General features: G+C 42.0%; 5 protein-coding genes and 1 long non-coding RNA gene across 7 annotated transcripts; 1 reads left to right on the top strand and 5 right to left on the bottom strand.

Annotated features, from left to right (window-relative positions):
• Positions 1–5,100: 5,100 nt before the first annotated feature.
• On the bottom strand, positions 5,101–10,986 carry tex261 (testis expressed 261). The gene is made up of 6 exons (XM_048971051.1): positions 10,786–10,986; positions 9,257–9,336; positions 8,939–9,092; positions 8,159–8,226; positions 7,563–7,665; positions 5,101–6,960 (listed from the first exon to the last, which is right to left on the bottom strand). Exons 1-6 carry the CDS (start codon positions 10,853–10,855, stop codon positions 6,845–6,847), a joined length of 591 nt encoding a protein of 196 aa, XP_048827008.1. The 5' UTR covers positions 10,856–10,986; the 3' UTR covers positions 5,101–6,844.
• Positions 10,987–13,549: 2,563 nt separating this feature from the next.
• shtn2 (shootin 2) lies at positions 13,550–28,090 on the bottom strand. The gene is made up of 17 exons (XM_048971035.1): positions 27,894–28,090; positions 26,785–26,828; positions 26,243–26,303; positions 25,853–25,947; positions 25,359–25,527; positions 25,039–25,136; positions 23,627–23,708; positions 23,343–23,437; positions 19,643–19,789; positions 19,386–19,530; positions 18,771–18,924; positions 18,506–18,564; positions 17,248–17,351; positions 16,592–16,621; positions 16,446–16,499; positions 15,940–16,090; positions 13,550–14,041 (listed from the first exon to the last, which is right to left on the bottom strand). The coding sequence occupies exons 1-17, from the start codon at positions 27,904–27,906 to the stop codon at positions 13,893–13,895; spliced, it is 1,650 nt and encodes a 549-aa protein (XP_048826992.1). The 5' UTR covers positions 27,907–28,090; the 3' UTR covers positions 13,550–13,892.
• A 23,438-nt stretch (positions 28,091–51,528) lies between these two features.
• On the bottom strand, positions 51,529–79,405 carry vax2 (ventral anterior homeobox 2). Its single transcript, XM_048971043.1, has 3 exons — positions 78,471–79,405; positions 75,081–75,268; positions 51,529–52,044 (listed from the first exon to the last, which is right to left on the bottom strand). The coding sequence occupies exons 1-3, from the start codon at positions 78,721–78,723 to the stop codon at positions 51,586–51,588; spliced, it is 900 nt and encodes a 299-aa protein (XP_048827000.1). The 5' UTR covers positions 78,724–79,405; the 3' UTR covers positions 51,529–51,585.
• Positions 79,406–91,497: 12,092 nt separating this feature from the next.
• Positions 91,498–103,316, bottom strand: c12h20orf27 (chromosome 12 C20orf27 homolog). Of its 2 annotated transcripts, none has more exons than XM_048971053.1 (6): positions 103,165–103,316; positions 100,412–100,497; positions 96,195–96,328; positions 93,957–94,095; positions 93,119–93,244; positions 91,498–92,224 (listed from the first exon to the last, which is right to left on the bottom strand). In XM_048971053.1, exons 2-6 carry the CDS (start codon positions 100,428–100,430, stop codon positions 92,124–92,126), a joined length of 519 nt encoding a protein of 172 aa, XP_048827010.1. In that variant the 5' UTR covers positions 100,431–100,497; positions 103,165–103,316; the 3' UTR covers positions 91,498–92,123. The 2 variants fall into 2 exon arrangements, with proteins under 2 accessions (XP_048827010.1, XP_048827009.1); XM_048971052.1 differs by having other exon boundaries at positions 103,054–103,305.
• Positions 103,317–108,384: 5,068 nt separating this feature from the next.
• On the bottom strand, positions 108,385–113,304 carry LOC125704895 (E3 ubiquitin-protein ligase TRIM39-like). Its single transcript, XM_048971034.1, has 8 exons — positions 113,030–113,304; positions 111,932–112,565; positions 111,706–111,801; positions 111,189–111,422; positions 110,744–110,861; positions 110,222–110,266; positions 110,024–110,050; positions 108,385–109,774 (listed from the first exon to the last, which is right to left on the bottom strand). The coding sequence occupies exons 2-8, from the start codon at positions 112,562–112,564 to the stop codon at positions 109,239–109,241; spliced, it is 1,689 nt and encodes a 562-aa protein (XP_048826991.1). The 5' UTR covers position 112,565; positions 113,030–113,304; the 3' UTR covers positions 108,385–109,238.
• Positions 109,862–111,353, top strand: LOC125704912 (uncharacterized). The gene is made up of 3 exons (XR_007381277.1): positions 109,862–110,154; positions 110,360–110,445; positions 111,276–111,353. It is a non-coding gene; the product is annotated as an uncharacterized LOC125704912 (long non-coding RNA).
• Positions 113,305–118,559: the final 5,255 nt, after the last annotated feature.

Here is a 118,559-nt window from a genome sequence, read left to right as displayed (position 1 = left end):
GTCTTTGTGGATCAGGCCAGAGGTGCCAAGCTTTATTCAAGGAAAGATAATAGCCAGAATATAATCAAGTGCATGTGAGCAGCCAAATTTCCTGTCATGTCACACAATACTTACCATCTGCTGCTTTCAGCAGTGGGACCGTCTTGCTTTTGTCCCAGGTGTTATTTGCTGGGACAGCGGAGTGCCGGACCACCCCGTGCCCAACTGTTAGCCAGGTCTGTCCCCAAATAGTTGCCGTGGTTTCCTGGTGCCTTTGAATGGTTTCTTTCACTTTCTTTAACATTGGATTGAAACATTTAATGAGTGACATTACGTTTGTCGTAACCACCATTAAAACAGAGCTTCCTTTTTGTGTCAGAAATAAGAATTTAATGACAGGTTCAGAAGACCTTAACTCCTTGGACTCCAGGACTGAACCACAGACATTAAAGACCTGCTTCATTATTTCTAAGGCAACGTCAGATGAAAGAACAGGCCTATAGTAACACTTGTAACTAGTAATATATAAGTAAATGTAAAACACTTTGCATTAAAAAATTCACATAATAAATTAAACCTATCCCAACTACAACTATATAAAACTAAGTTACTTAACACCTTAAGTATATTTAAATATAAACAAAACATTTAATTTTATATAACATCCCGCTCTCGGGATCCTATTGTGAAACAAAGCCACACTTCAGAGCGTTTAGATTTAGGCATTTTAACCATGTTTATGGTAACTACTAGCTAATGGTGTTAGTCTGCTGACATCAGAATAATTGTGAGGTGCAGTGATACTACTGTTGACTGACCACCAGAGGGCAAATATCTCAATCAACTGCTCAGGCATTTAAGTGGCGCAGAAATGAGGCACCGACATCTGGAATACATACCAACTGTTGTCACACCCGGCCAGGACGGAAACTCAGGGACCAATAATGCGGAGCACAGAGGTTTTATTATCTGGCCAACGGTACTTGAATCGGCAGGCAAAGTTATGGTCACGGGTCCAGAAGGTTCCAATGCCAGAGGTATCAAGCCTACAGAGGCACAGGTTTGGGGACAAAGCTTGTTTTGTGGGCCTCAATGGTCTCGAGTCTTCTACCAGATGGAAGAATCTAGCAGAGGTGGTGTCCAGGATGAGAGGGGTCAGCTATCATCTTGCCAGCATACTTGATTCTGCTGTTGTGATTGTCCTGAAGCGTTGGCAGAGTATAGCCAATAATCCGCTCCGCTGTCCTGACTATACACTGGAGTTTGGCTCACTCTTGTGATGTGGAGGAGTCAAACCAGATGGTTACGGATGAAGTGAGGATGGCCTCGATGATTGCTGGGTAAAACTGTGTGGAGCAAGAGGCAGAGCATGTGAGGAAGGACCGAAGGATTCAGGGGCAAGGAAGGGCTGGAACAGGCAAGAAGAGACAGAACAAGATTGTAACACTCAGCTCACAGAGAAGCAAGTGCGAGGACAGAGGGGTTAATAACGGAACTGAGCCAGGTGTGGATGCTAATTGGTGCTAATCAGTCTGCCCCACTCTGCACCAGGTTCTTAGGTAGAGGTGGACAGTGTTAAACATGGTGCTCCTTCATAGAATATGTGGAGAGTCCATCCCTCACTTTAGAATGAGGACTTTAAGTCCGACTTTTAACTTTTCTCCCTTTTTTTAGCTTTCTGATCCTGTTATACAGTATATGTGCTCTGGCCTCTATTGTGAGGTAGAATCTCTCACTGCTCTCAGTCCTTTAGGAGACTCTGTACCTGCTGTGCTGGGCATTAGCCAAACCTTATATGTTGTATTTTCCTATTGTGATGTTTCGGCTTTTGCCTGCATATTGACCTTGTCTTCTGCGTTGCCAATTTGGATTTGAAATCTCAATCAACTGACCGGGTTTCTGACCCAAGCCTGTCCTTTGGAGTAACAGTTGTAGATTACATTTTTTTAATATATAATATGCTTACCATGATTATTTTGCTCATTTCTTATGGCTCTGTGGTTCAGCTTAGACACCTTTCCTAAATTTTACGTGATAACGCTATTTTACTCACCAATAAGAAGAACGTGAAGAGATTTTTTTGAGGCGAATCATTGTCTGAAGGTGTCTAAGACCCAGGGGTTGCAGCCCGGGTAGGCAGAGGGCGCGTGCACGGCCTGCTCCCAGTGCTCGGTGTATTCACGGTTCACAGAGCCGCTCACACTAACTTGAAGCGACGGAAGAACCTTTTGCGGAACAAACAGGAGTATAGTATCAGGGAAGGCTGACCGAGCCATGAACCGGTGCCCCAACACGGAGCAAATTAACATCATCAAAAATAACGCAGCGCTTTCAGATCATTTAAACAAGGCAGCGGACGCTGCCTCTGGTGTCAGCTTCTGTTAGAGCAGGCATGCATACTGCCAGAGTCGCTGCTTCCTTACTGGGCATGCTCACTGTCCCCAAGGCCGCCTGTACAGGTTACAATGCGGAGTGCATTTAGAGAGGACCCCCTCCCTCCCTCTCGGTGCAAGAGGTTAAAAAGTCTATAAATGTAATTTACCATAGTTTCGGTATTTATCTGTAAACACCAAAAAGTCACCATATCTTGAGGTTTTCTACTGTCCAGGTCACTTCTTCATAACACAGCTACACAACAGCTTATGCCTTACGTGTATCAAGACCCCTGAAGTCTTCAACCAGAAGTCTGGTTGAAGTCTTGTAACCACGTCTTGAATATCCTTTCTGAAGAAGGTCCAAAAAGACTGAAGCCTTTTACGATCATCACTGACCAAAAAGCAACAGAGGAGTCTGGTAATTTCTAGTTAAAAGCTCTGAAAATCAGTATGTTCTACACCAAAGTTCAGCTATAAATACATTTCCTGAGTTTGTTCATTATCCAAATGCCTGGGATCAACATTTATAAAAAAAAAAAAAAAATCAAAACATTTTTTATAGATTACTACTACAGAGAACTAAATTGCGGAGAAACATGCGTCCATATTCCAGCCGCTTGAGGTTGTGTGAGATACTGGTGACTGCCTGGAAAAATAAGGCAGGTGCACATTCTGGCCGAGGTGGCGAAACATGCAATGATTTTTTTCCTAGAAATCCACCTTTAAATGCATTTCTGCCACAGGCATTGCTATTATGACAAGTCGATTTAGCACTTTGTAGGTATTGTTTCCTTACAGGGCACGGTACAATGGCAGTAAAAGCAGTGTACCTACTCACCTCCCAGCAGTGTACCTACTCACCTCCCAGCAGTGTACCTACTCACCTCCCAGCAGTTTCGTGATACTTATGATACAGAAAATCATTAACTGAATAACGAGACGCAAAGGTGACTCTGCAGTGTTTTAACTGGCTGCCCTCCCCATTCCCACCCCCCCCCACCCCCCGCAGTGGTTCGCTTGTGGGGGGACAGGGCTACGGCACACTGCAGGGTTGCACTGTGGCTCTGAGCTGCCGAAGGTGTCAGAGTGCATTAGCACAGTACTGCACGGCTGGGCAACACCCAAAGAAAGATAAGGAGAGAGGGATGCAGAGAGAAGGATGGAAAAGAGGAAGAGCAGAGTGAGGTCATCGGCACACTTAGGCCAGCCCAGCCCAGGGACTACAGGCAATCGGGTTTCAAGATCAGCTAAACAAATATAAATTCAGTATCTCATCAAATCTCATTATGCACCTGAGTCCTATATCCCCTTTTCAAGCTAGGCTGCTGTAAATGGGTGCATGCGTCTGTCTGACAGTTGGAGTATATGTGCTTATGTTGGTGCATTCCTCTGGCTCCTCCCCCACATGTCTGAGCTGTAAGCACTCATCTGGAATGCTGTGAGTGATAACCATAACCAGTGGCTGGTCTCCAGCGATTAGCTTGCTTTCTTTCATGCCAAAAGCTATACTGTGATCCATGGCCCCTCGGACCCTGGGGGAGAAGCCCCCCCCACCATCCTCCAGGCTGCAGTGATGCCAGCGGCTTTTTCTCCCACCTTCCTGCAAGGTTTTCTGCATTTGCAGAACTGAACTACCTTAGGTCAACTGATACTTCCTCGTCTCGCAGGATTTTCGAGAGGATGTCAGTAGTGGCTAATCGGAGAATGAGGAGAATCCTCAATGGGACACCCTAGCTGTAGGCTGGGAATGATGGTTGGGAAAAAATCTGTGTATTTTAATACTACAGCTTATCCAGTGGTTTTCAAACTGTGTGGCACTCCACTCCCTGGAGGGTGTAAGACAAAGTATTACTACAATTACTACGAGCTCTGGGGTGTGAAATTCACAGGCTGAAACTCTCTGTGGCCTTACAAGTGTGTATATGTACCTCTATCCCTCCCTCCCTCTCTCTGTGTGTGTGTGTGTGTGTGTGTGTGTGTGTGTGTGTGTGTGTATATATATATATATATATACACACACACACACACAGGTATTGTGTATCTTATATATGTATATGATAAATGATAAACAAGCTAATTAGGAAATCTATGTCCAATACTGAAATAATTCCAGAGATATGAAACTCTTTAAACCACAGGCAACTCAACCCTAATTTGACTACGAAGTGTCAATATTTTAAACTCCTCATTGCTGCCATCTGTAGGTTAACTGTTGTCACTGCAGGTATGGGTACTGAATAAAAATCGCACACCTGCTCACTGGTGATTTGTATTTATTGACTTTGCTATTTTTTCCCATCCATTCAACCATCCATCCATCCATCAACCAGTACAGCCCGGAGGAGATGCCACTTCATCACAGGACACGTACTCTTGCACAGTCATAAACTATTGGCAATTTACAGATGCCCATCACCACAAATGAACTCTACGGGCTGGAACTGGAAATCAGAACTGCACACATACAGAGCAGAGACAGAATTTGAACCCCCTTCCCTGGAAAGGCGAAGACAAAATGAGCCATGGCACCCCCCTAAATGAAGTCTTAAGATTTAAATAAATAAACCGCTACGATTATTAGACTTTCAGATACATCACAATTTCCTTTTCCACTCCTCATATTGGCACAATAAAAACTCCCTGTATGTAAATTTTGTTGGTTTTCGCGTATGATGTTGTTGAAATTTAACATTTTTCAAGGAGGAGCCTAGACAGCACCTCAGTGAGCAAAGGGATTAGAGGTGGGTACACATCAAGGATACTTTAATAGCTTCCAGTCTCCAAAACAGCATCTATAGTCTGCAGGGGGGACACTTGAGCTGCGACCCAACTGGACTGTTACCCGAAACTGACTTAAGGGACAGCATGTAGCTATGGAGAGGGAGCGATGGGCAGAGGCTATGCTCTGCCCAGTGGAACAATCATATGGAGCCAGTGGCCGCATTGTCCTGGGAAACTCTGCAGGGGGCGCTGCTCCCAGGTGACTACCTTTCCAATATGCCCACTCCTCATCACTTCCACCCTTATCCATCTTCCAGATCTGCTCTGCCTGAGCCTCACCACACCTCACTAAGACCAAGGAAATCCATGCACAAAACTGAGGCTCCCTGGCACTATTGAAATGGTGTCACTGCCGGATAAATGACATTATGGCGGATGACATGCAGCTAAACACTTATCATTAGCACAAATATGGTTCTGACCATTTAAATATACCTATTTATTAAAAAAATGAAATTCTTATTTTTGTAACCCAGAACAGTGGAGAATATTTTATTATTCAGTATATTAAAACAGAACAGAGACGGCTTTTTGGATGAACAAACGTCAGGTTATTCTTGTGCTTAAACCAGTATGATTTACTGTGAGAGCCTGCGGGTATGTTGGAATGGGATGGATGGCTCCGGCTGGCAATATAAGGAACATCTTGCTGGGATAAAGGCTCCAAAAGCTTTTTAAGTACAACAGTTCTGGATATAGCACTGCGTGTCAGAGTACACACCGAGAGGGCCGCTGTAATTCTGCATTTTAACATTAATTGGTACTTATTGCCATAGTGGTTCGGCTCCATTTGCAGTAACGGGGCTTGAATGTACTGAACCTACTGCACTGCCCTAGTAAAGGATGAAAGCACTTTAATGATGCTGTAGGTGAAAGTGCAAAGACAGACCTGTCTCTCTACATCACCCTCTCCAGATGGGTCACTGTCACCGAGACTGTGTGTAGGTGAGCCATCGTGAGGAAGGCAGGGCACAGCTGCAGAGGGGTGAGATGGCATTCAGCAGGGGCCAGTCACATCACGGGTGAATCATGCTAAGGGCGGCCAGCCATTGCCCTGGCATGTGGTAGAATCAGTGACCCAGAATAAAAGGTGCGTGATGACAGGAGGCTCAGTACCTCGTTCTCATGCACTTAGCAGCCCCGTGCAGCATCGTGTCATGACCGCTGCTCACCACTGGGCCCAAACTCTCCCCCAGGGCCCTTCCTCAACACAGAACCAATTACCTGCCTAATTCTAACTCTATTCCCAGATTTACCCACCGACCCCCAAAAAGCACACCACCATGTGTGCCAATGCCCAAGCCGGGCAGTGTGTTTTGCCAAGCGTAACGGAGGAAGGTGCACAGAGACGGACACAAGTCCAGCCCCACAAAGCCTGATTCAGCCCACCTTCCCAGACCATCGCATTTAAACCCAACCTGAGCTTGTCTGAAACATTCATAACCTTACTCTCTAATCTCTTTTCAATCTTCCAAAGCAGACAGGCACAATTCATTAACAGTCCTTAAAAAAAAAAAAAGTCCACTGTAAATGTATGAAGTCCTTCCAGGGCTCTGGGTGGGGGTGTCCTTTGAAAAAGCCGGTCCAGTGAAGCCGGGGCTCCTCCGTCCGTGACGACACGTGGCTGCGTGTGCCGTGACCTCTTCAGCCTCCCCTCTTCTCCCACAGCCCTCCCATCCTTCATCCCCTAGTCACTTGTACAGGGCTCCTCAATACATCTTCTGTCGGCTTGGCAACACCGCCTCTTTCAGGAAGGAGAAGACCAGCAGAATTCCCGAACGTTTACCTCGCTTTCCCTTGGTAAAGTAGTTGGACACGACATCATCTACAGAAACGGAGGAAAGAAGGACAAGTGAGAAATCAGAGAAAATGGGCAGTAAATTGAGCAGCGACAACAAAAACAAGAAAAACAACCACCACACCTTTATTCAAACATGACACACCCCACTGCCCTGAACCCACGAGAGTTTAAACAGTTCCGATACGCCGCACGGCGCTCGATAGACTGGCATTTCTAAAAATAAATCTAACAATAAATATTCTTTAGCGAATGGTGGGCCTGCAGGAATCACATGACTTACTGACCTCATTTGCTGAGTAGATACTAGAATTCGCCACACCACATTCAACTCGCCCCTAACATTACCAGTCTCTACACTGCGTAACTAATGCTTACGTCCAAAGTGACTTTCAGCTTTACCCATTTATAAACAGAAACTGCTCTGAAGAAACTCAGATTACGTTCCCTGCTGTGGGCACTACAGGAAAACCTCTAAAGCATAACAGAAAGGCTTCTAATCAGAATCCAAGCACTACCCCAGAGTGGAATGACAAAGAGAGGCAACTTTTGAGTCCATGTACCAGACCAGCACGCTGCCTGTGGCGCCACTGCAAAGCAGGCCTGCACCTGGAAGGAGGGGGACTCACCTCCCTGCTGTATAGTAGAAGGAAGAACATTCTCCCCTGCAGACAGGGACACAAAGAAAGAGAAGGGGATGATCCACAGGCAGATGGTGAAGTAGGCCAGCACCTGAAGGACACGAGACAAGAAATGAGGGAAGGAACTTGTGCTCACGTCAAAATTTGCATTTATTTATTGTTCAAAGTACCATGCAAAGGAGGACAGCTTCAGATCTAAAGGCAAGACCAGCCAGCATCAACCCCGTCAACATTTAGGATTAACTGCCTTACACGAGTGTTCGATGGGGATAATTACTCTGCTAGCCAATGGATTCAAACCCATAACCACGTGTACATAGATACAGATCCCTGACTGAATGAACAACACACCAGCCCACATATGAGTGCGTTTATGATGGAAGCCGTTCCCAACTGATAATGAACTGTCAGTAAACAGTAAACAGCCAATCGGATTGAACAATAAACTGTCCTGGAATAATGAAGGAGTTTGACAATAGACATAGACATTATCTGGCCTTTGAGAAATAATGGCACGCAAAAAAAATGCATGGGTAGCCAATATAAAATATAGTGAATCTCTCAAAATAGTCACGTCTGCTTACCTCAGAGAAAGGGTAGTACTCTTCTGCGAAGTACTGGAATGCCATATAGTGGTTCAAGACAACCAACACTACAGAAAGAAGGCACATTGTAATTATACAGGACTCTCAAAGCTGTACTGACAAAATACCTACCGCTAAAACACTGTATTGCTGTACTGTATCCCTGATGTAGCCACCCCAAGAAATTCCTTTTAGCTATATACATATATATTAACGTATGTTCACTGAGGGCAGTGGTGGCTTAATGGTAAGGGAAGCACACTTCTAATTGAAAGACTGCAGGTTCAAATCCCCGACCAGCAAGGTACCACTGAGATACCCTAAGCAAGGTACCGCCCCCAAGCACTGCTCCCTGGGCGCTGAATTAGCTGCCCCCTGCTATGTCACTACGTCACATATGGGTTAAATGTAGAGGATGCATTTTTTTGTTGTGCACTGTGTGCTGTGGTGCGTCAACAAAAACCATTGATCACAAAATTCTAATTTAGATAAATACACATATTTAGGTATAGAGTACATTACTACCCCTCTCACCCTCATTGTGATCTATCTTGTGTGCTGTTCTGCTCTATGTTGCACATACAGTAAAGGAGAACGATAGTTCGTCTCACTGTATACTTATTGTGTATTGTTTGGATGACGATAAAGCTCTATTTATACTTGTATACTATTTACTCCAGGGCCCTGGAGCAAAATAATCACAGGTAACTGTAATAACACAATTCCAGATATTAGCCTGCATGACTGTAGCGATCACAAGTGAAGAAGTTATCTGCTCACCACAAGAAAGGATGAAATTCGGCGAAGTCAACAAAATGTAGGGGAACGTCTGTAGAAGGCCAAAGTACACGAGGTTTGTGAAGAGGCCGACGCCCACCATCAGAGTGGGGAAGCCTTCGAAGAGGTAGAGCCCGACCAACACACCTGTGGAGAACTGGGGTGACAGGGGGGCCGAAACAGCGACTCACATTAGAGTGTGGTAGTGAGCAAAAGAACATAACATGAGCTTCAAACAGGAGAGATTATTTTTAAGAGATTTGAAAGTCATATTTAATAAACAGAACAAAGAGAAAAAATGCAGTAGGACTGAGGACTCACCAGTATCATGTACTTAATTATTCGGCTGGTTGCCACTGTGTACTCTTCTATTAGTTCTGCCAAGTAATACAGTCCAGCAGCTGTGAACACACAAATGCATAACGAAAGATAACAAGTGATGCATGGCCATTACTAAACCATACATGATTGATTTTAAAGCAGATCGCGCGCAGGTAAAGCATTTATCTGTGGATAAATCATTAATGCAGAAAAAGAAGCTGACAGCCAGGCGTGCACCTCCGTGTGACAGGCTGCAAATCCCTCACTCAAGGCAGGGAGGGAAAAGTGTCACGCACTGCCCCGATTTTCGGTACTTCACACTCGATAACAGGGCATGACAAGTAATCACACCCCCTTCGTTTTGCAGCGCTGGCCCGCACATGTGACCCAGCCACTCCGAGCCTTAAATGTGTGATCGCTTCTTTCCCCGTTTTCCAGTTGTTCCCTAAATACGAAGCAGCCTTCGGTTTAGTGCTGTTCTTAGGTTTACCTGCGTCGATCAGCAACTTTACGAAATATTCGTCAACTGAGCAAACGTTAGATACAACATCCGAACAGCGCATTTAAGATCATACGAAATCCTACAAAATCAGGCTAAAACTATTTCTCTTAAATGGATCGATTCATTCGGCTGATGTATAAAAGGACTACCATCCATTCATTTTCCATAACACTTTATCCAGTTGCAGTGGATCAGAACATTTATCCCAGAAAGCACAGGATGGAGAACACCCTGGACTGCATGCCGGATAAATTCAATTAAAAATTAGATTGGCCTGAGTCATATTACACTCGGCATTTAAGATTTTTAATTAGGTGAAGACCGTATTTAAGTGCCAAGAGAAGGGCAAGTAGCAAAAGAAAATTAAATAAAACGTCTATAATCGGAAAAAGACTCTCTCCCCCCCAGGTGAACGTTTAATACCGTAAACTGCCTACGTGGACAGTGTCGGGAAGTAACTGGGTTAAAACTGGACTTACAACGGTCTACTTGAGATGAAAATATTATTTATGTTGCACAGACACTGCGCGGTTTCCACTGCAAACTGACAGGTTGACATTGTTACGAAATTAATTTACCCCGCTTTTCACATTATTTAAGCGCAGTCTATCATGCCCCATACGACTTCAAGTTACTGACAACAGCTTGTTTGACAGAATATAATACTAAACATTACGACATGATACAGGATATTTGATACAGCTTATACAATTATAATGTGTTTTCGAGTCACCAGGTTAGCTAACACCCTGATTCACTCAAATCTAAAATGTCTCGGTTTCTTAATCGCCTGAGGAGGGGGAAATTAACCACCATAAATCTAAATACGTGCGTGTAAAATGATTTAGATTGCATGCGATATTTGTTTTATCTCACTCTTACACGACATTTCGGATAAATGGCTTAACTACAGGACGCCTGGAGGCCAAAGAAAAGCAGGGCGATGAGATGAAAAGGGGCGTACAAATGCAGTCAATGGCCATGGCTATTTTAGGTCGCCAAGAGTATCAATGGCTACACAACTCACCTATCGCTAGAGTGACGAACGAGATTTGTATCACCAGAGAAAGCCAGCTAAGTAAATAAATAAACCACATCTCTTTTCTAGTAAATCGCCAAATATGACTACAAGAGAGAGCAAGCAGCTAAATCCAGCCACTAAGAAATATTGGGAAGAATGTTTTACTGGTCAAAGTTCCTCCCAGCGACAAGAGGGAAAGAGCGACGAAAGCAGATGTGGTCAGATGAGCGGCACACGCTGGTATCATTAGCGCCCCCAGTGTTCGGAGGACTTAGAAACACATGCGAAAATGTAAAACTCGTACAAGTTGTAGAAGGAAAAGATGTTCAATGACTGTATTAATCAAAGCCTAAATATAGTTATGCAGTACAAATATTAAGCGAAACCCCATTTATCGCTCATGATTACTTATTATTATTATAAATAAAATTGGACATTGGTAGGCCCGGGAGGGAGGCTTATTCTGTCTGTTATGTCTTAGGCAGAAAGAGATATACATATCTCAAGTAGAGTCTAGAAGTTGAGACAGATTCCGATAAATTGAGCAAGATGGGTGGATTTTACTTTGTTACCAAGGTGAACCAATAGAGCAGGAGAATTGTGTTTGTTATACGTTTGAGCTCGGTTTGTTGGTGTTTTGTGACCAATCAGGACTTAGAAGTCCTTATTGGGAATTGGGACTTATGGTACCAAGTGCCAGAGTGTGATGGGAGCGCTTTGCTGGATTGCTGGAATAAAAGAGATTTTCTTTACTCACCAAACTGACTTTACTCCAGACTTTTATTCTAAGTGACTCTCTGTGTTATCAGTGGGGTTAGTCTATTGGAAAAAGCATCAATAGACTTAATTGGTACAAATCTTTACATAGTCCTTTTTGGCGTTGTCAAACAAAATGCAAACTAATGAAGTTTTCTACTGCAAACGTATATTGCTGAATATCTGCGTTTTATGTACTGTATGTATGTTTGTAATGTGCTGTTTTCCTCATTTGTACATCACTTTGGATAAAAGCATCCACTAATTGTGTAAATGTAAATATAATGTGAATATTATGACTTTGACTGTGGTATGGTTGTTTGTGCCAGAGAGAGTGCTTTGAGTACTTCAGAAACTGCTGATCTCCTGGTATTTTAACAAAATACAGTTTCTAGAAATTACACAAAATGGTGCAAAAACACCCAGTGTGCAGTAGTTCTGTTTGGTGGGTGGAAATGTTTTGCTAATGACGGAGGTCAGGATTGGTTTAGGCTGACAGGAAAACTAGAATAACTCAAATTGCCACTTTTAACACCTGTGTTGAGCAGAACAGCATCTCTGAATGTACAACACCTTCCTTGAGCTGGATGGGTTACACTAGCAGAAGACCAGATTGAGTCCCTGTCCACTAAATTTGCACAGTTCACCCACCTTCTAATGGTTACTTCCATCAGGAAAATGTGCCACGTCAAAAGTGAACTTCAATGGCTTCTTCAGTCACCAGACCTGAATTGAAAGAGAACCTCTGGGATGTGGTGGAACAGGAAATCCACAGTGCCAACGTGCATCAGAGAACAATGGCAGCAATTAGGCATTACAATCATGTGAACGTGGACCAGAATCTCTAAGGAATGGTTCAGTCAATGCCGTGAAGAAATCTGGCAGTTTTTAGAGCAAAGGAGGGTCCTAACCAGTATTAGATGGTGTTCCTAATGTGCCTGATGAGTGAATACATGCATTTATTAACCAACTGCCATATATTCATGAAGAAGTACAATCTCACATTTCCTGTCTCTTGGACAATCACCCAGTATTATATAATATTAAGTATTATAGTGGAGTTTAAACAAGTGGAATTTAATTTTAAACATGCTTTATTCATTTTATTTATTTATTTTATAATTATTTATCTATTTATTTATTTACTTATTGTGTAAATAAGTAAATTTAGGTACTGGAATGCCTTTTCGTTTCCGGTGAAATGGCATGAAATTTTCAAGCAATCAAAGGAAAAAGTCTCTATCTAGCAAGTGTGCAAAATTAATAAGCAAGCAAAATTGCCAGAGGAGTGACAAGAACTGCATCCATTTGAGGCACTTTTAAGCAAAGGCACGTCTGCAACTGTGTGAAAAGACATTGTCTCCATAAGACTCTGGAAAGCTGCAGGAGAAATTTCTCACCTGCCTGCTTTTAGCTAGATAATGTGTGAGGGTCTGCGCCTAGAAGTGTAGGAGTAGTGAGGTCTGATCCTTCAGCTGTGCTCGGAGACACGAAAGCCAGGCAGAAATGGGGACCTTCGCTCCATTAACCGGGAATTACTCATCCATGTGGTTTGTTACATAAAATCACCATCTAAAATCTCTGCCACACGGCAAACTCCGGCATAAGCATGACTCATTTCATATGCGTATAGATATGCAGACGATCCCCTGCAATATATGTAGGCTGCAAAATAGTAATAGAGGAGCAACATGACATGTTATTCTTCAAAACGTAAAAAAAAATCCTATAATGTTACAGAACCACAGTGATTTTGAAAGGTGTCACTGTAAATATTATGAAAGGTTTCCTCTATCCACTTATGTGTTGAGCTGACAGTCATTCTATTGTACTCCTCTTTGTCCTATTCCCATTCCATAGGGGACACTGGCTGAATAATTTGTGAGTATATGAGTGGGTCGGTGCGAACAGCCATTATTTCCCCACCAGGGGAGCGGAAGGCCCCGGCTACAAAGAGCCGTGCTGAAGGTGCCAGGCGGCGGAGGGGGACAGACATGTGACAAAATAGCATGGGAACCATCAGACTCTTTATTGACATGTGCATCGGTTGAAGACATAGCTTGGCTTTGGAAATAAAAAAGCACAAAAGCTGGATTTGGTAAGACACAAGGAGCTGTGTTATAATTTGTAGAACTTTGCAGGACTGAATGGAATGGTTTATGGACCCTAAAGTTTATGGGTCCTGTTTGGTGACGGTCGGGAATTGTCACAAGATAATTTGGGCCGAAAAATGATTCGCATTACAGTGTAATATAATGGCTGATGGTCTGATCAGGGTCTCCGTCGGCCCATGTCACCTGTCTCGGGATGATCAGCTATAGCCTTATGTTCCCGGTAGCATCGCGGCTCGGCGGCGCTCAGCTGTTTTCCCAGATGACACACCCCGAGGCCCTGACGCGGGAATTCCTGTTCTCCCTGTTTTGCTTCAGCCTCCGCAGCACTGGGGTGTTTCCTGCTTCACTTCCCCAGGGCAGAGAGCCGTTTGCCACACTGGCTGACTTTTGATCTGGATAGGGGAGGTACAGTAGTAAAGTATTAAGGAGAAAGGATGGTAATGAAGACTTTAAGGGGTGGGGGAGGTCACTGGAAAGTGTGCGTTTTGCTGTTGTCCATCAGTCCGGAACAAGATCTATCTTTGGCCTAATGACATTTCATGTTATGTCTATGTAAATTCAGGTTAATCTGGGAAGCTGTAGGCAAAGGATCTGATATGTTCTGGCAGTTAATGGAGATCAGTTGCCCTGGATTCCCTGTTTTTAAAGTGAGTCTTCAGGGGAAACACATATGCAATTACCTGGATTATCCTTAGATATTATACTGCTGAAGGGCACAGAGAGCTTGTTAGGAAACCCAGCGCAGTTTTGTGACACAGGAGATTAATTGCTCTACATTTATATCAAATTTGTACAATTTGTAGCTAATCTTTAACACTTCACTAAATCCATCTACTGTATCTTCCATCCACCCACTCTCTGTGACTGCTTATCCTACTCATGGTTGCAGGGGGTCTGGAGCATATCCTGGAGACTACGGGTGTAAGGTAAGGAAGAACCCAGGGCGGGGTGCCATCCCCACATGCAGTTACACAACTGTGGGCAATTTGGTGACTCCAATTATCTTCAGCATGATTTTGGACATGCTGGGGGGGGACTAGAGTACCCAGTTGAAATCCCAGAACGACATGGGAAGAACATGCAAACTCTACACATATAGCGCCATGATGGAGATTGAACCCTGGTCCCAGAGGTGTGGGGCAACCTTCCTGCTGCCCCCCATCCATCTTCCAAAACTTCTTGTTAAGTACAGGGTTACTGTGTGCTTGGAGCCTTTCCCAGGTAGCACATTGCACAATGTAGGGGGTATACTGGATGCCAGTCCATCACAAGGCTTAGAGGCAAATGCACACACTACACCAATACACTGGGCAATGTAGAGATATCAATTACACTGCACAACAATTTTTTTTTTAAGTTTTGCTTCCTGGAAAGTTTTTGCTGATTGTGACAGGTACCTGTTTATGTTTCTCATACGCTATAAAATTCATCATAATTAGAAGTGTTTTGCTCTTGATTTTCATTTGTATTCAATGTCAGGTGCGTCACGCTGCAGTGTTAAACAGTAATCAGCAGAAATATTCGTACCTGGTGACATCAAAAATTTGGCTTTTGCTTTTGACAAACCCAAACCGGATTGTTTAATTCTAACAGTGTTATGAGATGTGGATCACCGGATGAGCACGGTTCAAAACTCGGATCACTGTCCCTGCCAGTTCCCTGCATTGCAGGTTCTTCATCTGGCTCATCTAAGGTCCATTCCTCTGGCGGTTTCGGAATTGGAAGACTGTGGTCATGTGACACGGGTCTCATTGCTGAAGGCAGATTATAGGGTTGATTCCACTCTCAAATTGTACAAAACATTGTTGATAGGCTTCTTACAGAAATGAAAATTTTTGGACACAAATATGAGAGAAATACACGAGAAGACTGAAGATTTCAATGAAACGGTACGTGACGGACAAATTTGGATGTGATTTTCGTGATCAGCAGCCAAAAATTTACAAGGAACAGCCAACAGCAGACAAGAAGCAAAGCCTTTGCTGTGCAGCGTTATCATTACATTAGGAGAACATGCACACACAGCGAGAAGAAGTGGGATTAAACAAAACATTTGATTCACATGGGGTATTCAGTAGTGTGCACTGAGTATTCAGTAGTGTGCACTGGGTATTCAGTAATGTGCACTGGGTATTCAGTAGTGTGCACTGGGTATTCAGATTCCCCTGTAAGTGTCATTCTAGATGGCCATGTATGAATACTGGCATGTAATCTGAGGAAGTCCTGGTCTTGGTGTGTCTCTGAACATGAGCTCTATAGTGCCAGTTCTCGTAGAGACGGACAGGCTCACCCTGCGTTGGGCCCAAGGTGCCACGTTCCTGCTCATCTCCCATGGCTCTCCTCCTTCGAAGCAGCACTGACTGCAGCTCGGCATCCCCAACCTGGTAGCTGATCTTCTTGCGGGACGCCCCTCTCCAGTGGCTCCGTGTAGTCAGTGTGTTCTGGGGAAGCCAGCCAATCAGATAACTCAGCTGTCCGGTCACTTTCGTTTACCTGATGTTCTTAATCAGGTTATATGATGACCAACACAGTACATGTTCGCCATCTGCATGTATTTCATATGAATTATTACAAAAAAACACACTGAGACAAATAATTTTGTGAGGGGGGAGTCACTTAGTGGATTTTCCTGATGGGGGGAGGGGTAAGGGTGTCGCATACAACTACAGATATCTTGGTAGTGGTCGACCGATTGCTGATCAACGATCTAAGGAGCATCTGACGTCTGATTATATTCAGGAGATTTTTGAGGAGCAAGCAGAAAGCGGTCATGCCATTTAATTAAAGTGCTCTTACCAACATGCCCTGCAGCTCTTGGACAGCCGACTTTCTTTTCTCATTCCTCTCAACCTGAAATACAACATCACTGACCTGACAAGACACCAGTACTTGTAATGGAGTCCAAGAAGGAAATGAGTTATTCATGATGCCCTGGAACTGACCGTCCATGCGGAGTCGTCTTCTGATCCACACTGGGAGAAAAGGAAAGAGGGAGAGGTTGAAGTACCACATGCAAGATAAGAAAGAAAGAAAGAAAGAAAGAAAGAAAGATTGATTGCCTATTGGTCAGCAAGGAGAAGCCTGTATTTCTGTTAGTATCCTATCCTACTGACCATAAGGTCAGCTGTTGACTCTTAGTTCCCCCTTGATAATTTTTACCAACTGGGGGGAAAGCAGGAGTAATATTGTAAGTCCAATGATCCCTATGGCGGACCTTTACGCACCAAACCCCATTTATCTAATATAAGTCCAGGACCCAAAAGAGGGCTGTGAAAGCCGGTTTCTGACTACCACAGGAGCTCTGTTCACCATGGTTATGACAAGATCGGGTAACCAGGAAAACTCTCAAAGTGACCAACAGACTTCATGGTCTGATAATATTAAACTTCTTTAATTTCTTTAAGAGACTGAAAAAATCTGTAACGAAAAAAATGCATTTCTCCAGCACATTGTTTCTTGTAATTATTTCAGTTTTCTTGTACAGTTAATCTAGATTTCCCTCCTTGTACAGGTATAACCATCTTGCAGACAGAAGTTACTAGTTTTATCTTGCTTAAATCCAAGATCAGTCGATATGTGGAATGTATCTGATTGGTACCTGTAGCTTCTGGGTGGGTCTCAGCACAATGCCCTTCTTGATGCGCTCCATCATCTCGTCCACCGCTCTTGCCTTCTTGTCTTGTGTTGACAGTGACCCTGAGGCTTACCCACACACAGATGATTGCAAATAGTCTGATTGCCAGAAGGCAGTTAACACATGGGCAGTATCTCTCTCGCTTTAGAGTAGAAATTCTAAACCCATGGGTTGGGTTGCAGTGAGTTCTGAAAGGGTTGCGAGGTAGAGCTGGAAATGTAAACATTTTAAAACCAGTAGGCTCCTATGCTGATCCTCAATCAGAATTCCCAGTCCCAGTCCTTGAAATAACCTATATTCATGCGTCTGCAAACACTTCATATAGAGTCGCAAATGAGCCGACATGGTAAAAATTGGGTCGCGGTACAAAAAAGTTTGAGAAGAGTTAATTTTATTCCTTATGCTACTGGAATTCTATATCATATGGTGCTTTTCCAGTAGCATACAAGAACCAGGCCATACCTGGAACCATACTGTGAAGAGAGTCTAGTTACAGTGTGGTTCCACCTCATGTCGGTTTTCCACTGCAGAAGGGTCAGCTTTGTAAAGGCGTTACCGGGTTTGGAGAGCAACAGTGATATAAAACCAAAGAGATGCCCATTTACTGTTCACACGCTGTACATCGTGATTTACTGTGTGCTAATTTCCACTAGCACATCTGTAGGAATCACCTTGTTATGTACAGTAAGCATTAAATGCTAGTGGAATTAGCATTAGCTTTTGTTAATTTGAATTATGAATCCATTCCATTCAGGTGTTCTATCGTACTTCCGAGTTATTGGGAATACATCAATATATCACATTGTGCGATACAACTAATAATGAATGATGCCCTTTTTTCCTTTAGATAATCCATGCATATTGACACAGATCACCAGCATCTCTAATCATTAGCATTTCGTCTAACCAGATGATGGTGACGCATCCAGCCGGGTTTATTCACAGTTTCGGCCCTGCTGGTAAGCAGGGTCATGTTAGCGCAGGTACGGTTCGGCTAAGGCTTGCATAATTTACAATGGAGAACAGTTTCTTCACAGTACAGCTCTGGTGCAGCCCCGGTTCTTGGTGACAGTGGAAAAGCACCATAGGTTCCCCTCATGTGGCTTTACTCTGAAGGAAGAAGCAGAAGAGAACTGGCCAACCTGAGGATGGTGCTGCTTCATGCTGATGTGGCACCGGCCCTGAGAGGCAAAGAAGCAAAATGGAAAGAATTTATACTTACGCTTCACCTCTGTGTTTCCAGCAGAACTCTTCTTCCTGTTTTTCAGGGCGTCCAGGGGGCTGGTCAGGAAGACATGAACCTATGTGACTGATCCAATGCCTATCAGCAGCTTAGAATGATGCACAGTACCATTCAATCAGCAATTTGTTATGACCATGGACTTATTAACATTTCTTTCAAGACCTATAAGGCTAACAAACGTCCATCATTCATTTCAACAGAATGCATGGTCCCGTTCTAATTTAGCGAAGTGAAACATACTCACTGCATGTTAGATGGAGGCGGTGGAGGAGGTGGGGGAGGGGGAGGAGGGGGAGGGGGAGGAGGAGGCGATGGGCCAGAGCATGAGACTTGCTCCTTTTCTGTTACTGCCTGTGGTGACGGCACAGACTCCTTCAGCTTCTCCTCTAGGCGTCGTACTGGGAAATAAAAGTGTGTTTGAAAAGAGTGTTAAAGGCACTTCGGTGTGTGTGTCTTACGCTGAGGGGGCTGAGGTTTGTGGCTGGGGGTGTATGCATTCATGCATGTATAAAGCATGTATACATCCAGGCATGTAAAAGGCATGTACACATTCAGGCATGTAAAAGGCATGTACACATTCAGGCATGTACCTGTATAAGGCAGCTATGCATTTATGCATGTATAAAGCATGTATACATTCAAGCATGTATAACGTATGCATGTGTAAGACTTATATACATTCAAGAAAGACACTGCTTGCCTGACCTGCAGACTACTTGCAAAATTTTAAGAAACAAAGCAAAATAACGAGCCCTATAAACTTATGTATAACTTGTGATTACAGAGTATCCGATAAACAGTGAATGATGACTTGTTTGTAAGTGAGACTAGTTTAAGAACACAGGTGTGAGGTAGGTACCCTCCTCCTGTAGCTTAGTAACCGTGTTCTGGGCATCTTTCAGCTGGGCCTCCAGTGCTCTCCGCTCTGCCTCACTTGATGCTAGCTGGTCCGAAACGTTCTGGAGCTCTGCATTGCTACTTCCTTTCTCCGGGGCAGCTAGTGACTACAGGAGGCATACCAGGGGTGGTGTTATTACAGTGATCAGTATGAAGATGATTATGAGAATACGCCAGTCTAGGATGCTACCTCTTTTATCCAAACACACATGCATTTACCTGGTTCTGGTAACAGAGCTGAATGTCCTCAAGAATCCTTGTAATCTGGGCCACCTGTGTCAAGGCCTGCTGGAGCTGTGACCCCATCTCTGTGCTTGGCAATGTCCCTGTGCCCTGTGTCTGCACCACCTGTTGCTGAACCAGCACCTAAGATGACAGCCAATTAACAGTTCAATCGGTAAGGCTTTATTAGAGGGGACACAAATACTTAGTAGCGACTCAGTTACTACTAAAGTACAAATCATGAAGAAATATAGTAGGTACTTTAGATACAGTAAGATGCATCCCAATTCCTTAATAACAAATACAAGATCAGTATTTCACGTGTTATTCATTACTTTTTCTTTCAGTAGTTGACAAAGATTTATGGAACTAACAGTTATTGTAGATCTAACAAATATTATAACTGCCTGGGATAAAAGATGTACCACGGTTCATTATTGATAAGCAAACATGAGATCAGTATTTCACATGTGTTATTCGTTATTTATTCATTCAGTAGTTCATCCTGTAGTTCCTTCAACAGTTCCTTCAGTAGTTCTTCAGTAGTTCCTTCAGTAGTTCCTTCACCAGTTCCTTCAGTAGTTCCCAACAATGTACATAATTAAAGGAAATGGTAACAAATATAGTAACTGCTTGAGATAAGTGTCACAATTAATTAATGATGAACGAACGGGCAGATCAGTATGTAACTAAGACTTTGTGGTTAATTAAGGGATATTTAAGGGAATATTTGTGTCCCCTCAAATAAAGTGTTACTCTTCAATCGAGTTATTAGGTGACACTATGTACACTCTTACTTAATGTATGAATTAACCAGAAACTAAGCGGTAGTTCTAACGGTTCATGTTTTCCATGCAGTTACTATATTTGTTCCTGATTTGTACTTAAGTAACTAAGCTACTTGTTCCACTTCTATTACCAGTGATTCATTGGCAAACCAATCAGTTAATGTGGACAGCACAGAATTATATGTATATTAATTAAATCATTCAAAATGACTCAAGCAAAGTGTTTTTAATTAGGATGAGACTTGCAAAGATCAATACGTAAATGTCCAAACAGTTGGCACTGTAGAAAGAGCTCTAGGAATGCAGAGGTAATGCATAGGATGAGTGAACAATTTTCAGAGAGAGTATGTACACCTTGCAATTAGGAAAACAGTCGTGCCTCAGTATATGTGGGAATTGGTTTCAGTACCAAGTGTGAAAACCTAAATCAACAGATGTTCAATCCCCTTATATAAAATGGTGTAATATTTGCAAATAACCCACGCACTGGCAGGATCTCTGCCTGTCTGGCACTGCCTCATGTGTCTTGTCTCCGTTTGGTCAGCAGGTGTCACTGACCATCCTGTTCCCTCCTCTGTCTTGTACCCCTTAGTCCCTAGTGTATTCATCTGCTCCCCAGGCTGCCATGTAGCTTAATGGGCTTAGGGGTTAATCAGTTCCTTCTTTGTTGTACAATGTTTCCTATTCATTTGGTTTTCATAGTTTTGGTTTTACTTAGTGTTTAGTCTTTTCACATATCTGTTAATTGACCTCTCTGTGCCTGTTGATTGCAAATGTACCCCAACTGTTCCTTATTACCCCAAGTCTTTGTGACTGGTTATTTGTTATGGTTCTCACCTGTCCCCTCTCTAGTCTTATCAATGTATTTAAGTGCCTGCCTTTGTTCTGTTCCTCAGTCAGTCATTGTAGTTCTTACTGCATGTTTGTAGTTGTGGTTGTTTCCCAGTCTTGCTCCCTGATTTACTCTGTTCCCTAGTTGTGTTTCTATGTTAAAATTATCGCCAGATTACTTTAAGTACCTAATACAATGTGAATGCTATGTAAACAGTTGGTATACTGTATTGTTAAGGGAACAATGACAAGAAAAAAAACTGTGTACATAAGTAGTCAAACATGAGGAAAACGATGTTCAACCAACGAGTTCTGGAGAGAGACTGAGGGTCTGTGAAGTTACTTCATTCATATAGATTCGATGTAGTGCTCTGCGTGCGTCAAATTTAACTTTTTCTTTTTTTAAAATGTTGTCGATCCACGGTTGGTTGAATCCACAGACACGGAACCTGCAGATCCGGAGGTCCGACTGCGTTTTATTTCTGTTTGCTGTATTTCAGTGTCCTCCAGAAGAATGCACAGTGGTATGTCACAAGTTACGGGAAACGTGACAGGAAACAAGAAGAAGGCTTCGAATTCAGGAACTGGGAGGACTAAGTCTCCCCCAGGTGTTAGTTTCAATTGTGGGAAAGACTTTTCCACTTTTGAGTCACTCTGATCGTGGTAAGACGGAGAAGATCAGGGTGGTCTGTATCTGTCTCCATAAGCCTATTACCATAATTGTACCATCATTCACAATATCTGTTCAGAAATACTGCTCAGGTTTTAACCACTGTGGCCATTGACCTTAATGTATAATCTACACAGGACTCTAAAGCACCTTCAAATGTATCTGCACACAAAACCTGTTGATCAATTAGCAGGTGTAAGCATTTCATATGTAAATGAGGTCTGATTCTCAATACGTGCTTTACAGACATCCTTTACGCCTTATTCCTAAGAAGTTTGCGATGAATGGGTGTGTTTTTAAACAGAGTCCACATTCTACTTCCTGGTGCATTGAGACTGAGTTGTATAAATTGCAGGTCCTTTTCTTCTTTCTGCACCCCCTTGGGGCCATGCATTGTAGGGGTATTTGTACACTGCTCATACAGAAGCACGTACAAAGGCGGGCCTAACAGACAGTTCTGAAAGCACCCTCCTAACCCACAGTGTTTACGATACCAGCCAATTAGCACCCGGCTTCAAACCCCCTTTTACCTCAAGATGGGCTCAGGAAAGGAACTATTACAGGAGCAGCTGTCAAGGCTATGCCACTGCATCCTTCTTTTTTTTTTGAGGGAATCGACGGCTGTCCCCTTCCCATAGTTTTTGTGTTTATTTGTCCAATTACTCTGGAGGACCTTTGAATGAATGAACACCAACCCCCTCCGCCGTGTTACTGCCTGAATAAGGAAGTCCTCTCACCCTGACCCGTGCACCTCCATTCACGCTCAATCAGCGATGCCATTCAGGGTCTTCCTATAGCATGACTGTTATGGCTGAATGGCAGCAATTAGCGAAGGGTGTAAACTTTCCCTTAGAATGCTATAAAAATTGAGAGAAGGGCGGTACACTCCCTCCCAGGAATGACAACACTAGGATGTGTTTTGGTATCCTCCCTGGATCCTCTCCTTTGATGTGACAGGCCTCCCCTCCCGTTCAATGGTGGCATGAGAGTGGTGGGGGGTGCAAGATGGAGGCTGTGGGACCTCGTTAGTCTGTCTGTTCAGCAGAATGAAGCCCAGTCAGATGAGAAGGAGAAGTCCATATTTGGTGTGTAGGGGGATGTCAATTATTTTGGCAAAGGTCCGTGTGTTATTTTGTGCGCTGACATTTTACATTAATGTAAGTGATTAAATCAAAGCACAAAGCTTTCTCTTTCCGAAGGATACTCAGAAAACACACATTTCAAATAAGCTCATTCATATGAGATGTCTGGGTTATACGCACGCAAAAATACACGAAAACAGAGACATACGACCACAAACACTTGTCCAGATCGACATGTGCCTGCATTTCAGCACCTACATGCACGATGAACTCCATACTAAGCTGAGCGACATGCACTGACACATACATATACACACAAACAGTACCTGGTGGGCAAAGACTTCAGCATGCTGTCTGAGTCCCTGTTCCAGTTCCAGTCTCTGGGAGATGTCACTGAACTCCTGGGTGACCAGTTGGGACACTGCAGATACAGTGATACAGTGGGAAAATACCACACCAAACATACAGAATGGTTTCCTATTTGAGATCTTTATTATTATTGCCCCACTTCAAGTTTCTGACTGTTTCTCCTTATATTTCCATTCATTATGCTGGTGGTCCTGCTGCCACTTCATCCTCATCATCATGCAGACAACGTGGCAATGCTCACCTCGTTTCATTTTCTTTACGGCTCTGTCCTGCTTATTTAGTTTCCTCAATATAGATTCCTTCTCCTCGATCTCCACCACCAGCTGAAAGCATCAGAGTGCGGTAAGTCAAACACACACGTGCACGTTCTTATGTCTCACCCACAATATCAATGGTGACCAAGCCTCCTCTGAAACCACATTCACAGGAGATAGAAGGTATGGCCCACCGTGGGCTCTACCTTCTGTTGGGTGAACCTTAGCTAGGGTGACCACTGGCCTGTGTTCAAAATGGAGAACACCTGCTTGGACACCTGTGTTCAAAATGGAGGACTCTGGTTTGTCTTTAGTTATTTGTCATTTTTATATATTATTACGGGGGCGGCATGGTGGTGCAGTGGTTAGCACTGTTGCCTCATACCTCTGGGACCCGGGTTCGAGACTCCGCCTGGGTCACATGTGTGTGGAGTTTGCATGTTCTCCCCATGTCGTCGTGGGGTTTCCTCCGGGTACTCCGGTTTCCCCCCACAGTCCAATAATATGCTGAGGCTAATTGGACTTGCTAAATTGCCCATAGGTGTGCATGTGTGAGTGAATGGTGTGTGAGTGTGCCCTGTGATGGGCTGGCCCCCCATGCTGGGTTATTCCCTGCCTCGTGCCCGTTGCTTCCGGGATCGGCTCCGGACCCCCCGTGAACCAGTAGGATAAGCGGTTTGGAAAATGGATGGATGGATGGATGTATTATTATGTGTGTTTGTATGTCTAATTGTGGTTTTTATCTGTGTTATTTATGGCTCCTAATTGCAAGACAAATTCCCCTTTGACGCAGTAAAGGTTTCAGTCATTCCTTCATTCATTCATTCAGGTTCAAAACAGAGGACACCCATGAAAAGCTGTTGAACGAGGGTGGGGGGAAGCCATAAACATTATATTGATCAGGGTCATTATCTTAATAAAACAGCATAAGAAAATACTTCTAAGCATAGCAGTTCTCGGTTTCTGTAGTATGTGTGTGTGGATGTTTCATGTTCTGTGTGACTGGGGCTGGAGAGAGTGATGCTAGTTGTTGACAGTGAGGCGGATGGGGGAGGGAAAAATGAGGACGAGGGGGTTAAAGGGGAACCCCCATCAGCAGACTGGATAGAGGGCTTTAAAACTGGATTGTCTGGACAAAATCCAGATGGTCACCTTAACCTTAGACCAGCCGTATACCAAGAAATGTGAACGCTTGTGTTGAAAATTATATTATTCATGCAGCTGGAAGTCTAGTGATTCTAGTGATTTTCTCTACTATGATAAGGTATCCAGGGTTACACAAGTTAATGGGAATCTATCATGCAATGTTCTGGTATCCGGTACAGCTTTTCAGTCTCTGTTCTGCTGCATTGCTAAAAATCCATCATCAGCCTGGAACTTAATCAGGGAATTTATCTACCTGTTCTTTTAGCTCCACATTTTCCATCTTTAGGGCCTCCATCTGCTCCAGCAGCTGCATCTTCTCCTCCAGCAGCTGGTCCAAGGAGCTCTGTATCTCTGAGATCAAGGGGAACGGCCAAGGATGAGGGTGAGGGGTCTGACAAGTATAGCTGCAATATCACTGCAGTCTAATATTCCAGTCGAGCCCAGAGGCTCTGTGCAACTAGTGTAACAAACAAACTTATGGTGATATTTTTGCCACAGTTCATTTCATCTCACGCTTTTTCACTCGTTCTTTTCACTCGCTTGCTTTCTCCAAGTCAGGCAGAATAGCCTCACCTCTGATCTTGTCCTGATACTGTATGACATGATCTGTACTGGTGTCAAGGTTAGGATCAGCATCAACCTCAGGGTCCAAGTTGCAGTTCAAGTTCAGGTTTTCGGGCAGTTCTAAGATCGGTAGTAAGGCTTGGCTTTTCCTCTTCAAAACTTTGTTCTCCTTCGTTAACTACGGGGACAGGAACGAGCCAAAGGTGCAATGTTGGGGAAGTTTCTCACAAACGTAATCCATTACAGACAGAGGTGGAAAGTTCCACATCCAGATCCAGACCAAGGTTTTTTTTTCCAACCAACTGGATGACCACTCTGTCACTCTTTATACACAACTGGTTGGTTGAAACAAAAGCTCGGTCAGGATCTGTATCTTTCTGGACCTGAACTTTCTACCTCTGTCTGTAACGGATTAGTTTTATGAGTAACTTCTCCAACACTGCGAAAGGTGAGATGGACGTGTATGTAGATATATCAGGAGCTGTGCAGAAAGATGGGCTCACCTTGAGGGCAAATGCTTCCGCATTCTCTCGACATGACCGCTCCACCTGGAACTGAATCTCCAAGGCATCGATTTCGTTCAGGAGCTGGTGAGACACTGCCCACACAAACACATGGTTACTATGCAGTGATCCTAAAATTTAACGATACAGAAATGGCCATGGAGAAACATCCGAAATGAACACATCCACAATGACACCTGAAGACAGTGAAGGATGGAACATATAGGCTGCACATAAACACACTTTATAAAGCATTTATATATACAGAAACACATTTGTTCAAAGAGGGACTTCAAAGAGTGCAGGAGAATTTAGACTGGAGGATTTCGTACAGTGGAGGACCATCACATGGAGCCTTTGCCAGTGCAGTATTGAGCTTCTATACTTTACCATGCTCAATCTCGATCAGCTTTTGGTTGGCCTCATCTCGCTCCATCTCCAGAATCTCAAACTGTAGGGAAGAAACCAGAGGCAGATTGCTTGAGCTGCGGCCTGTGTATCTGCCAGTCTGCGTATCAGTTGGAATAATAAAAGGCTAAACTGCAGAGGAACATCTCTCAACATTTTACTGTTTTCACACACACACACACAAACACACACACACACACACGCACATGTCGGGTATACCTATCTTTATGGGGCCCGCTCATTCACTTCTATGGGAAAAATGCTAACGCTAACTATGACAACCTTAACCCCCATCCTGCCCTAACCATAACCATAAGTAACCAAGCAAAGTACAAGTTTTTGCATTTTTAGTTTTTTCATAGCAGTCACTGATTCTTATAAAATAGAGTTTTCCTGTATGGGGACCAGGAAGCCGGTCCTCATAAGGGAAAAAAAACAGATATTTATCATGTTATGGGGACATTGTGTCCCCATAAAGATAGGTATACCCGCTCACACATATATATCATTATATTTGCACATACCTGTATTTCTTCATCTTCAGAGTCACTACTTTCCATCCCTAAATCTGTCAATATAAACGGCAGCAGGGTTTTAACATTTAAGAACGGAGAACACCTAGTGATTTTGTTCTTTTCGGACTCATTAAGTTCTGAATGCATGTACATAACTGTGAGGCAGCCATAGGTGGAAAGTTCAGGTCCCGAACGTACAAATCCAGACCAAGATTTTCAACCAACCAGTTGAGCATAAAGAGTCACATTCACTTAGCTGGTCGGCTGAAACAAAATCTTGGTCTGGATTTTTACTTTTTGGACCTGAACTTTCCACCTCTGGAGGCAGCATCCTGTTTTTTGAGACGTGGTATAAACTATGAAGTGAAACTGGAATACAGTGTTGTCTCTTCGGCCTGTGAACGTCTTACTGGTAGTTTTCAGCATACACATTAAAATTAAACAGCTTTCCTTCCTGATGGTTTACATAGGAATGTAGTCATGTGTGTAAAGCTAGATATACACCAAGCTAACAGCAAAAAATGACAATAACCAAGGCCGGCAAACAATCGGCTTCCAGCTGCGGTCAATTGTGAAATTTTTATGGGGATACTCTGGCATGATTAGAGGTGATATTTGACATACAACCCAACCAAACTTTGACGCCAATTCGACATGCTCAATCGGCCAAAACCATGCAGGCGGGAACCGACCATGTCCAACTGTGCTACACATTCCAGTGAGACAGGCAGTCACAGAGTCTGACCAATAGCATGATAGCTTTCAGTGGCCAAAAATCAGCTTGGTGTGATCCAGCCATAAAACTAGAACTTTGCAACGTCTGCGAATGACGTCCTCAAAAGCAGCTTTAAGTATCACATTAAAATAAACAGGCTGCGTGTTTTGCACGTTTAATGCTGAATTTGTGTTCAAAGCTCAAATACTATTTTATATTATTTTAATATATTTCAGTATAATTTTTCTTCAGTTTTTTTTAACATAAAACAGAATATGAAAGTAAAAACAGGAAAATGAAGCATGTTCTTGAGAACAGCACAAGCGTGATAATCTTAAAGCACTACAATAAAGCATGCCACACGTTTCTCATGTTTGACAATTTTACAAACACGTAGTCCTACCTGGTTCCCACATGACGGGGCCTTCTGAGGTTTCTGTTGGCCCGGTTTCAAAATGCTTCGCTAAGGTGCGTCTGTCTGTCTTATTGCGGACTGCTCATCCGCAGTGTGATTCCTGCCTGAGAGCGCTGTGCTGCCAGTTCTTGTAATGAGAACTGAAACTTCACAGAATTCATTTTAAAGGAGCTGGTGCTCTTGCCTCATGAGGCGGAAGAGGTGCGGGACTCATTTCCGTTTGCATTTCTGAGGGAGTGTGATACCATGAACAGAGACAGCAGTGGTGTTTCACACCATCAAACCTTCCGTGAATCCTACCCAAACCAGCACTGAAACACTGAGTCCGGGGTCATGACTGTACAATTACTGACAGAGTTTCAATAAAACCAGACAATGGAATTGCATTTATCTCCCTCAGTACTTTAGCTTTCAACTTAATTACCAGTGCTGTCTTTTATAATAAAAAATACTTTTCATTATTTTAAAAATTAAACAGTGCCAAACCGGAGGTAGTTTTGGCATTCTGGTTTTACTTATTAAATTTTTTATTCATTATAATATTAGTGATTTACGTGTTTTATAGGATTAATTACAGGATGAAAAATAATTAAATGTCACTAAACAAATATGTAACCCACTTGTATGTTTTAACATGAACAGGTGTGACAAAGCATCCCAATCAGTCTGCAGTGCGCCAGGCCATTTGTTATAGAACACATTTACATTTGAAGTTATTTAGCAGATGCTTTTACACAAAGCTAGTAGGGCGTTGTTCAATGGCCCAGCACTGACATCACTCCTCCCACCACGGGATATCATCCAGCACGTTTACAATCACAGGCACAGACACATAGTGTATCATAGCATATTTCACCCCCAAAGGTCTATTTGAAGAACGCTTTGGAAGAAAATGCCTCTATAATCTAAATATCTGTGTTTGCAGACTATAGTCATATGCCATACAACGACATTTCTGTCAACAACGGACCGCATATACTGTATGATGGTGGTTCCATAAGATTATAATGGAGCTGAAAAATTCCTATTGCCTAGTGACGTCATAGGCACAGTAATGCGTAATGCATTGCTCACATGTTTGTGGTGATGCTGGTGTAAACAAACAGACTGCACTACCAGTCATGTAAAAATACACACATACAATCATGTACAGTTCATATTATTTGATAATAAGCATCTGTTACTGGTTTACGTATTTACTACACTGTACTTTTTATTGTTATTTTAGACTGTAGTCTTTCTACTTATTAAAAATGTTTACTATTCCTAGATGTGTGGTAGGTCACATCTTCTAGGTTTCCATAAGTACTCTATGATCGCACAAGACGGAATCTCCTGACGACACATTTTTCACTACGTATCCCTGTCGTTAAGTGACCCCTGACTCTCTTCAGGTTACTTAGTCCTTAAAAGTCAAACATGCCAGGATATAGTGGTGGTGGTGGTGGTGGTGGTGGGGGAGGGAGGGTGAGATGTTTTAAACTATCTGCAATTAGAATTTAGGTGTAGTGGACCAACCTGCCTGGGTTTTTGTGCTTGAATGAAGTCTGACATCACTAAAGTTAGGTTACTCCTGAGTAACACCATTTGATGGGTCAAGCAGAAGTGCTTTTCTATGCATGAATGAATATTTCAGTCGCTAAGGAATTCCATCACAGGGCACATACTGGCATACATAGTGTATTACCCTAGCTGCATTGGTAACTGGATTGTGGTAGGAAATGTGAACAACATGGTAAGGACAAAATACATTTGGTTGTATTAAGAAAGTGAAATAATTTACCATTTGTGTAATAAAGATTACTTGATTTGAAGTAAGGGATGGGAAATGATATTTTTTTAAGAGGAAGTTATTTGTGAACCTGAACAAAAAGTCTGAAAGTTACTATAGTCTTTACTTTTGTTCTTTTGTTTAAACTGTATTCTTTCTTATTTGTTTCTCAAGCCAAAGAGATACAGTGTAAAAATGATTCTGGGAGAAAATAATGCATTATTACCATGGCTTTGTCCTGGTAAAGTGGCTTGAAACGTGGACGGATGGATATAACTTCATTAATCATCAAATTATAAACACGTAATTCAAAGCCCCATTCCATTCTATTAAATTTTATGAAAACATAATGTACCTTCCTTTTTAATAATAAAATATCTCGTTTCAAATTAAATTGATGTCCTATGACAGGTTAAAATTTGAGAGAATAAAATGCATTGCTAATGTGTTAGAGAATCCAGGAAAACATTATTCCAAAAATGAAGCTTCTATGGAAATTCACACCAATCACTGAAGCCACCCGGCACATGTTTTAAATCTTCCTTCATAAAAATTGACACATTGTGCGGTTTGTTGTTTAAGGACGTAGAAGGTATCAGGCCTTTTCTGACCACTGAGCTGTACAACAAACCAATAACACATCATGCCACTTTGGGTAAAAGGAATAAAATTACTGCCTTCGAAATCACATAAAATGCATCGTCCATTAATGATTATTTTATATAGCTAGATCCATTCAATAACTATAATTAAAATTAAAATATCTTTGGAAAAAAGTAGATAATTGAGAAATGACTTTTTCTATATCCATACTTTTATTTCTACAAGCAATAAGAGCTCTGCATTTTGAATTAATAGACCACATAGTCTGAGTCATAGATACCTTTTTGGAGAAGTTAGGTCAGGATGTCAGTATGAAACAGGAACAGAAATAGCCTTCACATCTAATTATTCATTCTGAGTGAAATGTCACTGAGATGCAACCTCCTCAGTTTTTTTGCGTGATATTTATGTGCTTAGTTTATGGCTCTTTGGACATATTCATCTGACAGTATAATTCTGGGGTAGTTTTATAATCAGCGCCTTCGTGAAAATCTGCCAAACAATCCATCCATCCATCCATCCATCTATCCATCTATCCTGAACAGGATCAACGGGGAGCCAGGATCAGACAACATAGACAGAGGCAAGGATACACAAGAGTTGCCGATCTACTGCAGTGCACACACACACACACACTATATATATAAATTGAGGAAACATGGGGAGAACAAGCAAACTGTGCATATCTCATTCCACTGACCTTGGCAGCATGAGGCAGAAGAGCTACAGTAGCCACTGCACCACCATGTCACCCATTGTTATTACTGCTGTTGTTGTCAGGGACGGATTATGGGTTGTGTGGGCCCCTGGGCAAAACGTTCGTGAGGGCCCCACCACCACCACCACCACCACCAGCACCACCACCACAACCACCACAATTCAAGGGCCCTTGGCAGCCAAACGCCCTCCCTAAAAGGTCAGGGGCCCTTGTAGGCAGAGGATTAAAGAATGTAGGCCCTCTAAAATAGACAAACGAAAATACTTGATGTTGATAAGCGTTGCAAATTGTTTTGGGCTAGGGGCCCCACGGGCCCCCTGCACCCCAAGGGCCCCTGGGCAGCAGCCCCGCTGGCCCGGTCCGTAATCCATCCCTGGTTGTTGTTGTTATTGTTGTTGTGGACGATGATAATAGCAATTTTGTTTTTGTTACATTCAAGCCAAAAATTGAAGCCTAGCGTTATATTGTGAAAATCCACATCAGAAGCCAGTAGTCCGGAACCAGAACACTTAAATACACACAGAAACTCGGGGAAAACAAGTGACAGGGGTAAATCATAATCAAATCAACCAATCACAAAAGGAGCAGGACAACAAGCAACAAGTGCAACAATTAATGAGCATGGAATGAGAGATATAATGTCTCCCATGTGTCCTGGGTCTGCCCCGGGGCCTCCTCTCAGTTGGACATGCCCAAAACACCTCAACTGATTCCTTTCCATGTGGAGCAGCACGGGCTCTACTTTGAACCCCTCCTGAATGTCTAAACTCCTCACCCTCTCTCTAAGGCTGGGCCCAGCCACCCTGCAGAGGAAGCTCATTTCGGCTGCATTTATCCATGATCTCATTCTTTCGGTCGCTACCAAGAGCTCATGATCATGGGTGAGAGTATAAACGTACATTGAATGGTAAATTGAGAGCTTTGTCTTCTGGCTTAGCTCCCTCTTCACCAAAATAGCATGTACAGCATCCACATTACTACAGAACCATGGCCCAAGACTGAGAGGTGCAGATCCTCATCCAGGCCGCCTCACATTGGCTGCAAACCGCCCCATTGTATGCTGAAGGTCACAGTCCGATGACGCCAACAGCACCACATCATCTGCAAAACGCAAAGATGCAATCCTGAGACCCCCGAATCGGACCCCCTCAGGCCTTTGGCTACGCCTGGAGATTCTGTCATAAAAGTTGTGAACAGAATCGGGGACAAAGGGCAGCCCTGGCGAGTCGAACACCCACCGGGAATGAGTGTAACTGACTGCTGGAAATGCAAACCAAAATTTCAGTCCATTTGTACAGGGATCTGATGACTTGCAGCCGTACCCCATACACCTCAAGCACCCCCCACAGGACCCCCCAAGGGACACGGTTGTACGTCTTTTCAAAATCCACAAAGAACATGTAGACTGTTTGGGCAAACTCCCCCAATCCCTCCGGAATCCTTATGGGGGTGAAGAGATACTTCCTCTGTGGGATTTAGGAGATCTTCGAAATATTACATTCCACCATTGTGGATCGTCCCTCTTTTCCCTCATACTGTACATATAATCAAACAGGTCAACAGCTGTCCATTCTGGCTATAAATAGCTTTACCGAAGCCTTGCTTCCCCCTCCTATAATCGAGTCACCTGATTTGCCAGAACCTTTTCGAGGCCAACCAAAAGTCCTTCTCCATAGCCTCACCAAACTCCTCCCACACCTGAGTTTTTGCTTCAGCAATTGCCAGAGCTTCCTACTTGGCCTGCCAGTATCTGTCTGCTGCTTCCGGAGTCCCCAAGCCCTGAAAGACTCCTTCTTCACCCTGACAGCTCCCTTCACCACTGGTGTCAACCACCGCATTTGGAGAGTGCTGCCATGACTGTCACCAACAACCTTAGGCGCAGCTCCGAACCGCCACCTCAACAATGGAATCCCAGAACGTGGCCAATTCCCATCCTGGACAGAGGCCTCCACAAGACGCACCAACACACCTTCAATATGCATTTGGGTCTACCAGGTCTATCTGGCATCTTCCTTCACCCAATCTGCATTGCACCTGACCCCCACAGCTCCCCCTGCAGGCGGTGGGCCCATAGGAAGGTGGGCCCATGTTACTTCTTTGGGCTATGCCCGGCCAGGCCCCATAGGGAGAGGCACAGCCACCAGGCCCTCGCCCTCAAGCTCCCACTCCAGACCTGGTTCCAGGGTGAGGCCCAGGTCTCCCCAATCCGGGTGGGGTAACAAGGCACTAACAGAACCAAATTATATAAACAACAGCAGAAGTGAACAGGAAACAAGCAGGACGAACCTCTAACTGGGAAAAACAAAATATAAAACATTGAAACATATGGGGAACAAAACTAATAAATATAAATAAACAAATGAGGGTAGTCTGGGGCCAGCCTTGCACCCACAAGCTACTGAGCTAGACAGCAGTCTGAGGAGCAGGAAAGACACACTATGGACTTAGGACTAAGACAAAGGAGAGACCAGGATGGCCAGCAAGACCTGTTGTCCACATGGGGACTGAACACAAAGGATGGGCTATACAACAGAGATGGGGAAAGGCAGAATGACCAGCAATGGCTGCTGGCCAAACGTGGAAAAGTCACAGAAGGCGGGATCAGACAGTATAGACCCTGACACATTATCAGCTGGGTCTAAATTAACTTGCGGTTCGGTCTGCATCTAGATCACAGTGTAGACATTGAAAATGCCTGGTATGGAAAACGGATGGATGAATGGATGGATGATCGGCTGTTTAACCTATTTGTGCGAGTATGAATGTACAGCTATAGTTTCATGTCTATTGGCAATAATGCTGTCAACGTTAACACATTAAGGCTTGTGATTAATCTGGAAATCTTAACGCACTATGTTGTTTTTAAAGCAAATGAATTCTCTGCAGTCGGATATCCAGCCTGTGGGATAAAACAGAAATCTCACCAAACCTCAAAAAAGTCTGCGTTTTTGTCGCAGAAACATAGAAACCTTGAACAGTCTGTTAAAAATATATAGAAACTAAATATATTTTTAGAGCTTAGAGCTGTAAGGAGGCTAAAAAGAACAAGAGTCAGAAAGCAGTCCTGGTCGCCCGCTTATCGGCAGACAACCCCATTCGTATGATAATGACACGATGCCGTAATCCCACAGTTCTTACTGGGTAAAGAAAACAAGTGGAAACTCCCACAAAGATCAGCACGTGTCTGGGTTCTGTTTGCACTGACCAGGGAGCTGCAGCCTTTTATTTTATGATGTGAGAGTTTTCCCTGAGGTAATATAAAAATGCATCTCTTTAATTCATGGATAAGCAACTACTTTGTAAATTACAAAATGTCACTTGTCTTTAGCTAAAAACAAAAATAAATTATGCAAACTGCTGGTAATTAGGATGTTCTTGTTGCATTTTTCACTACTTTTATGTGACTTTATTGCAAGTATACTATAAACCAATAATTTTCTTTAACTCACATTTCTCAAAATGTCGTAAGATAGCTTAAAAAGGTACGAATTGTATTTGCTGAAAATAAGATATTTTATGTAAAATATTACCTTTTTTTGCGATGGGCTGGCCCCCCATTCTAGGTTGTTCCCTGCCTCGTGTCCATTGCTTTCGGGATAGGCTCCGGACCCCCCGCGACCCAGTAGGATGAGCGGTTTGGAAAATGGATGGATGGATGGAATATTACCTTTTTCACTAATATCGCTTGTGTAATTCACATAAATGATGCAATTTATGTGTTCTCTGTTCGTTCAAAAATGGAAGGAGCCTTGTTGTGATTAAATAATATAAGTTTAGGAACAAAAGCAGAGCTGGGATACGTTTCCCAAAAGCATAGCTATTAATTACATTAGTAACTTGCACATTTGGAACCTGTTTTATTATGGAGCTAAAATACGGCACTACTGTTACGGGGGTGGGGGGGCTATTCCTTGCTATTGTTTTGTTCCTTAATGACTGGGCCAGATGGGAAAGAATGAGGTGCTACCTACTTGCAAAGGTAATAGATGGACAGAGCATGCATGAGAAGGAGTGGGAGAATGATGGTGGGAAAAAGCAAGATAAGAAAGGCAGAAAAGGAACTAAAGGAGCCTGATGGGAAGAATGTGGAAAGCATGGAGTGTGAGAGGCTTAATAACTGGCAGCTTGCTTCATTTCAAAGTTACCGATGGGAAATGCTGAAATATATTTTAAAATTATATTTTCGGAATATTGAGATGGAAAGACTAGACGTTCAAGATTGAGTATCTGTCCTCCATAACCACTTACCCAGTGGGAGGTCCTATAGGCAAGGTGATCAATGGAATTATGAAAATGCGGCTGATGTGATATAGTGGAGGCAGCATGCAGGGCGGGGGCGGAGTGGGAGAATATGTGAGGTGACAGGGCAGCCCACCAGATGCCCATGGCCCCTCGGTGACTCCAATGTGCAGCGGAGGCAAAAACGAAAGCACAGTCTCGCTCTTTTCACACCACAGTTCAGCCAACCCACACATCATGCCCCTGAGCTCCATATTCGACATACCTCCTATTCTGTAACCTTGAATGCAAACATATGGCATAAATTGGTTTCTTTTTAAATATTATTTTCATACCTTATAACCTCTATTTTGTTTTGTCTTCCATGTCAATTTCTCTTTTTTTTTCCTTGCTGACCTTTGACCCCCAGCTCATCATGTAGCTTCTCTTTAGGAACATCCCTTGCGGGCCTGCCGTGGATGAAAAAATAAAGATGCAGGTGTTAATATGTCCCGAGGGAGGGAGCGTGAAAAGGGTGAGGTGTCCGGGATGAGGGTATGTGGTGATTCGTTGGGATACAGGCAAGTGCGTTAATGCTGAAGGAAGCCTGGCCTCAGTCGCTGGACAGAGCAGATGCCCAGAGTAATGGTTCAAACGGCCTCAAGGTGGTGCTGTGATCCCATCTCCAGCAACCTGTTGCATAGTTGTCAGACATTTGTTTTCCCAGTCATGAATGTTACCAGGAACATCTCCTCTTTGGAATGTAAACATACCAAAGTACTTGTATATTTACCAGGGTGTTTAGTACAGAAAACAAGGTCAAGAACAAGAAGTTTATTTTGGAAATGATAATTTTTCAGACAGATTTGATATTTAGTCAAATATTCAAGATGGGACTACATGAAGGTAAAAAGAAAAGCCTAGAAACCCAGTAAATTAAATCAGACGTGGCACAGAGTATTAGGAACAGGAAAGGAAACTAAACAGGTGATTACAGTTAAAAGTTATGGCAATAACAATATATCAAGATTTTGAAATCCCTTGAAACAAGGAGGAGGTAGAACAGCCCAATATGGTGACGTCACTCTCCCTCTGCCCGTCATGGGTCATTTTAGGGTCTCCTTGTGAAAATGAACGATCTTCGTGTTAATAATCTATAAAAGCCAATGCCTGTCCAAATGTTCCAGATGTTAAGATGCTGTCTAGACTGGCATAAAGGAGTACAAACCACATTCTCCAGTTTCTAAGCAGTTGGCACTGAAAATGAGACAGATGTAGGGAGAAACACCTTTAGTTGTCATTCATAACTGAGCCTGTGCTTTGAGTTTATACATCATCACTGAACCTGTGCTTTGAGTTTATGCATCATCACTGAGCCAGTGCTTTGAATTTATACATCATCACTGAGCCTGTGCTTTGAATTTATACATCATCACTGAGCCCGTGCTTCGAGTTTATACATCATCACTGAACCTGTGCTTTGAGTTTATACATCATTACTGAGCCAGTGCTTTGAATTTATACATCATCACTGAGCCTGTGCTTTGAATTTATACATCATCACTGAGCCCGTGCTTTGTGTTTATACATCATCACTGAGCCCGTGCTTTGAATTTATACATCATCACTGAGCCTGTGCTTTGAATTTATACATCATCACTGAGCCCGTGCTTCGAGTTTATACATCATCACTGAGCCAGTGCTTTTAGTTTATACATCATCACTGAGCCTGTGCTTTGAATTTATACATCATCACTGAGCCCGTGCTTCGAGTTTATACATCATCACTGAACCTGTGCTTTGAGTTTATACATCATTACTGAGCCAGTGCTTTGAATTTATACATCATCACTGAGCCTGTGCTTTGAATTTATACATCATCACTGAGCCCGTGCTTTGTGTTTATACATCATCACTGAGCCCGTGCTTTGAATTTATACATCATCACTGAGCCTGTGCTTTGAATTTATACATCATCACTGAGCCCGTGCTTCGAGTTTATACATCATCACTGAGCCAGTGCTTTTAGTTTATACATCATCACTGAGCCTGTGCTTTGAATTTATACATCATCACTGAGCCCGTGCTTCGAGTTTATACATCATCACTGAGCCAGTGCTTTTAGTTTATACATCATCACTGAGCCTGTGCTTTGAATTTATACATCATCACTGAGCCCGTGCTTCGAGTTTATACATCATCACTGAGCCCGTGCTTCGAGTTTATACATCATCACTGAGCCCGTGCTTCGAGTTTATACGTCATCACTGAGCCTGTGCTTTAAGTTTAAAATCTAATTTCTGTCTCCTTTGGAAAGTGACACAGGTATTTTTTTACTTTATACAAGTATATTATGATATATATGAATTAAAAGTAAATTACACTTCATTATAATAGGATCTAAATCGATCTTTTTTACTGTTTTGATAACTACATTTGATTTAGGAATGATCTCATTATTCGATGTAAGGATGCTGTCTGTATACACTTCATGGCAATACCTTTTAAAAACTGAGTATCTCAAAATTCTTATTCTTTTTTTCTGTTCTGACCTTTTTGATTGAAATTAAATACACAACGTAATCTATAAGGCTGAATATATACTGATCGAACGCGCGTGCAAGCACATGTTGAATAGGAGAGTGACCATTTTTGTCTGCCTCTATGCCGCTTGTTCTTTACAAGGTCTTGGGGGTCTGAGCCCATTCCGGAAACAGCAGGCACCAGGCAGGGAATAACCCAGGACAAGGTTGTCAACACATAGCAGGGCACACAGAATTCACGCCTACGGACAATTTGACAGCTCCAGTTCACCTGCATGTTTTTGGGCTGCAGATTCCCACAATGACATGGGAAGAACTTTTATACTCAGAATATTTTATATTCATTCACTCCAGCAGCACAAGTGTTGTTCTGTGTTCTGATCCAGACTCATTTTCATTCAGCATTTTACTACTGCAGCACGGGAGCCACAGGCACCCTGGGGTAAGAGTGGGGTAAAATCCAGGTACACTGCTCCCCCTCCCTGACATTACATAAGAATGAGATTGAATATTCATAGCCAGACCCCAAAGTCTTACTCCTAACCCAGTTGTAACTATTTTGTAATCCAGCGTCTGTATTATTTTCTTGTGTGTGAGTTATCCTCTTTTCTGATCTCCTTTTCCTGGAGAAATGGTTCACATGGTTCTGTCACAGGAAACTCAATTATTAATTGTGTGCTTACTCCCACTTTCTGCTGACAAAAGTTGGCCCTCGATTGGTAGAGTCGCGTCATGTGACACTCAAGCCTTCATAGCTTCATACCTCAGTAGTGTTACAAGAAATGATAAAAGCACAGGGGACAGAAAGTCCCAAATGCAAATATCACATTTCCTACCATCTCTCTGTATCTATATCTTAATAAAATACAAAAGAGTACATTATAATTCACAATATATGAACATTTATCCCACTAGTAAAGGCATAAACTAAAGCCTGAAGAGATAAAAGGCCACTTTAACACTGAAAAGTGTTAACATCGATAATAACTCTTGGTTTAACATACCAGCTGATGAGTGAGTTGATGTTTCAGCACCAAGATACATTAGAGCAGTAAGTGCCATAGTTTTACCTACAGTGGCCTGTGGACCTAGTTAATCTCTGGCATTTACACCAGATCTTTAAGTTCGAAGGAGCTCTGGGCAGTTGCCTCATTATCACCATCAGTCATTCAGTCTGTCAGATGACCTTTCCACAATCCCTTGTGTTAAACTTACAACTTTACAGAATCACACACACACACACACACACACACACACACACACACACACACACACACACAGTCATGTAATCATATCTTTATGGGGCCCGCTCATTCACTTCTATAGGAAAAATGCTAACGCAAACTATGGCAGCCTTAAGCCCCACCCTGCCCTAACCATAACCATAAGTAAATAAGAAAAATATAAGAGTTTTTGTATTTTTTGTTTTTTCATAGTAGTCGCTGATTTTTATTAAATATTGTTTTCCCTTATAGGGATCGGATATTTATTACGTTATGGGGACATTGTGTCCCCATAAGGACAGGTATACCTGCTCGCACACACACACACACACACACACACACACGCGCGCACACAAACAGACAAACCTACGCACACATGTGCAAGCAGACATTGGTTCACTTCAACCCATTGTTCTGAACATAGAATCATTACACTACCCTGCAGGGACAGTGGTGGCCTGATGGTTAGGGAAATGCCCTTGTAGTTAAAAGATCTATGGTTAGAATCCCTGAGCGTCAAAGTACCACTGAGGTGCCCCTCAGCATGGCACCGCTCACTTGGCGCTAAATTTACTGTCCCTTGCTATGTTGTGATGTCACATCACAAGGCAGCAGACACTTTGTTGTGGTGTGTCAACAACGACAACTAATCACTTTAACGCAGAAAAGAGGAGAATGGTCACTGGAAAACAAATTTCAAGCACCCTAACCCTCGTAATGTTATTTTTCCACATGCTGCATGGACCTTCTGCAGATCAGTCTCAAACTTCCACTTTTAACAACCAAGTCAGAAGTCCGTGCATGCAACAGTGTTTAATCAGCAGAACATGCAATAATAATGCAGCCGCCAAACACGAAATCGCAAGGATAGGTTGGCAGAAGATAAGCTCATTCCTGTCAAAGTAAGCTGAGATCCATCAATTGCTTCTTCATCTCTGTGGCGAAGTCTCATGGTTCAGCTTTATCTCTGTTCCACCTGTGAGCTTTAATCCCCCCTATTCCAGTAGGGACCCCCCCTCCCCAACCCAAGTGGACCCGACCTCCATTACTTCTGACGTGCAGAAGCACCAATTCTGTAAAGGTCATGACCTCAAGCAGCAGGCCTTGTCCTGTCGCCCACCGCTCTCCTGCTAACCCCCACACTAGCTGCCCCCTAATTCTGCTCACCCTGCACTTCCCTCCTTGCCCCACATTCAACATGATGACCCCCCCGCCACCCATCTGACCCCGCCCCCCTCTCCGTCCAGTTCCCTGCAATAACTGACTGCATGGCTTCAAGGGCAACCTCAGACGTGCAACAGGAGAAATAGACTTTAATTGGATCACTGGGCAGCTTTTTCAGCCGCCTTTCTCTGCTTTTATTCCAGCAGACGGGAGAGCAGAAAGCAAAGGATTAGAGCAGGGATGTAAGCAAAGCAGCATACAAGTGAGGTAGATTGTACCTTATCAGAGCAATGCTGCAGTGCCCGTGGATAAGGACTGTCACTCATTACTTGGCTGTCACTCATTACTTGACTGTCAGGCAGTCCTTGCCCACCAACATGGCCGACTTGTCTGCTGACTGCCGCTCAGAGCGAGAGGAGGCTGCGTTGTCTCCCAGATGCCGGTCCTAGTTTGGAGGGTCTGGGAAACAGAGGACCACTGTTCAAACCCCCATCCCCCTTCTTCCCACCTCCCAACTCCAGCCACCTGTGCTCTCCCTACTGCTTCCAAGAATCCAGGCTTGGCCCTTAGGCGGTCATGTGACCAGTCTGTCAGAGGATCCGCGGGTTGCCATCTTAATGGTCGGAGTTGAGGCGGTCATATAAGAGGTCTGACCCAACTTAAGATAAATGAAAATGGCACATTTGTATCTTTCCAATCTAGCATTTTGATTGCAATACATGGAAGTAAAATCTATAGTGTGACATTTTGCAGATGATGGGTCGAAAATAGGAGAGCGACAAATGATGCTGCATCCAGTAAGAAAAGGGTAAAAACATAATCACACTGATTAAATCCTGCACGCGAAAGCCCGTGAAGGCACAATTAGGAAAAGAATATTTCTTTATAGTCTCTAGAAAATATTTGGTATATTTACAGTGAAAAATAGGCCCACAACAGTCACATGTATTAACTCTCACTGATAAAAGCTTTGGGAATTCTTGTTTGCCCCCTGCAGTTCCCCTTCCCCCGTTCCCACTGTCCTCTCTGGCCTCCGCTCTTTGCCGTAACTGCCAGGCGCGGCTGCCTGCCTTTGTGGAGCCGCTTCCCTCTCACAGGCTATGTTACAGCAGGCCGCATGAAGCAGACACTCCGGACTGGCCGTACTTTATCTACTGTGACACTTCGGATTACTTCCACAGCCCTATCTGATCAGCACATCCAACTCAATTAGTCCCAATTAGTCCTGCTCTTGCCCCTGCCACAGCCAGGAGACCTGGAGGGCCCCTCTTCGAAAAGCAGTGCGCACCAGTGCCTCTGGAACCTGTGGCTGCCCATTGTGTGCTGCCCAACGCCCCCCCCCCCTCCTCCCCAAAAAACTGACCCACTCTCTGGCTTAGCTGGGCCAAGGCACACCTGGCTTCCACAAATGAGGGCCCCCAAAGTGCACTGCGAAAAGTGTGGGGGGGTTGAGGGTGACAGGCCTTTGGCATTCCGACTGAGGGAGAAGTTAATGACGCTTTGGTTGTGGGAGGCAAAGAAAGATGGACAGGGCAAGCGGTGAAGCCAAAGAAGGATAAAAATGCTGCTGGAACCTTCTCTTTACCTCGAAAGGGTCTTGACATGTTTTGGGGAGTAGATGGCATGTCTGACGAAAACTAGAACTACTCTATTTTGTTAACGCTCAGCTGGTTGGTTGAAGCAAAACCTCGGTCTGGATTTGTACTTTCGGGACCTGAACTTTCCACCTCTGTTCATTACACACATGCATGAGCACAGGGTTTTAACCTCACATGTATTTTGTCAGTCTATGAACCACGACATACCCAGCTGACACCGGCTGTTTCCCTGATACATGTAGGTGAAAGGCCAGAGGAATCTGCCCTGCCAACACCCTCGCTCTCTCTCTCGCTCTCTCTCTCGCTCTCTCTCTCTCTTTCCTCTCCTTGCAGAATCCTGTGCCATCTTTCGCCCCCCCCCCCCCCCCCCTCTACGCCTCCAATGAAAGAGCCTCATTCGCTTCCCTGCTCTAAGCCTCCCTGACAGCTTCCTCCCTAATTGGTCATAACACCCAGATGGACGAGTCCTTAATTTGCTGTCCCAAGTAAAGGCAGGCGGCTGAAAGGAGTGGTGGATTGGGGGGGGGGTGTCTGATTTGTCAGTTACAGATACAGAAGCGGTAAACACCCCAGGCTGCAGGCCCAACAGTTTGAACGGGGTTTTGTTCACACATTTCCTCCAAAGGACTGACCTTCCCTCCACTCTGCGACCATCCATACCCTCCCCACCCCCCTGAAACTTGAGCCTCTCGCCTGCCCCTCCCTACTTTTTCATTTCCAAGACACAAAACAGTATTAGCATTGCAGAGGTGTGTGTGGGGGAGGGGGGATGGGGGTAATGGAAGTATTAGCAATTACTTTTTATTTTGCTTCATAATGGAGAGGGGCAGGGTGTGGGGGCTGGTATTCAGGAAGATGACATGCTCCTGTGTGGCCTGCGAGGGGGGAGGAGGGCCAGGCCAAGGTGAAAAGACCTGGTACTAATGAGGGCAGCAGGGTGTGAGTTTCCCGGTGTGGACCCCCCCCAGGCCTAAAGGCTTCCTGCTCGCTTGTCATCGTTTTTAGATTGTCCTCAGAAGTGCATGAATGGACAATACCTCTGCTCCGTACACAGTTAATACGAAAAGAAGAAAATACTCTTTCCTTTGGGTATTTGAATGTAATTTTTGGTAACACTTTACATTAAGTGCCCCTTCATAATACATTCATAATGCATTCATAGAACATTCATAAGCAGCATGCAAGTACACCTTAACATCCTAACATCCCTTAACAACTTTAATATACGTTAATAACAAACATTACATGATTAAACAATTATAATCTTTGTTATTATATTATGTTTGTTATTCGTTCATTCTTCATTCTAACATATAAGCTGCTGGGGGAGAGATTTCTTGCTTAGTCGGATAGCTCGTCAGATTTAAGGTATTACCATTAAATAGACTTTATCTTTGTTCACTTACATTTAGTCCTTTTGCTTTAGGTGGCAGTGAGTGGCTCGGTGGGTTAAGTCTCTGTGCCTGTGATCAGAAGATCTCCGGTGTGGGATTTGATGGTATTGCATTGTCATGTCTGTTGGCCCTTGAGCAAGGCCCTTAACCCCCCCCCCCCCCCCAGGGGTGCTGCACACTGGCTGCCCCTGCGCTGTGACCCCAAGCTTGCTTTCACCTGCATGTGTGAGTCAGAGAAAGCAAGATGGTGTAGGCAAAGAGAAACACGCCAGTTTATCTACACTTGTATGCAAATGGTAAATAAAGACTCATTTTGTTTCAGTACCTTAAATCCAAGCAAAAATTCCTCCTTTATGATACAGGCCCCCGGTAAGTAGCCGCCAAACTGGACAAATTTTGGAAAATGTTCTGCCTGTTTATTATTACATTTGCTACAAAAGTTATTGCAATTTCTCTCAAAGGTATTGTACTGTCAGAAGGAATAATATTTACAGTAGGGTACTTCAAATATGTCGTCTCTGTCGCAAAAGCAAGGTCTCACAAGAAAACGTACTATTACCAGTTTGCTTGCAGAGATTTAATACTGTGCAGCATCTCTCTCTTTGAAAGACCACAATTTATGATGTAACCGAGGTGGATTTCATCAAATATTTCCTGTTGGTCAGAATATACAAATTATCAGTAAACCAAGCATAAGACTGAGGTTGCTCTGCAGGAGACTCACATTCAGTATCGGGGGCGGCGGCAAGACACTGGCATGGTCTGTTTGTGCTTCACGGCTTTCCTCTGTTGCAGGGAGACCTGCAGACACCTTCATTAAATCGCACCACATCACAGAGCAGGAGAGTTTACCTTGGGCCCACAGTTTGTCCACTCCTTTGTAGTTAAAGGATTTTTTTTGGATGTTCTGCCATGGCTGGTATGATTTTTTGGAATTACATTGGTGCGGAGTGGATGAGGCGGACAAAAGGCATGGGTTAATTGGAGAGAGGAGAGAACACATAACCTTAACCCAAGCCCTGATATGTAAAGCTTAGCATAATACATAAAGGGCTGTCCTTGGCTTTAGCAAAGGACTGAAATTGAAAACAGAAATTGAAGTCAATAGGTCTAATAACACAAGTTTTCCATAGAAAATTGGAATTCTAAAGACTTTCAAATTTATTCATTATACTGTTGCGGGTTTTAGTAAAATAGCATGCAGTAAAGCATGCATAGAAGTGTTCCACTTTTATATCTCTATTCCTTTCTCATTATTTTGGTTTCAGGGAGATGCTGTGATTTTAAAAGTCTTGATATAAAAGGCATATTGTGTCAGGTGTCACAGTGATGTCCCAGAGAGTAGAATGTTTGGTAAAAAGCTGTTGTTCAAGTCTAAAAATCACATGGCTGTCTGATTGCCTGCTTCTGCAGCCCAGCGTAGATATACAGCCAGCAATTTCAAGGCTGCTAAAGCCAATTACACTGCTCAACAATTTTTTTGAAAAGTTTTGCTTATTGAAAAGTGTGCTGATTGTGACAGGTACCTGGTGGATATGCACAAATATAGTTTTGGTTTTGCTGCATCACGTAGGAACTCTGAGAAATAGACAGTTAACTGTTTACCCGCAATAACGTATTTAATCACGTTTATGATTCTCACACACTATTAAGTTATACTTAGAAGTGTTTTGTTCTTGATTTTTGTTTGTAGTTAATTTCAGGGGCATCACGTTGCAATGTCCAACTGTAGTCAGCAGAAATTTTCATACCATGACAGCAAACACAAGTCCTGCAGTCTCAAAGCCAGCAATTCTCTCTGAGCAGATCGTTTAACTCTGACTGTGTGATGAGATGTGGGTCACCTGATGAGGGAGGAGGAGGGAAGGAGCGTGCACTGATTACAGTGCGTTATCACACCCACCACACGACAGACCACCTCAGGGATGAGAACCTAAGTGCATCCATGTGGCGGGTGATACCACAGCTCCACACTAGTCCAAATGGACCAGTATGAGTTTTTCCAGTGGCTGGAGTGCCAATCCTTCCCCAAAACCCCAAGTTTTTCCCTGTAAGTTGGAGGGCCTCCTTGTAGGGCTGGATGAAAATTAACATCATACCCGGTGTGTGATTTGGATGTGATTTTCGTGATCAGCAGCCGAAAATCTATGAGGAACACCCAACACTGTTCAAGAAGCAAAAGCTTTGTCATGCAGTGTTACCAGAAGCAGGCAGTGACCCTTTCATATCCCCACATGGGCTGGTGTTTTGGACTTCTCCACAACAAAAGCACGATTTCAGCAGACACATTGATACTTTGCTGTGATGACATCCCAAAGTCCATCTGGAAGTCCGGTTAAAAATGACTGCCATTAAAATATTCTGTGTGATAGCTTGTTTTGAGTTATGTAAAATATTCATATTAAATATTCAATGCGATTTATTCAGTAAAAAAAAAAACCCGAATCAATCCCTGGAATCACAGGGCAGAAAACCATCCTACACTGGATGCCATGGGAGATTTATAGATACTAGTTCATCTAACCACATGCTTTTGTACTGAGAAAGAAAAGAGGAAGATCATGCAAACACACATGGAGCTTCAGGGGCAGGAATTCTCAACCCTGGAAATTTGAGGCATCACAGCTTCCCTTTGAGCCATTCTTTAGTTTTCATACAGAATCTCCAAATAATTAACTCTTATAAACATTGTGACATCTGACCCAGTGGTTGCTTGTTTTTTTCTACACAGGAATGACCCATAAATACTAGGTGATCTAGGCGATTTTTTTCAGGGTGTCTTCTGACCTCCAAGATGATTGTGGGGTCCTTGGGCCAAGGTTTATGCATTTTCTGGTTTATACATTTTCTCTGAAAGATAAACAGATGTGGATGTCGGATCTCTTATGCAACCAAAGGTGAAACATGGAATCAGAAGTTGTCTAGAAGGAAGTTGTTCTTTAAAATCATTTTGAGTTGCTTGTCATTAATGTCTTGTTTGTCTATTTTGTGTTCTCCTTTAGTTTTTTCACAAATGACACTTGTTTTTTTAATTGGCATGAAGGAACCAGGTTACAGCACGGTTCCAGTTGGGTTCAGCTTTAAACTGCAGAGGGGTCAGCTTGGTAAAGGCATTGCTGAGAAGAGACACTTATTTACTGTTCACACAGTGTATGTCATGATTTATTATTGGCTAATTTCTGCTAGCACGTCTGTGAGAATCACTCTGCTATGCTAACATTGAACTGCAGCGGAATTAACATTATTTTGTGAAATTTTTCATGAATCCCTTCCGTTCAGCCTTTCTATGGTACTTTTCAAAGTAGGAGATTGGTGATTCTCAGGTTCTGAGTTATCGGGGATGCATGAATACATCATGAGGCGCGATACTACTAATAATGAATAATGTAGAGAATATGTTGCTTTTCCCTTCACATAATCTGTGCATGTCGACGCAGATCATTGGTTCTTTTTTATCCCCGTGTATTTTGACCAATCAGATGGCGGTGATACAGCCAGCTTGGTTTATGCACATTTTTGGCTTTGCTTGCATGGATATGGGTCGGCTGCAGCTTGCATACTTTACAATGGAAAATTGGCAGTTTGTGATGTGGCTGTGGTTCCCCTACCCCCTTCCTGCTGGCAGTGGCATGAGTGCCAATTTGTTTATGTATCAACCTCCTGTGTTAAGTAGTAGAGGTACTTAAGTGAAATGTATGTGTTTTTTTCTATATATTTTATACAGGGTAGTTAACTAATTTCAGCAGTGATCAGGGTTTTTTTTTGCTGTTTTGACACTAGCAAATTTATACACATGTGAATGATGAAATATGAAGGAAGTGATGTAAAAATGCTGTCCACAGGTATCTTATGGTTGGGGGTGAGGGCTGGACTATCAGGAACATCAGGAAGAAGCTTTGTAGTACTAGATGACAGCAGGCAGGAAAGACCGCCAATAGCACACAGGAGTACCTATAGGCCAGTGGCTTAAGGTGCTCCAAGTGAGAGAGAGAGTCCCATGTCCCCGTGACGGGAACAGGCATAATTCTTCATGCTGTCCATCTTTGCTACATCCTCTTCTCTTAATGTGGGTTCCTGTGATGGAGTTGGCTTTCCTGGTGAGTTTGTTCAGGCGTTTGGCACCATCTGAACTGATCTTGCTTCCCCAGCAGATCACAGTGTAAAGAAATACACAGGCTGCTATGGCCTGGTGAAACATCCTTGAAAAGCCTGAACTTCTTCAGAACGTACGGTCTGCTCAGACCTGTCTCGTACAGCTCCACCCAGTCTGCTGTTCGGATGGACCCCCAGGTGCTTGTGTCACTGCACCACCTCCCCCTTCTTCCTCCAGGATGGTAACCAATCTCAGGGACATCCAGGCATGCTGGAAATCCACCACTAGACCCAAATCTGAGTACATCTGTGCAGGTTTTTGGTATATTTGCTCCAATACAACCTTCATCATCATCATCATCATTTCAGTCTATTCTGATTATCAGTTCCTCCAAAAGATAACCAAAGAAAAGCCAAGTATTTGAACATTAGATCTTCATTAGAGTCCAACCTGGAAATGCTGACCCGCCAGTCCATTGAGCTGTCATGACTGGGTTACACAACACCAGGTAATGACCAGGTTACCTGGTCACTGCAGTGTTTCGCAGGTAAATGTAACCGTTTTCCTCCATGCTGGGATCACACGGTCATTTCACAATCAATCTGAGAAGTGCAAAAGAAAGCCTGAGTCTGATGCTGAAACAGCATTAAATTATATTTTCCTCAGGTTTTGATGGGAATCTCAGTCGTGAGTGTTTTCCTGTCACATGGCCACAGGGGTAATTGATGAGTTCTGTGTGTGCATCTATGCATCTAACTTTAATATAAAGCCCCCAGACACAGATGATTTTTACACACATTTTCTGAGACCTTAAAACAAAACTTTATACTTTTCCCTAAGGTCGTAAGCCAGAATAGGAGCAGAGGAGAACATAGAACCTCCATGGAACATGTGAAATATAGCAACCATATCAGCTGAGCCAGAAGGCCTATTGTGCGAGGGGCTGTCCGTCCTGGGAATTACCCAGCGATTAACCCCCGGAGCACAGCCAACCTACCTCCCCTCCGGTGCCCTCTGACCCTGCGCACCTCGCTCTGCGGCCGCGTGACTATGCAGGTGTGTAGCGGATCCCGGCCTGTCTGCCCACCCCCAAATTAGCAGCGCTAATTAGCGAAGGAACTCCCTGCTGGGCAATTCAGGGTAGAGGTGGAGGTGGGGCAGTGAGGTCACCTAGGGAGGGAGAAACAGTGCCGAATGGCCAGGTGGAGCCCTGCAGGCCTGGCCGGTTACCACACAGGACACAGGACGCCCTGCGGGGTGTCTAGCTAGAGCCCATGGACAGGACTTGCTGCTTTTATATCTGTCTTTTTGAGCATTATTGAAGGTTCTTTCCATTTGCCTTTTTAACACAAGATTTAAAATTCTGAACCTTGAATTTGATTGATGATTGTTAAGTAAATGTGTCATAAAAGGTTAATGGATAGTAATTTAAAACTGTTACTATAACTGATAATTAAAAATCAGACTGTAATAAACCTATGGAGCGTTTATCTTCTATGCATATAATGTACTCAGTATTTAGTGTACTCTCGTATAATAAAGCATTAGTTTATGTCAAACACGAAGGCCAGACTTGTTAATGGTAGCAGGAAAGCCTCAAGTGAAAATTACAGTTCAGTATAATAGCCATATGGAGCTTCTCTGAATACAAACTCATCTACCCTACAGTCTAGAGATGAAAGATGGTCATTCCTAGTACTTTGTAGGTATGTCAGACTGAAGATATGTCATCAGGGTTATACAGTACATGCTTTGTCAGACTAATTATTTCATGAAATACTAAAAAATAGAATTAAAAATAGGCTACGCACAATCGACTGAAATAGAAATCTGTACATCCAGACTACGTGAAACTTTATTTAAATTACTATCTTCATTTTTAATATAGTAATAAACCATGGTCAACCCTCTGCATGATATCATCTGAACTGTATATTATTCAAGTTTCAAATCTGACCCATTGAGATATAAATGCAAACTAAGCTCTGGAATGGTAAATGGTGCAGGACACAAGCTGTTTTACCAACACTGATGAATAGCTGTGGGCAGCAAGAGTAAACGGCTGAGTAAATGATTAGTAAATCTAAAGAAGGTGGAGGAGTCACAGAAATAGACAGGGTAGCAGGTTTGTGTCTGATTGCTGGTCTTGCCCTTGACTTTTATTACAAATAATTGTTCTGTTTAAAAAATCATATGGCTTGAAATCAGACAAAAGGTACAAGAGAAGATTATGAAAGTGACCCTGTAGGCAAACACCCTCTAAAGAACAGTGTTGTGTGAAGGAAAGAATCCAGACAAGAAACAGACAAAACTTAAGTACATAGACATATATTTATATGCATATGAATAAAATACATATACATATTTTACAATATCCTGGCTTCCATGGCCAGAGCTTGAGAACAGCTCGTATAACCAGGACACAAAAAAACTCAGCGTTTCCCAGTCCGGTCCACAGGGACTCACAGTCGGTCCATGTTTTTGCTCCCTCTATGCTCTCTGCCAGACAGTTCACATTTTGCTCCCGGGAGCTGTGAGTCCCCAAAGACTGGATTAGGAAACACTGCTTTAAATAAGTGCAAATAGTTAATAAGACAACTGTAAAGCGTACAAAGATTTTTTTTTTCTTTTTCGTGTTTGTTTTGATTTCGATCACATGATACTGACATGGAGAGACTGTGCAAAGACCAATTATTTACAGAGAGTTGGTACCTTGTGAGTAGCTGGTGTTAGTTTAGTCAACAAATGCACAGACATTGGCCTGTGAGGCAAGGAACCCGGATTGAGTAAAAAAGAAAACACTACTCATCAAACTCAGACCATAGCAAACACTCACAATACAGTAGCACCCCGAATAAACAAAAAAGAATAGGATCAGGATTCATGGATTTTCGTGAAGACCCTCTTCACACTGGGACACAATTACAGACTTTCAAAATAATTTTTGTGCAAATCGCCAAGACCTTGTGGAATGAGTGAAAAGTCTGAGACGTGCCAGTTAAGCGGGAGAGAATTGATGGATGACAGAGAGCGTGAGACACCAATGACTTTTACCATTGCCAAAATATCGGGGGGGGGGGGGGGGGCTTCTTATTATATTAATGCACCTCTGGCCACATCACTGAATGGCTTCTCTAATGTCACCCACCCAACAACAAAAAAAAAGAACCTCCATGCATGACAGTTATAAACAAACTGAGGTGTCGCATGTGGTCTAGACAGGGAGAATGGAAAGGTGGACCAAGGAAAAAGAGGCCAGCTCATGCTTAAAGAGGTGCATTAAAGCCTTTTAAGGGGCCCCCCAGTTCTCTTACGGCACACAAGGGGTTAAACGGCATAAAATGCGACAGCTGGGGTAAAACGGTGTGCGGCTGTTTCCCGGTGAAACCGAAACATGTGCTTAGCCCTGTTTTAAATAAGACATAGCGATACAACCCATTCTGACCTTTAAATCGGCCGCAGAACAACCCACTCTATTGATTCTATATAATCAGGAACCCTAATATCCACAGGATGAGAGAATATTTTTAAGTGGTGAGGCGGCTCACAATATCACCGCGGCGTTATAGCTGTAGCCTGCTCTCACGGGCCCTGGGGCGGCTGAGAGGCAGCCATCTTGGTGCCGTGCATCTTGTAAATGGCGGCTGCATTTGAAACAATCAGGGGCTCAACCCTGAACATACAGCACATTTTACAGTTTATTGACTTAGCAGATGCTTTTATCCAACACAACGTGCATTTGTTTTTCAGTTTTTTGAGAAGGCAGGGAGTGCCTTACTCACAGGGCCGACGGCGAAATCACTCGGCCGACCCTGAAACTTCAATCAGCGACCCCCCCACTCACGACCACGGCACCCTAACCCAAGATTGGACTGCTCAGGTTCATGCAAGGATTTTGGACTCAAGGTTGATGATTACATCCTGTCTTTATTTTGAAACAAACATCTTTTTTTTTTCTTTGTGCCTCAGGACCTGGATTGAGAATGTTCAGGAGGAAGACAAAGAATACAGTTAAGCAATTAAGAGAAAGCAAGCGACACGGTCAAGGACAAAGTGATGATTCATCAGATCACAGTGCAAAGTGGGTTGCGAATGAACACAAATTCCACTGGCCTTACGACACATACAGACGTTACTTCAGAACATTCTGTGCATTTGTCCTTCAACACTCCCCGCATGCCCATATTGTGCTGGATTCACTGGGGGGGGGGGGGGGGTGGGGATTTGGGGAAGGGGGTAGGGGAGCCACAGCTACATCACAGCCTTGACACATCACCACCCCTTCCCCCCAGCTATACAACCGGCATAATCAGTTTGGGCCACCACGCCACAATAGACAGGCATGGGCGGCTCTTTCAGGAAACAGTCTTCTTCCCACCCATGCTGCCGTCCTTCCGCTCTATCCGTGTGTAGGGTTCGAAGGCAGAGGACCCACAACTGTACACCCCTGGCAGTTCATGGCCGCCACTCAACATGGGCACCGAGAAGCAGAGTTGGGACACTGCCAGATGGGGCGACAATGGGGCCGCGAGCGAAGACGGGGCACTCAGTGAAGGCAGGGACAGCCCGAAGGCCCCCCCAGTGGTCGTGCTTGGAGAGGAGCCGCTGGGACCCCTGAGGAGGGGGCCGTTGGCCTTGTTAGGGGGCAGGAGTGGGTTGGGGGGTACGGGGACTGACAGGAGGCGACCCTGTTCCAGCAGGCGCAGGATATTGCAGGTGGCGACGGACTCGGAGCTAGGCGAGGAGTGCTTGTCCGTGTCCTTGGTCTGGTCCTTCTTCTGCTTGGTACGCCGGTTCTGGAACCACACCTTCACCTGCAGAAGATGTCAACGTGTGAGATGAAAAGCATGACATCCTAGAAGGAAGAATAGCAGTCACAGCTGGACTGCAGCGTCACTTTATACGAAGCTACTTGAAAGTGTCCAACATGCAACATCTGACTGAGGCTGTGTCAAAGGTGTAGGTCTGGTTTCAACACCGGCAGAGACCAAATCAGCCCTGAACCCCCCCCTTAAACACACTCGGTACCCCCACAGTACTGACAATGTCCCTACAGTCCATAACAAATCTACACCTTTGGGCTGTATCACTCTGAAACATTCTTCAGTTAGATATGCATTTCCTTGTACTTTCTTCTCTGTGCGCTAGTACACTTCTGCCTGGGGGCTCAAGATATGGCAGCCAAACCCATGATTCCCCAGCTACCCTAACCCTCAATAACAAACAGCTCCAACAAAGTCCCTCAATAACGGATTACCACCCTGGACAAGGATGATTCTAGGATTTTTGTTTTTATGTCGGGGGAGGGGGGGGGCATAATTCTTACAGAGGGGCCAGCCTTATCATTAGCCAGTGATATGTTTTGAATCAGTGAGTGGCAGCGGAGTGGGCATTTTTGGGATCACTCAGCTTTTTGCTGGGACCAGTGCCTAAATAGCCCCCTGCTCCAGTAAAACCATCAGAATTATGCAGAGCACGCCAAAGAATTCTGTATCAGAACACTGCAAACAACAGCATAGTGATAAGGAGCAGCAATTTAAATGTCTGTGTTAGGTGTGGACTGTGATTGTTTGGGGATCGAATATTAGACGAAATACAGCTGAATCAGAGGCTGAGCTATGGCAGGTCCATCTGAAGAGCTGGGCTTCTCAGCACCTGGGAGGCAAACAGGGAACGCTGCTCTTCTCCCAGCTTATGAAACATTCTCATTCGTAGCTGAACTGAACTTTATCAGTTTAAAAGCACTACTGGAACAGTGTAGGCTCCTGGACCTTCTAAATCCAGGCAGGAGCTGAATGCACAAGTTCAGGCTCTAATACTGGTCATCTAGATAAGTAAAACTTCAATCAGCATATAGGAAAATGATGGAGAAAAATATCCCTTGAACATTTCCACTTTGAAAGTAAATAATCTTTAATAGGATCCAGGGTTCAGAGCTGGGGCAAAGACCGTACAGGCCTGGATTTGCTGCTGGGTCTAAGGAACCAGGGCACAGCCAAGCAGAGCACCTCCAAGCCCTCCACATGCAGACATGCGAACGTGCTGCTCTGAAAATTCACCATTTAATTCGCTGGAAATTCTGATCCCAGGTTCACAAACACTTGGCATCATTATAAGTCAGAATGAAGAGACAGGCACTTTACACTCAGGAGAAAGGAATCCTCTTGTGCCCTTTCAGGAATGTAAATATTTTTTTGTTTTTATCCTCAAGGTTCAAGATGTCTGTAGCTCAAAAAAAAGAATGAATTTCTGTGAAACTAAATGCGTTTCTTTGGATCTCAAAGTAAAACACATGTTAGATTTCAGCATGAGCATGAAACTTTTTGTACCATTTAATTAACAGTGGTGGGGTGATCCAGACAGCAATGAATATCACAAAGGTGGCCAAACACCTAATGAAGAGATATTTTTTAGACTCCACTGAATCCCCTACATACTCTGGTACTGAAAAAAGCTGCTGTCTGGCACTGTGTTATGTCAAGACACATCTTTCATGAACAAGAGGACTAGCAACTTAATTCATGGCTGTGTTTTTTCTTCTTGCTTTTCAGAGGTAGACTTTCAGTTCTTCACTTCATGGTGAAATATTAGCTGAATTACAGAAAGTGCTCAGACCAGACCAGTACAGGGGGGTCCTCGGGTTACGACGTCTCGACATACGACGTTTCGACTTTACGACACCTGCTCCCATAAAAACTTAAAAACACTGAGGCATGAACGTCAGCATCGTACTTACGGACTACGTGGACGAACTAGTTTGGTTGCGCCTGGTGGAAGAATACGCAGTGTTATTCGGTACCAGGTGCTGGTACTCCCCTTGTTATTCGGTACCAGGTATCGGTACTCTCTTTGTCATTCAGTACCAGGTACCGGTACTCCCTTTGTTATTCAGTACCAGGTTCTGGTACTCCCCTTGTTATTCGGTACCAGGTATCGGTACTCTCTTTGTCATTCAGTACCAGGTACCGGTACTCCCTTTGTTATTCAGTACCAGGTGCTGGTACTCCCCTTGTTATTCGGTACCAGGTACCAGTACTCCCTTTGTTATTCAGTACCAGGTGCTGGTACTCCCCTTGTTATTCTGTACCAAGTACTGGTACTCCATTTGTTATTCAGTACCAGGTACCGGTACTCCCCTAGTTATTTAGCACCAGGTGCCAGTACTCTCCTAGTTATTCAGCACCAGGTGCCGGTACTCCCCTAGTTATTCAGCACCAGGTGCTGGAACTCCCCTAGTTATTCAGTACCAGTTGTCAGTATTCCCCTAGCTATTCAGCACCAGGTGCCGGTACTCTCCTAGTTATTCAGTACCAGTTGCCGGTACTCCCCTAGTTATTCAGTACCAGTTGCCGGTACTCCCCTAGTTATTCAGTACCAGGTGCTGGTACTCCCCTAGTCATTCAGCACCAGGTGCCAGTACTCCCCTTGTTATTTAGCACCGCGTGCCGATACTCCCTTTGTTACTCAGTACCAGGTGCTGGTACTCCCCTTGTTATTCAGTACCAGCAGATATTGAGCGATGCCGGTTCTCTGAAGAGAAAAACAATGATTTGTTGGTACTGTGCGCCTGAGAGCACCGGTACTGCTTCATCTAAATGGGAAGGTGGGAATGTATGACTGATCTTTTTAAATCAACACAATGAACTGTAAACAATACTATTTCACTCTTAAAGGCGCACCACGCTTTTCCGCTAAGGAATGAATGAGGACCACTCTCCCCAGATAGGATACATCTTCCTTTTTCTACACACCAGCTGTGTTCTATCTGGCAACCATCATCTTCCTCATCTTATTTGTGCTTCAGCTGATCACCTCCATGCCTCCATGCCCTAATCCTCACCTTGGCCCCCATACTATTGGAACACATGTCCAGGCAGGTTCAGCCAAAAGCCAGAGCAGTCTTACAGAGTCGCCAGTGGATGTAGATTCATAATCCGCCTTAGGGCAGAGCACTATGACTATTATTAGTCTCCAGGGTGCGTTCCTGTGATGCTGAGGTTTAGACGGGGCAATTAGGCTTATAGCATGCGCTCCAAAAGGATTTTTTCTTAGATTAGTAAGTTGGCTGTGGAGCAGCAACTCCTGTGGTGGCACCCGGTGCCCACGTGCTCAGGGACGCAGGCAGTGACAAAAAAGCCATGTGCTCTTCAACTTCTTTTTGGATCGGCTTCCTGTTGTTTTCTATTTCCTCACAGGAGTAACATTAAAAGGATCACAAGAGGCTGAAAGCATACTGACAGGTGTTACTAATGCAATACATTTACAAATCGCAATACCATTTCTCAAGTAAAAACCTAGCCCAGTGCTGGAAGAGATTTTTAGAAGATTTTTGGAAGAGAAATGGCACATCAGAAATGACCAACATTAGAACACGTGACATGCTAACAATGCATTTCACAGCGATAAATTAGTGAGAATCTGTGATGGGTGGCTCATATGATTAGAATAGATAAAAAAAATAAACTCCATTCTAACAGCTGATTTCACAAACTAAATTCGTACTGTAGCCAAGAAGTAAATATCTGCATCCATATTTAAGTAAGTATACAACCGCAGAAAAAATTGAGACCACTCTATATCGTAAACAAATCTGCATTTTGGAATCAGGGTTTAATCCTGGTTCTGCTGGCAGAAGACTACACTAAGCAGCATGTCGCTTCCAGGTTCAAGATTTCTAAGACTGCAGTACACAAGAAGAAGGAGAAGGAGGAGAAACTGGGAATGACTAGAAGCCAGCAAGGTAAAGGGTGGAAGCATCTTTCTAATGGGACAGATGACCGTCAACAAACGTTTCTCGTGAATTGGAGGATAACGTCAAGTGGCCTTCAAAAGGAATGAGAAGCATTAAGTGCAGGTGTGAAGTGCACTGCTAGGAGAGTTTGTATCAGGCTCCTAGAAGCAGGACTGAAGGACTGAAGAAGTCCTTCATTAATGAGGAAGAGAGAAGAACCAGGCTATATATATATATATATATCATTCACAGAAGCACACCCATAACTTGAGAAATGACTGAAACAAAAATTTTAATGAATATATCATAATACGTCAATATACAAGGGTTGGACAATGAAACTGAAACATTTGGTTTTAGCCCACAGTAATTTTTTGGTATGGTGTAGGGCCTCCTTTTCTGGCCAATACAGCCATCAGTTAGTCTTTAGTATGATCTGCACAGTGGCCAGATGGATATTAAGCCATTCCTCTTACAGTGGTCAGGTCACGATGCGATGCTGGTTTAGAAAAACGGTTCCTGTTCACTCCTCCAAAACACCCCAAAGTGGCTCAGAAATACTCAGATCTGGTGAGTGCGCAGGCCATGGAATGTGTACTACACTTTCATGTTCATCAAACCACTATCAGTCTTACTGTGTATGTTAGTGCATTAACATCCTGATACAACGCACTGCCTTCAGGGTGCAATGGTCTTTCAGAGTGGTTCAGTAGTCTTTGCCAGTGACGCGCCCAACTAGAACTGGGCCTAGAAAATGTCATGATATTGTGGCCCAAACCATCAGTGATCCACCCCGTGCTGCACTCTGAGTACACGCCAGTCTGGGTGGTGAGCCTATGTGGGGCTTCTCCATGCCGTAACTCATAAAGGCAGTGACGGTGACTCATCAAAGAACAACACAGGTTTCAAGATTGTTCACAGCCTAAGATTTGCCTTGCTGGGACCATTGAAATTAAAGTCTGGAATTGGCACGAGCGTGTAAACCTTTGCCTATCACAGCCCGACTATAAATATTGACCCCGTGGAGCTCCCGATAAACAGGGTCGGAGGAAACAGGAGAGTAAAAAGGAAGAGTTCCAGTAAACTGACCTTGGGATGTTTCTATGCCGGCAAGTGCTGTGGCACCTTATACTGTAGGTCAATAAAGTCCTTCAATTCACTTTTCCATAGATTCAGTATATAGAATTATGAGTGATCAGGTAAGGAATAAGAAGAAACTGAAATAAGCAATGAAAGCCGACACAGCCTGTGATCTAACTCCAGAGGGCAAAGTGAATCAACAGTAACAGTGGGCCTGCGTTTATAGTGGGGTACCGCAAGGTTCAATTTTAGGACCACTATTGTTCCTAATTTACATTAATGATATTGACAGCAATACATACAGTAAACTGGTTAAATTTGCAGACGACACCAAGGTGGGTGGTGTAGCAGATATTGATCTAGCAGTACAGAGGCTACAATAGGATCTTGATTTAATTAGCGTCTGGGCTGATACCTGACAGATGAAATTTAACATAGATAAATGTAAAGTAATCCATGCAGGGAGCAGAAATATAAAATACAGATATTTTATGGGTTCCACTGAAATAAAGATAGCTGATTATGAGAAAGACCTAGGAGTGTATGTTGATACTTCCATGCCCCACTCTCGCCAGTGTGGGGAAGCAATGAAAAAGGCCAAAAGGATGTTGGGTTACATCTCTTGGTGCATGGAGTTTAAGTCAAAGGAGGTGAGGCTAAGATACTGGGCTACCAACAGGAAGAACTGCACTTACACATTAAAGGGGCATAATCAACAAACATAGTAACATTTTCTGAGCATGTCCTATGCAATGGTTTTTGGGGAAAATACCAACACGACATGCTAGTGTCTACATAATATAGCCAATTATAGGTAAATTCCCACCTGTTTTAGAGTGACTCCTTAAAACAGATTCATGCAAATGCACGGGTCAAGGCCTGCAGGAGATTTCCTTTGGCCCTATAAAAGGAAACAAATTCTCTCTCTCTCGTTCTCTCTCTCTCTCTCATAACATGGTAGTTACTGAATAGAAAAATCCTTCTTGGATTTAGGTTCAAGTGCAGTTAAAATGGAAATAACATGAACAATAACATATTTTGAAAGATGTCACATAATGCAACTGCAAACTGTATACGCAGGAGGATATATCACTCAAAGAAAAAAATAAAGATGATAAAATAGCAACAGCTTGAAATCGGACTCAAGCAGATGGGGAAACGGTATAAAAAGGTGTAAGAGGGTTTGCCAAAGGTTTAACTTTTCCATTAAATGACCATTTGGTAGAGGGGTATCCTTGTGCTCATTAAACAGCAGAGCTCCCAGTGCCTCCACTGTGCAGAATGGAGAAATTGCAGCTCGCTGTAAACTCATCAAGACCAGCACTTAAGCAAAGAAAAAGGCAATGTCCTTCCAAAGAGAACCCGACCCCAAGAGCTCAGCACTGTATCCTGGCCTAAAAACTCTGCACCAATCACATGGCAGTTCTGTTCCATCTCCACAGGCACTGCCCTTGGCATCAATGCCATCTCTGTCCCCTTTCCACCTTATTCCAGCAGACCTTAACATTAATCAGAAATGTATTTTGCAGTAAATAATGGACACAACCCTGCAAAATTCATATGCAGGACGAAATCCGTCACGGAGTGACAGACGCCATTGTTAACTCCCGAACTACCGGCTGGCCAAAAGGAAATGGTGAGTAAAAGGGATTTTGAATTTTACAACGGCAATATCTTTCACAGTAAAATCAATTTCCTGCCTCAGTATATTCAGATGTGCAGTGAGGCCATGATGGATGAACAGGGATAACCCTTAATGTTACAGTCCATTTCACCCTTCCATTTCTCATATGACTCAAGGTAGACGGTGGGTTTACATATTTCTGCAATTCATTTAGTACACTAAACTCTGTATATTCACCATCAACGCTCTTTTACCTGCAGTGTTTGCACATGTTATAATATGTGTTGGCAGAATCCATTTTTTTCTGATTTACAAAAGAGGCAGGGATATAATATTGAAAATGGTTTAAACAAGCAAATAAAAATGAATTTTTCTTCAGGCAAAGTGCACAACCCTGTACTGGATAAGCAGATACTCAAAGTAAAATATAGTTATAGTTAATATGGTCATTACATACAAAATATAAAATTGCCCATTGCCCAGCAGTACAACTGTCTCGGGTCCAACAATGGGAGCATTGCCACTAAGGTCGCCCCCGAAATGGACTGTTTCACTCCTCTCCTTCTCTCCCCGAGGGGTATTTAATGCGGCCAGGAGAGACAGTAGGGGGAGGAAAAGCCAGGTGAGTTCGTGATAATTCTCTTCTTCGCTCTCTGAATAGAAAGTATATAAGCCACCCGCCCCAGCGGCCAACTTGCAGGAGCAGCATATGATTGTCTCTGCTGCCACCCCCCCTGGTTTGCCAGCAGGCAGTCACTTCTGTCCTTCCAAGGAGAACCCAACCCCAAGGCACTGGCCTTGGATACACTACCAATCAAAAGTTTTTCCATTTATTTCATAAACTTTTTATTTTTGTTAACCATTGGAAAGTTGAGTGAACAAATGAAAATATAAGTCAAATAAAACGAGTTTCCTTTATAACATGGAAAGAGTATGTAACAGTGCATGTCTGACATCCTATTAACTGGTTGAGTGGTGACAATTTAGCATAGTTCAATTTTAGGTTGTCCGTGAACTTTAAATGCACTAGTTAACTGTTTCATCCCATGAAACGGACCAGTATTTAATGTCCCTTGAATTAATGCCTTGTATTTTCTCTGCTGTTATAACTGCTAGAGGAGGCTACTTTGATGAATCAAATGGCAAACATCCTGTAAATTCATTTCTTAGCAAAGGATATTGAGTGTATTTTTAGTAAATGTTAAGTGAGTAACATGCAAATGTAGAAAATCTCAGTGTGTGCAAAAACTTTTGACTCACACCCTCTTCCTCCTGCCAGCCTTGCCCCCCCCCCCAGTTCTCCTCCTGGGCGGGGCCCTAACGCCTTGTTTACCAGTCTCATCACATGTCCCTGACCCCTAGTAAATTACTCCCAGCTGTTGTGCGTTAGGCCCAGTGTTCCCCATGTATATAAGTGCTCCCCAGTCCTGTACTCGCTTGTCCGGTTATTCTAGCTTGTCCGTGCCTCTGCGCTTGTGAGGTCCTCCCGAATAAACTTCCCTGTGTGGGGTTTCACCTGCATAAACGTTGCATTGTGGCTCTTCCTTTCCCTGCGTACATGACATACTGCTAGTTCATATGATTATATATATGACTATATACACTGCCTGGCCAAAAAAAAGAATCATCATTTCAGTTTAAATCAGAAAGTACTTAAGAGCCAATGATTACAGTTACAGCTCAGCAACGTTATGCAGCAATACAGTGAAGACTGCTGAGTAGCGGAATCTACTGAATGGCCAGGTTATCCCATCAATGGATTTTTTTCTTTCCTAACGGCATAGATATTTTCCAGGACGATAATGCCAAGATCCTTCAGACTGAAATTCTCACAAGACTGAGGAATCATTTTCACACATGAATTGGCCACCGCAGAGTCTTGACCTTAACCCCATTGAAAAACTTTGTTTGAGTCACACAGGTAATACCTACAGGGGCTAGTAGATCAGTAATGGGAAGTTTTCTCCAGCATCCCAGATTAATCAGTCCACCACTGCAGTTGTTAAAGTGAAGATCCAGAAACTGCTACAACTTGGGTTTGATCAAATAATCGCAGAGTCTCTGGTCCAGTCTGACAACAATGGTCCCAAAGCCAGACGGGACAGTGCAATTCAACAATGATTTCTGGAAGTTGAATGAAGTGGTAAAAATTAACAACTATCCACTCCCTATGGTTGATTAGCGAATGGATCAGGTAAGGCTCAATATATCAGCATTTTAGACGTCACAAAAGGGTACTACCAGGTGCCCCTCATCTACGACACCAAGACACAGCCCCCTGGGGGGCACTAGCTGTGAATGGTTCTCCCTTTTGTGGTACACAGCGCTCCTGTCACATTGTTTCCAATCTTGTTTGTTGCAGGTTAAAGTTAAGGTTCAATTTATTGTCATCAACAACTGTGTACAAGTACATCGTGAGATGAAACAACGTTCCTCTGTGATCACTCTGCACATATAACATTAATGATACAACAATAAACATACCACAGAATGACAATCCCTATCTGAAGTGCACCACTGCAGTTGTAAGGAGGTCCAACCTGGGCAGATGTCACCATGACCTGACGATGGCCTGCTGTGTGGAACACCTCATTGGACATGGCCTACTCAAACCACAAAAGATGAAGATATAGGCTGTCCATTGTTATCCCAGCTGACCACCAACACCACCAAGTGTTCCCCTGGGGTTGGCGGGGTGCTACTAATGCTTTGTTTCCCATATTTCTTCTACAGCTGCCCTCTTAACAGATCTCATCCAGAAGGGGAGTCTAAGCAGGTTGTATGGAATGACTGAGCAGAGCAAGCCATCACAACCCTGAAGGTGGCATTAACATCAAATCCCATGTAGACAGCCCCTGATTTCAGTCAACCACTCTGCCTTCATACGGATGCCACTAAGGTAGGTCAGGGAGTCACACTCTTGCAGGACCTTGGAGGAGAGGAACACCGCATCCCTTATCACTCCATTAAGCATAATGCTTCACCATTGAAGACAAGGCCCGGGGAAATCAAATGGGTTATAAAGGAATTCCAGTGCTACATCCTGGGCCAGCCCTTTACTCTCGTCACTGACCATGCACCACTGCAATGGATGGTCAGGGCTAAGGACAGCAGCCCCCGCATCACTGAGTGGTTCCTGGACCTCCTGGACCCCTCCTTCAAAGTCATACACAAGGCTGGCCAGAAACATGGAGATGTCAACCGTTTGTGCTGAGCGGTCACCCTCTGGTGAAAAACTGCCCTCCCACCCTCCTTGGCTGATCGTTAGCAGTCTTGTTGCCCCTGCTCAGCCCTTAAAATCAGTGCCATGGTGCTTGGGGTGGAGGAATGTTACGTGATGGGTGATGGGGAAGTATCCACCTTTTGCTGCTTTGAAATCAGCACCAGAAACCACCACCTGCTAAATCCTTCTCCTAAAGCATGTGGAAGCAAAACAAGCCATGGATGGGGAACAATCAACTGCCCACATCCTATCGCTGCTATTGCTCGCCCAAATTGGTCAGAGTGCATAAACTGTCTGCCAGATTTAGACTGACAAAATCCAACCAAGTAGCCTCAGCTACTGGGAACAGTGGATAACTGAACCGACTCCCATCGCCAGTCAGCGGATTGCCTGAGGTTACAGGTATTCACCTGGATATCTGTCTGTACAATTAAAACAATACACAAATAAAAGTTTTTTTTTTCACTAATACTGGATTCTGCCGTTGCTGTTACAATACGGTATAATACTGTATTATAACAGAAGCAAAATGCTGAAGTATGTTTATTTTCCACAGCTGTTCCCCACCTTAAATTATTATGGGTTTGTACAAAGCACACTTATGAACTATCCTTAGCATTATTCACTATGTCCTGTAATTACTATCATAACATCATTTAGTATATCCTGTTACTATCTGCCCGACATTCATTCAGTAAACATTTTAAGTCTGTGAACATGTGACCCCACAAATCACACAGCATAGCACTGGCAATACTCTCATAATTCCACGCTGTAATACAATATATTCAAACTGAAATGAAATTCAGTAAATGAAAATATCCTCCTCAATACCAAACCCTTTCCTGTGCCCTTGGGTATGTATTGTAGATGACAACAGAAAGATGCACAGTACAACAAAAACGAAGTCATACGAGCATATGGTGCTCAGACCATTAAAAACTGGAACTATTTTGAAGTCCTTTAGCCAGGACACTGTAGAGTAGGAGTCTACAAACATGCCCGACATAAAAATGACAAAAGCTTCAGCATGACGATATATAGCCCTCCCCCACCCCCTCCATTCAGAGGCAGTGTATGGCAGCCATAGACGATGAGGTATCTGTTTTAATCATGGCCAAGATGGATCCACAAAGCACGGCCCCATGTCCATCTGTCCAGTTGCCTCCCAGTGAAATCCAGGAAGCACAACAGTCTTCACTGTCTGGTTCTCCCCAGTATCTGTCTGACTGCATTACATAACGTCCTGAATTGTGTGCAACATGAAACAGGCTTTGTTGACTAAAACAATGCAGTATGCAGCCATGTTATGCAGACCAGACACAATTGCATCATGAGGAACAGGACCATTCTTAGGCATTAAAACATCAAAACTTGTTTATTAAGTGCGATAAATGTGATTAAAGGTCATTATACAATAGTTAGATCTGACCAATAAATATGATTGGACAAAAGTTCTATGAATGAGAGCACAACCGCACTCGGACATTTCACATCAGCTAAATCACTCCGCTTTTCCAGAAGTTTCTAAAAACCGTCACATATGCCCCATTTCCACCGACACGGAGCCGGTGCTGGGCTGGTTCTCACCAGGTGCCTTTTGAGAACCTGCACATGTTTCCACCCATTTAAAAAAATGAACATTTTAACGACTCTGAGTTTAGTTCTCCCCAAGTGAGCTTGATGGGCTGAATGGCCTCCTCTCGTTTGTATAGTTCTTATGTTCTTATGTTCTTATGTTCTTAGAAGTAAGAGTAAAGTAAAGGTTCACATGTATTCCCTTTGGTTGGACTTATTTTGCTCTGTTTTGGATTTTAAGTTTTTATAAGCTGCCGAACTGGAAAAAACAATGTTTTCCATGTATGACTCGTTGCGCTCTGTCTGTACTGCCTGTATCCACTTTTGTTGCCGTAAGGACTCCCCCGACTCTGCAGAAGTCAGTTTATTCTCACTCAGTCCTTTTACGGATTGCACAATAAAACAGTCTGATAATAACTGAACTTTGCCGTCCACCTCATGGTCTCTTAACCACTCGAGTTCCACAATATTGTATTAGAACTGCATCCTGGTTTTAATTTACAGTGCGAAATCATTCCGCTAATAAGCTGGCTCAGTGTCACTGTTAGCACCGCCGATATTAGATATAACTATTTTGGTTATGGACTGAATTTACAGGTTATACGGAAGGTTTGTACGCGATAGCCCATTGCTCAAACCTCGGCCTCATGCCTACGACCGAATCACAGCTGTGATATACTGGAGTAAAACCGCACTCCTTACCATATGGTATTGCTTAAGTATAGTGTTAGTATCTAAGTAATCATGTTTACTTTTGAACAAGATCTATTGAAGCTAAAGGTTGCTGTTATACAGAAGGGATGTATACAGAAGTTTTTCTGAATATCACTAGACAAGAAGAAAGGTTTATCCAATAATAAAAATAATAAAACACCAGATAAGCAGCTGGCAGGAACTTGGCTGATTATTGAGTTTAATAACAAAGATCTTAATAATGAGACGACAAAATAAAGAGACCTGAAAATAAACTGGCTGGAAAGGCAGCTCACTTCAGCGCTGATGTCAAGGAAATGAAGGTCTTTCCCAAGAAAAACTGACCAAAAATAAACTTCAGTGGAAGGTATGGATCAAAAAAGGCATTAAAATATAACATTAATATTCACCAACCAATCATCCCACTAATTAGTATTTGCTGCTGGACTGAAAAATACCCCCCAGGGGAATCAATACAACAGTCTTATCTTATCTCATCTTATTTTAATTATCAAGAGCATGTGCAGCACTACGCGGGAATATCACACTTCTGAAAAACAGACCCCTGTGTCACATATTAACACGTTAACGTGAAATTCATGTGCGAAATCGCAGCTGTAGTGACAGAGCCTCGCGACGACTTCCATCATTTAACGTATAAATTACCCATGGCCTTGAGGTACAGTATCAGTATTCTCAAGCTTAGATTGTCACAAGTAGGTTATGTATTATGACGTATTACAGACAACAGGAACGGCATTATACTTCAGAAGCATAACAAAGACACTAAACAATGGCGAACACTATGCAGTGTCCCCAAAACCTCAAATGACAGCAGGAATTTTGGCAAGTAATTTTGGAAGGACCTGTATTCTACACACCCACTGACCCCACCCACTAATTTCAAAACGTTTTTTCTTTTTACAAAGATTCACCCTTATTTATCAATTAACAATAAAAGAGGATGAAGAAAACTACAAACAACTGGACAGTTGGAGATGTGCATATTCATGCACAAATAACAATGGTTTTACAGTAAAAAGAGACTCTGCTCGAGTCCGTGGAAAAATTTGAATCAGTATAGTGAGTCATTTTAACATGGTTTTATTTATTTCACTATTTTCATGAAAATCTGAAGGAGCAATTAAAATTTTTCTTGCACATCAATTAATCAAGGACAGTTCATTCATAAAGATACAGAAAAGCCCATTAGAAAAAAATATATGACTTTGATGCCTTTAAAATTACTATTTAAAATAACACTTTAAAGGGAAAACAGACCACAATGCGGTGCAAGTCCAGCTCTATTCAATTACTATTACCCTCTGGTGTAATATCAGCAACACAGCCCACATGTACCTTCAACATCCATATTGGAAGTTACATTTTAAGGTGTTGGAATGGTTAGAATAGGCTTGTCTTGACATCCCAGGCAAATCAATGAAGGGTGTGTTTCCCAATAATGGATGATCTTAGCAAATAATGAACAAGATTATGTAATAATGAACAAAATGATGTAATGATGAACAGGATGATGCAATAATGAACAAGATTATGTAATAATGAACAAAATGATGTACTAATGAACAGGATGATGCAATAATGAACAAGATTATGTAATAATGAACAAAATGATGTAATGATGAACAGGATGATGCAATAATGAACAAGATTATGTAATAATGAACAAAATGATGTAATAATGAACAGGATGATGCAATAATGAACAAGATGATGTAATAATGAACAAGATGATGCAATAATGAACAAGATGATGTAATAATGAATGAACAAGTAAATAACAAGTGAGTTTTGCGAATGTTTCCCAAAACCAAGATTTACTGAGCAAATTTTAATTAGTTCTTTGTTGGCTTCTCCCCAGTGTCCGCGTGAGAAGAGCAAGGGCTCTCGATAACAGGAACATCAGTTCTACATATTAAATATATTACTGTCATATCAGACATGCGCAAATGTAAAATAAAAATCAATCAAAACATGTGGATCATTCAAAATTAAGACCAAAAATAAATGTAGCTATTAGTTGAAAGCATAAATGGGCTCAAATTGTGATGCGGCTTCCAAGCAGAAAAGAACAATGGTGAGCAGCAAAAGGATAATGAAGTAACACTTTTCAAAAGAAGTGTTAAAACACCTTATCTAGAAAGTGGCTGAAAATGAAGTCCAATAAGCATGGCAAGGTTGTGCAGCATCTCCCACACAACAGTGACTCTGAGAACTCATGAAGGCACCAGAATCGCATCGTACACCAGCCCAAAGTGTGCTCGACATCAGTGCATGTTCTTTGGTGTGCAGTGTTCTACCACCTCGATGACAGTCTGGAGATTCAACAGAGGATACCTGTGCTCTCCCAGTAGAAATGAGTGAATCAGATGGCATTTCCTGCATTCTGTTGTATTTTTTACAGGTTGTTAAACACCTAATTTGACCTACAAAAGTCACTAAAATTCAATTACTATTTTAGAGACTCAACAATAAGTCCTCATTAAACTAGTCGACATTCATCAGCCTGTTTTTAACTGCTACCCACTGCTATGCCGAAGATAATGAAACGAATGTGACACAATTTATCACCAACAATGAGTTTCATTTTGTGTATTCTTTTGTATTTAGTTTTAGATGTAACACAACATGCCACTGTGCTGAGCAATAGTGACCCTCAACTGTATGTTTAAAAATAAGAATATTCCTAATTTCACACAATGGTCAGGCATGACATGGCCTGCACTTACGATTCACTTCACCTGCGTGTGGTGAGTCCTTGTAGGTAACCCGGAAAACCCGGAGTGTCCTTTCAGTGATATGTGTATTCTCATATCGATCAAGTGGAACGGATTCTTTCGCGAAGCAATAGAAACAGAGCTGGGTGAACTAATATTTTATGTTAAATGTCGGGAGGGTCCAAACGAACAATTATGAAATGTGAAGGGGACACACACCCCTCAGATTTAATGGCGCCGACCCCCATGCATCTGACACAGTCCAGAGATGGACCAGATACACCGATTTAGTATCATTTGTACTATCAGGCTACTTGGTCACAACATCTATAAAAAGTCATTGATGGTTGTGTATCACTTGAACTGTTTTCCGCAGTCAAAGGGGGATTCAAGAGGCATTGTCATTGCTGGATGTGGATGTGACTGAATACAAAACAAGTTTGACTGGTTAGCTCATTATGTACCAGGGTTGTGCAAAACTTAGAATTCATGAATTGTGTCCCATTCCATTCATGAATTGGAATTTGAATTGAACTGGCCACACACCACAGGACAGGATGAAGCTACATAGAACATACATTGTGCTAATTTATAGCCTACGGTATATTTTTTTCATTGACCAGTTATTATAATAATTATTATTATCGTTATTATTAGTATCATTATTACTAATACTAATGCGTGCCCATAAAACAGTATCCTTGCGTTTTTTAACATTTCTATGAAACGATAGCAAGCAAAAGTTCAAATAAAGAACGACACAGAATACGTGCAGTGAGTCGGATCACGGGGCGCGGTGGCGCAGTGCGGTTAGCCCTGTTGCTCGCTAGAATAGGATAAGCGGATAACGAAAAGGGGTGGCTGCAGGGTGATCACTCGTTAATTGACGAACCAGATCACTAACTACGAATGTTTTTTGTTTTTTTTGGCAAACACACCCCAGAACATGAAGCGTCCCGAAAAATTAAGATGTTTAAGATTTATCGACTGCCGAGAAAGCGACTGAGAACCGAATCCTGCAAAAGCAGAGACAACGAACAGTGAACATTTTTCAGATGAATGACAGGCACCGGCGTAGGAGAGAGTCTGATATTGGGGGGAGGGGGCCGGCATCTTGATAATTTAAATACAAAGGTCTATTTATGAGAGGGATAAATTAATTCAAATATAGTGCTGTAGGATATACGCATTACCCCCGCCCCTCCGATATCTAAACCCTGTTAATAGGAAGTATTCAGACTCCTGCGAGGCCTACACCGGTGCAATGTAAGCTTAATCTGTGGTTTTTAAAAATGTGTCTGAAAATCAGTTGATCAGTTTTTTGAGTTAATATATTCTGTGCAGATTTTCCACGTTTAATTATCAGTTTAATAATTAGTTTGAAACCAGGCTCTTTCAAAAACAAGAAATTAATGTAATGTTTTAGATGAAGAGGGTATACCCTCTCTTCGTGTCTTCCTTAACTGTTCTTCAAAAGAATAGTTATACAGATATAGCCTACATACCCTTGTAAGAAATAGCAAAACACGAAGTTGACTCGGTCTGACAAAAAACTTACGCCAATGAAAATAACATTTTAACAGCATATTTAAATACATTTAAAACATAAAAATAAAATAAAAAATCGAGTACACGAATCACAACCGGCAAAAAACTTTAAACATATATATATATATATATATATATATATATATATATATATATATATATATATATATATATATATATATGAACTATCTTTCAGAAATCAGTAAGCCTATTTTGCTTTAGATAACTGTACATTTTGGAATTTAGAAACGAAATGGTGCTGATGCACTGAAAATTAAGAGGGGAGTTATTAGTATCAGACCGTCCTATTCTCGTGATTTTACCGCTTCTATTAAAAACAGAAAAGGTGTATACAACGGTTACGGACGAATACAAATGACTTATTTTAAAAGTTCTTAAACAGGGATAAAATAATAAATTAATAGAAACCAAAGATTCTGGTATAGGCCTACGCCGTGCCGGTGCGTGCAGAAGCAAGAGCACAGTACACACCCGCAAGCTCATAGGTAATAATAATAATAATAATAATAATAATAATAATAATAATAATAATAATAATAATAATAGTATAATTTATTTTTCATTTTTAAGTGTTCATTTGTACTATGGTGAGCTGACGCGTAATTGTCACGTTTTTGTTTTCATAATATTATCACGGAGACGATAAATTCGTAAGCTTGGGTCCAACTGGGCATTTTAGTTCCAGAAAGCCAAATCGCTATTCGTAAAGCAGAGTCCAGTGTTGGCCAAGGGTAAATAATGTGCCCTTAGAGAACTAGGAGCAATTGCAGAATTGTAATAATAGATTAAGCCAAAAACCAAGCGCTCATACCGTAACTCGAGAAACCGAGACGAGACGTCTCGCCAAGGTTAGAGCCTCGACAGTATGTGATTGATTTAAGGAAGCCACATGGCGAACCTAAGATACTACATAGATAAAAGAAGCTACATCCATCCATCCGTCCATCCAAACCGTCGAAGGGGCAGTCACACACACATTCACGTCTAAACCCAACACTGAAAGAACCTCTGAAAAATATATTCCTCCACACATTGCATTGCATTTAATTTGCATTTTTCTGCATGTTATTTACACTAAATGAAAGCAATTAAACACAGCCGCCTTAGAAAGCGCAACCTAGGGCCTTGCCCTCAAAATGCGAATCAAAAGAACGAGATAATAAAAGTTCAACTAGCTTAGAATGGATTCATTTTAGCGGGAAATGGAATGATGGTATATGAATATGCATATGATTTCCCAGCTGCACTTAAAACAAGTATTAATGGTTTTTTTGAAACATTTTATTTTAAAATCCATTACACTCAATTGAATATGCAAATTTCTTAACCTGCCGTGCATTACAAAGATGAATTCGTTTAATTATGCTTGTTTTAATAACTTGTTCACTCTACTAACAGAGATAGCATTAATAATGAATTCTGCATAGTGTTTTGCTTTATTCGTTTCTGAAGTTATCATGGGTATGTGATTAAATACTAGGATAATATATGGGTACAAGGGTAATGGCCTGGCATCCCATACAGGATATATACCCCTGCCTTATGCCAGCTCGGGCCCCAGTGTGACCCCAGCTAGAGTAAGCAGTACGAACCTGGCATGATGGATGTTCTGAAGGGTTATCTTACGATACTCTGTAAGTCCGTACACAGTGGGACAACATATATACCGGTAGCATGGCATCACACAGTGCTAATATACTGAAATACTAATGTTGGTGCTAAATTACAGAATGCTGTCCAGTGGAGAATGTCAACACCGTTTGAAAATTCACGGTGGTATATAATGCAGGTACAATGATGCCTCTGGTTGACTTTTGACTTTAGCGTTTGTTGTTTTCTTGTCATTAAAAATGGGCTGGCTTTTGTTAAATCAGAGAAAGAAAACAGGCAAGCTAATTGGGGAAATGGTATCACTATTCAGTGCAGAGAGGGCATGCCATGGTGGATTGGTTGAATATGGGCCAATTAACAACGGCAGGGTCTTCCAGTTCCACTGGTGCTTTGCCTTTGAGGAAAACAGGTTGAGATTTCTCGCACAACACTAAATTTCGTGTACATATTTCTCAGTATGACCAACAATGCCACCCAATTCTCTGTTTCATCTTCTCAGTCAGATCAATGTAGGCTTACTTCATGGAAAGCTTATTGGTAGCCCACAGCAAAATGATGCATCAAACATTAACATACACTTTAAACAAACAGAACAATTTCAGTTAGGGTTTCTTTTGGATGGGTTGATGTGTCCCTCTGTTGGACATCAGTTCAAACTGATAAGTCTGAGACTAACCACATGCATTTTCAAACTTCTTTTTAAAATAGCCCATGAACATATTATTGCTTTTCCCATATTATAAAATGTCAAATAATTGATCCAGATTATGTAAATATGTGAATCTAATACACTTGTCAAAAAGCATCTACCTCCAGTCACTAAGCCCATGTTTACCTATATGCAGTTACTAACTATAATTTAAATTCAGGTGCACAGGTGACTGAGACAAAGTTGCATTTTCGTTTGCAGTTGTTCTTTTTAATACTGTGACATTTTCCAACTCAGAACAGTTTCCCCATTATTGTTCTTAATAAGACTCGCATATTGTTATTAATAATAATTGTTGTTAATTATTGTGTTTGAATAAGACTCCATTCAACATCATAGGTTTGTCTGCGGCGAAACGCCCAACCCTACTCGATAAAGTAAGGAACGACAGTTTTTTTTTTATTGTGAATATTTGAAAATATGGTGAAGTACAGGGCGGTGGAAAGCCAGTCTCATTCATTCTGACGGAATGAATTCTAACATTTCTTCACATCCAATAAACTGTTACATATGCGATCCTACAACTTATTTATTTACATGTGTTATTTTATTGAGTTACGACTTGGAGTCGTAGTATCTGGGCGTTTAATTGTTCGTGTAGTGAGATACATTCATCTTTAATTTCTGTATCGGGACGAATCAAATTCTCAACAGCCTATGTCTAATACATATGTGAAAAAATAGAAGTAAAAATTAGCAGAAATTAGCTACACATCACATAACCCCCCCAATGGAGACGCTTGAAAAATAAATTCGGTGGTGACTAGCGGTCTGACAGGTTTGCGTCCTTCCCGTATTTTTCCGTAAATTTAGCATACTTTGAATGTTCGCTTAGTACTATCTACAATGTCAATGTTTACTTCTGAATTCCTCCCATCAAATTCACTAAATGGAGGTAATTACCTAATATACATAGGCCTATATGATCTCATTTTTAATATCAACTTAACCGATACTCATTCAACTCAAACCGTAACATATAAAATATCATTAGAGATAACAATAAGACTTTGTTATTTAAACTTTATAATTTACACAGATATATTTAGAACTATGTGTATGCTGTAGCCTAATTAATCCAACATCGAAACATCGAGTCAATATGACTAATACTAAATCACCCCAGTGTAGTGCTTCGCAAAATGGGAATTAATTTAACTCGGATTTTTTAATTTTCCGAATCTACTGTCAACGACCTTTTATGGTAACTATAGCTATATATGGAATTGCGGTTCACCATTAGAAATAAGTCGGGTGAAATGGGTGTTTTGACATCAGGCTAAATATGTACTAAATATGAGAATCGACCTGGCGCTTCTGTTGTCACTTTTAAGAGGGGAGTAATTTCATGCGTTAACGTGGACTGTTGCCTTTTCAAGCCACCTGAAAGACGGAAGAAAATGTGATTTTCAGATACTTCCTATTTATTTAACAGTAGCACTGGACATACACGTTAAAATGAAGCAGATACCAAACCACAGGTCTCGAAGTATAGCATAAGAATAACTACACTAGGTTTTTATATAGCCTATGTTGTACTTCTGTGATTAACTGCAACGACAGACACAGTCTAGGTCTAACAGCAACAAGGGAGGCTACTGTTTCACTTGATATGAGATCGCAGCCGCGTCATTAACGGTTAGGAGTTTCGTATTTACTTTGTTCCAGTTAACATTTCCTAATTCTCACACTCCCTCTAGGGGATGACTTTTGTGTGAAGTTTCCTAATACATCTTCAATGCAAGGACGTAGATTTGGTATAGACGATTGATTAGTAGGATTGATACTATATATTGTGGGAGTATCGTGTGCGTTTCGGGGGGCGGGGGGAGATCAGGGCTGTTGATCCCAACCAATGTTGAAACCAAACCTACGCCCTTCCTTCTGTTAAGTACTATATTAACAGGGTATACGTAGGTACTGATAAGTGTCCTGTAGATACTACAGTTTTTATCGTAATAATTAAATTATTATTTAAAATAAATTACTTACTGAACAGTGTCATTATCGACTAAACGTATAGTTCTTCGTCATTATTTCTTTCCCATATTTCCACGTGTAACCCATGCAGTTTAAGCATCATTTATTTCAACAGACGATTAATCTATTGAGGTTTTGATGTACTGAAAGCTCTAGACCCCTGATCAAGATGATGAAAAAATACAAGTATTACATATTTAATGTCTTTGTGTGACCTTTTTCCCCAGAAAATATTTTATGTACTGAGGAATCAGTCGGCCAACTTCTGGGCCCGTTTTGCGAGAAACGCGAGCCGTCTTTGTCTTTACAAGTTTAAAAAATCCGCAGCAATAGTGCAGTGCCAATAAAACGTTGTCCGAAGTCAAACAAATCATGGTCATATGGTATCTGTTTAGCTAACGAGAGATTCGAATATAATCTTCTATAAACACAGCTTATCAGATGTATTTATGTAAGCTGCATTGACGGGCGATATTATTTGGGACTTGGTATATTGTGGATGTGGATATTTGTTATTGTCTGGTTGCCTTTATTTTGCTACAATTTATAGCTAGGCTATGGTTTCTGTGATTTATTAGGCTACATATATGACCATTGGTTTTGTTCTTGTTACAGTACCGATTTAAATTATTCTTAGCAGGCCATTTTTAAACACATTAAAATAATAAAATGTGGGTAATTTGAGGAACGTTTCTATGAGACATGAAACATACGGTCGCGATGCTGACTGGTCACGCGTGTTAAAATTAAGGTAAGATAAATAGGCATTTATCCTAAACGACAACTACACCCACCGACCAGCAGCAGTTTAGATCCAGGTCTTAAGCTTATTTTGGGGCAACACTTGGCCAAATTCAATGTCTTGTGTGTTGAATACGTCCGTGGTAAAAATTGCATTTTGATGAAAATGTCCGTCAGAATTCGCCATGGTGGTAACCCCTGCCGATAATAAGCTTTTATGTTTTTACGGTCTCATATGTTCTCACTTTTTATAAAATACACTTAATGTTGCAAGTTTTGAAATAACAAAATAAAAATGTTATGTGTTTTGAACTTTGACTAATTATACAATTCAGCGTCCTATAGGCCGGGTATCCCAAACATCGTCAGCCTACGTATTTCGTAAAATACCTTCTACGAATCATCTAGATTTTCGGAGCGTTCGCCTAAAGCATCGTAACTTAAGTACTACTCTAAAACGTTCGTAAATTTACGTGTGCTCATGAGTTGTCCTAAATGGCTAAGTGCGTCTTAATCCGAATAACTCAGTGTAGTCACCAGTTGGAAGTTAAGCCACATTCATATCTACACTGATGTAGACCTAAGGACCTAAGGCATGCTGTTTTTTATTATGCTGTTCAATTACTTACTTGGTGTAGGGGTTGAGTGATTGAGGTTATCAAAAAATATTAGAGGACCGGCAAAAAAGCGGCAGGGGGGCAGAAAAAAATAATGTATTAAAAAGTAAATAAATAAGTATTTTTTAAAAAACGAGAATTGGGCAGGATGCAAGAATGAGATGGCAGTGATTCGCGTAGGAGTCAGAGAAGTCGCTGAGCTGGCGCCCCCTCCTGTTTTTTGTCTGCTCCTGTCTCCAAGCAGCCCCCTTCCTCTTAGGTATAGACTTGCAAAATCCTGACAGTTTTCTTACTTCTGGCGCTAATCTTTGTTTGCCAGTTTTGGCATTAAATCACTAAATGCACTAAAATAAGATTCATCGTTACCGGGAAAAACAGGCCCAAATCTATTCCGAGGAGTGTAACAGGCCTGCTCTCAAAATAGACTGCTGGTGTAAAATTGTTTCTAGAATGTTTAAGATGTCCAGTGACAAGCAGTGTTTTTACATTCTGAACAATGACAAATCTATACATTAAATACAATGTTATATAACAACTCAAATCAAAATACTGCTTACGAAGCATTACATATTTAATCTAAACACGAGTCAAAAATGAAGGATTTCTTTTCAGCTAATACGGGACTGGTGTACTGTTGTTACTGTTGTCGATACTTTGAACAAACTGATAGGCCTACACCAAAAATGATGACTGTTACACTTAAAATAACTACACAATTTTACAGTATAATTCGTTATGGCGCGTTCATGATGAAACATTGTTAACTGTTTAAATTATTCGTTAAGATGATTATCTGTCTTCAAATGGAATAACGTGATGATAATAATGACGTGTATTGTTTAATGTTATTACATTTGTTACCAAAACTTACTATTCAGTTGCTGAACTCAAAATATTACAATGTATTTCATAGCTAAATAATACTGAAAAGAGTATAATCGTTTTTTTTTCCTTACCTGCGTCTCGGAAAGGTTGAGTTGCCTCGCCAGTTCAGTGCGTTCACGGCCCACCACGTACTGGCAGCGCTGGAACTCTAGCTCGAGCCGGTAGAGCTGCTCCGCAGTGAAGGAGGTCCGCGTGCGTTTCGGACGGTCTAGGTCGAGACCCTTGGGCAGAACAATCTCTCGGATAGTCCCCTTGGCGTCTGAAGATGGTACGAAAATCAAGGCAAAAAGAACTGTGAAACCCAGTATATATAGCACGTTGTGTAATAGTATACAGCAAGTACAGCAATTTGACAATCCTTTCCAAGGTTTTGGCTGTTTGGTTTTATAGGAACAATATACGGTATAAAATCTTGAACAAACTGATTTTAAAAATAGGCAGAGGTCTTGCCAGTGTTCAGAATAGAATTTATTTATGCATTTTCTACATATGTCTCACTTACACATTTGCGATATATTAATAGATGTTATACAAATTCGACCGTGTATTTATTTAAATGTACATATATTGTCGTGACTGAATAAATGTCTAATGTTCTTATAAAGCTCCCCCCTTAAGTTTAGAAGCCACCTCACTATGGTTTTGTCAACATATAAAACCGGAAATAATCATGCGATTAACTTAAGAGGTTAAGTATCTGGTAATATTCATTATACTATACAGTCGCTATATATAGAAGAAGGCAAACATATAAAACTGTGTTTCTGCAGAATATAAGTGAACTGACGACTCCATTAGTCATTAATAACATAGTTAGACCGTTTTACGGATTATTTGAAATACTTGCAATTGAAACAAGAATTAAAAAGAAACACTTTAGTCCTGTTGTTATTTATATATTTCCACGCTTCGGCCGAGAGTTAGTCAACAACTTAATTACGCAGGATAAAATGCCATTATCATTTGTCGTGGTCGGAAGCTGTTGAAAATAAACCGCGCTCCTTATAGAACCATTTTTGCTTTGTATTCATTATTGCACAATGTGAGAGTTGCAATAACACTTATCGGTCCAGTTAATGTAGCCTAAACACTTAAACGGCAGTATAATCATAGAAACAAAAATATAAGTAAGCCTGTTGTATATGTTTTAAGAGTAAAGATAAATATACATATGATGAATACGTAACCAAACCGAAAGACCCCCGACTACTGAACCCTGACAACGGCTTGATCATGGTAAGTTTTGTGTGACATTATTTATATAATTCAGGGGCGTCAGAAGCATTTTGAATGTGGAGGGACCCACTGGCATAAAACTAATATTTTATGTTAAATGTGGGGGGGTCCAAACGAATAATTATGAAACGTGAAGGGGACACGTCAGGTAAACATGCAGTTTTTTTTCAGACGACGAAAAGGAATTAGCATAGCTAGAGTAACGTTTTTGTCAAGGTTCCTGATTAGCCAAGATGAATTTATTCCTCTTTCTCTTTATAATGATAACTGTGCTTCTTTCATATTTCATCGACTCGACAACATTAGAAGTATCCTCACAGTCAGCACAACCATTGGCATTTGTTGTTCTATTTCTCCTATATCGTTATAATAGCATTTTGGTCAAATGGTTCAATGTTCAGTCTAGGCCACGGAATCATTCAAATAGCCCATTCAAACGAGACTTAAACACTACACGTGTGAAAATGCACAGCGTAATGTAGACTTACTACTTACTTCCGAGAGTTTTGCCAAATCTAACTAACAGCAGGAGGATTGTATGCATCAATTCAACCATCTTACAACCGCTTATCCTGGTCAGCGTCACGGGGAGAACCGTTTTATAGTCTAAGATTGAATATTACCGACACTTATGTGTTAGAATGTCATATACAAGAAGGTTTCGTTGACTTCAGGTATCCAACATATTTGGCATCCAGATTTAAAACCAAATACTGACTGGGAGCGTAGCTCCGCGTGCTGAGCACCGCTGCCAAGACCGTTCATATCCCAGTCATCACATCCAATCAGCATTGGCCTGTAAGCTTGTCCATCCTCCATTGTAGGCCTGACGCCAAACTGTGCAAACTTAAAACGTTTATACAGTGACTCCTATGTATGTTTGATTATATCCCTGCCGGTAATTTTATTTTTACGGTTACAAAGAGCAGGATATGTGTTCATGCAAATGATATGCAGAAAATAGATTTGTGTAAATTTTCATCTTGTCCACCACTGCATCGTCTCATGCCTGTTCCATTTTTACACTCATCATTTGAAAACCTGTATAGGCTGCAAGATATAGGCCTCTGCAATATGTCCAGGAATAACCATAATCATAGCCATGCACTGTAATATGTAAGGAATTTTACAGGTATGGATTCTCTACATTTAAATACTACCGTAAATGTAACAATTCTGTATTTGGTTCAGAGAGAATTGTCACACTCTGGTTTTATTTCTAGTCTGATTTGTCTTATCATTGCGGGAAACGGCATCGATCAACATTATAGACTATTATTCACTTAAGTGGAATAATGATATTTTCATATTTTACATTATAAATAGTGCAGAAAATATTTTATTGAGTTATTTGACTTTATACAGATTAAAAACCTTTACTGAAATATTTTAATTGACATTGTATTTGAATTACTCTGATTTTCAGTCCACAGAAGATAAAACACTCAATCTGTTTACATTGCCAAGTTTAATTGTGGTTTAAAAATGCAAGAAATAATAACAGCAGACTGAAAAAAATAACTGCTCTGTATGTCTAAAAATTGGGAGTCATCCAGTAGGATCCCATTTTCCAAAATAACAACAAAAAAGATACAGAAATACAGGCCAAGGTAGGATGGAACACAACCATGTTCCTACCAGTACTGATAATTTAAATATGCATATATTATGCTCACGGTATGTAGTCTAACTGAAACCTATACAAAAGACACGCTTTCTTATTTAAATTTTTTTTTGTGTAACACCTACAGTAACACAATTTGCAATATTTGTGTTTGTAAGTGATGATTTTCTATTAACAATTGACAATTCATTAAGTTAAATTATGGGTTGGATATGTCAAAGATGTATTGTCTTAAAGGCATTTTAAGTATTTTAAAAGTATTTAATATTACATGTTAAAAACATCCCCTATACAGTATAAGTAACCGGAAGGTAGCTAGAGGGATTTTAATAACATTTTAGCTCGCAATGGATGTGTTCAAATATTAATTCATAGAGGCAACCCAATGTGAAACAACCAGCATTTTTAATATAAACCGCCCGAAAGTGACGCTGCTAGTGTTACTAACAGTTTTAACAATAGCAATAGTCGATGATTCTCGCACCTGCCAAAACAGTAATAATATCGAATACTAATATCAAAGCCTTTTCGTTATGTTGTATGTAACAATGTGCGTTGCCTTATTTTCAATACATTTTTCGACAAAAGCTGGTTAACTTACCCCTCACTAAAATTCTTCTGCAGTACTCTGGGTCCACTCCCAAAGATTTATCATGTCCGTCCTCACTGGAAGAAGTTGGTGTAGATGCAGATGTTGCCGGGGTGTCAGCGGCGTTTTGGCCAGGAGACCTGCTTCCTAATTCGCTGTAGCACTTAATGTCTTTCGTCCGATCTCGACACAGTGAGCTGGATCCAGAGATGTGGTTTTGGTCTTCGGCGACTGCATCGCCCATACTCGTGGCCTGATCAAACATTTAAGTAGTGCCGTTGCCTTTGTGTTGACTTGACGTCCACCTTAGGGATTTTATTGTAGTCTTCCGTTTTTCTTTAAAACTCAAAAGGAACTAAACAGTTTCCGCTCTGGACCATTCGGCATGACAGCCAGTCCGGCAAAGGGGCAGCTGCAGAAGACGGAGAAGGAGGGGGTCCCTTGGACAAGCCGGAGGACCCTCCTCAGCTATATCGTATTTAACCAAAAATGCATAGTGCACACAAACGGAAGGGAATTAATTCCAATTGTGCTGACGAATCGCTCGGAGACGTGCTTCCTGGCTGACCCCAGTATAAAAATATGAATGGTAACGCAAGCAGAATTCCAAACTACACATTCAAAAAAGAAACTTTCTATGGAAGTAGTGGGTCACGATAGGACTGCACCCAGGTGATGCGATTATATTCAGCAGCGCTCTGATGACATCTGCATAACTGTTAGTCTGAAGGTCTGCTCAATATCTTCTATGGATTACGTAGTTTCGGTGTTATAAAAACATCGTTTTAAAGGGAATGGTGCGACTTGAACATTATATTGTACAGTTTATCCCGCGACATTACTCAGTTCGAAATTCGACTTCAGTTCCTATAACGGGTTTGCACATTTAAAAAAAATCGACGAATTACACGGAGCCTTAAAAATATACTCATGACAGCAAATGATTCCTATCACGGAGTAGCATGGTGTATTTTAAATCGACTGTCAGCAACTACGCAATTTCCTGTCTGTGAAAAGTAGCCTTTGATTGGTAAACAACCTCTGACAGTTTGTCAGGGGTGGAGGTTAGTAGGGCCTATGCTGGGAAAAGGGAATCCCGAGTTATTGGTATAATTGTGACACGCTGTGAATTAAGTATGGCACAATGTTTTATTTTAGACATATAGTAGATATATGAATGATGAAATGGTTTTATATAAAATATGACCAGTTATGACGAACATTCAGAGTACTTTTTAAATTAACCTTTAAAAAAATTCGAGGACAAATTGGCTTTTTTAGAAACTGCAAAAACTGAAAATAAATAGAAAAGACATTTGCTGAAATTTTATTGAAAACGGAATAATGCATAAGAACACGATATGCTCGTATAGTGCGACATTTGTTCAGTAATGAGCTTGCAAGGGAAGCTAAGTCTCTCGTATAATGTTATAGAAGGTTTTAAATCTGGTCAACTAATAACAATACCCCCATTTGAATTTAATTTAAGCGAAATCAGCGATATTTTTGATTTGTGTTTAACGGATATTCGTTCAATCATTTGTTTTCCATAACCGCTTCTCTTATGAGGGATATGAGCGCTTCATTTTTATGTTTTATTTATTTTTTGCCATGCATTTAGTTACGTATGTAGGCTATTAGTGAGAGTAGACTACGGTATAGATATTAATGCCAGAGAGAAACATATACCATTTCAAACTCGTGAATAAGGATTTAGTTCAATTCAAGAATACTGTTTGTCACATATTACAGACTTCGTTATTTTGGGTAATCAAAACATATGAACGATGTTTCATTGGTAATATTTATTTATTCATTACTACATATGTTGATGATAATAAAAGAATTATATTGAATATAGTTTAATATAGGCCAATTGTAATGACACAGTTAGACATAGGCCTTAGTGTATTAAATGTAATTAAACAGAAATGCGTTATACTTGTATGGAATCCGAAATTCAGCCCAAAGCTTGTCACGCAAGTTAAACAAACGAAAACGCAAAAGAAAACTTTATCGTCATAATTTAGTTTAACGCTCAAAAGACGAACGGGAACACAGCAAATAAAAAAAATCTGCAATATTTACATTATATTTGTATTATGCGTTTTGGTATGAATAGCATTGTGTCTTTTTTCATTTTAAGTTCTATGATGTAAGTTTCAGGTTGTATTGGGATGTGCAGGGAATGAGACCGTTGTGGAAGAGTGGGTTACTTTCAACATATACTATACTATAATAGAGAATGTTACATACTTTAAAAGGAATCATTCATTCCAGTTTCTAACAGGGTTTGAGTGTATAGAGACTTTGAGTATAGGAGTATATATATGTGATTTATGAAAAGGAAAACCTTTCACTTAAGAAAACTACCCCATTTATCAAACAGTGCATAGCAGGTAGAAATCGGGCTACTAAGAATGTCGTGATGACGTTTTATATCTCTTCTTAATGGCAGTGCTATGGACGGAGTGCAAAATATTATATGCCGGATTCTAACCAAAACACCTTTCAGTATGACATATATATACTGACTCAAAAAAACACAAGAAACTGGTGTTCGATTAAAAAATATATATATTTAGCTTCCGTGCCGATGTGCAGACGGTAGTCACACTTCAGCGGACGTTGTCTTTCACTACATGTCAACACCACCATAAATGCACATGCCAGGAAGAAAAAGGGAAAAGATGGAGGTCATACAGACAGTTCTGCCAGGGTTCCTACATGTCATGCCTGTCTACCCTTCAGTGTTAGTCGTTTTATAGCTGGAATCAGAGAGAGGAGCTTTGCTCAAAGGAAAATCAAATTGGAGCGATCTGTTTTAAGTGACATGTCAAAATTTAGAATGGTTTACTATGGATGCATACGTATATGGCACAAGAAGTGTATGTCATTAGCTTGTCAAATACTGGTGAGCAGAAATGCTAAAATTGTTGAACTCTCAAGCAACCTTTTCGATATTATTCTTGTACCATCAGTCACTGACGCCGGCACCCAATCCCAGATGAGCAGAGTCCTCTTGTGGACGAATGGAGCGATTTACTATTCTGAGTGTTATATTATAGCTAGACATTAATCTGACAGAATAAAAGCCTTCAGGCATGGAGCGCAATATAATGCAATACAGTCATCTGGTCCAAGGTCCCTAATGCCAACACCCATGTCTTTATCGAGCTCGTTCTTCAATTATTTATTAATGATCGGCTTTTCATAAAGTTGCAGGTTTCTCCAAGGGATTCCAAGCTGATAAAGAAGAATCTGGACAATCAGGCTGTTATGTTTGTAACAGTTCAGGCTTTTCGTGTTTCTTTTTGTGTACGGATGCACCTTCTAAACTAATTAGAAACACACCAATATTTACATGACGTCTCTCTTATTATGACTGAGCTTAATTTAAGAAATGAATCACGACTGCGTCAGTATATAATAAACGTTTTTTTTATGTTTCCGTTTATCTATCAAACCATGTTCATGTAAAATCAAAAGCGATGTACTGTAAGTATTAACACATTAATTAATGCACAGTGCAAATTAGGTACACATGAATGTTTGTTAGAATGAACATGTCGATTAATTTGGCTTTAGGGCCCATGTTGCAGGCTTCTCTTCAAGAACCAATTTTATTAGCATTTGTCCTGATTTCGCTGAAGTTAAAACTACAGAAACGAATTGTTTAAAATTTCAAGGCTGAATTTAAATTTGCTCACTCGGAGGATTCCATAATAAAGTTTATTTACCAATCAATATGATTTAATTTGGTTCTCCGTTTTCCACAGCTGCGTATTAATCGTAAGACGTCTGTTTGGCGACACAGGCCTGAAGATAAATGCATGTTTCTGGTAAGTGTTACAGTTTTTTTCTTTTAAATATTTATCAGCCGATGCGATGTAGATCAACGCTATAAGCATCACTTATTATGTTAATACCGTATAGTGACTTGGTATAGGTAATAATACCATATATCTTAAGTACAGGCAGAGCAACTCTTTTAGAGTTATATTGAGTCATTAGTTTTAATATGAAAGTGGATTTAATCCATTTAGCGCTTCACGGTCTATCTATCTATGTAGACAATTGTACTTTACAAGTGATTGTGCTGTAACATATTTTTTAAGCTGGATCTTATATTTTTTACAGTATCTGTCCATCAGACGGATTTTCACATTGTACGTAGCCTACATAGTTTTAAACTATTTGATTTGGCAGTTCAGCTTTGTATTGCCTTATTTGTTTTATGAATAGTGCTTTCGATGTGAGATGCTGAACGACATTGAAAGCAAACAGGTGTTGTGTCCGGACATTCCCACATACTGCACCAAACTCGTGTTCTGAATTAGATCAAATAAGCGCAAATAAAGCAAAAATTAGCAGAGCTTCCAACGCGAGGAAGCAAGAGGAGACAGATTACTACATGTATATAAAAACGACATGAAATTAATTACAGAGAAAAGGCGAAGAAGGAAAGAAACGTGTTGCCCTTAAGTCAAACAAATCTAATTAGCGGCTCTTTTATAAAAAGTGCAAAAATATCCAACTATTCAGTCATAAAACTGAGGTGCCCGGTGTTTCCTCGCTGCGAGGCGTAAACTCAGTTGTCTGCTTGCATGAGGCATCCGATTCCGCATTAGCGCGTCTGTAAAAAATATCATAGTAAAACAAATTATGTCGATAAAATTGGAAACACATGCGCGGTTGACCGAAAAGGAGAGATCATGGGTTAAGTGGCTTTCAATTGAATTATTCTACAACAAAACTGCAAAGTCATGCAAGATCAAACACCATTTTAATTTAATATGCATTTTATTAAAAAAAAAAAGTAATTACCGTCTGGAAATCGGTGTCATCGGTAGGCCCAGCATAGCACATACAGCACAAAAGGGAAGACGGTTATTTTTTTATTGAAGGTAAAAAAATATCAGTTCCTTTTTATGCATTTATATCTAGGCATTGCACCTCTCTGCATACTAAGTAAAAGTGAAAAATATGTATATGAATGTTGCTGTAAAATACACTTTGTCATATGTTTCTCAAAGTACAGGTTAATCTGTTGGCACGCATATATAAATATATCAATATAAAATAATTCACGTAATCTGTATTCTTTTTTTGCGCGTTAACGTATACGATGTAATAATGAGCAATACGCCATTGATATTTTAATTATCTATTTCTATTCGCTGTGATAAGATTTTAAAATATTCAAAATTATCGATAAATGAGACAGCGGATCGTTGTCACATGGGTTGGCTGTCAAACTCTTTTTATCCAGATCGGTATAAGAAAAGTCATGGAAATTGAAACTCTAAATAGTGTCTCGTTAGTCTGAATCTAGCCATCGTTGTTTTTCGGGTTAAGATTACAGACTTACCTTTGAGGTAAGTACGATTTTCTATTTTTTTTCTAAGTTAAAGGAAAATGTATAAATTTGCATTTTTTTGTAATATATGCTTTTTTGTTTTAAATAATCAATAAAGTATGAATGCTTCCGGAAGACTTCAGAGCATGTTTTTAGTGAGGTGACCGGTACAAACTATTCGGACATAGCAAGTAAGACGAGACAGGTTGGGACCGGTTGGCATAGTGACTTTGAGTATGGCTGTCACATGTGAGTGCATCAAACGTCGATAACACCGATTAGCTCATTTTAATGGATTATTATTAAATATGCCATAATAAAAATTACGTGTTTTTCAGTTGTTGGCTGCTCTACATTTTTTAAGTTGTGCATTTGTTTTTAGCTTAGAAACAAATGATATGGGTGTATTTAAAAGGATATTGTTTTTAACCATTTTGTCAGAGTGTTTGATCCTTTATAGCTTATAGTTAAAGAGTTACAAAGACAAACAGCATACCCAGCTGCAGCCAAGACTTTAAACTCTTATTCAATTGACACATGTTGGCTAAACTTGAGAAAAGCACGTGAGAATACGAAGTGTGACCACCATCGGCCATTTTCTTCAGGTTTATAAAATATTGGCCTGGCCAGTCTATCTTACACATTGCGAACTTTGCTGGCATTCATTTTAAAGCAAGATGATCAATTTTCTGTTGTTATTTTTAACGAAATAGATTACCTAGGCTATTGATACATTAGGCGTATGATTATGGCATAAATAATTTGCTAAAACATGAAAGAATTGCTTATCTTTCGTGATTAATTGAATAACATTTAATGTGGAAAATACAATTCTTCCAATCAGAATGGATCCAAGTCATGCTGTCGGATGAAGTTAATATTTCTTTTTTAATCACAACTAAATTGCTGATATTGCCATACTTCTGGTGTTTAATGTGTTTCTGTAATACATATTATACTTCCTGTACATTTTTATTATTTGAATATGTAAAATGTGTAACGGTACCTTTTTAAGTATACAGTTTATGAGCAATATTTGCAGCCTATGCCTTGCTCCAATTATTTATCCTTAAATGTCATACCCCCAGCAACAACAGCATAAGCATCAATGATAATATTCACATGGTCATCCCTCCATCCATCCTTCCACCCATCCATCCATCCATCCATCCATCCTCCAACTGCTCATCCAGGACAAGGTCACAGGTCTGCAGAACATCCTGAACCACCCAGGGCACAAGGCAGAGACTCACAGCGGATGGGGTACCAGGTATACTGTCGGAACATTTATAATAAATAATGCATAATGAGGTCTGCGATATGTACATAAACTAGAATGTAATCCTTCATTCCTACAGATTATGTAGGAAAGACAATTTCCCTACGGGGATCAATAAAGTATCAATTATTATTATTATTATTATTATTGAAGATTATTAGGAGACCCAGCAAGTAATTACAGAACGTACTGACTCATGTGTGCCTCTGAAACCAACATCACTAAACACTAAATCAACCATTAAATCCACTGTAAGTCAGTTCCCCTTTGACGGTCACTTACGCTAGGAAGGGAGAATTTATACGACAAACAGGCCATACAAACTCAACATAAATCAAGATTACTAACGTTGCTAACAGTCTCCAGAAAAAAACAATTACCTCTCACTGATTGCTACTGCAGCGATACTGCTGTGTTTAATACCAGTACACATCATATGACTGGAGAAGAGTGCTTTAAAAAAAGGATTAAGATTCAATTTACTGATAACCCGTGGCAGAAAAGAATATTTATGAGAATTTAGCCCGTCAAGGCTATGTAACTAAGCATTATAACAGCATTCTGTTAAATTTTGATTATGATAATTTATATAATGATGCTTAATATGTCTTAACTACTATATAAAACACAAAATGTCCATTTTAATCTGTGCACACATATGAATATCCAGAAAGAATGAATACATAAATTCAGGAAACAGGGGGGTAATAGAGGCACATGCAGGGAGGAAGGCGGGTTCGAATTCTCTTTGGGCTCACTGGACCATATGGGGTAGTTTAATGAACAGTGCAGATCAGGAGAAGATGATCATATGAACCCCCAATTACACAGACGCACACACAACTGGGCTACTTGCCACAGCTGTGAGTTTGGGAAGAATCATTACTAGAGCAAGTTGCTGGTGGCAAACCGCGACCCAGAATGTGAGGTCAGCCTTTTATTCCAGTAAGACAAAGAGGCCTCTCTGCCTCACAGCTTTGTTCATTTTGAGCTGCAGAGACAAGCTGTCTTTTATTATTATTATTATTATTATTTTTGTGGAGGCAAAAAGCTGGTAGGAATAGGAAAGGTGATGTGGCAGAAGAGGGGAGGTGCGGAGACGTTTGAACGCTCTCTGGCGGGGCGGTAAGTAATCGCGGCGCACAAAGAAGAGCAGTGTCTGCTGCTGGGCTGCGAGATCGTGACACAATTAGCGTGATTGCAGAAACAAACATGCTGGTGTGTAACTAGCTCAGTATTTGGGCGGATTAGTTTGACCTGGTATTCAGACACATTTCCGAAATGGAGCTTGTTTTAGCTGAACGCCGTGCACCACCGGGTACTTAGCTGGCAATGAGGGAGTGCTGCAAGGACGCGGAACGTGTGTTACTATCCCTTCTTTCAGGGGGGGCCCCAATCACCAGCGCTATGCCTCTTTTAACCTCTGGGGTAAACAGATACTGCTGCTTGATCTCAAAGCAAGTCACTGGACAGCACACTTCCTGTTTCATGCACAGCCTAGAAGTGCCACCTACAGACACCGAGTTAACCTGGAGGAATATGCAGCATCTGTTACTGCTTACATCAACAAGTGCGTGGACGATGTAACCGTCTTAAAGACCATCAGTACCCAAGCCAACCAGAACCCAAGGATGTATTCTTCTGAAAGCCTATGATACTCATTTTAAATTGGGAGACAATGTAGCCCTTAGCACAGCAAGGGCTGACCTTTCCTGCAACATCGGAGCTGCAAGAACATGTGTGCACTAGAAATTCTCATTCACTTACAAGATAACAAAGACTCATGGGTCTTATGGCAGCACATCCAGACCATCACAGATTACAACATGCCTACAAAGAAGATCATCCCTTTGCTAAGGAACAGGTACTATGCTGGTCCGCAGTGGACGTGAGTAAATGTGAGAGAAAATCCACACAAAGCTGCTGGACTGGACAGCAACTTGGGCCGAATATGCAAGCTAACTGGCTGGTGTGCTTGCAGACACCGCCAACATTTCTCTGAGCTGGGCAGTCACTCCAAGTGCTTCAAGGTCACCACCATCATGCTCTGAAGAAGTCACACTCAAAACTGTCATCATCGCATGCTAGTAATGCGAAAGGCTTGTCATGGAGCACATGGAAATTTAACTCTGAATTACACATTGCCCCTCACCAGTTTCCTTTTTGTCTCAACTCGTCCATCCTCAGCTCTTCCACTCGGACAGTTACCATTCAACAGCATCATCCCCTAGATGCTGACGGAGATGTTAAGGCTACTGATCTCCAGCATCTCCCGATGCCACTGGATTGAGAGACCTCAGATAGTCCACATGGGCAACAGCATCTCATGCAATGCTATGCTGTGCTTTGGTAGCCCCCAATGCTGTGTGCGCAGCCTATATCTGCTCAACCTGCTGACTTGTAACTGTATTGCAAAGTGGCTCAAACAGCATCATCAAGCTTGCCGATTATGTATACCAAAATATAGATCTAGTGAGTCATCATACTGAATGGAAGTGGAGGGGCTCTTGGACTGGTGCATGTACAACAGTGAATGAACAAATGAAATAGATAATTGTTGACTTTAAGATGGACCAATAGAGAGTCCGAGTCAGAAGCACCAAATTTTTTGGGATATATTTAGCCGAAGACCTCGTCTGCACCTTAGCCAAGTGTCGTCCCTTTCTGCAGCAGCTGAGTCTTTCACACACAGGTTATGCTCCCGCAAGCAAGGTCTCTCTAAGAATGAACTAAGTCTGATCGGGTTCACTAGAACATTGCTTCAAACTTTACTGTCCACGTCGAATGAAACTTCCGAGGCCTAAACCACCTGCACAGGAAATTCATGAATTTCCTGGTTCCTCCATCTGCATGTTCCAGCTCTGAAGGTCATTGCTGCACTCCCTGGCTCTTCCAAACAAGAGGACCCTCATCCTGGAGTCAAGTACTCCTGAACCATTCAGGACCATTTACTGTACAATCCAGAACTTTGAGTCCAAAAATCTGTGTAGTATTCTCGTTTCCTGCTAATATGCAAGTCGCAGCAGATAGAGGATGATGTCTCTTGTGCCAGATTAGCTAAACAAACTCTCTCCCCAGAGACCTTGGTACTGAACATGTCCATTTGTACATGTGTATAAAGTTTATCTTAGACACTGATTGCAGGCCTATTCATAGATGCTCTCTGATACAAAGGGGGAAACTTCATCCTAGTAAGAGTTTACCCTGCAGTTTATGACAGCCAGCTTGTAGTATCTGTATCTATTATAATACTCATTTTAGAATTTTAGAACTAATGTCCCCATAGACTGAGTTAAAGGCAAAGGGAAGATCCGCTGTGAATTCACTGATCACAGAACTTCATTTTGACTGTGGGGTCTGCTGGGGGTGGGGTAAATGAGGGTGGTACATTTGGGTCCTTGCTTTGTGATGTGCCCGTGGCTGCACTGCTTATCATTCACAAAAATGGTCGCCTCCCTTTTCTTACTGCTTCTGCATCCATAGCTGAAAAAATACAGATACCCAAGAAAAATAAAGTACATTTCTGTCCCATGCTTTGATAACTGAAACATATTATAGATAGGGATTATGAAGTTTAAATCAAATGTGTTTTCCACTACAATGATCAGAAACAACTCTCTTTTGTTACCTTTTATTTAAACTACTCATGAAAGAAAATAAATAAATCCAGGGTAAACTTGATAAATCTATCAAGAGATTAGACTCACTTAAAAACAGTGAGGCTCCACACCCCATACTGGGTAACATGCAAGTAGAATATCCCATGTATGCTAATCTGGATGTTTTGCAGCAAATATCTTAAAGACATAAAAACCAATTACTTATAACATGGGCCCATTATACACAAATTGAACAGACAAGCACTCTGCAAACACAAAAGGTAAAATCTGAGAATTCAAAACATTCATTGTATGCTTTAACAAGTCATATAGTATTATTGGGGGATGATTAGGCTGCACTGTATGCAAAACAAAAACAAATAGAACAAATAAGACACAGGATCTGCTGTAGTTGAAATTTAAGCTGTTAGAAGCATTAAAGTTTCAAAGACATAAAGTCTCACCTGTAATTATAAACACTGAACAACTACAGTATATATATACGCGTACCGGCCACATTAATAGGAACACCTGCTCACCTGCTTTTTCACGTAAGTATGCAGTCAGGCAATTATGTAGCAAAAGTTCAGGGTATAAAATACCGCAGACAGAGGTCAGGAGCTTCAGATAACGGTCAGATCAAACATCAGAATGGGGGACAGGCGACAATTCTGATCTAAGCAAGTCTGACTGTTGGTGCCGGATGGGGTGAATTAAGTATTTGAGATACTGTTGATGTCCTGGGATTTTCCTGAAGTGCAACCACTAGAGTTTACATAGAAAAGATGGTGGGCAACAGTACTGTGGGTGGAAACGCCTTGCTGACGCGAGAGGTCCGAGGAGAATAAGCCAACTGATTGAAGCTCAAAAGAAAGCTACTGTAACTCAAATAACCACTCTCTGTAACGGTGGAGAGCAGAAAAGCATCTCTGAATGCACGGCATGTCGAGGTGGATGGGCTACACTGACTACATCAGGACTGACTCCTGTCAGCAAAGAACAGGAAAGAAAGGCTATGGTGGGTGCAGACTCACCAAAATTGGACAGCTGAATATTGGAAAAATCTTGCCTACTCTAATAAATTTTGACTACTGCAATATGCAGATGGTAGGCTTAGAATTTGTGATAAGTGGCAGGAATGCATTGACCCAGACTGTTGGTGGTGGTATAAAGATTGGTGGAATGTTTTCTTGGCATACATTGGTCCCCTAATACCAACTGAGAATAATTTAAATGCTAGTCTGGGCATGGTTGCTATATGGCTACAAATTACCCATCCTGTACTGGCTACTTCCAGCAGGATCAAACTGGTTCCATGAACATGAGTTCAATGTACTTCAGTGGTTTTCCCAGTCACCAGATCTAAACCCAGCCAAGCACCTCTGGGATGTGGTGGTAGTGGAGATTTGCAGCATGAATGGACCAGAATTTCTAAGAAATGTTTAATTACCCTAATTAAGTCTACGTCATGAAGAAATCAGACATGTGAGAACAAAGGTGGACCTACCAAGCACTAGAATGGCGTTCCTCATAAAGTGGTTGGCAAGAGTACATCAGTCACATCCATAAAGAATATAAATCATAAACTACATATTTTTATTACACAAAATTATTGCTTAAAAATGACCTTAGAATAAAAAGAAAAAAAATGAAACCATTGTAATATACTTTTATATTGCTGGAGGATGACTAACAAAGTACAATACAATGTTCACACAAACAACTGTATTTCCAATGGAAGTAAAGTAGCTTTTTACATTACTTTCACTTGAAAACAATTATTTACACAATCTGTTGATATCTCGCCCAAACCAACTCATCAACTGTTGTGGCCTTCAAATGAAATAACTGATCAGTGATACACATCTATGGCCCTATGACAATCATGCGTACAGGGTCACAGCAAACCAATACAATGAGAACAATTATGAATGTTCACTTAATACATCACCTGCTACATCCACAGCACACCCCCCTGCGGTACTGATAAGCGAACCATACGACGGTTGACAAACACAGCTTTTATTATTCATTGGAAAAACATGACAAAAAAATACAATCATATTGGAAATAATTTCTGCAAATCTGAATACATGTAATTACTTTCTACACAGTACAAAACAGAGAGGCACACAAAACCACAACCTTGAGATAAAACTGTTGTCTTTTACATAAGGCTTGATGACATTCCGGCTTCTGGAACAACAGCTATGCATAGTTTGCTTTCCCAGATGAAAGACGGTCAGCGAGCCCCCGGGTCTAATGGCAATTAGGAATGGCTAATGGCTCGAAAAAAGTGGGAGATTTTTGTGTGTGAATATGTACTCCAACAATCTGCCTTCCAGCAAATCATCCAGTACAGGGTTGTGGGATATTTTTTTCGATCATAATCAAGAAATGAAGTAATGAAAATCCTTGGATCGTCCGACGCGCCGTTAGACCAAGCTGATTACCATGAGCATTTCCTTGGACTAAGTTTATATCTTTATGAAGAAGTTGCTTCGGGACTGGGGGCGGTTAGCTGGAGATGTCTCAGGCACTTTGGATGAGGAATGTTCTCCATGTGCACCAGGGCATAGTGACGAATGGCATACGATATCAGAAACTCCCCCCCACCCCCCCTACCACCACACAGGGGAGCAAGAAGGTTTAGCATCCCGCCCAGGAAGCAAATTTTAATAAATCATATTATCAGTGATAATAATTAGTGAAAATATGAGCTGAATCCCAAGTGCTAATATATGCACAGCTAAGGTAAATCACGACTACTGCTAATAATAATAATAATAATAATAAAAATTTTTTCCTTGACCGTGTTGAAGCAGTTCAAAGACTAGTAATGGTATCATGGGGAACACTGGGAGACACTGTCAGTTCATCACTCTCCTTCTGATTCGGATGCAGAATGATATTTACTAAATCAGCACAGGGAAACAAGGCAAAGCAGGAAAAAAATAAAATTAAAATCACACAACGGCAGTACCAGACTAACACCGCATATTCTCTTGGGCGACCCCTTGTGGCCATATTTCAAAAAAACAGGTAGTCGACAATGTCGGGTCATAAAAAGAAAACATATGTAAATGAAGACAATGTTATTCTGTATTTATGATGCAGAAATATTCCTGCGAAACAAGAGAAGATCCTTCAGCCTCCTGCCTTTCCTTGTTCTGACTGGATTCACAGTGGCATTCTTCAGAGTCAATATACATGTAACACGGAAAAAAGATAGCTTCCACTTTTTGCATGCATATGTAGGGTAGATCTGTGGCAGCAAGAGCGTGTGTGTGTGTGTGTGTGTATTAACAGTCCATTTCTACAGGCATACATTGCGTGTACAGCCACATCAATTTTACTGTTTTGTCTGTCTGCTGCAAGATCAGCAGTTTTCAACCTGTGTATCCATGGTAGAGATGAGGGATGAAAGGCTAGTCGAAACCCTGCCAGTCACTCTGCTCTGAGTCGTACTCTAGCTCCACCCCCACGCACCGTACCCCCTCCAGCAGCATGGGCGTCCCGTGATGGCGGTCTGTAGGGGGAGGGGAGGGAGCACAGCAATCAGTCAGTGCTCCGCCCAAGTCCAGAGGCCTCCATTTTCCAAGGTCTGCCTTTTAAATGCTTTATTTAGTCACCAATCCAGTCCAAGAAACCTCAACTGACATTTCTGGTCTAAAACATCTACTCTGCACCCCCGTCCATGATCATTTCAGATCAGAGTGTTAAGCTATATCAAAACCCACTCATATTACCTAAAAGTGCGGTACATAAAATAATCGTCGAATCCTCAACAGCAAGTCTGACTCACTATATACGTAGTGCACTATACAATACCCACAATGCACTGCAAATTATAATGTACAGATAGTGTTCACTACTGTGCTCCCTATATACCATAATTAAAAGAGAAGGTGGCATTTGTTGTCAATACAAATAAGATAAGGAGATAAGTGCAAGTGGGCAATATTGTATAAAAACGTAAGCATACTTCTGAAAATGTTATGCTAACTTGTGGTATGAGTGATATCTGCAAACACTGACATTTAAATAATAATATTCAGTTGTCACTGTATTTTACTCATGGCAGATATCAGCTATTAAAGGTGATTAGCATTCCAACACAGACTTGGGATATGGTATCCAAAAGCACTATCTGGTTTCACTCTCTATACCATAAAGTGCATTTCCTATATAGAGAACAGTGAGTGAATGAGTGAACCATTGTGAATACTGGCTTATAAAGTGTCTGACCAGCCGAGGAAGCCACAGTGGCACATTACACAAGAACTCCTGTGCAGACTGGCTTCCTTAATTAAACCCCCTTTGTACTGGAGGAGGCCGGATGGAGCCCTGCTACAGGCCCGCCTGCTTTCTTATATCCAGTCACTTCCGCGCAGAGGAGCTGCCATGACGCCGGGACACTCACCCATAACACGGGCCTGCAGCCTGACCCGCACAGAGGCGTCTTCCTTGCTCTCGCTCACCAGAATGACGTCTTCCTGCAGAACCCCCTCCTGGTGGGCCATGTACTCACACGTCACCTGCAGACCACCTGCATCACGGTGGGGTTGGAGGGAAGGATAAAGAGGGACAGGCTGCTTAGCTGGGTGGGGAAGGAGCAACGCGAAGTGTGAACGCCTCTCCCAACTGTTTCTCTGTGTGCATGTATTTTCCCTTAGTGTCAGGATCACAGGTCCACAAACGCCCACTTACATCCATAAGCGCTGCTCTTTTCCGCAGATGCATTTTCATCTATTTATTAAACATAGATGTTTCAGAGTTTGCCAGCATATAGAACCTCTTAGTGTGTCCAGTGGGTTCACAGGGGAGGCAGCCGGTGGGAGCTAGCGGCCTTGATGTTACTCGCTATGTGCGATTGTCATAGGTACTGAGGGGTTAACATTAACTTCGGAAACAGGCACAGCCGCAGCGCCTGATGGCTGGATAAATGCAGCACTGTGTCCTAGACACACAAGTTAATCTAAAGAGACCCACAGGACCGCTTATATAAAGACTGGGCAGGAACTGGGCCGGCTTCATACCGTTTCTTCCTCTGCTTACACAGTAAGAATTATTATTACCCTGCAAACCTCTCTCTCCTCATTCCACATATTCCCAGGTTGTACAGATTTCTTCCCTCACGTACATTTTAAGTGAAATGGTGTCTAAATTTTTCTTCCTATTTCAATGTGGGTGTCCTGTGATGGACTGGCATGTGGAGACCGACAAGGGGGTGGGGTGTGGCCGTAGCCAAACTCACGCACCCTCTGCCGCGTGCCTGATGTCCGTAACACTGAGGTGGGGGTTTGGCACTGGCGCCGGGCAAACATCCCTCCCCAAGGCCGGTACTTCCGGGAGCGTGAACACAATCTCGTACTTGTGCTGGATCTTCAGGAAGCCCACCTTCACGTGCAGGTAGAGAGAGCAGAGAATCCAGGGATTTAATGAAACTCAAAGCAAAATCTTAGTCAAGGACAGACAGCAGGAGAAGCAGTGAATATATGAGGCTGATGGTTTCCAAACGGGACATGTTCCCTAAAATGCTTCAAGAGCTGTACTCCTCATGCTGTCGTGAAGTTCAAACATTAAACATTAAAATTAATTTGACATGGAAGAAAACATACTACATTATTCTGAGAAAACTGGTTTGTGAATTATTATGCTGCCCTGGTTGATAAAATTTGCTCTTGCCAGCTCTGGCAAGACTGGATAACTGGCAAGACTGGAGGTGCAGCAAAGCTTTCTGAAGGCGTCAGCTGCAAAATAGACACTTTGAGGAAGAGAATCTCAGTGATTTTAAGAGATGTGATAGCACCTCCCACGCAAATACACCAGTCTACCCTGGCCTGGAAATTACTTTAAATGTTGCTTCCCACAGCACCTCCCTCACAAAGAACATAAGGGCAGGTCACAGAATACCACTGGAGGAGTAACTGCAGGCTGGGAAACGAAGACGTGACACCAGGCACATATTGTGCATTGGTGCAGCAAGAACATGCATGTTTATAAGATTTTACTTTATGTACATGGTGGATATCAATAATCTGCATGAGAGGTAAGGAGCATGCATTGATACATTGAGTTGCTGCACCCATCACATAACAAACCACCTCAGGGATGACAACCTAAGTGCAGCCATGTGGTGGGCGATATCTCAGCATATATCTCAGTTTTTTTCCAGAGGCTGGAGTGCCAATCCTGCCAACAACCCCCAAGATTTTCCCTGTAAGTTGGAGGGCCTCCTTGTAGGGCTTTGATGTAGATTAACATCATACCCAGGATGAAGCAATTGCAGGTTAAGGGCCTTGCTCAAGGGCCCAGTGGAGTAGAATTACTCTGGGCATTCATGGGATTTGAACCAGCAACCTTCCAGTGGCTGGCACAGATTCCTAGCCTCAGAGCCACCACTCCACTCTGAATGAAAAAACAAAAAATAATATCTTGGCTTAGACTTTTTTCGAAATGAGGTCTTTTTCAAAGAGGTAGCAAGTCATCACAAAGCCAAAAAAAACAGGAAAAAACAATTGGAGACAGCAAAACCATAGTATTACTTAGCTGTTTCAGAAGTAATAAAAAAAATATAAAACTTAAGGTACAGAAGTAACACCCCCTAAACCTTTTCAGACACTATGCACCTGTAAGCTACATCACATACTGTATTGTAGGCTCAGCACAAGCCTTTAAAAGAATATTAGAACTAAGTGCTGAACTGTAAATAGATGTCAGACTGCCAGTAGAAAAAGAAGGCATTTATCAGAGGTGTCTTTTCTCTATAAAGTCATTTCTACAGCCACGAAAAGTCTGAGAGCTGGTATATGCAACTGCTAGCCCTTCTCGGTCTTTGCCAGGCTGAGCTGACACTGACATGCCACAGCTGTAACCACCGTGATCCATTCAAACACACGTGTGGGTCAACAATGCTACAAAGCACTAGCTCCGTGTGTTATGACTGGAAGGTGGCTGGCTCAGATTCTACGGCTGGCAGAGTGATGTCACCATCGGGCCCTAGAGGAACGCCCATAGCCCAAACTGCCCTGCTTCACACAGGAACATCACTTTGGATAAACACATACCTTAAGTAAAAAATATTATTCCTCTTGCAAAAAACACTTGGTTCCTCCAAGGTGTACAGATATAGAAAATCGAGAGAATTCAATGACACCAATGACATTTTGCTTCCTTTGCTGGTGGTTGGTTTGACCTTGTTAGCAGATTATCCTCAAATATATGATTTACTTCAAAGGTTTACACCTGACTGGCAGTTCTTTTGAACCTGGAAGGGCAGCCTGATTTAACAACAGGGAAAGAGAATTTCAACATTTCACCCTCTGACTTCTTTAGACTGAACCCTGACATTTAAAATGACGACGAAAGTTGTTCGTTCCTTTTCCATTTTTAGCGTTCTCATAAATGACAGCTCTTCAGAATAATGATCTTTAATGAGAGTCAAAAAAGCCACAAATGCGGCAATTAATGCTTTTCTGAAAATCCTGCCCACTCACCTTCACTAGGAAGTTGCCGTCCACCTCAGGGATCACCATGACGACAGAGTCATGCAGCTTCTCATCAAAATGGACATGGGAGTGGGCACCGGCGTCCTCAGAGAAGCGGACCCCCCCTGCCTTTGAGGTTGACTCTGTGGACAACAAAGCACAGACACACACATACAGACACACACAGTGAGTCTATTTTCAGGAAACCATTTAACAAGCCATGTCTTGGTTATGCATCAAAATGTACCCATTATTGCAGTAAACATTATGAAGTGCAGGACAGCACAACACGTACTACTGTCTCCTGACACCTCCAGTTTTAGGGGTTTAACTCCTGCTCTGCACTCTGCCCTTAGCACAGCAATTTAAGGACTTTGACTGACAGTGATTAGGGAACATGAGCCCGACAGACAGACACTTCATTGACTGAGTTTTGTGGCCACTATAGAGGTCTCTGGTGGTAAAGCAGGAGTTAAGATAGAAGACAATGCTTGTGCTTTGCCAGTCAATATACATCCATATCCTCACCTACGATTGTGAGCTGTGGGTGACGATAGACCGAACAAAGTCACAAGTACCAGCAGTCAAAATGAGGTTTTTCCATAGGGTTGCTGGACTCAATCGCCCTTGGGGGGGGGGGGGGGGGGTGAGGCACTCAGGAATCTGGTGGGACCTCAAAATAGAGCTGCTACTCATGAAAAGTCAGCTGAGCCGGTTCAGGCATCGTATGCGGACAACAACCTGAAGGACTCCCAAGGGGGCTGTTCCAGGCACATTCCACTGGATTACACCTGCCGGTGGATAGGGAATGTGTAGGAGTCCCCCAGAAGGGAGCATCTACCTGCTTCTGTTCTGACAAGCGAGGCATGCAGCCGTCATGACCCTCACCAGGAGTAGCACATGAAGAAGCACAGAAAGCTCTCTGAACAGCTTACCTCCTTTCTTTGGGAACCCGACCCTGATCCAATCATATAAACACTCATTATAGCTCTCAGAAGGCCTTGGGTCAAGTTATCACCTTACTTTCACACAAAATATATTTAGGAGTATTAGAAGTCCACATTTCACTGACTTGCCCAATAGTAGACAACAACACCAGCAGAGAGCAGTTTTTACCATCACCGTGTTTCAGAACTACAGCAAATTGTTTGAAAGAAGAAGTTAACGGAGAGGGACGTGGAGTGTCCGGAGCAAAGGGAGGCTACTGCTGGGCTGGACTCTCTGGCTGTCTGCTGTGCCAGCAGGCAGATGGCTGGGGGGATTACAAGGCTGGCTGTTACATGGCTGAGAGGAGACAGTAACGGATACAGGACGTCTCTGGTGTAGCTCGTGCGTCTGCAGATGCCATCCCATCTCATCCCGTCTACCAAAAGGCCTGAAAGTAGGCCAGACAGATCCTTATTTTAAACCCTGCAATCGGCACATCATCTGTTTGGTGAAAGAAATTCGGTTTCTGGAAATTAAATCATTCAGCAGACGTGGGGTGACTGGCAAATCAAGAAACTGGGGAGAAATAGCACTGGCTTAAAAAGGGCCATTTTCAAGTTGACTGTAATAGGAATCTGCAGTAAAGAGAGATCTGGTCTCCAATACCACAGAGAGATTTCTCCTGCTTGGTTACTTGGTGTGCAGATAACAGTCCTCTCTGCCTGTCTCATTTAATCTCTCCCCCAGGATCTCCAATGCCTTCCTAGGGCATTTATTATTTTATACATCTTATCAGACACACAGCATGTAACAGCAATGCACAATTCTCTGTATAATAATCAGCTCAGTATTTTTAAACCAACTCCTTTACTGGGATTTATAACCTGGGATTTATATCCTGGAACTTAACCCCTAGATTGCCGACCAGGTCTCCTCCAGCTATCGGCCTGCTTTTCTGCTCTCTCTTTCAGCCCTACTTTTTCATCTTTCCACTCCACCCCACCCTGGCCAGCATACTAGTTCTCTTTCACTTCCTCTCTACTAATGAATACTAACGGCATTCAGAGTGACGATGCCTGCGGTTTTGTCCTGTGACTGCACTGTTCCATCCTTTATTCTTTCACTCTTCCCGTCTTCTGGCCCACTCTTTGCCAAGGAGGGACATCACAGTACCTACCAAACGATAAAGCCTTAAAAGATAATATAGACACGGATGCTGTCAAATGCACTGGGATTCACAGCATCACGTTACACGACAGAGACTGCTAGGACTCTCGGAGTGTGTGTGAAGCTTTACTAAATTGGCTTGGGCTGTGGGGAGGATGAGGGCAGTTTGATAGTCAGGATACCTACAGCTGGGATTTATAAAGTTATTGGTGAGTTTTTATTGATCACCATGGCAACATCCATGCCCATCCACAGAACACATAGTAGGCTCATTTTCCCCCCAGTCATACACACACAGACACACAGACCTGTATTCATATCTTTGTGGGGACCGTACATTCATTTGTATGGGCAAAACCCTACTCCCAACAAAGACAACCTTGAACCCTACCCACCCCTAACCTTAACCATAAGTAACCAAACAAAATACAAAGTCTTTATGCATTTTTAGTTTTTTGGTTGCAATCACAGATTTTTATAAAAATGAATTTTCTCCTTGTGGGGACTGAAAAAATGGTCCACCCAATGTCGAAATAGCGGGTTTTTAATTACATTGGGGGGACAAATAATGTATATCTGACCTACACACATAACACAAAAACACAGAGAGGCAGGTTATAGCCATCCTGTGTGTGGACACAGGCTACACTTTGTAAATTTTTATCACCAGGGGGAACTGGTACAAAACAAAAATGAGACATTAACATATAGTATTGAAAGTATGATCAACACTGAAAGATAAAGCAGGAACTGGCCAGGGGAGGGACCATGTCTGAGTCATTTAATATTCGCTTTTTGGAAAAACTCCCCAAACTCAAGATAGGACTGCTACTGTAACATAATGTGATTATTTACAGAGAAAAAACTGGGAATTTCTGTTTTCTTGAAGGATCATCAAATACTCATGGCACAGAAGTAGCCGAAGCAATACAATGCAATACAAAGGTGCCAAGAGAGTGACCGGTAAACCCTCCAACAACTATTTAAAACCAGAGCCTCATGCCAGTGTCATTCAAGGTATCACCAGGCACCATCAGTCTACTGAAGGTCATGCGTACAGGTGAAAAAGCCACATAATCCACTTTATTATACAACTACTGCGTTCTTCACTGTCAATCTGCACCACATTTACAAGAAACCAAACTGCTGACACTGCATACGGTGAAACAACTTCGCTGGTATCTGACCGTAAATACCTACAATTTCTCATCATGACATGTTCTTCCTGAAGCATCTATTAATTTTCTCATGCTTATACTTTTCTTAGTCATGGTCGCAGAGGGGAGCAGAGACGACATGAGGCAGCGGCACACCCCGCACGAAATACCAGACTACGAACAATGAAGTAAGTCCTCGAAAACCAACAGAACCTGCATATTTACGACTTAGAAGTTGCCAGGTGACTATGCAGGACACACAGTTGCGGCATATTTTTGCCAAAACTAGCTTATAAGGCACTGGTTTTGTTACAAATTGAGACAGTAATAGAGGACAGCAGGGTTTTGGACTGATCCAAGGACTTCATTACAGTAACAAAACGTACATGAGACCTTGCCAACACAGAACGACTTACCTGAAGCACACCCAATACATACCAACCACTTCAAAAGCACCCAACAAACCATCCTGAATTTTATGCATTTAATATATAATAATATATAATAAACACACAGTACACAAACAAAGATTTTGTTTCAACCAACCACTTGAGTACTCTGTGACTTTTTACATCCAACTGGTTGGTTAAAAGAAAATACAGGTCTAGATTTTTACTTTCTTAACTTGATCTATCCACCTCTCCTTAGTATTCACCGGCAATACAGAAGGTCCGCATGACATCTACAAGTGAGTGAGGATACTACAGCCGCAGCATTCGTCAATGCCTCTCACAAGGCTAAAAAAAGGGGAACAGGGCAGTGTGCAGCTCAGACGCTGTGCCTGCGATCAAAGGATTGCCGGTTCAGGTCTTGTGGTCGACAGCTGTGGTTTCACAGCTGTGCCCTGCAGCGGGGGCCTTAACCCCCAGTCGCTCCAGGGAGATCCTACTTTCTCAAACATGTTGGTCACTTTGGATAACAGTGTCTGTTAAATAAATGTAATACAATCGATAGGAGAAAAAGACAGAGACATACTCTTCTTTGCCGTGGCCATTCTGAGGCTGACAGAACTCCAGGTATCACAGTGACATCATCCTGGACCTCCCGTCTCACAAAGATTCCTAGAGAGAAACACAGTGAAAGGCAGGTGAAGAAGAGCAACACAGTCTCTCTCTACTGTCGATCTAATAGTATCATAAAACAATACTATAAAACAAGCTTATCTTGTCTGATAAACAGTAAAAAGCAAGTCAATTAAAAAGACTCTAAACAAAAATTATGTTCCCCACACCACAGTGAGTAAGCATTTTCCCTAATGTAAAAACACAAGAACTCAAAGACTGGCTGGTCCAGGTAGATTGAATCAAAGCCATGTCACAGTGCTTCTTCATCCACCATGCACCACTCATCACCCCCCTGCCAGAAAGCTTCAGTGCTGGACAATTTCAGGCTGGACTTCAAGTCAACAAATGTCATTAGGAAACAGATCACACATGGCCCACCTGTTTATACTAATTCCTTATGTATAGATATGCATCGCGATGAACTTGGCAAAGCACTGGGAAAGTTAACTTAAAGCCCAGCTGAATAATAAAGACAGCATGACACATGTAACAGGACAGAGAAAGCAAATGGCAAAGGCCACCTCACCCTCACAGATGCACTGTGTCTGGGGGTAAACAGATAGTTTTGCGGGCAGGGCACCATGCAAGTACAAACAAAGCGACTCCTGCTGACATCCTGAGAAGCCGTCAGACAACACCCACAAAACCTGTGGCTTCAGCAGGACGCGGTCACACAACTGCCGTATATGTTACAGGTCAAGCAGGTGGTGCAAGAGATGTGTCACTGACCACAGACCAATTAGAACAAGGACATCCTTATCTTACAATGGGTGACTGCTCAACCATGGCACATGGATGTAATGAAGCTTGGAATAGCATGAGAATACAAAATAAAGGCCCTTCGTGTTTTGGGAGTGCCAAGACTCATTTAGCACGGTGCATCACTTTAAAGCAAAAGAAAATTCACTGTCTATAAAATTAAACCTCCATCTTGTTCCAAACACACATTATAAATAAATCTTACAGGTGTTACCCTCTCTGGCTCACTTAAAATGTCCTTAAAGGGTGAGGACAGTATGCATGTAAAACTAAAATCATACCCATCTATCTTCTATAACCACTTATCCAAACTATATGCTTTTGGGCACTGAGTGGAGACTCACACAAACAAGAGAACATGCGCTGAACTCCATATGCAATGGAAAACGGGAATCAAACTCACAACCCTAGAGGTGTGAAGGCACTGTGCAACCCACTGATAAGTTACATCACCCTAGAGGTAGTCTAAATATATTTATTTATATTTATTCTATCAAGTACTTTATAAACACTAACCTCTGAAGATTTCTAAAACCTAACCATAAAACAGTGTGTCATAATTTCAGTTTTCTTCTCACATATAATCACATTCAACTACCACCATCCCCCTTCAACGGGGAAGTTGAGGCTGCTTGTGTGTCAACACCCCCTGCATTTCCTGATCAAGAGACCCCTTGCAGCCCGTAGGGGCAATAACATCCAAAAGCATCACGCTGAGCACTGCCATCCACTAGGACTACGTGTTCAACCTATTTCTGTTCACCATACTGACTTACAACTCGACTGCTCAGATAGCGCCATCAAATTTGCTGATCACATGACAATGGTGGGCTAGGATTTAAAGATATGCAAAGGCCCGTGGACCAAATCTATCTGAGGCCTCTTAAACTGAGAGCATGCTTATTAAATCATCTGAGATGATATATATATACTCCCACTGCAAATCAAGCGATCTGTGGTCGGGAGAATCAAAAGCACCACTTTTTTGTGGAGTACACCTAGTCAAAAAAAAAGCACCTGGACTCTGAACATCTCTACCTAAACCAAGAAGATGCAGTATCATCTCTACTTCCTGCAGGTCTTTCACTCCCCATTTATGACAAATCCCACTGGACACGACTCCATTGAATCATACTGAAACAGTTAAGCAGAGACCCTTAAACGGTAAATATTTTAACCATCGTTCAGTTGGACAGAATAAGTGGTGTGACTATTCGAGTCCTGCATTTATAACAAGAAATGCAGGGGAAAGCTTGCACATACATTTTTCTTGTGTTTATTAAACACTGATCTCTGAACTCTTAAGATACTATCAGTCAGTACGGGTGTAACTCAAAACAAATTCTAAAATTAGTACTGGTAAATGAGAAAAAGTGAACATTTTTTTTCTATAAATATCAAACCACTGCGATATCAACTACACAGATTTACGATGCATAAAACAGCTAGACTGCTGCTGTGATGGACCACCCCAGACCATTTCCAACGACCCACTGTCACTGGGGAAAATGTGACGGCAGTTATAAATTAAACTGATAAGTTACTGGCGTGTCATTTAGTTTTATTTTACATAGTTACACCACTGACACCTCCCGCAGCTGTGTGTCGCATTCGGTGGCATTAAAGAGCACGGCTTCAAATATTATTGAAAAAAACACAAAAGCAACTAATACCAAAACATTACAAACAACCAAATTTACCGACGTCTGTAAAATTCGCTCGATTATTAAGTTATTCTGAATATCGTACTTCAACCTTCTGAACTAATAATAGATTCACCAAGCCCACACGCACCTGATTGCCTGAATTCGCGCTTCTCCAAACTCCGTACAGTCAGCCAGCTCGCTACTCACACTCGTTTCCACTCAGTCCCAGAACTACCGAAACCGCCGGAGCCGGACTAACCCGCGGCGTCACCGCAATGCGACGGGTGTTTCGTCCAGTTGCCGTCGATGACACCACTAACGCGCTCCCAAAATGCGCAACACAGTTCCTTCCTTGCGTTACTGTTGTCACTTGTCACTACACGACCCACAGCTACTGTTCTATTTGCAACACGCATGCGCGCCGACTTCACGCATGCGTATGCCTCATCACATGATCCTCTCGGTCCGAGCTGTACCGCGCGCCTGTGTGTTTGCTCAGCATGTGAGTGTTTGTTTTCATGGCCGTACTGCGTTTCTGTGAATATTATGGAAATCCTGGCTCTCTTTATTTGTGATACTTGCTTCTCATTTCAGTGTTATTAATTCGAAAGTTATGAACGCTTTTTAGCATTCTTTGATGCGAATGGTGTCTCTGGCAACGGGGCTGCGTGTGCCGGTGAAGCCCTAGGTCCCGGGACCATCCACTCCACGCGGTTACGGTCGCCGTGCATCAGGTACACGTGATCCCTGCGGTGTGTGAGCGGCCGGACGGCAGCCAGCCCAAACTGTATGTACGGACGCGTTCTGCGGTCCCGCGCTCATCCTCCCCTTGCCGGAGTGTTTACGCAATTTTTCAGTCAGTGCCTGTCCAGTTCTGTGGGTCCGAAAAAAACCCAGCTCCAAAAACATCCAACCCCATCTGTCTACATGATTCATCCCTGCTGCCCTGACCACTCGTTTCATGAATTGCTTTGAAAAGGCTGGTTAAGGGTTACGCTATATCTGTTCCACCCTTTATAATTCCTATGACCACTGATCCGCTTCAGTCTGCCTGTCGCCAAATTCAAGATTGAAATTCGTCACATGTACGAATGTAGTGGCAAACCATCAATGAGATTAAATGGCTGCTACTGTACACTGCAATAAACAAGGTATAACCAATTAACCGAGGTATAACAAAATTAAGAAATAAGCATGAAATATAGAAAAAAAAGATATAAAAGTAAAAATAAATGTTAGAAGAAGATATGAGATAGTATTTAAAATGCAGATTGCAGTTTTCAATCGGTGGTGTCAATGATCCTAATGGCCTGGGGGTAGAAGTCCATGGCACAGGTGGTGAGTGTCTCAAACGATATGTAATGCCTTGGATCTACAATCGTGTATGCAGCTGTCCTGCAGAGTGGGCAGTTTTGTCCTGGGGATTTATTTGGCGTTTCGTATCACCCTCTGCGGGGCTCTGTGGTCCTGGAGCTACAGCTGTCATACCGAGCAGTGATGCTCCCAGAAAGCACAGGTCCTACAGTATCGCTGTAGAAGGTTTTTGGTTGTGCAGAGGAGATAGGCCCACCGATGATGCCATCTCCTATGTCCTTCATACCACTCTCACCCACTTGGACAGTGACAGGGGGAACTATTTCAGAGATTGTAGATTTTATTTCAGCTATTCAATACCATATATAGTCCCTCCAAACTCAAAATACTGTGTCTGAATGCATCCCTCTGCTGTTGGGTCCTAGACTTTCTCACTGGCAGCCCCGAGGTAACAGAGGAGGGATCGATCCTGTACTTCAGCTCCCATCACCCTCAAAATTGGCACCCCCTCAAGGCTGTGTACTGAACCCCCTGCTATACTCCTCATACAAGCATGATAGTATAGTCAAGCACAACTTATACAAAATAGTGACGTACACGTACAACACAGTTGTGATTGGCCTGGTCTCTGCAAATCATGAGAATGTCTACATGGATGATTTGGATAGTCTGATACAGTGGTATCAGATTAACTGCCTCTTGCTCAGTACCTGCAAGACTAAGGAGATGAGGATGGACTTTAGGCAAAAACAGTGCAGTCCTCTCAGCATCAAAAGGGAACTGGTCGAGAGTGTGAAGACCTTAAGATGACTCGGAGTCTGTATCATTGATCACCTCACATGGTCCAATCACATACCTTATCTGATAATACCCTGCAACGGCCATCCATTATAGGCAACTGAGGAGGTTCGAGGTCTCACCAGCCATTCCCAAAGCTGCCTATCCTGGAGCATTCGGGAGCATCCTTACTAGGGGAATCTCAGCCTTATTTGGTTATTTCTCTGCCCTGGACCGCAAAGCTCTGCAAGGGGTGGTATGTTCAGCTGAAGGCATCTGCAAAGCTGACCTGGCCTCCCTGCAGGACACCTCAGACGATGTAGGAGCACAGCTGCCAAAATCAACAGGGACACATCCCACTCTAAACAACTACCAGGCTGAGATCTAGAAAGTGTGTCTGCTGTCTCTCGGTAATAGCTGAGAGGCTCAGAAGAAGCTTCTACCCGCAAACCATCATCTTACGAAATATTTAATTTTTTAAATCTTAACATTTGCTCCTTATTTATGCATCTCACACTTTATTGGTACTTGCTGCACATCTCTGGTCTTTTCTGTCTGTATAACTCTGGGTTCCTTATATTAATTACATTATTACCTTTTCAGCTTTACAGCTTTCATGATTTTTGGCGGAGATGACCACTGGCCATCTCACTGCAGATTATAGTCTGACTGTATACCTTGCATGTGGCATGTAAAACACATGAATTCAATTGATATACAGTATGCTACCCATGACTTAAGACTGGTGATGACCCAGGCAGTACTGATGAATGCAGTACACATGAATAAACGTGTATCAGCTACAGATGATGACTTCCAACTGAAGCCCCTTATCAGAGCACATATCGTTTCTAGGGGAATCACATGACTGATACTATTGTGGTGTTGGTCTGAATATAAAGAAGCTAAAACATCACTGCTGTGTGAGGAGTGTTTCGCTAGTTTTTGGATTTCAGTGTTGAGTAATGGAACCTACCGGAAAGAGGGAAAGTTCTATTATTTGGGTTATTTGCATTGTGTTGTTCTTTCGCATGCATTTTAAAAAACGTAGTATCCTCGTGTTTACATATCTAGCATTTTATTTCATTGGCTCTCAAACTGTCTGTGTATCGGTGTATTTTAGCATCAGTCATAATGGTGGTAAGTGGCAAGGGATGGTAACAACCGTCTCTGACGTCACCCCTCCGTCCCCCAACCTAGGGTGACGAACCCGCCCTGCCCAGTTCGCTCAAAAGCACAGTTCAAAGTTGCAGAAACAAGCATGTTCTTTTTTCCAATGATCGCCACACAAATGTTCTCTATTCATATCCACATAAATGAAAATATATCTGTAAAACATAAATATAATATATACACAATGTCTAGACATTGGTTAGTTTACTTTTGATTAACACTGAAATTCACAACAACATACATTTGTAATGATGTACACAAAATCTTACGGTAATGTAGTTTCTGTTCTACATGGTGTTGCTGCGGGGCGGCATGGTGGTGCAGTGGTTAGCACTGTCGCCTCACACCTCTGGGACCCGGGTTCGAGTCTCCGCCTGGGTCACATGTGTGTGGAGTTTGCATGTTCTCCCCGTGTCGTCGTGGGGTTTCCTCCGGGTACTCCGGTTTCCCCCCACAGTCCAAAAACATGCTGAGGCTAATTGGACTGGTTAAATTGCCCCGTAGGTGTGTGTGTGTGAGTGACTGGTGTGTGAGTGTGCCCTGCGATGGGCTGGCCCCCCATCCTCGGTTGTTCCCTGCCTCGTGCCCATTGATTCCGGGATAGGCTCCGGACCCCCCGCGACCCAATAGGATAAGCGGTTTGGAAAATGGATGGATGGATGGATGGATGGTGTTGCTGCTCTTTATCTAGCCTGCCTGTTATAACATCTAAAATTCACCAGAGGTCGCTGTTTATCGTATCAGAACAGAAACTTTTTCCCGACTCAGAGTAACGCTTCACTTTTTCGTTTGCGCTTACGGTCCGCGCACGTAGCGCGTGCGGACTTTCGTGGACGTAGGTCTGTAACATTAGTCTGTCGACGCAGACGGTCGCACTCGGCGCATGCATACAGGAATGATATTCCACCATACAACGAGAGGGCTGATGTACTGCCACAAATACAAGCAGTGTAGCGAAATTAAACAAGTGCAGGCAACCGCTTGGGGCCCCATGAAGACAGAATATATGGGTATATGACAATAAGATCATCCAAATTACAGCAGCATGTCTGTCATTTGTATTTTTAGCGACATTTTCAGGACTTTGAAGTTGCCTTCCCATTCCAGCCGTAATGGACTATTACTACTTTACGCTCCCCAGCATTGTTCACTGATTGGGTTTTCAGTATGATTTTGCAGGTTAAAATTGATTTAGGTGTGTAAATAGAACTTGGGCTGATTTGGGATCAGTTTGATGGTTTTCATACACTGTATAGCATAAAACTGGAGAGTGCATGTATTCCATCCCATGAATCATTAAGGCATTCCGCCTGTGCAGATCCCCTAGGTGCAAGGGATCGGTGCACTAAGTTAGCAATGGGTGCTCCAAGTTAGAAATGAGGGGTTTAAATTAGGCAAGGCGGGGTGCCAAGTTAGCAATGGAGGCGTGAACTACGGAAGGGGTGTGCCAATTAAGTAATGGAGGGCGGCAACTATCCAGGACTGGTTTTTGTTTTATACAGTGCCGTGTGACTCTTGTAGAGCCTTGCGGTTGTGAAACTGCTGATGTCTTTAACATGAATAAGTTTGCTAAAGAAAAATGATCAGTCAGTGACAATGAGAAAGTGGAAAATGATTTTCTTTCAGAATTGTGGAGCTCAGAAGCTCACACGGACATTCTGACAATATATCTCAGCATTTTGACTCATGGTTAAAACAATGCCAGTTGTACTTTTGGTGGCACTGACTAATTCATTGACAGAATTATTTGCTTTTGGGACATGAGTTAATTGTTTTGGTGGAGTTATGGTTGTGCATCTAAACCACAGTGTTGTGCTGTATGCACAAACTGTTTTGAGAAATACTCTTATAGTGATGCGAATGTTAAGACTGTTTCATGAAATGTACCAAAGCAATTGAGAAAAACTGCAGTGCATAGGTACTGAGAACATTAGCACATGTTCTAGAACCTCATATATTTTTTTACACTGGAGAGCTGAACTACAGGTTTCCTAATTATAACATATATTTACACCCTCTGAGATACAGAACCCTGGTACAGTCTAATTCAGGGGAAGCAGCCCTTGCAGTGCAAACAAACACACTGGAACAGTGAAGAGCATATGAAAAAAATAATAATCAAAATTTATGTTAATCTGATTTCATTCTTTTCTCACTTTTATCCCAAACAGGAATGGCTAAAATGAATTGTAATCAAATTGTAACATTTCTTCCCCTCACCCATTACTGTGATGAACTGGATCTGGGTCCATGTGCTGGTTCCATATTCGTTTATTGAGGGCCACAAAACACAATCCAAACATCAAAACCGGGAAGACAGGCAGGGGTTGTAACACGATCAGAGGAAAATACCAAAAGGAAATTTCTGCATGTACTCAAAGTGGGTACACATGAGCAAGAATTCAGGAACATACTGCTCAGCTCAGTGAAACTCATCATACCTGATAGTAGGCATGATGGTATTTAAGGTGTACAGTGCCAGTAAATGCAGTTAATTAACCGGTTCTTTGGAAACTGGGCTCTGGATTCTGGATCTGGAGGTTGACAGGATGTTGGACTTGACAATAACCAAGTAAAAATCAGGTAAAAATATTTTTTATATATATATATATATATGTGTGTGTGTGTGTGTGTGTGTTGAACATAAACATAACATAAAACATAAACATAAAAGAAATGTATAATATTTTACAGTATAAGAAGGCATGATCAAGATAATTACAGTGACTATAACAGTTTTGAAGTCCTTTGAACGGTAGCCAGGAAAACAGAGATTTTATCAAACATATTGTTAACAACTATATACAGGAAACAATGAAAAAGCATATATGTACAATGAGAGTGTGAGCTTTAAAACATCATTTCAATGATTTCTGTGTGGACTTATTTACAATAAATATTTTCATTTATATTCATTACTCAACAGGATTAAATGGCAACCAGAAAGCATTTCCCTTCAAAGTGCATTGTCTGGTTTTATGACAGGTATGTGGATACAGTAAAAAGTTCACTGTACTACTTATGTTTGAAGTTCAGCTCTTAAGTGTAAACATATACTTCAGTGTAACTTTACTCTATCATTACAACGGGGGTAATGATAAGAGGGGCTTCATTCTTCCCAGATTTATTGCTACAGGGGCAAAAGAAGGGGTAGATGGTGTCAGAGAAGGTCCCGTGGAATGTGTAGATGTGCAGTTTAGCCTCCACATTATAAAATGAGACTTGGCCCCGATCGTAATCCAGGAAGACACCTATTTTCTGGGGTCTTAGGTGGGAACTGGTTGAACTGGTCTGAAACCCATAATTGCTTTTATCCCTCAGGCTTAAGAACCAAAAACCATGGCTTGGATGGACCGTGATCTTACCCTTTCTGTTTACAGACTGACTGGCCACACCCAAATCCCAGTCAGTCTTACCCCTCACTTCCACCTCCCAGTAGTGCCGACCTGATGTGAAGCCCTCCTGGCCCAGAACACAGAAAATGCGGTCGAATCTCTGCGGGTGGGCGGGGACTCTCTGGGTCTTGCTTCCGCACCACACCTGCTTCCTGTCCTCAGACAGGATCAGCCTGGGATGAGCTGTGCTGGGATCCAGCCTGACATCCACTTTAAGAAGAGCAGCAGCAGAGAAAGGGTACGTGTAAAACGTCATTTTCAGCTTTTTCTCAGAAAGAAAGTCGAAAATATTTTCACCTGTAATAGTGCTTTATAAAATAACTAGCTGATTTAATGAGAAACGTTTTACACCCCAGAATGATTTTGCAATAAGCCATAAGAAGGCTGAGTAAAGTCACGTCTGAGCTTAAAGTAGGAAGCACTACAACAACTAGTGGAGACTGACAGAAGAATACAGACCTGCATATTCCTGGATCTTCCTGCCCTCTGAAATAAAGAAAAACACAGACTCCTTATTTACACATCCTGCCCCACCACATCACTTCTGTTATGAGAAAGATTACAGAGAGACTTCTAATGACATTCCTGAGGTAAAAAAACTATGGTGAGAGTTTATAGATTGAAATAGTTTCTGTCTTGTTTAGCACTTTGGCTTACTTGGCTGTGATATTAGTGGGGTGGAGTCCGCTGTAGCCCGTAAACCTGTTTAAAGAGAAAGCGTAGATATAACTATGACAATATTTCACACTGACAGTAACTAATGTTTACGGTGCATCTGATTGTTATTTTAAAAAGCAGAGACAAATAGAAACATGAATCCAATATCCAGACTTGCTGTGATTTAAGCCAAGAGGAGATGCATGCAGCAATGTGGGACAAAGGTAACTGTGGTTTACATTACCAGCTCCTTTTCATTTTTTTTGTGTGTGTTGCATTTCAGAATTGTGACCTTTGGCACATTTATTTTGACACATTCCTTCTGTACCGAGATACAGTTCAGGAAGCAAACCGTCAGGCGTGCTATAAAGTAAATATTATTGGAAGCACCTGTTTATCAATATCAGATTATACAGTTTACACTTCAAGCATAATATTGAATATCTTTTAATTGTGATTCTCAGGTCACGGTTTCTTGGGAGGATTTATAATGTAAAATTTTTAAATGCGCCACAAGCTTACTTTTCTCTGGGAGCCTCTTCAGCTCCTCTTGGAAGGGCTCCACCAGCCTTGAAACAATCTTGTGTACCTTTACAACGCAGATGTCAGGGTTCACCGATATGCTGGACCAGTCCTTAGTCTGTGGGGGGTTTCAAAGCTGGTCAAGTTTCACAGCCAAACAAATATTTTAAACATTTTGATGCCCAAACCAAAGTACTCCTTAAAACTCTTAAAATAAACAGTTTGAAACAGTGTCTCCCAATCCAGTCTTTGGGGACCCACAGTCAGTCCATGTTTTCGCTCCCTCCCAGCTCCCGGTAGGAAGCAAAAATGTGGACTGTCTGGCATGGAACTTAGAGGGAGCAAAAACTTGAACCGACTGTGGGTCCCCGAAGACCAGATTGGGAAACACTGATTTAAAAGCAACTGTCACAACACATCAGTCAGCAAAGGAAATCTGTCTGACCTCAAGCAAAAAGTCATTGTCTTCAGAGTGCAGGAGCTGCTTAAGGGAATCACCCCTCCTCAGTAACTCCTCGATCTCCTCCTCCAGCTCCTGAATCAGGTCCACGGCCTGGCGCTCAGCCACCTGGCAGTTCATCTCGATGATCTCGAGCAGCTCAGCCTGACTTCTCTGGATAGAGCTGACCAGGGTGCTGAAGACTTGCAGGCTGCCCAACATTTCTGTCTCCGTAGATTCCTGGTCAGGGACATGAGGGAAGGTGGCGGCTATTGTAATAAATCCCCGTAGCATTAAAATCTCATTTTATACTGCTTATGCCTGTTAGTACATCAAATCGACTTCTGTATTAATGTTGTAAAATGTATTTTCATTAAAATATGAACCACCCCCCCTTTATGAGAAACTCATAACTGTGTGGTGATCTGAACCACACTTGTCATATTTTCTCCCAATTTGGACAGCAGTGTTCTCTAATGCATCAGTGTTCAATGGGTTTAAGGATCTTAAAAAGTGTGCCTACTTTGATGTCCACCAGGGATGTTCTTATCTCCTCCACCTTCTTCACTCTGTCTTGGATCATCTCCTGGATTTCTTTGTCAGTTATTCCTAACAGAGACTATAGACAACAATGTTACAATTTTTAATTTTTATAATTGTTATGAAATATATGTTCAGCACATTTGAAAATGATCACTACAAAACAGTAACTATCTTTTTGTTAATGAAGGGTTTATGTAAAGGCGCACCTTATTAAGCAGCCCCTCTCTCTCCGAGAAGATGACATCATGGTCTGTGTGGTCCATCTCTGCACATCTCTCACAGGTGCACGTTTGGTCGCTCTTGCAGAACATGCACCACTGGTGCTTCTGGTTCAGTGTTGTGTGCAGGCAGTCTTCAGGCCCGCCCAACGTGAACCTCCTTAAAGCCAGACGAGAACCTGAGGCTTGTGCCTGGAGCACCTGGGCCTCGTCTGGGACCGGGGGAGCTAAGGCTGGAAGTATGCAGCTGTCGGCAACTTGGCTATGTGATGGGGTCCAACGGGACCGCGCCTCTGCAAAGTCAACAGAGGCCAACTCGTCTGGCTTTGGTAGGCTCACACAGGACACTCTCTGGCTATGGCTGCGAGCCCCAAAGCCCGACGCGACTTTGAATTGCTCTGTGATCTCCCTGAGGGTTCGGCTGATGTGCAGATCAGGTCTGTTACAAAAGATCTCCTTGCACAGAGGGCACTGGCAGGTTCTACTCTCGTCCCAGTACCTGCCAATGCAGGCTATGCAAAAGCTGTGGCCACATGGGGTAGAAACAGGGTTGGTGAAGATGTCCAGGCAAATGGAGCACTGGAGCTGCTCTGCGGACAGGAAGCTCTGCAACAGGGCCATCCTGAGCAGACAGACAGAGCAAAACAGGCATGACTGGGGCTTCTTTGTAGCATGTACATCCATCCATCTTCTAACTGCTTATTACTGTATAGTCGAAGTCATGAACAACCAGGCAGCACAGGGTTGGGCTGCACCTTCGATGGCATTAACACCTCCAATTAATGCATTAACCAAACCATTAGCTGAAAGGGCAGCAGCAGTCACACTGTGATTTATATTTGGCATTATGAGGTATCAAAGACACCATGACCCTGTACTAGACAAGCAGTTATGGCAGATGGATGGATGGATGTGCAAGACATTTATCCAAGAAACAACCGTTAGAAATAACACAGCAAAACACCTAGACACTGATGTCAACAGCAGAAATACACATGAAGCGCTTTCTGCGTATCTGAAGTGCATGTCAAACTACATTTTTCAGATTTAACATTGAGAATAAGGATCCAGGTAGCAGACCTGTACCTGGAAGTTTTGTGCTGTCTGGTCTCCTAGGTGCTGCCTTGCGACAGTCTCTTGCAGCTGCAGCTCAGCAGTGTGCTGAAGGAACGTCTGTCGTCGCAGGTAAATGAGAAGCGGGAGACTGCATGCCTGCTTATGTGTCTTCGCCAGACTCCGCCTAATCCCAGGAATCTGACAAACCTGCCTGACTGAAAGGCACAACACCTTATTTACAGCTGAAAAAAGTGTTCCTTATCAGACATATGTTGATTTTTTTTTTCGCAAGAGAACGAGGCTAATTAAAATCTGTACTTAAGAGTAAAATGAATCAGTAACACAGCACTTAAGGCTGCATGACACCAACATAAGCCCTTCATGACAGCCGACATTTCTTGTCAAAAGCATTTACAGGTTCTTTTACAAAATTTTTCAGCCCTCATAAATGCTGATATTGGCAACCTCTATGTCAACCATCATAGGTGTATACTACATACAGTTGTGTTATGACACTTTTTTCATTCAAGTGGCATAAGTTATAAGACTGAACTTTAGTATGTCAGAGTCACATAAAGTGACAGTTTGTTATGTAAATCCAGCTTTAAAACAAAAGGTTAATACTTTGTAGAGGATGATGATATGGCCACAATGAACAGCAGCTTAGTCTCAATGTCACAAAAGCATCTGGAAATTATGAATCCTGAGAAGGTATACATGTTAATTTTCCATAAAATGAGTTACGTTTCATTTCTTGCCAAATCATATACACTGCGAGGCGCCTGTAATTACTAATCCAGGTCATTAGATTAATTGAGTAATTTCTGTAAATCCAACAGACCCAAAACAAACTCAATTCTAAACCTCACAGGTAGCCAGTGAAGCGAGGCCAATACTGGAGATATATGGCAGTGCTTACGCTGACCAGTGAGGAGGTGAGCTGCTGCGTTTTGCACTAACTGCAGACAACGAATTTGCGATTGATCGATTCCAAAATATAACGAACTGCAGTAATCCAACCGGGAGGTTGTAAAAGCATGGATAACCTTCTCGAGATCTTTAAGGGGGAGATAACCTTTAACCTTAGCTATAAGTCTCAACTGATAAAAACGTGACAGAGCTGATTATCAAATTTAAAAACGCTGTCAAAGGTCACACCTAGGTTCCTTATCAGATGTTCGAAGATAAGGAGAAGGAGAGCCCAAAAGACCAGGGAAGCAATCAATACGCTTTTGACCAAACAGAATAATCTCGGTCTTACTTTCATTGGGGTTTAAAAAACTACTGCTCATCCAAGATTTACCCTCATTCAAGCAATCGAACAATGGCTGAATACAGTAATTTCTACAAACCAGCTGAGTACCCTGTGACTGTAACTCATTATCCTCAACTGGATGGTAGTAACAAAATCTTAGTCTGGATTTGTAGCTTCTGGACCTGAAATGCTCAACACTGTACATGTAGTTAACTCAGAGACTGACTGGCAGGAATCAGCATGGTTGATTTAGTTAGTTCAGGGACCGACTCAACGGTAGTATGTTTGAAAGACTCAGTGGCCAGATAGCAATTTATCATTACTAGTATAATGCAACCGCTCTCCCAGTATAAGAACCACAAAACCACAACAGAGACCAACATAACTACATTATACACCTGCATGCAAGACAGTACAGAGACAAAGTGATACATACCCCAGCAAAATATGCAGATGCTGGTTGTGACACAGATTTGACTAAATATGATAATTGTACAGCATTATATGGGAGCTGTGATTACTGAATGATTCTTTAGTACAGGCTACACATGGTGAGCATGCTAATCACCCATTCCATGTGCAAGTTCTGGCTAAAGAATGTACACCCAACTGTCTGGTGGACCCTTTGTTAAATACCAACCCAAGCAATAGGTTTTTTTTTTTTTTGGAAGATAGTGATAACCTTTAACCTTAGCTTTAAGTCTCAATTGAAAAATCTTGTTTTTATGACAGAGCTCACCTGACCGTCAAAGGTCAAACCTAAGTGACACACCTTTGTATCACTTAGATGAGCGAAGAAGAAAGATGTTTTACTTACTCTTTACTTAGGGTTTTAGGGTGTGATCTCTTTGTGATCCTCTTCGGGGTATACTAGGTCATTAGACAGACAGGTTCTCAAGACAATGGTCAAAAAATGTTAATGGGGGCCTTTTGTTCACTGAGGGGGCAGAGGCTTCCAAAAAGGCAGCATCTATGAAATTCTCTAGATCGTCATAATATTATGATATATTGATTTAAGACTGAGACTATTATATCAGTTGCACTGAGAACATTCAGATGAGACCAAGCATGAGTATATACTTGATTACATTAACATCAGATAATGCTTTTCCTGTTTGGGATTTCTATGTGACCAATTTGGGCCTGGAAAAGGGGCAGGGGAGCAGGAAGGGAGGGGGCAGTGGGAAAGACGTGTTTTTCTTGTTCAGTGGGGGTTCAGTGGAGGTGAGGTTACTGATTGCTTGGTCTGATAGCCTCTGCCCAATGGAGGTTCAGTGGAGGTCAGGTCACTGATAGGTTGGTCTGATAGCCTCTGCCCAGCCACATCGGAGCCGAGTATGAGTCATTGCACCCTGTCTCTATTGCCTGTATGGAATATTATTTAGCACTATACAACGTAGAATATAATCATTATGATATTATTAAAAAAGCATGCCAAATACCCATGATGTAATCATTACAATGTAATCATTATAATGGCATCAACACAATGTAATCGACTGAGTATGTATTTGCAACTTTTGTTAGTCTAAGAGTTTCTGTTAGTTACTTTGTTAGCCCTAAATGTATGAATATCCACTTTTAAGAGTGTTATACCTTATCACTATGTTAAAGGACAAATATATTATCAACCTTCTAGTTAGTCAATGTGCAACAGGCTGAAGCTGCCAAGGTTCACTACTGAAGGAAGGGATTCACCTGAGTTCACCAGAAGCACACGGCTGAGCATTTTTAAAAAACCAAGTGGAGATGGTCGCACCACCATTATGTTCCGCCGAGGGACCAAACAGTAAAAGAAATGACTGACAAACTTATTACCTAGGGGTGTAAATTAAGGGAGAAAACAATGATTGTGAATGGTTGAAGGAATGATGATGCTCAAGTGACGAGATATTGTTGAATGATAAGAACTTGTATAAAAATTGCTGTAAAACAGTATTGGACACACGTTAAGTGTCCGGCCTTGGTTGTAACATCATTGTTGCAATAAAGACTGAATTTGGATCTACACGAGCGGCTTCTGACGTCTGATTTGGCAGGGAAAGAAAACCCACAACACCTGTTTCCACTTATGTCTCCATAAAGACTCCTCTGTGAGTTTATTCTTGCTCGCTGTTTCACCGCTGTCCTTATAAAGATTGCGCAATAAAAGAGTCCGCTAAAAACTTTACGTTGCAGTCCACCTCATGATCTCTATGCTACTCGAGCATCACAATATTTTATTCATTCGACCTGTTTATAATTTATTAAATCGGTCTTTCGTTTTCTGCAGAATAAAAACCGATGTAACGCGCCATCATTTGAAGTGTTTAACGCAAATTCATATTTTTCTTAAAATATCTTTACATTTTGTCACCCTAAAGGCCCCCCATCTGTGTGTGCGTTTATTCTCACTCGCTGTTTTACCGCTGGCGTTTTAACAATTGAACAATGAGTCGCTAAAAAATGAACTTTTCTGTCTGCCTCATGATCTCTTCACCACTCGAATGGCACAATATTTTATTTATTTGACATGCGACATATCTCTTCTTTATATTATTAAATCTGTTCGGCAGATCGATCTTTCATTTTTCACAAGATAACGATGTAACGTTTTCCCACTAATAAACTGGCAAGTTGCACAGGCGAACATTCAAGCATTAATTGAAATTAGCCCACAACGAAATCTAGAAAACCAAGGGGGGTGCCTGAGTTGCTATCCGTCCAAAACGCCGAACCAATATCTCGTTACAGTTGAAATGGCTGATTTTCAAAGATTACACGCAAAAATGATCTGCCTATGCAGAGGACATCAAAATATGTGATTAAAATCCGTCAGACTTTTATAGCAGGTGGTCCGCATTCTGCAATTTTTACTGCCTTTTTTTTGCTACCATATAGGATTATTTTTCAGTTATACCCGTCAGGTTGTGCTACCTTACCAAAATATCCTATCCATAGTTTTGAAGGGACATTTGTATAAGGATTTATGCTGTCAAAATAACTGTCCTATACTTTAAAAGGGGATATCAGTTTTTTTAGACTTTAATGCTGCTAGAAATTGCTGTCTATAGTTTTCAGTGAGGTAGCCATTAAATTAAAAAATACATAAAAATTCTCTCTCTTTATTCTGACATTTAACAAATGCAAAAAATATGGTAATATTTATTGATCTAAAACGGACTGTTTACTCTGATTTAATGTTTGACAATAAAGAAAATAAGTTTTTTTTTCCAGAAGTGTATGTAAATATCTGGTTTCAACTGTAATTTTAGATTTAACTGTGTTTTTTAAGAAATAAAGGAATCGTATTTACGAAATTTTGATGGTGTTTAATGTCTAGATTTTAGCTCAATTTTTGTAATGCTTTTTAATACTTTTGACCCGCGGTAACACTGTATTCGATACAACATGAGAGATGGTGAGATAAGCAGTGACTGAACAAGCGGAACGACTATTGTAGCCTGCCGCTTTGTAGGCATGCGCAGGCACTGACGTCTGTATCTGTATTCCTCAGTGCTTTTGTTTGTGTGTGTGTGTGTGTGTTTTGTCATAATAGAATTGCTACTTATTATTATTATTTTTCATTTTGCCAGTTTCTCATTTGTGGCAGTCTCACATGCCTTCCTTTGGTGGACATACTGATTTCCATGTGATTTAATGTGGTATGCTTTTTGACCCCCAGCCAAGGATGAACATTATTTTATTTGTGGCTTAATTACCACTGATTACCACTAATTTATACGTGTTAGTGGTAATCAGGGCTGGTTTACAGGGGGCACAAAGGGTACAATTATACCCCGGGCCCGACCTCAGATGGGCCCACCGCTAGTGTGGGAACAAGACACTAGCATGGAGCTGTCGTGTTACCGAAAGTAACACACGCGAGTCCGACTGTCGAGGAGACATGGACTCTCTTTATTGCCACTTCTCGCACCTCTGTCCCTGGTGCTGCCTCATGACATCATCTTACAGGTGCCAGTAGTTCTTTTAAAGCTACTGCTTAAAAAACAATAACAGAGCAGCAGCCACATACTATAATAACAGGTTTGAAGTCCCCCACCCCCTGAAAAGTTTTTGTCAGCAACATGACACATAGACATGTAGTAAAAAAATATGAAATTGCCCACCCTGGTCAGCTAAATGTAGTAACATTTTGTGTTTTGGCTACTGGCCTGCAACACACAAGGAGGGTTTCTTCACTAAACAGCACCTGTAAAAAGATCTTTTAGGTTACTTTGCTTTGTTTAGTTTGAATTCTGTGTAACACTTTTGTTACGTCCTGGCCATAATGTACACCTGACCTTCATGTCTTCTCCCTAACGA

This window comes from Brienomyrus brachyistius, chromosome 12 (genome assembly GCF_023856365.1).
Source record: "Brienomyrus brachyistius isolate T26 chromosome 12, BBRACH_0.4, whole genome shotgun sequence".
Classification (NCBI taxonomy): domain Eukaryota; kingdom Metazoa; phylum Chordata; class Actinopteri; order Osteoglossiformes; family Mormyridae; genus Brienomyrus; species Brienomyrus brachyistius.
Note: the sequence above shows the minus strand (reverse complement) of the source record. Positions and strands in the feature narration are given on the sequence as shown.

Excerpts from the sequence above, each read along its gene's own strand:
- c12h20orf27 (XM_048971053.1), bottom strand. Across the intron at positions 93,245-93,956 it reads CATCAGGCACGCGGCAGAGG|GTGGTCTGCAGGTGACGTGT; the intron begins GTGCGTGAGTTT and ends ACCGTGATGCAG. Across the intron at positions 92,225-93,118 it reads GCTGCAGGCCCGTGTTATGG|ACCGCCATCACGGGACGCCC; the intron begins GTGAGTGTCCCG and ends CTCCCCCTACAG.
- shtn2 (XM_048971035.1), bottom strand. Across the intron at positions 23,438-23,626 it reads CGTAAAGAAAATGAAACGAG|TGTCCCAACTGGTCACCCAG; the intron begins GTGAGCATTGCC and ends CTGTATCTGCAG. Across the intron at positions 16,622-17,247 it reads GACCCACCCAGAAGCTACAG|TGTGGATCAGAAGACGACTC; the intron begins GTACCAATCAGA and ends CTTTTCTCCCAG.
- vax2 (XM_048971043.1), bottom strand. The coding sequence starts at position 78,723 with ATGTTTGATCAGGCCACGAGTATGGGCGATGCAGTCGCCGAAGACCAA. Across the intron at positions 75,269-78,470 it reads CAGAAGAATTTTAGTGAGGG|ACGCCAAGGGGACTATCCGA; the intron begins GTAAGTTAACCA and ends TACCATCTTCAG. Across the intron at positions 52,045-75,080 it reads TCAACCTTTCCGAGACGCAG|GTGAAGGTGTGGTTCCAGAA; the intron begins GTAAGGAAAAAA and ends CATCTTCTGCAG.
- LOC125704895 (XM_048971034.1), bottom strand. The coding sequence starts at position 112,564 with ATGGCCCTGTTGCAGAGCTTCCTGTCCGCAGAGCAGCTCCAGTGCTCC. Across the intron at positions 111,802-111,931 it reads GAGAGGGGCTGCTTAATAAG|TCTCTGTTAGGAATAACTGA; the intron begins GTGCGCCTTTAC and ends TGTTGTCTATAG. Across the intron at positions 111,423-111,705 it reads CATCCCTGGTGGACATCAAA|GAATCTACGGAGACAGAAAT; the intron begins GTAGGCACACTT and ends GTCCCTGACCAG.
- tex261 (XM_048971051.1), bottom strand. The coding sequence starts at position 10,855 with ATGTGGTTTATTTATTTACTTAGCTGGCTTTCTCTGGTGATACAAATC. Across the intron at positions 9,093-9,256 it reads TAATTAAGTACATGATACTG|TTCTCCACAGGTGTGTTGGT; the intron begins GTGAGTCCTCAG and ends CTGTCACCCCAG. Across the intron at positions 8,227-8,938 it reads GAATTTCATCCTTTCTTGTG|TGTTGGTTGTCTTGAACCAC; the intron begins GTGAGCAGATAA and ends TTCTTTCTGTAG.